This window comes from Manduca sexta, chromosome 16 (assembly GCF_014839805.1).
Source record: "Manduca sexta isolate Smith_Timp_Sample1 chromosome 16, JHU_Msex_v1.0, whole genome shotgun sequence".
NCBI lineage: Eukaryota > Metazoa > Arthropoda > Insecta > Lepidoptera > Sphingidae > Manduca > Manduca sexta.
Window position 1 is genome coordinate 867,791 of NC_051130.1, and position 144,179 is coordinate 1,011,969.

General features: G+C 37.4%; 7 protein-coding genes and 1 long non-coding RNA gene across 8 annotated transcripts; 4 read left to right on the top strand and 4 right to left on the bottom strand.

Annotated features, from left to right (window-relative positions):
- Window positions 1-4,083: 4,083 nt before the first annotated feature.
- On the bottom strand, window positions 4,084-115,326 carry LOC119189512. The gene is made up of 3 exons (XM_037439411.1): window positions 115,120-115,326; window positions 113,577-113,727; window positions 4,084-4,256 (listed from the first exon to the last, which is right to left on the bottom strand). Exons 1-3 carry the CDS (start codon window positions 115,324-115,326, stop codon window positions 4,084-4,086), a joined length of 531 nt encoding a protein of 176 aa, XP_037295308.1.
- Window positions 40,232-44,293, top strand: LOC115450475 (juvenile hormone esterase-like). The gene is made up of 3 exons (XM_037439322.1): window positions 40,232-40,440; window positions 42,161-43,428; window positions 43,893-44,293. The coding sequence occupies exons 1-3, from the start codon at window positions 40,261-40,263 to the stop codon at window positions 44,158-44,160; spliced, it is 1,716 nt and encodes a 571-aa protein (XP_037295219.1). The 5' UTR covers window positions 40,232-40,260; the 3' UTR covers window positions 44,161-44,293.
- Window positions 46,558-75,684, top strand: LOC119189487 (juvenile hormone esterase-like). Its single transcript, XM_037439331.1, has 4 exons — window positions 46,558-46,760; window positions 72,593-73,857; window positions 74,721-75,065; window positions 75,218-75,684. The coding sequence occupies exons 1-3, from the start codon at window positions 46,581-46,583 to the stop codon at window positions 74,986-74,988; spliced, it is 1,713 nt and encodes a 570-aa protein (XP_037295228.1). The 5' UTR covers window positions 46,558-46,580; the 3' UTR covers window positions 74,989-75,065; window positions 75,218-75,684.
- On the bottom strand, window positions 56,215-60,369 carry LOC119189486 (venom carboxylesterase-6-like). Its single transcript, XM_037439323.1, has 3 exons — window positions 60,156-60,369; window positions 57,285-58,552; window positions 56,215-56,656 (listed from the first exon to the last, which is right to left on the bottom strand). The coding sequence occupies exons 1-3, from the start codon at window positions 60,333-60,335 to the stop codon at window positions 56,389-56,391; spliced, it is 1,716 nt and encodes a 571-aa protein (XP_037295220.1). The 5' UTR covers window positions 60,336-60,369; the 3' UTR covers window positions 56,215-56,388.
- On the top strand, window positions 80,135-91,893 carry LOC115452596 (juvenile hormone esterase). The gene is made up of 3 exons (XM_030181165.2): window positions 80,135-80,349; window positions 89,485-90,749; window positions 91,211-91,893. Exons 1-3 carry the CDS (start codon window positions 80,170-80,172, stop codon window positions 91,476-91,478), a joined length of 1,713 nt encoding a protein of 570 aa, XP_030037025.2. The 5' UTR covers window positions 80,135-80,169; the 3' UTR covers window positions 91,479-91,893.
- Window positions 83,079-85,949, bottom strand: LOC119189485. The gene has a single exon (XM_037439319.1). The coding sequence runs from the start codon at window positions 85,775-85,777 to the stop codon at window positions 83,450-83,452; it is 2,328 nt and encodes a 775-aa protein (XP_037295216.1). The 5' UTR covers window positions 85,778-85,949; the 3' UTR covers window positions 83,079-83,449.
- Window positions 115,327-118,729: 3,403 nt separating the features above from the next.
- Window positions 118,730-120,230, bottom strand: LOC115444093. Its single transcript, XM_030169742.2, has 2 exons — window positions 120,059-120,230; window positions 118,730-119,560 (listed from the first exon to the last, which is right to left on the bottom strand). The coding sequence occupies exons 1-2, from the start codon at window positions 120,207-120,209 to the stop codon at window positions 119,388-119,390; spliced, it is 324 nt and encodes a 107-aa protein (XP_030025602.2). The 5' UTR covers window positions 120,210-120,230; the 3' UTR covers window positions 118,730-119,387.
- A 17,570-nt stretch (window positions 120,231-137,800) lies between these two features.
- Window positions 137,801-138,547, top strand: LOC115451189. The gene is made up of 2 exons (XR_005112433.1): window positions 137,801-138,270; window positions 138,417-138,547. It is a non-coding gene; the product is annotated as an uncharacterized LOC115451189 (long non-coding RNA).
- Window positions 138,548-144,179: the final 5,632 nt, after the last annotated feature.

Sequence of the window (144,179 nt, forward strand, 5' to 3'; positions counted from 1 at the left end):
CACAAAAAGTAGTAGGGCTAGTTTTCCCAGCGACATATCTGAGAAAGCCGAAGCTTAAATAATAAATATCTTATTCTAATTACACAAATTGTTCCAAAAGCATTATACATGGCTAGAGTCTGTAATTTAGTATGTAAAGTGGGTAGGTTGTTTGGAAAAATGAGTTAATGTTTTAGAGTGTGGTTGAAATTATCGTTGGCTTAATTTGTAACTATAATTATAGAATTATACACCTATGTATATTTGTGTGGTCTCTGCTTGTAACCTGTAATAAATGTTATATATAGCATATATTATTAAATGTGTGAACCTAGATTAGGTACTGTACACATATATGTTACTGTTAGTTTACCCTGTATAAATAAAATTAAAAAAACGCTTTTACCTGCGGCCCCGCATGCCTATAAAACTTTTTCCAGGATATAAATCTCGCCTTATATTTTCTTAGAATAAAAATGTACATTTTACCCGAGGCAGCAACCTATCTCCATACCAACTCATTTATCAGTTCGGTGTTTTACCCGAGAAGCTGTAACAGACAGACAGGCAGTTACATTCGCAATTATAACATATGTATACACGATTATGGGCTGATTTTTTCATCAAACACGAACAAATCAAAAATAATAGTTTTGCGTTTAAAACTGACGATTTGCCTCACTTCCATATTCAGTCTGGTTATATTTAATTATTTATTTTTTTATTCTTGTGACAATTGAAAAATCAACTTTAAGACAAGTGATTTCTAGGTTAAGTTCTACATATTACTGTCGATGTTATAATTGGGTATGATATTATTATTTATGTAACTACTAAATATTTTAGATAATTGTAACCATAATGTTAAAATAATGAAATTATACGTACTTTATACTTAAGTATAATGTTATTAATTTCAATAGTTTTTTCATAATTATATACCGCTGTGTTGCATATCTATGTAGTCTAATATGAATATAAATTACATACTTTTTATGAATTTAATTTATTTATTTATAATTAGGACAACCAGTAGTTGTTACATTATAAATAGCTCCAATAAAATATAACAGTAATGATAGGCTTAAATGCACAACATTTTAAGGTGTCACAGCATGTATGGACAAAAATAATAACACCAGTATTAATATTAACTATACATAAACCATTAAAGCGTAGTTTTTATAAATAAAAGTAGCAACTACATTAAATTTTAATTAGTTTAAAGAAAAAGAGGATGGGGACCATATGATATTCAAAAACAATGAGCAAATTATAAGTATTATATAATTTTATTTAACATGTACATATATGACAGACCTAGTTAGTGATTGCCTTCATAATGGGAGATATTGTTTATTTTTTTATAATACAGCCGACATTACCCCGCGGTCGGGGTCTAGACATCATCATGTTAAATGTCCAGTGGAAACAATCACAGTTGTGTGTCTTCGTTGAGACCGCTATATACAACGATTTCCAAGGGGTATTCTTTGTTGGGTATTCATTGGGGGTTGAATTCCAACCTCCATACATTGCGGTGTTTCCTTTAATAGTAGTTTCAATATGTCAATAAAATAATTACTAGTATTGTGAAATGCATATTATATTATACCGGGAGTATACAAAATAGATTGCAACTGTGGCCTCTCTTATATCGGGCAAACAAAAAGAAATATAGGGACCCGCGTAAAAGAACATATAGCTGACGTGAAACACCGACGCTCGACGAAGTCTGCAGTCGCTGAACACTCTGAAGGAGGCGCCAATCATTATCTGCGACTAGATAAGCCACAAATCCTCGCCAAAGAACACCGATTCCTGCCCAGGATGATTCGCGAGGCTATTGAAATTAAAAAACATCCTAATTTCAATAGGGAAGATGGTTGGAAGTTTGCACAAGCCTGGGATCCAGTTCTACATTTAATTAAATCGGAACCCAAAAGACCGGCTGCCAGACTTCAAGACACTGTGAGCTCATACTGCGTAGATCGGACCACCAACAGCTAAAATTTTAAAAAAGTTGTATAATTGTAAAATGTAGGTTGATATTGTAACTTTGACTTTACGGATGAACAACACCTTAGTCCCCCCCGTGACCATGAAGGCTGCAATGTCTTCGGAACGTCGGGAGAAAAATAAAAAACAAGAAACCGCGATAGAATCTGGAAAATTAGTTTAATTTCAATGTCTAACATTCGCGTAAACATAAGAAATCATTATGCATATTATAATTGATTGTTAAAATGTTATTAATGGTAGAAATACATGGACTGGTGCCCTGATTTATTTTTATTTATTAGGCACAGAAACAATCGTACAAAGGTACTTAATCATCTAGTGTACAGTCATCATCATCAGTTCAGCCGGGAATCGTCCACTGCTGGACATAGGCCTCCCCCATTGAGCGCCACAGGGACCGCTTCTGGGCCGCCCTCATCCATCGGACTCCGCCGACCCTCACCAGGTCGTCGTCCATCTCGTGAGGGGCCTGCCTGCGCTGCGACTCCCGGTTCGTGGTCGCCACGCCAGTAGGTATACATAATAATATTTTAAAATATATACACCACTAAAAGCCTCTCACAACATTCATATAGCGTCGCTAAATTTTAATTAAAATGATAAAGGTAAAAGATATGAAATTTAAAGTGGTTTTAAATTTTTGATATTTGTTTTAAAGTGGTAAATGCTCTGGTAAAATATATTTAGGATGCCCGCTGTTCTGGTGGTGGAAGTATGTAGACTAGAGTCTTGATACCCGCTGCTCTCACATTGTTTTGTACAAGTAGAATCGAATTGATTGTAATTAGATTGTACATCTAATTTATATACCTTTTCTACTGCTCGCAGTACCCACTGATGATCACAGACGAATAGAGTAACCATATTGCGACGGAAAATATTGAAATACAATGAAATCTGGTTTATTTGTACCGCTTAATACCTAGTTATCTATGTAAGCTAAATAATAAACGGTTGTAAATAAAGTTTTTTGATGAATATAAACTTGATGAATCGAAATCAATATTATATTGAGTATAAAGATTAATTGGTTAGACCTTTGGCAATAATTGTCATTGAAGCTACCGTGGCACTTAACAATATAATTATCGAGCAATTTGAATCAAGCAATATGATAATTAAAAAGAGAATAAACATACATTTAAAGGTCAAGTAACTCATTGTAAAGTGTTATCTTCAAGTAGATAAGCATTGTTTGGTTGGTTTCATGGTTTCATTTAGTAACGCAATGTCAAAATTACCCTATATAATGAAGCGATGTAGAAGTAATAGCACTGTGTTCTAAAGTAGTATTGCACATCGGTACCCATCCCGGTAGAATGTATTGGAACATTTTTTATATTTAATGAACCACCTGAATATTAAGTACCTACTCCTCTATTCTGCAATAAAGGATTTCTATTTCTATACCTTAAAATATTAATAATGATAGATTCTGCAATAAAAAGTTTTATAAGTTACATAAACCAAAGTGTTACTCAATAATTTCTTTGTCATCATATTTAGTAGATAAAAAGAGTTATAATTATTTATTTACGTCAGGTTAGTCAGTGGAATACAGAAAAATGTCCAACAAGTTATAATATTGTAATAATATTCAAACTATATTAATAACTGATATTGTATTAAATCATTTGCGATTTAATGTACTTTTTATTCATAAATTTTATATCACTGTTTTGTAAGAGGTGGTTATAATAAATAAAAATGATTTTAATCCATGTTTTATTTTCATTAATATTAATAAAAATAATATTCTAATTAATAATAATTGATGTATTTTATTATATTATATTCATTAAGATTGAGTCTCGAATTTCAAAGTCCCCCGACCCGAGACAAGGAAATTTACCATAAGGCCGGGAACTTCGAGACACGAGATGTTTTGGGATCCAAATCTTAATATTTACATCGATGATAAAATGAAAATCGTTCGCGATAACGACTGGCAAAATATCAACGTTATGCTTCTTTTCTCAGTGAATAAGGAAGGTTGACTTATCACTAATTTCGTCACTAACATATTTTGGTCTATGATCACATTTGTTTCATAGATAGAATTTACTGAAAAAAAAAACTAGATTATGCATTCCAGGATTGAATTTGCAAAATGGCGATAATGGTAGTGACAGTGAAGGAGAAGAAAGACAGCAGACTGCGCACGTTGAGCGGCACCACGCGCCACAAGCTGTACTGGAACGGGTTGCGTTTCAGGAACAGGAACAGCTTCTGGATCTCCTCGCGGTCTCGCTCGTCTATGGTTAAACGACATAAACATGTGAATATAATATTATCACACGTGAGTATCAAGCAGTAGGGATACTTTTCAATAGGAAAGGAAGAAAATAATATATACTGTTAGGAGAAAGCAAATGGTTTTACAACAATACCAGCTAATTACATTATAATAACATGTTAAAGGGATCTCTCATTCAGATGCTTGATGGAATACGGGGCTAGCGATGTTGGAAATTTTAACTGGACATTATTGACACCCATGAATACTTTGCCAGAGATACGGTAAATACATTTACGACTACATTTAGTGGGCCTTCGGTAGCACATCGCTTTCCTTTCCTTTCACCTTTCACTTCTATGAGCCGCTCGTTGACAATACATTAAAAACTGCAGGATGATCCTGCCTCTTATAATGCATTTTATTTTTTTCTAGAATTGAGTTTACGTTAAGACTTAACAGAAGTTAATTCATTGCTTTTATAGGATTAATACTGGTCAAATCTCCTTGTATAGGACAGCTTCAAGCATTCTGCACTTTGTGACTTACTTTTACAAACGATGCGTCTCTTCAAAACGATGCCCAATATTCCTGCAATTCTGTCGTCACCAGGTCTGCCAGGACAGTCGCGAATAACAGCGGCGAGCAATTCATTAAAATTTCCATCATAAACCACAGACAATCAAATAAATCGTGCACCTGGAACTATATAGGTTACTTAGACCTTGTCCCATTTTATTAGAGTACGACAAAAATGCCATTGAAGCAAAATGTAGTTATAGCAGTTGAAATGTAGCTATATTCGCGATTTAGATGGTCTGTATTTTTACTAAATTTAGATAATGTAATAATATTTTTACACAGTACAACCATTTAAACAGCAATAATGTAACAGATAACTTTAACACTTACCACAACTTGGCTATTTTGAAATTGTAGAAAATTGTCAAAGTCCCAAGAAAGTAATATATTGTATAAAAAACGACGAAAATAAGAAGCTAAAACAAAACGAAAATTATTAAATGCTGTAATGTTATCTAATGTAATACTGGTGGTAGGTCTCTCATATGTGAGAGTCCGCTTGGGTAGGTACCACCGCAATGTAGCCAATGTAACTACTGAACATAATAAGACGTAACATTTCATGTCTGAAGATGGCGAGCGCAGTGGAATACCAAACAATACTTTGCAAAGCAAGGTATTGGATGGTGTTTCTACTGCTTATGGACAGTTTGTCGCTTACCATCAAGCGAACGACAAGCTCGTCTCGTCATTCAAAGGAATAAAAAAAAAATAGATAAAAAATCGCTCTTTTTTCTTTCACTTAGTTGTTCGAATGTTATACTGATGCAATAGTCTGCGTTGCAGCCTCCTACCGGATGCGTTTGTTTACGGGTGACCGAATACAGTAAGTAAGGGCATGTTCCGTCATTTCAGCCGGGAATCGTCCACGAACGGAATCGTGCTGGACATAGGCTTCCCCCATTGAGCGCCATAGGGACCGGTTCTGGGCCGCCCACATTCATTGGACTCCGGCGACCCTCACCAGGTCGTCGGTCCATCTTGTGGGGGGCCTGTCTACGCTGCGTCTTCGTAAGGGTATGTTCATTACCTGCAATTTCACAACTTTGTCACTTGCCTCAAACCCGTCCATGATCGCTTCGAATATTTGTACGTAACGGCGTGGATGGTGCTTGCCCTGGTTCCGACAATTAAAGTCGTTGCTTTCCAGCATCTGCCTCATCAGCTTTATACGAGTGTACAGTAGAGCAAACACGAAATCAAAGGAGACCTCCCAATTACTATGGTGAGCCACATAATGAAATCCATAAAACTAAACATATATTGTTGTACATTGTAATCTCCGTGAATTATAAAAACTTTAATGAAACTAGAGAGTCTCATAAAAAACAATACGGAAATGCACGTAACAAAACAGACATTGATTTGTCTATAGGCGCTCGCGCTTGCATCGATGAGCGGTGACTTTTTGTAGTACTGCAGTAAGTAATTGTTACTCTTTAGTGAGGAGATTAACATATGCGTGAAGTATTCCATGGATAGGAGGTATATTAAAATTTTTGGATAAAAAATATCAGTGTGTAAATATAAAAAAAAGAAAATGATATTTGCGCAAATAAAGCAGCAGTAACACCGTGCCAGCCATCGCACGAGCTTGAAGGTTTGGAACTCGTGGTAAAAACCGAAGAGAAATCTAATGTATAGGAAAAAGTTAATATTGCACACTAGCTGATCTGCCATGGTGCACCCTTTGACATGGGTTTTGAAGATATTTGCAGTGCTGTCTAGGAGACTGTATGAGGAGTGGTGCACAAACTCTTGTTCCCTTTGAGGCGACAGCGCGTGTGGTGTTGGATAACTGCCGCTGTAATAGTGCACTTGGGGCTAATGAATCTGCCTCGACCGATGCAATACAGCGCGAGTTTAGGGTTCGGCCATATCAGTAAATGAAAATATAAGCCACGTATGTAACTGGTATAAATGTGACGCTTTGTTAAAACAAGCTTGACACTTGCCTTATACACAAGGTTTAAAACTTAACCTTAACTTAAACAAAATGTAACGCTTGGAGAATACGTATTTTGTATGTATTGTAATAAGGGTTATGTCCTTCCCAGGATGTCAAATTATCTTCATACCAATTTTCTAGAAATCTGTTCGGAATTTTTTGAGTATTACGTTCCGATAGTCGTGGCGGGGTTTTTGTTTATAATATCTAAATATGTCCCCAATCGCTCCCTCAAATAAGGTGTACCTATCCATGTATATGCTTCAAGACTATGTACTTTCCATCAATCTGTATTCTGACTTGATTTCGTTTATACTCAATATCCTGATGAGTCTGTTCTGTAATGTTTATGTTCAATTTCAAAGTGTGCGTTTCCAGGTATCGAATTGTGGACTCTTGTCTCGCTGTCAGTGCTATAGTTTTGAAAGATGCTAGGTATTAATAGAAATTAATTGCTCGGAAAATATTTCTAATCACAGAAATTAACTTGATTCTAATGTTTTCTTTTGTACAATTACCCAGTTGGACGCCAAATTTAAATTTTCTAGGTAATTTGGAAAGGATTTAGTTTTTTATTCGTATGTCAGTCAGTCATAAAAATGCCGATCTTTAGATATTGATATCTCAATAACCGCTTAAGCTGTATTTATGAAATTTGGGTTCTATTTAATTTAAGGCGTTATAATAAATAAACCAAACAAGTGTTTATGTCAAGTAGATTTTAAATTATTAATGAGTAAAAAATGTTCCAAAATACTTCAATAGAACCCTTCAATCTCTATAACAAAATTGTTATTATCGATGAAAATAAACCAAATGAATTAAAAGGTACTGATCTGGATGCAAAGCCTTGAAAAATGAGACGCTTCGGTATCAACTATCAACTAATTGACAGATGCTACTATCGAGACAATATTTTCAAGTTCACAGTTGGGACCATAGATAATGTCTTATTCGGCTTTCGCAAGTTTCTCGTGTTGTCAAATATCGTCAACTAAAATAACTAATTTTCATTTGATCATAATATACCTAAGCTTTGCTTAGGTCATCTGTCCAGCTCGATGGTGGACATCTGCTCCAGAACCTTGCTGCCCCATCGGCAATCATCTGGCAGCCATGTGCCCTGCCCACTGCCATTTCAGCTTACTCATCTGATAGGCTATGTCTGTGACTTTCGTTCTTCTACGGATCTCTTAGAAAGTTACAGGAGGTCGCTGGATGCAAACCACTTCCAATAGGTCTAACTGGAAATCTTTGGAGAAAGCCAGTGTTCAGCAGTGGACATCCTGCATCTGACGATGATAATGACACTTAAGCTGTTAATCTGATGAGATTATTATTTCAGATCCCGGGTCATGTAAACCAATTATGTGCATGCTTTTTGATATAAGAGCACTTAAGTCTAGATATAATAGATAAAATTATATAATAAATAATAGATCTATATATAATAGATAATAATATCCAATGGTTTTATGTATTAGTTAGAACAATTAATATTGAAATCAAAAGCAACGTACCGCCACATAGTTCGCTGGACGAACATGATTTCGTTCGAATTAAATGGCTCCTTACATACCCTTGAGAACATGGATGCGTTAATTCATAAACATTTAATTATTTTCGAGACTGGTGAGAACCGACATTGAAAGTTGAGAAGAACCATTCAAAGAATCATCACATAAATTAAATGAATATTAATAATTAATTATTTCAAACGTTATTCCAATTACATATATTTTTACATGACTGCAATAAGGTTCCTAGTGTAAACAGAAACGGTTAAAGAAACTCATTTATTTATTCCTGACGTAGAAACCTGTAATTACCTCGTTGACAATATCCTTCGAATTTGAACACAACCACCCTAGCACATTATTAGATAGCTGCAGAAATAAACGAGCGAAGGTATCGCGAAATCCAACTTCAACATGAGGGAGATGAGGGAAATTATAGAGGAGACGGTTAATACAATAATGTAGTAGAACATTGGTGATAAACAATTTAGGGTCCGCAATCGAACACGCACTACACTTGCCTGGCTAAAGATCGTTATACCTTTCGTGATTTAACAAGTTTCATTCGATGAATGTGGTATCTTATTATTTATTTTGTTTCTTTATCACAACTAAGCGAAACGGTATTTGCGGGAAGCCTTATTGCTATCATTTAAATAAGGTAATATTAAGTCAACAATAATTTAATGATGTTTATAATTATGTTACAGTGTAGGAATTGGATTTGTACCATTGTTTCTTAAGCTTTGTTTAACAAGATGACAAAAAAAGCGTCGAAGAAGCAAAATGACCATAGAAGTGACATTGCCTAAGACTATATAGTCCTAATGCATAATAAATATTGACATGGTGTACTCTAGCAGTTCCTGCGGTCAAAATCCGATTGTGCAGGCCCTATATTAACCCTATCCCAAAATTCCCAGTGAAGACTAGAGCCGTGTCGCACTCGCTACGTATCAACACGAGCGGTTTTGTACTGACTACCGAGCGGTGAGCGGTAGCGGTGAGCGAGTGAGATAGATGTTCGAGAAAATAAAAACAATTCCCGACATAGACTTTTACTGGTGGTAGGTCTGTCATATGTAAGAGTCCCCCTAACTAGGTACCAACGGAGCACCTATTTCTGCCGCCAAGCAACAGTGTGTAGTCACCGTTGTGTTCCGGTTTGAAGAACATTGTAGCCAGTGTAACTTCTGGATATAACAAAGCTTAACATCTCATGTCGTAGGATGGCGAGCGTATTGGAATACCAAACAATACTTTGTAATTCAAGCTGTTGGATGGTGTTCCTACAGTTTACGGTGGGTTACCATCAACCGAATGAAAAGTTCGTCTCGTCATTCTAAGTAATAAATTAATATATATATATATAGAGCAGTGCAGATAGCGGCGTCGCAATTCAGCGTACGTGATGACGAATCGCGCTGCGCCCGCGTCGCGTGTCACTGAGCCCGTTTTCATTGCTGAGGGATTGGAGTCCGATCCACGTCTGTCAGGATTAGTAAGGACAATGCTTCTCCGTGCTGTGTGATACAAGCTCGTGCACATCCCGCATTGTGTTACTCCTTCTAAATATATATAACTCAAAGATGACTGACTGACATAGTGATCTACCAACGTACAGTCCAAACCACTGGTCGGATCGAGCTGAAATTTGGCATGCAGGTAGATGTTGTAACGTAGATTATCCGCTAAGAAAGTATTTTGATTAATTCTACCCCCAAGGTAATAAAATAGGGGTTGAAAGGTTGTATGAAACTTTGTCAATTTTAAACTGATCGGACTGAGACTTTGCATGTATAAAGCTAGTATGACGTAGGTATCCCCTAAGCAAGGATTTTGATAAATTTCACCCCTAGAGGGATAAAATAGGTGATGAAAGTTTGTATAAATCTTCCTAGATTTTCGACTGATTGAACTGAAATTAAAGATTGGAGCTACTATGATGAAGAAGTTCCCTTAAATAGGATTTTAATAAATTCAACCCCCATGGGAATAAAATTAGTTTGAACCAATCAGTACCGGGAAAATATGTAGCAATAATTTATAATACAGTGGACTTTTATCCCGGAAAACACCTTCACGCGGGCGAAGTCGCGAGCAAAAGCTAGTTGTAAAAATTGTAACGGAACTTGTGCCGCAAAATACTAGTGCTTTCGCAAAACTAAGGTATGAAAATTTAATATAATTTATAACGAGTATCCGAGTAGGTTCTTAAAATAAAGCGGTTTATTAAAACACTTACATAAACAAAGTAATTCCTCGAAAGGATTATAGACAACAATGCTCCAATTAGGTACTGTGCAGTCAGAAGTACTGTACAGTGGAAATGTACGTAAGACGCAACAAACTAAAATGAAGTTGACTCAATTAATAATATTACAAAGGTAGAACTAATTATAAATGATATTATTGAACTATAATGCAAAAGGAATAAAAACAGTTTTCCAAAATTATGAAATGTGATAAAACATGTGTCATTTGGATAAACAAATATTCTTATAGATGATTCAAAATGTACAAAGTCACAAATGCTTAATTCCCAACAGAATAATAACGCCAAGTTACAGTTTAGCTCGTATTACACTTATATAATAGTAAGCTATGCACTCTTCTAGAGGATGTGCATTGTGGACATCTTCGTAGGACATGATATCTGTAGCTGCTCACGGCCTTCGCATTCTTTCAATCCGTCTATGATCACTTCGTACATCTGTTTGTACCTGCGCGGATGGTGCTGGCCCTGGTTCCTGGAGTCGAAGTCGTTGCTCTCTAGCGTTTGCGGCATCAACCTCACGCGAGAGTGCAGCAGAGCGAACACAAATAATAAAGGTGACCTCCTAATTATAATAACATATCACGTGATCAATTTAAAAAATCTCAAGTATTCTAGTATCGTAAACATACGTACATAGTGTCATAAACATTGGGAACACCCAATGTGCTATAAAACGCTTTATAAAACAGGAAAGCTTTACAAGTTACGTCACACACATATACCCAAAAAGGCAGACGCGCATCGGTCTGTAGGTAGGCACTTATGTCAATAAGCAGCGTCTTCTTCTAGTGCTGCAGTAGGTACTTATTGCTACAACAAAGAAGTAGATATGTGTACCAAGTATTCCACAGATATAAGATATTATATTAGTTTTGTGTAAAGTCTATCAGTTGATAATATTTGCAGTTCAGCAGTGACATTTCGCCAGCCATCGTATTTGCCTGAACGACGGAATCTGTAGTAGAAACCGTAAAAAAATCAAGTATAAAATAAGTCAACGTCGCATGCAATCTAGTCTGCCATGTTAGTGGATGTAAAATGTGTTTACAAATAAGACAATAGTGGTGTCCAGGAGACGGCATGAGGAGCGGGACGCAAACCCTTGTTCCCTGTCGGGTAAGAACCCGTATGGTGTTGCACATGAGCCACAGTTACAGTGTACTCCGACCAACGCGGCGTAGCACGAGGTTAGGGTTCAGCAATATTAAAAAATGGCGGCTTTAAGAAGCAATAAATCATATTATAAATACTTAGTCAATAATTTCCTTTCAAGTTTTTATCATATACAGAAATCTAGCTTAATAAAAAAGTAAGTATATAATGTTCATTACATTAGTATATACCTAAAAATATTTATACAATCGTTTATAACTAACAATGCCCTTGACCACTTTGCTCTGTTGAAGTATCATTATGACATTACATCTATTTTAGTTACAAGTGAAAATGAACATGGTTCCATATAACTATCGATCTGGATACACAGCCTTGAAAAATCCAAGAAAAACAACAGTACATGAATAGCTTTGACGCACATTCTACACCCCTTATTCATAGAAGTTATTTATCTGAGGACAGAGCATTGCTGTGATAACAAGTCTGTTTCTCAGCTTTGTTTATCTGACAGCCAACTAGATTCAAGTTGTATCATAATATTAGCCAATCACAACGGCCCTATGTCTACGCACTGCGAAGACTGCCATGCCGTCAGCACTGAGACTCTTCTTATTTGCGACTAGACAAGCTACAAATTATTGCTAAAGAACACCGATTCCTGCCTAGGATGATTCGCGAGGCTATTGAAATTAAAAAATATCCTTATTTCAATGGGGAAGATGGTTGGAAGCTTGCACAAACCTGGGGTCCAGTTTTACATTTAATTAAATCGGAACCCAAATGACCGGCTGCCAGACTTCAACACACTGTGAGCTCATACTGCGTAAATCGGACCACCAACAGCTAAAATTTAAAAAGTTGTACTTATATTTGTTAAATGTAGGTAGATATTGTAACTTTGACTTTGCGGATGAACAACACCTCAGCCTCCCCTGTGAGCACAAAGGCTGAAAAGTCTTTAAAACGTCGGGAAAACACCAAAATATTAAAACCGCGATAAAATCTGTTTTTTTTTTTTCATTTGAATGTAACACTTTTATGATATAAATACGAAACTTTGTGAAAATGTTTGGATGTTTGTAAGAAGTAAACAGCGAAAAAATTAAACGTAGGTAAATTAAATTTAGCTTTTTTTATACCAGTAATTTGCTCGAAAGGGTATAGGGTGCACAGACCAGGTCTTTTCCCTGCGAAATGTTGTAGAGAAATATTTGTCCAAAGGGCAAAAAGATTTCTGCGCTTTCGTAGATTTGGAAAAGGCCTATGATAGAGTGATAAGGAATGAACTATGGTCAGCTTTGTCCGTGTTTGGGGTGAGTAGTAATCTAATTCGAGCGCTTAAGTCTCTCTATGAGAACTGTACTGCTTGTGTTAGAATAAATGGAGCCTACACTAACTGGTTTCGCATTAATAAAGGTGTGAGACAGGGATGTGTAGCGTCTCCATGGCTGTTCAACCTATTCATGGATAGCTGTCTAAAGGATATGAAAGAGAGTGAGTATGGGCTGAGGATGAATGAGTTGTCACTCAATTGTTTGCTCTACGCTGATGATCAAGTAATTCTTGCTTCATCGGCGGAAGAGTTACAAAAGTTAGTGACAATTATGGATGGTGCTTTTGGGAGAAAGGGTATGAAAGTGAATATTAATAAAACGAAAGTTATGGTGTTTGAAAGGGACGATAGCATGACAGAATGCAACATTATAATCCGTGATGAAAGGCTACAGCAAGTAAGAGAGTTTGTGTATCTGGGTTGTGTTTTCACTAGTGATGGAAGGAATGATAGTGATATAGATAGACGTGTGAGTGCAGGGAATCGGGTGAATGGGGCGCTGCACACTTTTATGGGTAGCTGCAAAGTGTCCAAAAAGGCACGACTGGCTGTCTATAGAGGAGTGTTATTGCCCACTCTGATGTATGGTAGTGAAAGTTGGGTATGGCAGAAAAAGCATGAAAGTAAAATTAAAGCAGTGGAAATGAGAGCGTTAAGAAGTATGTGTGGGGTGACTTTGAATGATAGAGTGCGGAATACTACGGTAATGGATATGTGTGGAGTGACAGAGGATATAGTTACAAAAGTACTCGGAACCGGAGGGAATGCATGAAAGGATTAATGAAGGTGGAGGAAGCGCGAGAAGTATGCCAGGACCGTGCAAAGTTGCAATCCATAGTCTCTGCCTACCCCTATGGGATAAAGGCGTGATACTATGTATGTATGTATGTATGTATGTAATTTGCTCTCTTGAGATATGATTGAATAATTTAATCTGATTGTTCAAACAGATGATCAAAGCTATACACAGCTGATGGTACAATGGATTGCTACAGTGATTTAGGGGCTTCTGTAGCGGAAAAAGTTTTCACGCGGGCAACATTCAGTAGAAGAATATTTTCGAGATTCCGTATTTTTTCTTTGTATTTTTTGTCTTTCTCTGTTCATTTGTTGGTCTATATTAAAAACCTTGAAAGCAGCTGACAATAATTTTAAAACATTATGCATTTTATAAGCAGCGTCAATGTATTTGATAGGTGTTTCTATAAATTGCGTGCAATAATAATAATAATAATAATAATAATAATAAGCCCGCAGGGGCGGCTTTGTGGCGAGCCGACGGTGAGTGGCGACACCGCGTTCCCTGATTCCGTGGGGGCTATATGAGACCCCCTGACCCTTGGCTTGCCTTAACTGGCCGGCTAGGGGTGGAAGTCGCAAGAGCTAAGAAACTCAGCTCCAGGGTGGAAGTGCTCAATCTGCGTAATAGCGAGGAAACCCGCTCCAGGACGCGACAGCGACCCGCGATGGTGATATCGGTGCACACCTCTCGACACCCTTAAGCCACCCACACCGGTGTTGCGTCCTTGGCTTACGTCACTTATGGGATGCCCATCTAGTGGGGGGCTAGTCACCGTCTGCCTTGAATACATAAGATTAAGACATTTTACTTGGCAGGCGTCCCATTGTTTCAATCAATATCCCAGCAACCAGTCCAGCTAGATCCCATCCATAGAGCCAGTATAATTCCCATCTTTTCTGCAATACTCCCTGTACCTTGCAAGCGCTGTATTTCCTCCATAAGTACAGACTGAGAGAGTACTCGCAAGGTGTATAAACTCCAACTAGAGTAAACTATCTTAAAGGAGCTTCTACGTGTTGGATCCATGTCCCCACGCAAGCCTTCCAAAAGGACCGGCCTTTATGCCATGATTTCCCGCACGAAAAATACAACATAATAATAATAGCCCTGTATTATATACTGTTGGTCACGACCTCCTCAACTACTCAGAGGGATTAAGCCTTAGTCCACCACGCTGGCATAGTGCGGATTGATAGACTTCACACACCCTCGAAATCCCTAAAGAGAACTTCTTAGGTATACAGGTTTCCTTATAATGATAATTCACAAAGAATACACATAATATTTAGAAAAGTCAGCGGTGTGTGCCCTTGGGTTTTAAACCTGCGGACATTCGTCTCGGTAGTCCGCTCCACAACCAGGCTATCGGCGTGTGCAATAAATATAAGTTGGAAATTATATTTCTTTAATACTTGAATAATCCTAGTGAATGTAGGCTTATATCCTTTGTTATAAATGTCCTCTCTGAACATAAATATGTAGCAGAGTATTTGTGGGTATTAAATTTATTTTTAACTAGCGACCCGCCCCGGCTTCGCACGGGTGCAATGCTGATACTAAATACACTACCGAAAAACTGTGGACGTTGTATATACAAACATAGCGGCCCGCTCTGGCTTCGCACGGGTATAACATAACAAAATAAAAGTATTTCTCCACTATTTAATGGATGTCATTATACATATAAACCTTCCTCTTGAATCACTCTATCTATTAAAAAAAACCGCATCATAATCCGTTGCGTAGTTTTATAGATTTAAGCATACAAAGGGACATAGGGACAGAGAAAGCGACTTTGTTTTATACTATGTAGTGATAAAAAAAATTCTTCAAGTGAATTTATATAATTCTTTACGAGGAAATAAATGATCTTAAACTAAATTTGACTTTGAGAGGTTTATGAGGCTACGGAAAATAAAAAAATAGAAAATTATGTGTGACGCCTCCGTCCGTGAGAATTTTTCCTGCTTTAAATTAATAGTTTTCCCATGAAAAACAAAATATATCTAATCTAATCACTGTACTGTAACTTAAGGGTGATCGATGTGATATATACATATCACGTAATGTATATTTTATCTGATTTTTCAATAACCAGATAAAATATACATTACGTGTGACTCTTATGTTAGCTCGGAGTATACATTTAAGATATGATGTCTAGAATTACCTCGTAAGTCGTAAAACTGGTCCTTAGAATATTTAAAATAATAAGTACACTCGGCTAAGATCGGATGAGGGGTAAGATCGTATAACGCAAAACACCACCAAAATACGGTTATTTTATAGTTTAAGTTATAAACCGCAGTCGACGCTACGATCAAGAACATTGTTGTGTGCAGTCAAACCAAAAAGGTGGATTGCACTGTTCTTAACACTGATCGAGATTCCTACATGTATTTGTGAAACTCGTGATACTAAAATTTAGAAGCGTTATTAGTACGAAGTTCAATAACGTCCGATCTTTCCTAAGGGTTTCTCTCGATTCACCGAAAAACCTTCGAAACTATCCCAATGCCCCTTACACTATCAATTTCAGTATACAAGTTTTTTGTATGGATTTATCTCAGGAAATGAAAACTGGAAGTTGGGTTCAGAAATGTAATTATAACTCGATTAAAGTGAGAAGTCAAACGATTTATCCATTTCATCCGCCCGAATGCATTTTTTATGTTATATTTTATCTTATGAATATATTTTACATGATCATTGAAATATCAACCTTAAGTTTATTATGCTATAATTATATTATAACTAATACTTGGTTTCTACTGAAAAAATAAAGCTATTATAATAACCAGGAAAGTTATTCGCGGTTGGAGACGAGACCGACACTTCATATTATTTTGTTTTTTGTTTTCCATTTGTGGCTTCATAAACCACTGAAAGGCAACATAAATGATAAAATACATACATACATACATATTATCATGCCTTTATTCCATAGGGGTAGGCAGAGACTATAGATTGCCACTTTGCACAATCCTGGCATACTTCTCGCGCTTCCTCAACCTTCATTAATCTTTTCATGCATTCCCTCCGGTTCCGGGTACTTTTGACCTGGCCTTTACTGAGAATGTCAGATACCTGACATTCGAAGGTTCGGTGCGGTCGACCCCTACCGGCTCTTCCATCCACATTCGCCTTATAAACCCTCTTTGCCAGTCTCTTATCATCCATCCTCTCCAAATGCCCAAACCACCTTAGCATACCCTTCTCAATTTTTGTAACTACATCCTCTGTCACTCCACACATATCCATGACCGTAGTATTCCGCACTCTATCATTCATAGTTACCCCACACATACTTCTTAACGCTCTTATTTCCACTGCTTTAATTTTACTTTCATGCTTTTTCTGCCATACCCAACTTTCACTACCATACATCAGAGTGGGCAATAATATTATGTAAATATTGAATATTTAAAATTGTAATATATTCTGGTAATTTTTGTGTATAATATGACGCTATTATATAAAACAGATACATTGACAAATATTCCATTATTTGCTCCACTTAACGCACACACTTACACACTGACCGAGACGAATGTCCGCAGGTTCAAATCCCAAGGGCACACACCTCTGACTTTTCTAAAATCATGTGTGTATTCTTTGTGAATTTATCGTTCGCTTTAACGGTGAAGGAAAACATCGTGAGGAAATCTGCACATCTGAAAAGTTCTCTATGGGAATTTCGAAGGTGTGTGTAGTCTACCAATCCGCACTAGGCCAGCGTGGTGGACTAAGGCCTAATCCCTCTCAGTAGTAGAGGAGGCCCATGCTCAGCAGTGGGCAAGTGTATAATACAGGGCTGATATTATAAAGTAAGGGAATATGAGTAAAGAAACTTTTTGCTTTGTTATATAATCGGGGACCAATAAAATAAAAATGTTGACTGGACAAAGCAGTTATACAGGTCTGTGATTGACATACTAAATCTCTTATTATTTTTCTTTAAGTATGGTTATTGTGAACGCGGCCTTAACTCTAATACTCAAATCAAAACTGGCATCCAATATCTATTACATGGGCAATAAAGCTCAAACTGAAGAACCTATCGAGAGGAAAAAGGATGAATCACATCAATCATGGAAAAACGAAACAACCATCGAAACGCGAACTATTTCAAATCATTCATACTATATTCATAGGTACGCATTGCCTCCGTAGTCATTCTGATTTTGAGCTACGGTAACGTGAACTCAACATTGTTAGGAATAGGGATAATTTCAAGTAATACTCACTAAATGCAGCTGGTCTAGCATAATGGAATTTTCAAACGATTTGCAGATAGTGTAAATACATATTTAATAGTTTATCGTGATATTGAAGCGTTTGGATGTTTGTTATAAGCTAGTGCATAAAATTTGGTGATAGTATATTCGTATCCGCCCGCATAACGATCACCATAGCGTCCCACGTAAGTGTCACGTTCTGAGATCAGCCTGTGTATATCCGGCTCCAAACAGATCGTCAAAATTGTGTAGACTGATAAGGAGTAATCATCTCTTATTAGTCAACATTATATCTTAATTCTCTTGCACTTACCGTCATGTGCACTGCAATCACTTTGCCTTACCAGTAAAAAAAATATTTCAGAAAAGCAACAGAAAACAGCTTTTTAAAAAAATCATAAGGAGTCGAGTATTTATAAGAATTATAAAAAATCCTCAAAGTAAAGTGACATGCGTAGGCAGGCCCAGAACTACGCTACAAAATATGCAAGCATGAATATTCTACGCGCGGTCCTGGAGCGGAGAGACGCTTGTAAAAAACATATCGGCGTATGCTGTCGAGAAGGTGCATTATTAGCCCTGGTAAATTTTTGCACCTTGTGACATTGTCATACGGATTCTACATTGGATTGAGATAAATTAACATGAAAGAAAGTATTCCATAATGAGACGATTAAACCGCTTTCTTGGTAGTACGCATTACGATCGACTAAAAGCATATTTGAAATTTGAATTAAAAACGTACGACACTGCACCGTGATCAATAGAGCGAGACAGAAAATTAGTTAAATCTCATAATGACCTTGACTTTTATTGTATTAGAACTGAGAGTATAATGGTAAGCGATACGACCGCTCATAAACATTGGAAATACCAAATAGAACTATGACTTTCGGAGAACTGTATGCACACTCCTTCTCTTGTCACCTTGAGACATAAGATGTTAATTCTCACATGTCTTCCAAAACGTATATTATAATATATTAATTAGAAAATTTTAGCGGCGATAGCCTAGTTGGGCGTGGAACGGCCTGCCAAGACCTATGTCCACAGGTTCAAATCCCAAGGGCACACACCTCTAACTTTTTTAAAAAAAATCATATGTGTATTCTTTGTGAATTTATCGTTCGCTTTAACGGTGAAGGAAAACATCGTGAGGAAACCTGCACATCCGAGAAGTTCTCTATAGGAATTTCGAAGGTGTGTGAAGTTTACCAATCCGCACTAGGCCAGCGTGTTGGACTAAGGCCTAATCCCTCTCAGTAGTAGAGGAGGCCCGTGCTCAGCAGTGGGCAAGTATATGAAACAGGGCCGATATTATTATATTATAATTAGAAATTTACATTGCTGTGGTGTACCTACCACCAGTGTAGCAATGTCTTGAAAACCAGAAAACACCCGTTCAAAAAATACTTATTAGCATAAATATATATTACGTCACCCAGACTCTTACAAACAAATGTGGCACCTAACACAATTTTATAATCTCATGAGGTTCAGTTACTTTTTTCGAAACTTCTAAGATCTGACTTCGCTTGTAGTGAAAACTTTGGCTGAATCATCTGTATTGTATGGTGTTGTGGTACAGACACTCGGCAATATTGCGCTATAATCCATCTTTATTTGTCAGAGGGCTAGTGATCTATCGTTACTGCTGAGAACATTATTAGGTTACGATGGCTTTGGCATTGGCTGGATGCGGCTTACGCGGTTTTATACAGGGTCATTTAAATTGCTTGACTAAAAGAACTCACTCACTTACAGTCTTCCAAATGCTTAACAATAAGTTACCCGAACTGTAGATGTGATGAAATAAGGTCTAGTTTCGAACATAATAAATGTCAACAATAAGTATTTTCAATTTCTATAAGGGAATTCATGACAGCGCAACATCAAACTTTAATCAGAAATCCACTTGGAAACATCGTGTTCGAAGTAAACTACAAAATGATCAAAAATCAAAACGTAAAACCGAAATTTATTGTGAAAATATTCACTATTCATGAATGATTTTTGGGACAATGTCACCAGAAGTGAAGTCGAGTATGTGTGTTCATTTATTAACACAATATCCAAATGACCCCGTGTAGCTTCTTAAACTTTCTTTGTGTATTGCGCGCACACTTTTGCACTATAATATCTTCTACGTACCTGGTTGATCTCAGTTGAGGTTGACCGCCTTGGCCGGAATTGGGCTAGGACGAATTCTATCATTCATTCATTATTTTATTTGTGTTTATTTTTCTCACACATAGTCATTATAATTAGTATAATTAATTAGTATAAAACAAAACAATCATAAACATTATTTAAACATAAAATTATTAAATACTAATTATTAGGTGTAACAGAGAATAAATAACAAAATCTTTGGCAATTTACTCCACTTACATGCCAAAATATCTGTTTTGGCATGTACCTCATCAGTCCTAATCGCTCGGGTGAAAGCCGGTTTTGCCAAGAGATTGGTCCTGGCCGCCGGCACCGCCAGCAGCGGCGGGCGGCGCCGTCTCCACACGTACCGATCCGGCACGCTCAGACACAGGCAGCGCAGAACCCCCGGGTTGTCCTCGACACCACGAAAGCAAACACAAAGCAACATCATAAACTTTCGCTATATGATTATTTATAATACACAGAAACACATACGCGCTCTTTATCTTCGGTAAAGCAAGGCCCAACTAGTACACCTACTTTTCACCGTGTGTATTACGTATAATAATATTGTTATAGGTGGCGCGCCTATCACTGTATCGGACAGGAGTTCAAAGTCCTGGAGAGAGAGTACTAATGGCTAACACTGAGCAAGAAGACTTAATATGACTTTACGCGATCTATGATTGAACCTGAAACCTTAGCAATGTATATGGCTAATACAACTCCGCCACCGACGCAATAATCTGCCCTTCTCTTCCAAATGTACCTAGGAGTGCTACGCGACGGGAGGTGCGCGTGCCGAGGCTGTTCCACATGGACGCATGCAGGACCAATGCCAGGGTTCGTGCGCCTACCTGTCGAATCGTCGAAATTTATAATACGCATTTCCACATTCTTGATATTTTCTCTTTTACAAAGCAAAAATTAAAAAAATCAATTTATGACTTACTTTCTAATAATGTATCATAAACTGAATATCGCAGGCTTGAGTTTTTCTCATACTTGTGACCCATAGACGTTCGTTGCTTTGTAATGTTTTCTGTGAAACTGTTAACAGTGTTATTGGTTACATGTTTAATACAGTACATGTGTAATTTTACCCTTTACTTATTTAATGTGTTACTGTTTTCTGTTCCTTTTGAATAAAATAAAATGCCATCCCTTTCCCCGATCAAGGCTCGAATAATTTAATCTTGATAATGGGCGACATAGGAGGATGTATTTATGCAGAAGAATTACAATTATTTAAGTCAATATTGATCCGAGAAATTCTAAACACCACCTCTTCTCTGATCATTTCTAATTTATATAGGGTTGGCTCTCCAAATATGTCTGCGCCAAGCATTTTGGGTTTTATAAATTGTTGTTCTTAATTTAATCATAAATCCAAAATTATCGATCGAAATCCCAATCCAGAAATAATAATTGCAAGATTGCCTTACAGAGAATACATATTATTATGGCATTAACTACGCCTAATTATTTTTTGCGCTTGAATCTCGGGTCAGCCAAAGTGATATTTGGGTTTTTCTGCTCAGTATCAGCCCGGAGTCTGGAATTTGTGCCCGATATGGCGTAAGGCTCGGCGCTATCACATCATGGGACGGAACACACTTGGCGAAAAGTGGGTGCCCTGGTTGCGCCTCTGCATACCCCTTTGATGATAAATGCGTGATGTGTTTTGTTTTTATAATTATTAATCAGTATTGCAACGACAATACTCGTCCTTAAAAGCAATCACCGACTCTTTAAGTCAGTCCGTCTGCGCTAGTTGTCCACATCCAGCGCTTTACATCCTCGACTGTATAACATGTAAATATGCGAAGATTCCCCAAGGACGGTTTCAGCGAGTTTTTGTATAATGTGGGCTCGTCACGAACGCACAGGTATTTTTCCGTCGTGTGCGCGTGTTCTATAAAAATAGAAGGCTAAAAACAAGGAAGTGAGTTATAAGTTGTGACTTAAACTCATTTCCTTGTTTTTCGCTAGCCTTTACTAGGAAATTGAAATGGGATATCATTTCCAATAATTATTACAATTACATTGATGATGTGCGTGCATTAGCTTATATAACTATTTTGACTATCTACAAGAGACTTGGAAAAAAAAAATACAAAAAAAGTAATGAACAATTGATGACAATAAAGAAAGCCCGGAGTTTCTTTCTGTCTTTCTTCTTCGGGTAGTCATCACTTAGGTAGCTAGTGAAAGGCTGGTAGGTTAGCTAGGTTAGGGCTCATGTCCTCGCCGGTGAGGATCGCGACGCGTTACCCTTATATTTTCCCCTACTTGCCAGCCCAAGCTGGTTACTTCGGTTTGTACCTTGTATTGTATAAATTTTATCCCTAATTTAAAATGTCCATAGTTATATAAGAAATTTTAATAGTTGTTTAGAAATAATAATTATTCTTATTCTTTGTTTTGACGTATCATAAGTGCAACTTTGTTCGCCTACGTGATAAATAAAGTATTTTATTTTTTTATTTATTTATTTTTACATTAAATAAATAGTTGCACAATAAAAACTGCATGGTCGCGATCATGTAATTCACACTATAATACTATATGCTATACTTTAGAATAATAATATTTTTTTAAACAAATATTGAAATATATTGCTGAAAGATGTATGTAGGCATCACTGTTTAGCGAATTATGTACTACTTATCTGTAAATTGGATAAAATAAAAAACTTTACTATATTATCTATACTTATAATAAATCTATAGAGAGGTCAATTCTGTACATGAAATATATTTCCAAAATAACTATCAGGGGGTGATTAGGGATCGATACTGATGCCAAAAATGCAATTAGTAAAATTTTTGTCTGTCTGTCTGTCTGTATAACCGTTATAGAAACAAAAACTTCTCGACGGATTTTAACGAAACTTGGTACAATTATTTTTCATACTCCTGAGCTGGTTATAGTATACTTTTCATCACGCTACAATTAATAGGAGCAGAGCAGTGAAGGGAAATGTTGGAAAAACGGGAGAAGTTACTCCATTTTTTAAACTACCGTCGCGTGTGCAACCTTAATGGTTAAAAGTTCCTTCGATTTCACCAGGATCCCATCATCAGACCCTGACCGGACAATCGGACTACCTGCATACCACCATACATTAAAAAAACATCCCGACAAATTGAGCACCTCCTCCATTTTTGAAGTCCGAAATCCACGCGGGCGAAGCTGCGGGCGGAAGCTAGTTATTAAATAAAACGCTTCGATTCACGTGATAACTGATGTCCAATGGCTTTGTGACCGTTCCAGAAGAGTGATGAATACACTGTCGTCGCTAATATTAGGAAAAGATATAAAAATGTAAGGATTTTAAGTTTGGATTTCTGGAAATCTCACTCACTATATAATAGACTAACAACATGAAAAATGCAGCGGCTTGCGGGTGGATGCGGGTTGCTCAAAACCAAGGTGGCTGGTGTTCTTTTGTAGTGCCCTATGTAAAGCAGTAGTTAGTGATAGGCTGACTGATTGTTACCCACCCTCAAGCTATACTTTTAACTTTAAAAATCTTGCAGCATAACAAAAAAATCATTTAATCTAAAGCATTCGAAGCTACGACAATTAAACATCAACTTACCCGGAACTCTATATAGCTCATCACTCTATCAAATAAACCGAAACTACTTGTAAACATGAAAGCTTTTAGTTGAGCCGGCTGGCTACTCATTAACTCTATGTTTCGCTGAATATCGTCTCTACATTCTGTTCCGCAACTTTTCGTTGACATTTTCCCGTTGAAAACTGTTTCTGGTCTGAACTACCTGTATGTAAATTCAGACTAACGGCTCAAATACGATGTATATTGTTTTATTTGTTTAGTGGCCGGATATATATCCCATCTAAAACATAAATGTGAAGTATGAGAGCCAAGTGTAATATTATGAATATGTATGGTCGGCGCAGATAAAAAAATTTAGATCTAAATGGGTGGGAATCTGTATGTAATCCTAAAATTTATTAAGAAAGTACAGCATTATAAATTATCTTTAAAAAATCTCATTTATTTTCTGCTACGTCAATGTTTGATAAGTTTAGTGGTGGGATCATTTTTTATGTATTAATTCGAAAAGCATATCTATATTTCAGTTGTAATCAAAAATGTAGTGCACGTCACAATTTTTCTTTTATAAATTTGCATGACATATAACTGCATTATACCAGATGATGGTAAGCGCGATATCGTTCAGATAGAGTATCGGAAATCCAGATAGGCTATCCATGCCATTCGACACAAACATGCTGGCCTACTGCAACGCTTCTTTACGTTACAGCGGAAAGACCCAGGCTTATAGGAAGAAGAGATATCGAACCTATTTATTTTAATTATTTTTGGATGCAACTAGCATCAGCTATTATAAACAAAAATCAACTTAATTGCACGCTATATTATCGAAACAACATCGTCGCTCAACATCACGCCGCGCTACATTAGAATATAGGCAGATATAGTGCATTAGCGGTGAGTCGAACATGTTTTATGCATCGCCCGTCTCATGGCTTAAGGAAATTGCAACAGTTCATTTTTGTGGTTGGTAACTTCAAAGAAGCTGTCTATGTTACGAAATCGTTGGGAGCAGTTTCATAGCTTTGTTGCAGAATTTGTGTGAATTAAAGACTTATTTATATAGAAAACGACAATGTACCAATAATAGCGCTGTAATGTATACTGTCCACTGTTGGACGCAGGCCCCGTTTACTACTGAGAGGGTTTTAAGGTCTACTACGCTAGCCTATTGCGGGCAGACTTCACACACCTCCGAAATTCTTATGAAGAATTCTTAAGCATGTATGTTCTCTCATGATAGTTTCTTTCACTGCAAGTCAAGCGACAATTGATAAATAATACCCACATACTTTGAAAAGTCATAGCTGTGTGCCTTATGTTTTGAAACTGCGGTCATGAGTCTCCGCAGAGTGTATTCTTCATTGTAAAGAGTGGTACATCCACAGATACAATATCAGCATCTGATCCCACCGGAGTAGTACCATAATGGTATAATAATAAAATAAATAAACTGAAAACGGAGGATGCAAATAAAAATAAATATCAAAGTGATTGAAAATCGCGTCCGTATCCACGAGGCAGTTAAATACAAACACTATGAAAAACAAATTAAGCATCATATTTGTACAAACGTTTTAACGCGGCACTAAGCATGGCAGATCAAAGCTACCCCACCGCTACGCTCGTAAATATGGATTTCACATGTAAATTGAATCCTGGTAACCTATAATCGTATCCAATAAAAGAGAGAAAGAAGGACAGATGGAAGGAAAACGTCATGTGATAGGGAAGAACTTATGTACTACCTCGGTGGCGTATTTGTATTGCGCGATACGGTACTGTCTGAGGTCCCGGTTTTAAATTCCGGATCGGGTAAAAGATATTTGCTCCGTATCAGCCCGGAGCCTGACAGAGCTCGGTTTGCGAAAAGTAAGGGCTCCGGTTGCATCTGCCTTTGGGGGTAAATACCTGATGTTTATATGTTTGCAGTTATGTAAATAATAATAATATTAGCCCTGTATTATATACTGTCTCACTCTTGGGCACGGGCCTCCTCTACTAATTAGGGATACGGCCTTAGTCCACCACGCTGGCCTAGTGCGGATTGGTAGACTTCACACACCCCTGAAATTCCTATAGAGAACTTCTCAGCTATGTAGGTTTCCTCACGATGTTTTCCTTCACCGTTAAAGCAAGCGATAATTCACAAAGAATACACACATCATATTTAGAAGTTAAAGGTGGTATGCCTTTGTGTTTTGAACCTGCGGACATTCGTCTACGATAATAAGTGCGTGAGAGATTTTATAAAGATTTTAAAATCTGAACATTCTGTAGCACTACTTTGGTGTAGGAAAAGTATACGTTCAAGAATGGAAAGCGATGGTTTAGGAAAGGTGGAACTTTGATTTCACTTCATTTGAATTTCAATGACATTCGAGGTTTGTTTGTGATTACTCTTAGCAAACTCGCGGATGATTAATGCATGGATCGTATCTAGTGCGGTTTGACGGAATGTGCTACGAATTATTTGAGCTGTACATGTAAAGAGGTCTACACGTCAAACCTAATCTATCTACTTTAACTGTTTATAAATTTGTATAATGTAAATATTGTATTATTTATTTCATAATGAAAATCCGACAAACATATTTGATTCCGTGCATCTCCTCCTAAAGTACACGTCATTTATTTATTTATTTAGGCACACCAACAATGCAAACACAAACATATAAATTAACCCAACAATAAAATTTTAGACTAGTGCTTACATTTGTGACAGATGTGCACAATAATTTTAACAAACAAAAATAGTAGCTACGTTTTTCAAAATCTATAATGCGATTCTATGAGAATCAATCATTTCATTTCAATTTATAATCAACATTATTAGATAGATCATTTAATAAGGAATATTTTAGTAATTTAATATTAATTTCTTATATTCACGCGAATGTTACAAATCAAATAATTTCCATAGTAGTAACGCAATTATACTGTGTATGCGCTACAGCATCCGCTCTGGGGTCTCTGGTTGCAATCCCGAGCAAAGTGCTATTGGGTTTATTTTCTTAGTATTAGCCTCTAGTCTGGAATATATGTCTGACGTAGGGATAGACCCGCCCACTATCACGTCATGGGACGGGACACATAAGGCGAAAAGTGGATCCCCTGATCGCACCAACTACTCTTTATTGAATCATGGCGTGATATGTGGGTGCACCTATCCCTTCAGTCTTATTAATACTTGTTTAGTAACAAAATAATATAACATACATAGATACTAGCGCCACTTACGGATTATATAAGAAACTTTATGTTGTTGTCTCTATAATCTGTGCAATAAAATTAGTCGTTGATTGAATCAAACACAACCTGCGTTTTAATATTCAGATGATACTTCTGATAAAATATCCGCGGAGCGAGACGACTTTTATATATTTAAATCTAATTACACCGTCGACATCCAGGTAACAAAAGCACCAATCCTTATAGATACAAAATAGCTGCAAAAATAAGATATTCTAGGCAATATTTACCTTTGGGAAGGTAAGTTATTGCGTTGCTACACTAAATGGGTCCCCATTAGGCCGTTAACAACATAAATTCCAAACGAAAATGTGTTCTATTGTCTGAATGTCGCTGAATGGTTTACATCTGAATACGATGTTTATTAAAGAAAAGCAATTTTTACGAGCGAAGGAGCGGACGCTCTTGGACTGTTCGTAATTATCTTTGGATTTATTTTGTATGAGGGGATTTGTCTTTTGCGTACACATTGATGCTAATGAAGAATTAAATTATCTTATGCGAATGGTCGCTGGTGGTAGGATATATTTAATATCCGCCCGGACAACGCCAACCGCACACAAAGTGTTAAAACACGCCACAACAGACGTGTGATGCTTGTGATGCATCAGCCTGTGTACATCCGGTTCCAACAGGCCGGCATAACTATGTCGACAGCTGAGAGGTGATCATTCTCCATCAGTCAACATTCTATTACACCCCACTCCACTTACCATCAAGTTAAGAGAGCTCACTTTGTTGTGCACGTAGAAAAAAAATAAAGTTTTTAAAGTTACTAGTTAAGATAGATTTGATCAATAAACTGTATGTAACGCAAGTTAATTATACAAAATTAGTTAGTAATAACTTCTTTATACAATTATTAGATATGGATTTATTTTTCGTTAATGTATTTTTTTCCCTTCCGCTCTAAAGTTAACGTGATAAAAATTGAACTGTATTGGAACGAAATAAAATCGTTACTTGAATACTGACCTCTGTTATACATAAGCGAAATTATATTACTTATTATAGTTAACAAGGCTATGTAATAGCGGCTATAGCTTAGTTGGTTGTAAAACAGACTGCTGAGACGGATGTCCGAAGGTTTAAATACCAAAGGCACACATCTCTGACTTTTCTAAAAAATCATGAGTGTATTCTTTGTGAATTTATCGTTCGCTTTAACGGTGAAGGAAAACATCGTGAGGAAACCTACACATCTGAGAAGTTCTCTATAGGAATTTGGAAGGTGTGTGAAGTCTACCAATCCGCACTAGGCCAGCGTGGTGGACTAAGTCAGTCAGTCAGTCTAAGTCAGTAGTAGAGGAGGCCCGTGCTCAGCAGTGGGCAAGTATATAATACAGGGCTGATATTATTATTATTAAACCAGAAATATATCCTCTCTTTCATTCTCATCTTCCTATCAACAAAGATCGCCGGTAGTCCGTAGCCTGGTGTTGTTAACTTCTTTGGCTGTGACGGTAATTACACAATAGTTTATCTGCATGTCGATTTCTTAAATTCTTGCTTTATGATATACATAGACGAATGTACTTCAAAGCTAATCCTATATGTTGTAGTTTTTTTTGGATTATATCAAGGCTGTGCATCCATATCGATAGTTATAAGAACCCTGCTCATTTTCACTTGTAACTAAAATAGATGTAATATCATGATGATACTTCAACAAAGCGAAGTGGTCAAGGGCATTGTTAGTTATAAAGTATTGTATAAATATTTTTAGGTATTTACGAATGCCATGAACATTGTATACTTACTTTTAAATAAGCTATATAATTTGTGTAAATTATAAAAATTGAAAGGAAATTATTACCTAAATATTTATAGTAGAATGTATTTATCTTAATTTTAACCGATTTCAATAAAAAGAGAAGGTTATCAATTCGCTTCGTTATCAGTTGAGCCCAAAACAACTACTCTATCGACACAGATTCTTTACTAAAATAAAAAAGGAAAAATTAACTAAAAATTAAACCGCCTTCAAAAACCGCTAAAAATCCATAAATAATATCATATTACAGGTTATAAAGGGGATTATTTAAAAATGAGACAAGCTATTAAAATAAAGAAACAAATGAGTAAAGAACATGTTTCAATTTATTTAGTCACCGACTCCAAAATTTGTAACTAGTTTACTATACCTGTTATATGAAATATTTTTTTAGTTTTTAGTGGTCCATGAACACGATTTAATGTATTGGTCATTGTTTTAATTTAATGTTGCTGAACCCTAACCTCGCGCTACGTGAGCCGCGTCGGTCGTATCTTTTTTTAATCATTAGTCACGAGTGCATTATAACTGTGACCCTTGTGCAACACCACACGCGTCTTATCCCACAGTGAACAAGGGTTTGTGTTCCACCCCTCATATCACCTCCTGAGTACCACTACAAGTATCTTATTTGTAAACATATTTTAAATCCACTAACATGGCAGACCAGCTATCATGCGACATTAACTTCTTCTTGTATATTAGATTTTTCTTCGGCTTCTACCATGAATTCCAATCGTCCAGGCAAATACGATGGCTTGCGAGATGTTACTGCTGCCTCATTTACATAAATGTTATTTACTTTTTTTATTATTTACAAACTATTAGGGTTTATCCCAAACCTTTAACATATCTCATATCCGTGGAATACTTGATGAACATAACGATTTTTTTGCTAGAGAGTAATAAATACTTACTAAAGTACTACAAGAAGAAGCCGCTGATTGACGCAAGCGCGAGCACCTATAGGCCGATGCGTGCCTGTCTTTTTATGTATATGTGTCTGACGTTTCTTGTAAAGCTTTTGTGTATTCTAGAAAGTTCTATAGCGCATTGGGAATATACAACACGAGAACATCTGTTTAATATATTTGGATTGATCACGTGGTATGTTATTATAATTGGGAGGTCATCTTTCTTATTCGTGTACGCTCTGTTGTACACTCGCGTGAGGCTGATGCGGCAGAGGCTGGAGAGCAACGACTTCGACTGCAGGAACCAGGGCAAGCACCATCCGCGCCGGTACATACAGATGTACGAAGTAATCTTGGATGGGTTGAAGGAATATGAAGACTCTAAGAAATTACAGGTAACACGTCGCATGGACATGGCTACATTCTAGAGTGCTAACTATTTTATTAGTGTGATACTAGCTAACTCTATTTTAGCGTTATTAATCTGCTGGTAAATGAGCATTTGTGACTTTTGTACATTTTGAATCGTCTACAAGAATATTTGTTAATTCAAATGAGACATGTTTTATTACATTTTACAATTTTGTAAAGCTGCTTTAATTCCTTTTACATCATACTACAATAGCATTATCTATAATTAATTCTGCATTTGCAGTCATATTAATTTATTCAACTTTATTTCAGTTTGTTGCGTTTTACCTATTTTCCACTACACATTACCTCATGGGGGCGTTGTTGTCTATAAACTTTTTGAAGAATTACGCCTTTTATGTAAGTGTTTAAATTGATTACTTTATTTTAGTACCTACTCAAATAGTCTTGATATTATATATTATGTCGAGTTTTCATACCTTAGTTTTACCGAAGGCACAAGTATTTTGCGTTACAAGTCCCATCACAATTAGTTACAGGGGAGTTACACAATGCATTATGTGCACGAACTTGTATCACACTGCACGGAGAAGCATCTTTATTAAGTATTAAGAACGCATCCGCGCCGGACCTGACGGACGCGGAAGAGACTCTAAGCTCTCAGTTAAAACGAGCTCAGTGACAAATGGCGCGGGCGCGGCGCGTTGAAGCGGTTCCATCGCCACGTACGCTGAATAGCGAGGTCGCTATCTAGTCGCCGAGTCGGCTCTATGTCGTGAACCGTTTCTATTCCCCCAAGCGTCCATCTCGCTCACTCACCGCTACACTCGCCGCTCGGCTGAAAACCGCTCGCATTGCTACTTATTCTTCGCGGCTCAGTCCTAGTCTTCACAAGGAATTTTGGGATAGGGTTAGTATAGCGCGTGCACAGCTGGTCTTTGACCGTAGGAACAGAAACAGCACGCTATGGTAATCTATACTATTATATAAAGCTGAGAAGTTTGTCTAAACACGCATTGTTTGTGGAAGGCTATAGGCTATATATCATCACATTGACCAATGGGAACGGAGCATCAATGAAAAATGTGGCAATAAACGAAGAAAAAAGAGCCGCGGGCAATAAATAGCTAGTATTTAATAAACCTTAAGCATTAAGCTTAAACGTAGTTTAGATATCACTTCCACGGATATTTTGCTTTTTGAACAGTATTTTGGTCACCTTGTAAATGAAATAAAGCTCAAAAAACCTATATTGTTACAGGATTTAAAAATATTTGATTTTGTATGGTTTATGGTGGAGGTTATATTAAGTACCTCGCCGCTATTTCTGTCAGCTGTCCTGGCAGACTTGGTGTCAATGGAGAGGCAGGAGATGCTGGGCATCGTCATGGAGAGAGGTATCGCTTGCAAAAGTAAGTAATAAACGGATTTTTAAATATTCAAACTAGTGAATTAACTACGACGACTTACTACAGATTCTAAGCGTGATCTTAATCAGAATATTAAAATGGGATTTAAGTTACAAAGCCATGCTGTATAAAGCTTTGTAAGTTGACCCATACATTCGGTAAGATCGTGGTGCAAAACCCATTCGGCAACAATATCTTACCAAATTCGGGTGCAAAATGAGAGCTAACATTTTTAGGCAGTACTATTGGCATGCCTAAAATTTGCCTTTGACTGAAATTCCTTGTGTATTCTTCGATGATTGTAAACAGTTTTTATTATATAACCTAATCTCACAATCCGTGTTATAGTTAAATTTATTTAATTTTAACCTTCACGTGCAGACGAGCGGGACCTTGAAGAGATACAGAAGCTGTTCCAATTTCTGGAGAGCAACACGTTGCAGTACAACGTGTGGAGAGTGTTGCCGCTCAACGTGCGCAGTTTGTTGTCCTTTCTCTCCTTCACTGTCACCAACAGTATCGCTATTTTGCAAATTCGGGACTGGGCTGCTTAATGAAATGCAGCAGTCCAACGGAGTCAAAGTCTTATATTATAGACACGAAAAAACCTATATCACGTCGGAGTTTTAGTACTTTATTAAGATTATCGGTAAACTTACCATAGAAAATTATAACGCATTCCCAAGTCAATCCCAATTCCTAAAATTGTTCCCGTAACACTGTTCATAGTCATTGAACACTTACCCTAACCCTAATGTATCTGCAACCCTTATCAAAACATTATACTTAATGATAATAACAATTAATTACTGTGTTACTTCAAAGCTTTACATTCATTTTTAGTTTTAAGCGATCGATGCATTTTGAAGAGTGAAATTGTAATTATCTTTTATTTGTGTTGTTCCATTAAGCGAGCAGATTTTAAGGTTTATAATTCTAGATATTGTAGATGTATTAAATAATAAAATGCAATGTGATTTTATATAATATAATATGTACAAATTATGTATTTCGTGCATTTAGTAAAAAAATATCTTGTCATTTGTAGATGCACCTAGCTTGTTTATCTCTGCAAAAAGTCTGTAGAAAATGTCTTAGGCATTAAGTGCACTTATATACTTTTTTGTATATAAAGTCTATAAACAAATATAAGTATTTTAGTTTAGAATAAAAACACTCTAATAACTTTCTAGCTTTGTAGTAAATCTAATTGTAATTTAGGTCGTTGTATGGTTTTCATTGTGGCTTTAAATAAAAATCTAACGGTTAAATAATGTTTATTTTTAATACGATATATTTTTTTTTATTATCAAAACAGTGACTATAACGCATTCAAACAGTATGGGTAGTAGTAATCTCACAGAAGCAATGTGAGGTGAGAACTTTATGTTTAATATTGTTTCTTTTTCATTCTTTCTCGTAACTTCAGTCTGTTTTATTCTTTTTTTATATTACTAAACACAAGGTAATTGTTTATTTAATCTATCCACACTAAATCTGGCACCTTCGCGGTTTTTTTGGAAACGTGGGCCAGGTTACCCATGCTCAGTTGCTACATATATTTTGATGAGTTTTGAAATATGTAGTAAGATTTTAAGTGATTTGACGCGAGGTAATGGAGATGGGAGTCATAACAGAACAGATACCTACTCAATAATTTTAAAAGGAAAATCATACGAACTATTGGCGTAGTCGTATTAAGATATAACTAAATGAAATAGCTTTACACTGCCTTTGTGGCGTAGTTGTAATCTTACGTGGTACGAGTAACTACCGTGCTGAGGTCCTGGGTTCGAATCCCGGGTCGAGCCAAAATAATTGTGGCTGAATAATTAATTGTTTCAATCCATAACTAATTGTTCCATTTAAAAAAATATTTAATCGCAGCTCGGAGTCAGGAAGTTGACGGTGTGATTTGCCCATGCCTTGGAAAGCACGTTAAGTCGTTGGTCCTGCGCCTGATCTCACTCCCGTCATGTTGGATCGGCCGTCTCACTGGACTATGAGAGAGAAGGAACAGAAAGTGCATTGCGCTTAAACTTGTGCACTATAATAGGTCCTGCGCAGTTGGATGATCTCTGTTGCTGGCCCAGGATTCTGCAGTTGAAGTCGTTGCTCTCTAGCGTTTGTCGGATCAGCCTCACGCGAGAGTACAGCAGCGCGAACACAAATAATACAGGTGACCTCCCAATTATCCCAATGAACGACATAATGTAATCAATTAAACCATATAAATGTTCCGCTACACTGTGTTCCCCATGCAATGTTAATTTTTTTAAGAAACAAAAGAACCTCATAAGAAACATTATGCAAATATATCCAACAAGACAAACATGCATTGGCCTATAGGTGGCCGGGCTTGCGTCAATGAGCGGCGTCTTCTTATAGTACTGCAGTAAGTACTTATTACTCTTCAGCAAAGAAATTAACATATACGTGATGTATCCCATAGTTGAGATCCATACTAACATTTTTGACATAATGTGATCATAAACCAAAAGATTATAATAGAAAGTGATACTTGCGCAAATAAGCGAACAGTAAAGCCTCGCCAGCCATCGCACTGGAGTGGAGGTTTGAAACTCGTGGTAAAAACCGACAAAAAATCTAGTGTACAAATAGAAATTAATGTTGAACGCTAGCTGGTCTGGCATGTTGGAGGATTTGGGATGCGTTCACGACACCTCTAGTGGTGTCCTGGAGATGAAATAAGGAATGAAGTGTGAGGTGACGGCGCGTGTGGTGTTGGATAAGTGTCGCTGTAACAGAGCACTCGGGGCTGATGAATGAAGCGACGCAGCGCGCGGATTAGGGTTCGGTAATGTATGATACAGAAACTCAATAGTTGTTCAAGTATGACAAAAAGATAAAGTGCACAATAATAATTTTTAGTGATACCTAAAATTCCTCCCAGGTATTTTGCTCAAAATCATATCATGATATTCACGACAGCAATCTGAAAACTTGTGCATTAGTAAGCGATCGTGAGCAAACAATGTAATTAAATAATTAATTTAAATATAATCATTATTTGGGTGAATATTTGAAAAGGGCATATTACGCGGCTCTAAGTAAATAACTACCTAGACAAATTTTATTTAATGTTTTTTTTTATTTTTCCTAAAGCTTGGTTCGTGGGTTATATGTGCATGTGAAAAACATATCCGTATTGTAATAAATAGAAAAGCTATCCTCAAAAACATGCCTTAAATCTAATTACCATCCGTGTCACAATTTCCAAATTTTAGCAATCCATGTGCGAAAAGTAGTAAAAACTTTTGAAGATCGTATTTTTTAAACTATTCAGATAATAGAATACATACACTACAAGCTACCCAAATTATAAACTATAAAGATCACTTTAATATTATTTTTAACCACTTTGAAATTTGTCCCAACACATTGTTCTACCTACCATTTGTTGAAATAGTCATAGTGTTAAAACTTAAACGGAACGGGTCGGTGCCTGTTTGGTTTATTCTGCGGCTAGAGCTGAGTTTCCTCTCGCGACTCAAGCAGATTACACATCAAGAATTGATTATACGGCAGCTGCAGCTCGTATTTATGGTCGAAAAAAGCGTTTGTCACAAATTTTTCTCATTTCCGTTTGAGCTTGCTGTGGTAAGTCTGTGTTGCTTATTTACAATTTGGATTAATTATAATTATCGTCATAAAAACTGTCCTGTTTTATGGTTTCTTAAATTATAAAGTAGTATAAAGAATGTTTTATAAAATAAAATGTAGCAAAAACTACTTACCGTCGTTATAATTACCGTATTTACCGTTTGAAATTTGGTAAACGGTAATTGGCAATAACAAATTGTAATTAGTATTGCGTAAAGTTGAAGTAAAAAAAATGTATTATTATCGTATTTTATACTTTGTTTATATAAACTTAAGACAATAAACGTTATTTGAACCCTAAAAAGTAAATAATAGTATAAAGAGTTATGCAATTAATGGTTTAATAAATTCTTATATTAGGAGAGTTCACTAATAGTTTTTTTTTTTTATTTTATTAGCTTTGAATGAAGAGACGAGCCCTCCATTCGCCTGATGGTAAGCGATACGACAGCCTATAAACAGCAGAAACACCATCCAACACCTTGAATTACAAAGTATAGTTTGGTATTCCACTGCGCTCGCTATCCTGAGACAAGAGATGTTAAGTCTTAGTATGTCCAGCAGTTACACTGGCTACAATGTCTTTCAAACCGAAACACAACAGTGACTACACACTGCTGCTTGGCGGCAGAAATAGACATTGCCGTGGTCCCTAACCAGGCGGACTCTCACATAAGAGAGACCTATCACCAGTCAATAGAAGTTTTAGATAAAACGAAGGTAGCTCTCTTGAGTGTTTATTTCTGCTGCCAGGAGACAGTGTGCACGCACTGTTGTGTGTCGGTTCGAAGAAAATTGTAAACAATGTAATTACAGGGCATCTTGAGACTTAACGCCTTATGATTTCTCAGGATGACAACCGCAGTGAAATACCACACAGTACGTTGTAATTTAAAATTCCAGGTAGACTTGCTACTGTTTATGGGTGATCGTATCGCTTACCATCTCACTGTTTTTGAGTTTAAAGATGCCTGGGAATAAAAAAATCTAATGAAGAAGTATAAGCAAAAGCCTTAAGAATTGTGCTTAGAAGTAGATACACAAAAATTAAAGCTGATCCTATTATTATACGCCCAGGAAAAACAGAAAGAAAAACAACGATAAAAAAAACGAAGAGCACAGAAAAAATATTATCAGCTTAAGAATTAACACCAAGAGCTAGAAGACTGCAAAGAAAGAAATGTTGAAAAGATTTTAGATCTATCGGAATTGTTATATGAAAAATAAAATCAACTAAAAATAATATTTTGAACAAGTCGCATGTAAATGTATTTCTTAATTAAGGTTATAAGATAAACTGATAAATTATAACATAGGAACTTAAAAGATATTTAAACTTGAATTAGAATCAGATTCATAATATTTTTGAACAACAGGACATCCGGGGTCTTCTGTCAGATCGTCTAGCACAAGAGTTTCACTAACCCAACTCATCAATAATAGAGTCTTTATTCATAGTATTAGAAGATTCATTTTTGCTATCACATTGTAATTTTCCGACATACTTAGTATGTCTACAATTCATTCCAAACACCCGAAGCAACTAGTCCCTCTAAATATAAGGTGGTCCGTCGACATTCGACATATTGTATCATTTTAGCATTATTTCCTTGAAGAATTAAGTCAAGATCAATGTTTAACGCATTTTTATAATGGATTTTCTCATTTCTGTTGGTTTTAAAATACAATATTATTGTAATAATTAAACAAGACTGTTATTTTGTTAGATGTATTTATTTTGCTGATCAAACTTTGTTGATTATTAAGAGCAAAATCGGTTAATCATGTTGCGTTACAATTATTATATATTATAAAGGTGGCAATGAGTAGATATGTTTGTTTTCAATCTTTATATATTAGAGACTTATATATAATTCATAAATATAATATATTATATGATTTTAACGGTATTTATTTATTTACTTATTACCTACCAACCACCTACTATAATTACCATTTTTCAAATACTAATTACCATATGTGTCATTTCTCATTGCCATTCGTGAACATTTTCAAATCCAAATTCCGACCTGAATATCGATTTACAGACTGTGCCTTTGATTTAAATAGTATATAATTACGATAAACTTTACATCGAATCGATAAAGATCGCGATTGGGAGCAATATTTGAATTTATTTTAGGAACACCGAATATGTCTATTTTCAAATATTCACCCATTTACATTATTTTATTTGATTAGAAACACTTCTAGCGTGTATTGACTTGATACTGCTTGTCATTATAAAATGATTTATTTTAATAATTTTTATTGCAATTAAACAAAAGTAAATCGCACCATGAAACCACAATGCTGGTAAATGTTGATAAAGATCAAAGGTCGATATTCATGTAACATTACTAATAGTGCACGTTGTTAAATCGCCCAAAAGCCTGGCAAAACTACACAAACTTTCACAGCTTAATTAACAACTAGTCCGGTATCCCATGCCTTTACTGGGTTTGCCCAATTTTGCCAAATATTACGAACGCATGCATACGGTAGTTTCATTACCGGCATAGCGGTTTCACTTCGAGTTGCTCAATTATTTGAGGTTCATTCCAAATTATGATTTTACCAGTATCTTGTTTGTATCAATGAGTGTTTTTATCCGGGCGGATATGAAATATATTTTACTACCAGCCTATTACACGTCAAATCAAGCATTTAAAGACTAGATAGAAAGATAAAGATATCTGGATTATACGGGCTTTTTTTTTTTTTTTTTACGTAGGTAAATCATCAGTTGACTATCTCCCGCCTTGGGATGGGCGGGAGGGCGTGTCAGACTTTTACTGACTAAAAACCTACGGTGTTCCCATCCTTTGCCTATGTGCCTAGGTCCAAGATCCGGTGGCATTGAGCCCTAGGCAGGCACCGGCCCTAGAGGGCCCCGCCAATTACACTGTCACTGCTCTTCGAGGCGCGCGTGGAACACTACGCGCCGTACACACGGGCCGTGGGGGTGTTTCGGGCGACGAGCTACCCAATGCTCGTCACCCGACGGTCCGCGCCTACGGAGGCCGATGATCCTCAGCAGACGTTCGACGCCCGCGTCTTGTGCGTCTGCCGTGGCGGATGGGACGTTGGGCGCTTTGGCGCCGTATCCGTTCCGCCACCTCCTTTGCGAGCATCACGTCCTCGCAGAAGGAGGTGACTGCGTCCCACTCTCTCTCGCCCCGGAGCATGGCTTCTACCAGGCCCCGACGCGAGAGGTCTCCGCCACCGATGGCCGTTGTGAGAACACGGCGGTGCTCAGCCCAAGCTGGGCACACCTCCACCGTATGCTCCACCGTGTCCTCCGGCCGATCCGCACAGTAAAAACACGCGGGCGTATCCTCCACCCGGATCCGATACAGGTACCTGCCGAAGCAGCCGTGACCGGTCAGTACGGATTATACGGGCTATGGTAGAAACATTCCCATATAGGAAATCTCAATATATGAAAACACACATACACACAATTTGACTTTTATGTTTGAGGAGGTGGCAGAGTTACCATCAAGCTCCCATTTTGGCAAGTGTTCTCAGTCCCGTGTGATGGGGGATAGTCTATCGTCATATCGGGTACAAATTCCAAAATCCGGGCTAATACTGAGCAACTCAATAAAACTCTACCCGACACGGGATTTGAACCCTGTATCTCACAGCGGTGTCTTGCCATGCATGCAATATAATTAAGCTGCAATATTAATATTTTACATTACCATATAACGATTATATCAACAGATCCACTTGGTTACTGAATGATATAAATTTTATTAATAAAGTTAAGTGTAAGTACACGCGCGCTGTTTTTTGCAGGGCGATGAAATAACCGCAGTTGATTCCACCCCAGCGCCGCCGCGCCGCAGCGAAAATACCGTTTGCGCGTGCATTCCCAATAATTTAAGTGTTGCGGCGACCGTTTTGCCGCCCGTGCGCGGTTACCCTATCAAGCATGCGAGCAACAAAATATTATTTTTTTACATGGTATTATTATATATATAAAAACGCTAAAGATGTGTAACCAGACACAATAATCTTCTTTTATAAGTATATTCGAAAACTGGAGATTTACCCCCTTATTCATAGACGTTATTTATCTAAATATAGACGTTATTTATCTAGATATTTAGATAAATAACGTCTGTGAATAAGGGCGTTAAAATATAAAAATCTGCAGAGATATAGGGCAACAACAAAAATATTTGTTTTTGTTGAGCTGCGTTATCTTTACATGCCACTGACTCATATTATCCGCTTGTTTACTATCAACTGTTGCTGATTTATGATAATAAACTATCCTAATATTTATTTAAATTAGCTAAGGATTGGTGGTGATTCATCAATAATGATTCCTATATATTTTATCACCTTATACTTGTGATTATGAAAGTCTAGTGTGTGGTTAGCGCAATATATTTTCCTACCTTGATAATGTGGCTTACTTTTTACAATCAATCGATACGGATTCGATTAACCTGCCTTTATAAGTTTATTTTATGTTACTAATATTTTATAGGTATATTTACGAATATTCGTTAAAATGTTTGCTTAAAGTAAAGCGCAAATCGATGAACGGAATTGGATGAAATTTGGCACATGCATAGACTCCCGGATTAGTATATTATCATTCTGGTAATTTGCTCCTGTGGGAAATAAATATTTGATATTCTTAATATGGTTTATAAAATGAATGGCACTAGCGTCGTATAAATGCTATGAGACGCTACACTAATTTAGAGACGATTAAGAAAACCTTTACACTCAGGCAAAGCTACACATAATACCTTCTTCAAAGTAAAAAGGTATTCGTCTCTCTACTGAGAGGCAGTGGCGTGGCTTGGCGTTACTGAAGTTTATGGACGCCGGGAGCCACTTACCATCAACCAGGCTGCTAGCTCGTCTCGTCACTCGACTGCAGTAAAAAACATCACGAGCTACATTTGCAACCCTATATCACTTGTTTCAAATGCACGGCTTTTTCGCGACTGAACTTGCGTGCCACAATATATATTCAATTAGCAGAAATCAAAAATTAGCTGATAATGTAATTATCGCGACATCACGAGTGATAAACACGATTCGGTGGTATATTTATATAAACCGCCCTCAGTGTATTTGCCACACAGTGTCAAGATGTTGTGTTTGCTCGTGTTGCTGGGCGCGGCTGCTACTGCCGCCGCTCAGACCTCGGAGTCTCGGGTCGTCACCACGCATCACGGCCCGATCCGGGGCTATAAGGACCCAGATGGCTCCATGTATAGTTTCTACGATGTACCCTATGCGACTGTGCCCGCGGGACGGGACAAATTCAAGGTATTTATTCTTAAATAATTATTTATTATTTAACTTAGAAGTAAGTAGGTTAATTATAATTTTGAACATCAATAATATCGAGACTATGAAATGGGTGAATCGCCTTATCGAACCCGAGCATAAATGGATTTTAATTTATTGATCGGCTTTATCAATTTTAAATTAAGAGTTAAAGTCGGTATATTACACACCAATATTAATGATTTTCATCTTTGACAATAATTAGGATAACCTACCTTATTACATCAGTAAATATTTATGACTCATCAGCCATAGATGTCCTGCTGAACGTAGATCTCCTCCAAATATCACTATCAACCAGTCGTAAGCAACCCGCGCCCAGTGACCTGCGATCTTTATCTATACAAAGAATAGCGCGGGTAAACACAAATTACCTACTTTAATATGGTGATTAAAAATATAATTCGAGGTTATTTAATATTCAGGTAATTTAAAGTAATCACTCATCATACTACTACTAGTATGTGAGTACGCGCGCATTGGCGGTTAAATAAACGCTCGTGAAATAGGTAGTTTATAGTTATATATAATTGAAGAGGAATATTCGTGGTAGATCTCTCATATATGAGAGTCCACCTGGGTAGGTACCACCGCAATGTCTATTTCTACCGCCAAGCAGCACTGTTTATTCTGGTTAGAAGAACATTATAGCCAATGAAACTACTGGACATAATAAGACTTAACATTTTATGTCAATTATTGTAATTCATGGTGTTGGATGGTGTTTCTACTGTTTATGAGCGGTCGTATCGCTAACCAGCAGGCGAATGGCAAGCTCGTGACGTCATTCAAAGCAATAAACAAATGAAATCAAATTAAGACGCTGGTGTTATCGTCACGTAACAAATCTATATACCTAAATAAATCTTCGAGAATGAATGTTTCATGCTATCTTATCTCATATTATAAATGTTTAGCGAAACTACTCCATAAATATAGTGATTATAACCAATAAAAACTTTAGAATATCGTGACATGAATTTTAGGGACAGTAGAAGGCAAAAAGAAGAGAGTCAATATTATAGAATAATTGTATGTAATTATCTAAATAAGCTATGTGCGTTCATTGGTAAGAAAGACCCATTCATCGTGGCGCCATAGTACCATGGTACTTTGCGTATGTCAAATGGTATTTGCAGAACAAAACTAACCTGGCCTGCAAAAAGTTAAGAGTCCTGCACAGAGCCAAACGGACGCTACGCAACGCCACAGATTAACGCTTTACGAAGCGCATGTCCGGCCATACGTGGAGTTCTGTTTACACCTTTGGGCAGGGGCCCAAAAATACTTGTGTAATCCACAAAGACGAATTGTCGATGATCCCAATCTTACAACATAGTGGAGAACCCGGGTACATGAAGAGACATCGGTTCTCTCATTTTGTCACCGCACCACTCGCTGTCGCAGTGGAGTTGACTCGTACTACAGGGAATCAATCCGTGGCAGTACGTTGCTCCTACAACGATCTTTTTTACCGCGCATGTACAATCTATGGAATGACCTCCATGCATCGGTATTCAAAATATTTATAGTTTTGATATCATTTAAATAACCTAATAAGCAAAGGACAAGTCATATTTACTTTAGATATAGCGGTTTTGAAGTCAGTGTTGTTTTCATTTTGATATGATCAAAAAATGATATGTTACGTTGTAGTTTCATCACACACTTCTTAATTTCTAATTCAAATATTCCACAGGCACCTCTGCCTCCACCCACATGGACACAACCATTTGAAGCAGTGTTCCGAGGTGTCATATGCCCGCAGCTTGTTATGCTAATACCTGAGCCGTACATCATGCAAGAAGACTGTCTGGTAGCAAATATATTCGTCCCCGATACTAACATTACTAATCTGCCAGTCGTGGTCAATGTCCATGGCGGAGGTTTTGTCTTAGGATCTGGAAGCTCAATACATTTAACAAACTTCGTTAAAAACAATAGCATGATCTTGATCACATTTAACTACCGCCTTGGAGCGTACGGTTTCCTATGTTTGGGTACTGAAAATGTTCCTGGAAACGCGGGCATGAAAGATCAAGCAGCTTTACTGCGATGGGTTAACCAAAACATTGCACAATTCGGAGGCAACCCTAATGACGTAACTGTAATGGGATGCAGCGCTGGCGGGATCTCTACTGACTTATTAACGATATCGAACATGACAAGGAGTCTCTTCCATAGGGCAATACCAGAAAGCGGATGCAGTTACGGAGCCATTGCAATACAATACGATCCGATACAGAACGCAAAGGATCACGCTAGGCTTATGAATTTCTCTAATGTAGATGATATAGCAGCCTTGGAAGAGTTTTATATGACTGTTTCGGCCACAACGCTGGCAATGCACTCAATAAGCACCTTAAGCCTTCCAGATTCCAGCTTTACCTTTGCTGCATGTCTAGAAAGAGATGTTGGAGTAGAAATGTTCCTACAAGATGACCCCGCAGACATACTGAAAAATGGAGATTTCCCTGCCATGCCATTATTATATGGACTAGCCAAAGATGAAGGTATGTTCAGAATACCAAACATATTAGGCGGATGGCTGAGCAAGATGAATGAGCATTTTTCAGATTTTTTGCCAAATGAACTGGAATTTGAGAGTGTGGAAGAAAAAGAAAGAGTGGCAAACACCGTCAGGACTTTTTATTTCGGGGATAGACCTGTAAACGTATCGACAATTTTAGAATACGTAGATTTTCACACCGATGTTCTGTTTGGGTATAGAATGATGAAGGGTCTCACTTTACGACTTGGAGCTAAGGCTCAGCCTATATATCTATACCAATATTCATTTGTGGATGAAAATACTAGTCCAATATTGTTTACAAATGTGACGGGGACCGACCATTGCGAACAATACGGTATTATATCAGATCACAACAACATGACAGGTAGAACAGATGCATATATTAACATGCAACATATGATGCGGTCTCTCTGGACGAACTTTATACTTACTGGGTAATTATTTTATCAGTTGTATTAAATTTTATTTTAAAAGTTGTAGATCCACACTATTGCCTATATTTTATATGAACGGCTTAGTCAGGATCAGCAGTAACGTCTTACATCTTTGTAGACACAGCGCGACAGCTCACTGTTGCATTTCGTAAGATGTGTGAGATTACTGAAGCTCCTAATACCCCATCTTCCTTTTGTTTCCACTTATGATATAATTCTAATACCTCCCTACACTTCTATGTTATTTAATTCGTTGCGGGTTATAACTGATTATCGTTCCCAGAGACTCGCCGAGCTTTACCGCTCGGTGTCCTAAAATGCGTGCCACTGCCGATCTTACATAAGTTGCATTGGTGTATGAGGGATAGTTTCGCCCCCTCCTTCTGAAATACTCTCTCATCTGCGTCCTATGATATCAAAAAACCTATCTTTATTACTATTAAATTAAAAACCTAATTTTTCAGAACACCTGTCCCCGATGGATCCTCGCTACCAACCTGGCCAGCAACGAACATCACCAGGTCTCCCTACATGGACCTAGGCCCTGTAGTGCGGTTGGAAAACTCCATGTTCGGAGCCAGGTTTGAACTGTGGGATGGAATCTACGAGAAGCATTATAGAAAACCCATGCGGCCGAATCCTACCATGCCCGGTAGTGCTGCGGGCGTAGCGTCTAATGTTTATGTATTGAGCCTTGTAGTGTGTAGTTTAGCCTCTCGGTATTTTTTTTGAACAATTTAGATATTTATAATTTTGGAACAATGGTAATGTAATATGTATATCCAACTATTATGTATAGAATATAAAATCTTCACAAACTATAAGTGGCAGAATAAAACCAACACTAGAACTACGGCATGGATAATAAAGAAACTATCCCTATAACTAGTTTATATATTTTCTAATATGACAAAAAATATTAAATATCGATTCCGATCAATCATTATTGCTAGGCAGCGTGGCCAAAATATATTTTTTTTTTATAAAAGCTAATTATTTGAATGTTTTTGATCTCGATTCAGATATCGTCCCGATTTAAGGACAGTGTGTGTTTTGCGAGTTCCTGGTCGCTAAAGTTGACTCCAGAATCCTCAAGTTCATCCTTACTAAGGCAGAACGAAAATGGTGTGGGCTGGAATTCCTCTAGATGGAAAAACAAATCTTGTTTGGATACGAGTCAATTTCAATGCGGAGCAATACCGTTACGGGATGAAGCTCCTTATGGTCATCAGTGGCGATAGGTGAAATGTTTCAAAAGGTGGCCTGAGGAAAAAAAATGCCTTAGGTAACATATCGTAGCCAATTTAATAGAAAATAAAAACTAAGACAAACGTGAATAAACCTTACAGGGAAGCCGGTAGGAATCGGGTTATATAGACTGTTCACCACTGATGGTGATCCCTCATCGACAGCAGCTCGGCCAAAATTTAATACTCATGCAAGATAATGCACGTGCACACTCTTCAAGGCTGATGATGAATTTGTTCTGCGTTTACATTAGCACCGTATAATAGTGGCCTTCTCAGTCCACCGATCTCAATCTAATTAAGCATGCGTGGGATTTACTCGGGAGTCGAAGTTTCAATAATTTTCCCGAAAATTCAAACACGGAAGAATAAATTTTTCTCACTTTTCCAGAATATGGATAATTAATGCACAGGTGACATTCAATAACCTTATTCCCAGTATGCTATCCCAATAAAGAACCGTCACTAAGGCCTTAGGAGATGCAACAGATTATTAAAAAGTAGTTAAGAATGTTCTTTTAGATACATTTTTATTTATGCTTTAGTTTTTATTAATTTACATGAACTTGTTTTTTTGTAATTTTTTTTACTAACAAGCTATTTGTTAAATTGAAAAATTAAAATGAATATTAAATTACTATTCTATTGATGTATAGTATCTAAGACAAAAATATATTAAATTTAAAATAAACACTCTCTTTCTCTTGTTCCCTAGACTTATTGAGTAGTGTATTTATCGTAATCAGCTATGGATTGATTGCGTTGTTTATTCATCAATAATGACTTTCATTAGGTTTGCATTGCACCTGGTCAGCGCAATATGTATATTTTCCTAGCTTGATAACGATGACTCTTGATTTTTACAACCACACGATATGAATTTAATTAAAGTTTATCTTATCTTATTATAAATATACGATTATTCGTGAAAATGTTTGGATGAATGTTTAAATAAATTCAGAAACCACTGAACGGATTTGGATGAAATTTGGCGCATGGGTAAATCATGTCTTGGATTAATATATTTTTTTTCGCCTATTTACAACAACAATAGAAAAACATATAAAACAACAAAATCAACTTCTCGCAAGTTTCATTAAACCAATTTAAGAATTTCAAACAAGACGGCATAACTGTGTCGTGTGGCGAAGGATCTCGCGTCAGTCGGCATTATTTGGATCCCTTTCCACTTACTTACCATCAGGTGCAATAAAGTCACTTTGCCTTCCTTGGCCACGCGGGTCATTTGTACATTGCGTTACTAAATGAAACCATATATTCATTTTACATCTATATTTAGAATAACTATGGTAAAGTGTTATTTTAAAGACAGTATATGGTTTCATTTATTAACGCAATATCAATATGATCCTGTATAGAACAGACAGTTTCACACTTGACTGGTGGGTGGTTTCTTTGGAGGCGTCTGGGCTGGTGTCACCGAAATATCTATTTCTATCGCTTAGGAGCACTGTGTATGCACTGTTGTGTTTTAATTTGGAGGATATTGTAGCCAGCGTAGTTACTGGCCAATATGAGTCTTAACATGCCTCAACCTGACCGATGCAGTGGATGCCCCGCAGAATTGTGTGATTCGAAGTTCGTATGGTGTTGCTTCTGATTACGAGCGGTCGTTTCGTTTACCACCAGCATACGGTATATAAGGCATACTCGTCTCGTCATTCAACAGTAATAAAAATTACAGACCATGTTTGCAACCCTGTATTACTTGTTTCAAATGTACGGTTCTCTCGTAAACAAACTCGCGTGCAACACTTTATATTCAATAACTAGTATTCTAAAATTGCCAAATAATTTACTTATCGCGACATTACAAATGATAAACATGATTCGGTGGTATATTTATATAAACCGCCCTCGGTGTATTGGCCACACAGTGTCAAGATGTTGTGTTTGCTCGTGTTGCTGGGCGCGGCTGCTACTGCCGCCGCTCAGACCTCGGGGTCTCGGGTCGTCACCACGCATCACGGCCCGATCCGGGGCTACAAGGACCCGGATGGCTCCATGTATAGTTTCTACGATGTACCCTATGCGACTGTACCCACGGGAAGGGACAAATTCAAGGTATATTATCTTCAATAGCGTTTATTATTTAATATAATTTTACACATAAGTAATAGACTAAGTATATTTTTTTAATATTAAAAATAGACTATGAATGGAAGATGCACCTTATCGAAATGTTTTTACCTACATGTCAATAAGGTTGAAAATATTCGTACCCGAGCATAAAGGGATTTTAATTTTATTACTCGACTTTATAAACTTTAAAATACGAGTTAAAGTCGGTATATTACACACGAATATTAATAATTCTCATCATGCACATGAAAAAGGATAACCTACCTCTCTATGATAAATGATTACCCAGAACAAGTATAATTGTTTATTTCATCAGTAAATATTTGAGACTCATCAGCCATAGATATCTTGCTGAACGTAGACCTCCTCCAAATATTACTAGATCAACCAGTCGCAAGCAACCTACAACCAACGACCTGCGATCTTTACCAATACTAAATGCATTGCTTAAACCCAATTTATTATTACCCAAATTATTATTAATACACTATTACTATAATAGTAAACCCAACTTATACGACGTTATTTTAATTTTCCGGTCTTTAAAATAAGTCACTAGTAGTTACTATCTAGTATGTGAGTACGCGCGCACTCACGGTTAAATAATCGCTCGTGTAATAGGTAGTTTCTAGTTATATATAATTGATGAGGAAATTACATGGTTGCGTTACTTAATCTCTCTCTTATCTTAATCCCTGAGTTGATGATTTATTTTCTGGTAGCATTATTAGTTTTTAAATAAAATTGAAAAAAAGATTAGTAGCATACATCGTATTATGAAAATAATGCATATTTTGACAATTCCGGATACAAGGACGTTTTAACTGTTTAAAAAAGAAATAGGAATAAATTTGAATAAACAATAAATCATACAAGCTCATACATTTACGAAAAAATCTCAAAACTTCTAACAAAACTTGTACTCTCGTTTTGAATTCACTTTACTTAATACTATCAATAACATTTAAAAAAGAATTCATATATTAAGACGCCACTACTTTCGTTGTAATAAACCTATTAGTGACTATATTAATATGAACACATCCTTGAGAATGAATGTCATGCTAACTTATCTCATATTATAATTATCTAGCGAAATCACTCCATAAATAAAGCGATTATAAGCATTACAATCTTTGGTCACATAATATATTAAATAAGTCGGAAAAAAAAATTATCCCGGAAAAGTCATTCACGCGAGCAAAACTAGTAATCGTCATACCGTAGATGAAACTGTCAACTTATTACTTGCACTTGGAGGAAACTTATTGGTACAGTAATCAATTAACTAAGAGTAGGCGGTGTGAGTCCTCCACGCAAATTTACACACCATCCCATCGACTTCAATAAAATTTTGTTAATTATTATGGCTAGTTCAAGGTTGAAAGATGTGATGATTTTAGCTCCAATTCATGGCACTGTTCTCGATATAAAACTTTAAATTTAGTCCACGTGCTTAAAATGCGGTCTATATTGGCGTATTTGCAGATTTTCTCTAGATATTTACATTACAGATTTTTATAAATTTATACTACCGTGCTAAGCTCAAAAGCGGTATTTCAAAAAATATCAAAATCCTGATTTGTATATCGTTAGGTAGCTTAAAGAAATACCCATCCAATGAACTTATCTAAAGAACTGTAGCTTGTTTAGAACTTTTTAAAAAAATACCTTAAAAGAGTTTCTCTGTCTCAGTTTTACATACAAAACTATAAAACTATGTTAACGAAACTTCGATTACCTCGAAATAAGGCCTCCCTGACATACCGCTTTTGCGCTTAGCACGCCAGTATAAGAGGGCAGCTGACGGAGCTAAAAAAAGTTCGCCGAATTCTACTAAAGGCCTACACCACGCAAGGTCCTTGTAAGCGCAAGGCTTTATTTAAATAGGGTAAAGACGTGTCTAGAGTGAACCTTAGACCCCCCCCCCTTCCTCGTAACTACACTCAGGGAATAACTTCTGCCGAATTCACGCATAATTCGTTCCTAGAAATAAACCCAATTCCTAAGTGATTTAAATTCCTTGAAAAGCCTCACGAGTGAATCCGTGAAAGCTAATTATAAACCTGTTCAGATCTATATTTATCACCATTTTTTTTTCGGCTGATTAGAACGTGATCCAGTAGGAATGTTTGCATTATTGTGAAATTAACTCATGATACCGCATATTTCATGTAGTTATTAAGTCGATTATTGATCTGTTTCATATTTTACTATAGTTATATATTGTTATTATTAACTTAATTAGTGTAATTGCTTTATCCGTTATAATTGAAATAAATAAAATACATAAATACATAATAAAATACCATCAGTAACTTTCTTTTTATCTTAAAATATATTTTCATTCGCCTAACAGATAACACGATTTGACAAAATATGTTTTTCAGAATATATGTCTTTTACATCAGATACGTTCATTTTATGCTTTATCTTGAATCTTATTTAATACCGACTGTATATTTGAAACTATCATATTCACGGAAGGTAAAAATTCCAGGTAAATTTGTTGGAGAATGACTCAGAAAATACTTAGGGGAGACCTGGGCAAAACGAAGTTCGGGGCAAGACAGGAAAAGTTGTACTGTGTTTGAGTCATATACGCGAATGCACCGGCGATGGCGCTATTCGTTCGAACTTCAATCACGGCATGACGGTCGGCCAGAACGGAACGTGTCGTCAGTTGTTTTCACTGCGCAGTGAGGGAAATGTGGTCACACACAAGTCAAATATTTAGGTCACATATTTTCACAACAGGGTGTGTCACCGGATCCAGAAAAAGTCAGGGCTATCAAGGATATGCCGTCTCCTATGTGTCTTAAGGATCTACAAAGGTTTCTAGGTATTTTAAATTATTTAGGAGCATTTATTAAAAACTTGTCAAAGGAAACTGAACCTCTCCGTCTCTTATTAAAAAAGTCAAGTGAATGGCTATGGAATGAAAGTCATGAAGCTATATATACACGTCTTAAGAATATCATTTGTCAGGCACCAGTATTGCCACATTATAATGTCAAAAAGTCAGTTCTCTTGTCAGTAGATTCAAGTCAGTCAGCAGTCGGTGCAGTCTTGCTTCAGGATAATCATCTAATTTGCTATGCTTCTAAAACTTTAACGTCAAGTCAGAAACGTATGGCACAGATCGAAAAAGAATTATATGTCATTGTCTTTGGATGTATTCGTTTTCATCAATATGTCTATGATAAAATAGTCTCTGTCGAAACAGATCATCGTCCATTAGTTACTTTATTTAAAAAGCCTTTAGCAGAAGTTCCAACGTGTCTACAGAGGTTAATGTTGAGAATACAAGCTTATGATTTAAGAGTTGAATACAAACCTGGTACTAAAATATACATAGCTGATTCATTGTCTCGAGCAGCTTTACCCGAGTCCAGTAAAGACGAGCTGGATGAAGATGTCAGGGTTCATGTCAATATGCTTGTTAATCACTTACCTATTATAGCAGAACGTCTCCAGTGTCTCACCAAGGCTACGGAACAAGATGAAAGTCTGCAACTACTGATGAATTACTATCAAAAAGGATGGCCTGATAGAAAATCTGAAGTCAATAAATTAGTCTTACCTTATTGGAACTGTCGTCATGAAATACATGCTGTCAAAGGTCTGCTATTAAAAGGTAACAGTCTTATTATACCTAAAGAGTTGAAACCAGAAATTCTGAAAATGATACATAATGGTCATCAAGGTATAGAAAAGTCAAAAAAAATTGCAAGAGGTGTTGTATATTGGCCATTAATGTCACATGATATACAGCAATGTGTAGAAAATTGTGAAATCCGTTTGTCACACAGAAAAGCAAATCCCTCACAACCTCTAATGTCTCATAAGATTAGTTTTTTTCCTTGGGAAAAAGTCGGTATAGATTTTTTACAATTTAAAGGTCAAACTATTGTTGTCGTCGAAGATTACTATTCTAATTATATAGAAATAGCTAATGTCAGCTCAACAGGAGCAAAAGCATTAATAAATGTTTTGAAACCTATATTCAGTCGTCACGGGATTCCTGTAAAAATAATGTCAGATAATGGTCCACCCTACAGTTCACAAGAATTTAAGCAGTTTATAGATTCTTGGGCTATATGTCATACAACGTCAAGTCCTTACCTATCACGGTCAAATGGATTAGTGGAATCTGGAGTGAAAATAATAAAGCGCATACTTACCAAATGTGCTGAGTCTGGAGATGATCCTCATCTTACCTTGCTGCAATATAGAACCACACCTAGAGGAAACTTACCATCTCCTGCTGAATTATTGATGTCTCGTCGTCTCAGAACACTAATACCTACCGTTGTTAAGCATCTGCAACCTAAAATAACAAGTCATAAGGAATATAGGAAAATAAAACAACATAATAATGTCAAACAGAAATTTTATTTTGATAAAAAATCTAAGGAGTTGTCTAAAGTCAAGAAAGGAGATAGGGTGATGTTCAAAAAATCACCTGATTCTAAATGGCAATCTGGGAAAGTCATAAAGGAATGTGATGAACCTAGATCATTTATTGTCGAAGCTCCAGATGGATGTACATTTAGAAGAAATAGGCAACACTTGTTATGTCCTCCGTCTTCAAGTCTTAATAAGGAAAATATTCCAGAAAATTTAACAGAGTCAAGAAATAAGTCAAAGTCAAAAGGAGGAAGTGAGAAAGGAAGAACCTATAAAGGGTATACTTAAAACTAGAAGTGGTAGGCAGGTCAATCTCCTAGTCAGGTTTCAAGATTAAGTATATGATTGATAAATGTCAAGTGTAATTGTCTAAGTAAATTTTAAGTCTTTAAGTTACACAAATGTATAAGTAACATGTCATATAAGTTAAGGAATGTAAAAGTTTTTAATATGTTGTCATTCTGTGAAACTAGTCTTAAGTCTCAATTGTCTTTGTTAAAAACAAAAAATGAAAAAGGGAGATGTTACATAGTGATGTAGTCACAGCTTACTAAAGTGACATCACTATGTGGCGTCCTTCCGGCCACTGTCACTTCCGCACACTTTACGTCCCGATAGCGTCGGCCTGGTCATGTCTGATTATAATTATGTTTGTAGTCTTAATTAATAAATCTATTGTCATAATAGATAGTGTCATTATTCAGACAATACAGAACCACAATACACTCATATTCATAACTGTCTCGGGGATTTTTATATTTACGCGACTTTTGTCTTAGTTTTTCTTTTTCCTTTAAAAGATTAATAAGTTCGAAGGTAAACCAAATGGGATATTTGGATTTATGAGACTTACGTTTGGGAACATATTCGTTAATTTCGAATTGAAGTTTGTCATATAAGGCACTTACCATTTCGTCTACATTGCTACAATAACTAAACATTTCAGACCAGTCGACGTTACTCAGAGATGTTACAATCCTATCATAGTCCGCTATTAACATATGAATTCTTTTTTAATTGTTATTGATAGTATTAAGTAAAGTGAATTCAAAACGAGAGTACAAGTTTTGTTAGAAGTTTTGAGATTTTTTCGTAAATCTATGAGCTTGTATGATTTATTGTTTATTCAAATTTATTCCTATTTCTTTTTTAAACAGTTAAAACGTTCGTGTATCCGGAATTGTCAAAATATGCATTATTTTCATAATACAATGTATGCTACTAATCTTTTTTTCAATTTTATTTAAAAACTAATAATGCTACCAGAAAATAAATCATCAACTCAGGGATTAAGATAAGAGAGAGATTAAGTAACGCAACCATGTAATTTCCTCATCAATTATATATAACTAGAAACTACCTATTACACGAGCGATTATTTAACCGTGAGTGCGCGCGTACTCACATACTAGATAGTAACTACTAGTGACTTATTTTAAAGACCGGAAAATTAAAATAACGTCGTATAAGTTGGGTTTACTATTATAGTAATAGTGTATTAATAATAATTTGGGTAATAATAAATTGGGTTTAAGCAATGCATTTAGTATTGGTAAAGATCGCAGGTCGTTGGTTGTAGGTTGCTTGCGACTGGTTGATCTAGTAATATTTGGAGGAGGTCTACGTTCAGCAAGATATCTATGGCTGATGAGTCTCAAATATTTACTGATGAAATAAACAATTATACTTGTTCTGGGTAATCATTTATCATAGAGAGGTAGGTTATCCTTTTCATGTGCATGATGAGAATTATTAATATTCGTGTGTAATATACCGACTTTAACTCGTATTTTAAAGTTTATAAAGTCGAGTAATAAAATTAAAATCCCTTCATGCTCGGGTACGAATATTTTCAACCTTATTGACATGTAGGTAAAAACATTTCGATAAGGTGCATCTTCCATTTCATAGTCTATTTTTAATATTAAAAAAAAATATACTTAGTCTATTACTTATGTGTAAAATTATATTAAATAATAAACGCTATTGAAGATAATATACCTTGAATTTGTCCCTTCCCGTGGGTACAGTCGCATAGGGTACATCGTAGAAACTATACATGGAGCCATCCGGGTCCTTGTAGCCCCGGATCGGGCCGTGATGCGTGGTGACGACCCGAGACCCCGAGGTCTGAGCGGCGGCAGTAGCAGCCGCGCCCAGCAACACGAGCAAACACAACATCTTAACACTGTGTGGCCAATACACCGAGGGCGGTTTATATAAATATACCACCGAATCATGTTTATCATTTGTAATGTCGCGATAAGTAAATTATTTGGCAATTTTAGAATACTAGTTATTGAATATAAAGTGTTGCACGCGAGTTTGTTTACGAGAGAACCGTACATTTGAAACAAGTAATACAGGGTTGCAAACATGGTCTGTAATTTTTTATTACTGTTGAATGACGAGACGAGTATGCCTTATATACCGTATGCTGGTGGTAAACGAAACGACCGCTCGTAATCAGAAGCAACACCATACGAACTTCGAATCACACAATTCTGCGGGGCATCCACTGCATCGGTCAGGTTGAGGCATGTTAAGTCTCATATTGCCCAGTAACTACGCTGGCTACAATATCCTCCAAATTAGAACACAACAGTGCATACACAGTGAACCTAAGCGATAGAAATAGATATTTCGGTGACACCAACCCAGACGCCTCCAAAGAAACCACCCACCAGTCAAGTGTGAAACTGCCTGTTCTATACAGGATCATATTGATATTGCGTTAATAAATGAAACCATATACTGTCTTTAAAATAACACTTTACCATAGTTATTCTAAATATAGATGTAAAATGAAGTGTAAGTTTCAATCAAAATAAATGTTAATAAAAAGTAATTTTAATTTTACTTGTCCTATGGCCACTATTACGAAGAGTATTTGTACGAGTATCAACATCATATTTTCAGTTAGAAATATACAATACATATAATGTAAACCACAACATGATCAGAACATCAGAAAATTAAAACCGGGGTTTTGGTGAAAATATTTGTTATTCATGGATGATTTAAAGCACAATGTAGAGGTAAAGACGAATATATGGTTTCATTTAGTAACGCAATGTACAAATGACCCGCGTGGCCAAGGAAGGCAAAGTGACTTTATTGCACCTGATGGTAAGTAAGTGGAAAGGGATCCAAATAATGCCGACTGACGCGAGATCCTTCGCCACACGACACAGTTATGCCGTCTTGTTTGAAATTCTTAAATTGGTTTAATGAAACTTGCGAGAAGTTGATTTTGTTGTTTTATATGTTTTTCTATTGTTGTTGTAGATAGGCGAAAAAAAATATATTAATCCAAGACATGATTTATCCATGCGCCAAATTTCATCCAAATCCGTTCAGTGGTTTCTGAATTTATTTAAACATACATCCAAACATTTTCACGAATAATCGTATATTTATAACTAGCTTTTGCCCGCGGCTCCGCCCGCGTTGTAAAGTTTTTCGGGCTAAAGTATTCCGTTATAAAAGTCACGCTATATATTTTCCCGGGAGCCTATGTTTTTCCCAGGGTCTCAAACTGTCTCCATACCAAATTTCATCTTAATATGTTGGGTAGTTTTTGAGTTTAACACGTTCAGGCAAACGGATGCAGCGGGTGACTTTGTTTTATAGTATATTTTTGTAGACATTTTTAAGAGGAACAATCCCGTCATAACTCATTGTTGCATAACTTTAACCGTTTACGCAGCGCACGCAACGGAAGCTCTTAAAACTAATAAATTTTCTCCGTTTTTGCAACATGTTTCATTACTGCTCCGCTCCTATTGGATATAGCGTGATGATATATAGCCTATAGCACTCCAAGAACAAAGGGCTATCCAACACAAAAAGAATTTTTCAGTTCGAACCGAAAGTTCCTGATTTAAGCCATTACTGCTCCGGTCCTATTGGTCATAGCATGATAATATATAGCCTATAGCACTTCACGAACAAAGAGCTATCCAACACAAAAAAATTTTTTCAGTTCGAACCGGCAGTTCCTGAGATTAGCCATTACTGCTCCGCTCCTATTGGTCATAGCGTGATGATATATAGGCTATAGCACTCCACGAACAAAGAGTTATCCAACACAAAAAAGTATTTTTCAGTTCGAAGCGGTAGTTCCTGAGACTGCCCATTACTGCTTAGCTCCTATTAGTCATAGCGTGATGATATATAGCCTATAGCACTCCACGAACAAAGAGCTATCGAACACAAAAAGATTTTTTTAGTTTGGACCGGTAGTTCCTGAGATTACCCGTTACTGCTCAGCTCCTATTAGTCATAGCGTGATGATATATAGCCTATAGCACTCCACGAACAAAGGGCTATCCAACGCAAAAAGAATTTTTCGATTTGGACCGGTAGTTCCTGAGATTAGCCATTACTGCTCCGCTCTTATTGGGTATAGCGTGATGATATATAGCCTAGAGCACTCCACGATCAAAGGGCTATCCAACGCAAAAAGAATTTTTCAATTTGGACCGGTAGTTCCTGAGATTAGCCATTACTGCTCCGCTCCTATTGGGTATAGCGTGATGATATATAGCCTATAGCACTCCACGAATAAAGGGCTATCCAACGCCAAAAGAATTTTTCAGTTTGGACCGGTAGTTCCTGAGATTAGCGCGTTCAAACAAACAAACAAACAAACAAACTCTTCAGCTTTATATAATAGTATAGATAAGATAAGATAAACTTTAATTAAATTCATATCGTGTGGTTGTAAAAATCAAGAGTCATCGTTATCAAGTTAGGAAAATTACATATTGCGCTGACCAGGTGCAATGCAAACCTAATGAAAGTCATTATTGATGAATAAACAACGCAATCAATCCATAGCTGATTACTATAAATACACTACTCAATAAAGTCTAGGGAACAAGAGAAAGCTAGTGTTTATTTTAAATTTAATATATTTTTGTCTTAGATACTATACATAAATATAATAGTAATTTAATATTCATTCTTATTTTTCAATTTAACAAATAGCTTGTTAGTAAAAAAATTACAAAAAACAAGTTCATGTAAATTAACTAAACTAGTTATAGGACGGGAAAGTTTCTTTATTATCCACACTGTAGTTCTAGTGTTGGTTTTATTCTGCCACTTATAGTTTGTGAAGATTTTATATTCTATACATAATAGTTGGATACATATTACATTACCATTGTTCCAAAATTATAAATATCTAAATTGTTCAATAAAAATACCGAGAGGCTAAACTACAAACTACAAGGCTTAATACATAAACATTAGACGCTACGCCCGCAGCACTACCGGGCATGTTGGGATTCGGACGCATGGGTTTTCTATAATGCTTCTCGTAGATTCCATCCCACAGTTCAAACCTGGCTCCGAACATGGAGTTTTCCAACCGCACTACAGGGCCTAAGTCCATGTAGGGAGACCTGGTGATGTTCGTTGCTGGCCAGGTTGGCAGCGAGGATCCATCGGGGACAGGTTTTCTGGAACATTATAATTTTAATTAAAATACTGGGAATAGACCATTGGAACGGAGAAGAGAGGAGTATGTCTGCCTTTCTCTATTCAATCGAGAATGAAGATAATATTATCTTATGTGTATTGTAATAATATGCTGTTCTGCACTTTAGCTCTTACTGCATGGGCAGGTTTAATAAGTGATTTAAGCGATATCCACTGGCCAGGAACAGCCACAAGATGTATTGTAGATGCACTTCCGGTCTTAATAACAAAATAAAGATTACAGAGAAATGGCGTCGACGCTATCCCGCAATTTTATAAGGTCTACAGTGGCACGCATTATAGGACATTGAGCGGTGAAGCTCGACGAGTCTATGGGAACGCTAATCAGTTATAATCCGAACCAATTAAATCAATTAGAAGTATAGGGAGGTATTGGAATTATATTATAAGTGGAAACACAAGGAAGCCGGAGTATAAGGAACTTCAGTAATCTCACACACCCTACGAAACGCAACAGTGATCTGTCGCGCTGTATTCTTTGTAAGACATTAGTACTGATTCCGACTAAGCCGTTCATATAAAATATAGACTATAGTATGGATATACAACTTTTAAAATAAAATTTAATAAAACACATAATATAATTACCCAGTAATTATAAAGTTCGTCCAGAGAGACCGCATCATATTTTGCATGTTAATGTATGCATCTGTTTTGCCTGTCATGTTGTTGTGGTCAGATATAATAGCGTATTGCTCGCAATGGTTGGTACCCGTCGTATTTGTAAACAATATTGGACTAGAATTTTCATCCACAAATGAATATTGATATAGATATATAGGCTGATCCTTAGCTTCAAGACGTAAAGTGAGACCCTTCATCATTCTATACCCAAACAGAACATCGGTGTGAAAATCTACGTATTCTAAAACTGTCGATGCGTTTACAGGTCTATCTCCGAAATAAAAATTCCTGACAGTGTTTGCCACTCTTTCTTTTTCTTCCACACTCTCAAATTCGAGTTCATTTGGCAAAAAATCTGAAAAATGCTCATTCATCTTGCTCAGCCATCCGTCTAATATGTTTGGTATTCTGAACATACCCTCATCTTTGGCTAGTCCGTATAAAAATGGCATGGGAGGGAAATCTCCATTTTTCAGTATGTCTGCGGGGTCATCTTGTAGGAACATTTCTACTCCAACATCTCTTTCTAGACATGCGGCTAAGGTAAAGCTGGAATCTGGAAGGCTTAAAGTGCTCATTGAGTGATTTGCCAGCGTTGCGGCCGAAACAGTCATATAAAACTCTTCCAAGGCTGCTATGTCATCTACATTAGAGAAATTCAAAAGCCTAGCGTAATCCTTTGCGTTCTGTATCGGGTCGTATTGTATTGCAATGGCTCCGTAACTGCATCCGCTTTCTGGTATTGCCTTATGGAAGAGACTATTTGTCATGTTCGATATCGATAATAAGTCAGTAGAGATCCCGCCAGCGCTGCATCCCATTACAGTTACGTCTTTAGGGTTGCCCCCGAATTGTACAATGTTTTGGTTAACCCATCGCAATAAAGCTGCTTGATCTTTCATGCCCGCGTTTCCAGGAACATTTTCAGTGCCCAAACATAAGAAACCGTACGCCCCAAGGCGGTAGTTAAATGTGATTAAGATCATGCTATTGTTTTTAACGAAGTTTGTCAAATGTATTGAGCTTCCAGATGCTAAGATAAAACCTCCGTAATGGACATTGACCACGACTGGCAGATTAGTGATGTTAGTATCGGGGACGAATATATTTGCTACCAGACAGTCTTCTTGCATAATGTACGGCTCAGGTGTGTGCATAACAAGCTGCGGGCATATGACACCTCGGAAAACTGCATCAAATGGTTGTGTCCATGTGGGTGGAGGAAGAGGCGCCTGTGGAATATTTGAATTAGAAATTAAGAAGTGTGTGATGAAACTACAATGTAACATATCATTTAGTGATCATATCAAAATGAAAATAACACTGAATTCAAAACCACTGTACCTAAAGTAAATATGACTTGTGCTTTGCTTATTAGGTAATTTAAATGATATCAAAACTATATACACTGTGAATGCCGGTGCATGGAGGACATTCCATAGATTGCACGTGCGCGGTAAAAAGGATCTTTGAAAGCACATCATGCTGCTACGGATCGATTTTCTGTACGACTGCGACGGCGAGTGGTGCGGTGACACAATGATGTCGCAGGCACCATAATAAGCATTTCCTCTCAACACTTTCTGTGGATACGGTTGTAGCATACAGAGAGATCTGATGTTTCTCCACGTACCCAGGTTCTTCACTCTGTCCGTAAGATTGGGATCATCGTCAATTCGAAATGCTCGTCTTGGCGAAGAGCCAAGTGGGTTACGTAAGTATTTAGGGGCCCTGCCTAGAGATGTAAACAGAACTGCACATATGTTCGGACATGCGCTTTGTAAAGCGTTAATCTATGGCGTCGCGTGACGTCCATTTGGCTCTGTTCAGGACTCTTAAGTTTTTGCGGGCCAGGTTAGTTTTGTTCTGCAAATGGCTCGTAATTATGAGTATAATTAGACGTCACTCGAAATTTTGAAGTCGAGGGTGCTAATACCATTAGACATACGGAGAGTACTATGGAACTATGGCGCCACGGTGAATGGGTCTTTCTTACCAATGAACGCACATAGCGTAAGATAATTACACACAATTATTCTATAATAATGATTCTCCTATTTGCCTTCTACTGTTCCAAAATTTCATGTCACGACATTCTAAAAGATTTTATTGGTTATAATCACTATATTTATGGAGTAGTTTCGCTAACTATTTATAATATGACATAAGATAGCATGAAACATTCATTCTCAAGGATTTAAATGCATATAGATTTGTTACGTAACGATAACATCAGCTTGTTAATTTGATTTCTTTTGTTTATTGCTTTGAATGACGTCACGAGCTTGCCATTCGCCTGCTGGTTAGCGATACGACCGCTCATAAACAGTAGAAACACCATCCAACACCATGAATTACAATAATTGACATGAAATGTTAAGTTTTATTATTTCACGTAGTTTCATTGGCTATAATGTTCTTCTAACCAGAATAAACAGTGCTGCTTGGCGGCAGAAATAGACATTGCGGTGGCACCTACCCAGGTGGAGTGTCACATATGAGAGATCAACCAGGAAAATTTCTCATCATTTATATATAAGTATAAACTACCTAAATCACGAGCGATTATTTTAGGACGTCTATGGCTGATGAGTCATAAATATTTACTGATGAAATAAGGTAGGTTATCTTATTTATTGTCAAAGATGAAAATTATTAATACTTTAATTTTTAATTAAACATTGATAGAGCCGAGCAATACGTCAAAATCCCTTTATGCTCGGGTTCGATAAGGTGCATCACCCGTTTCATAGTCTCGTGTTATTGATATTCAAAATTATATTTAACCTGCTAACTTCTAAGTTAAATAATAAATAATTATTGAAGAATAAATACCTTGAATTTGTCCCGTCCCGTAGGCACAGTCGCATAGGGTACATCGTAGAAACTATACATGGAGCCATCCGGGTCCTTGTAGCCCCGGATCGGGCCGTGATGCGTGGTGACGACCCGAGACTCCGAGGTCTGAGCGGTGGCAGTAGCAGCCGCGCCCAGCAACACGAGCAAACACAACATCTTCACACTGTGTGGCAAATACACCGAGGGTGGTTTTATATAAATATACCACCGAATCGTGTTTATCACTCGTGATGTCGCGATAATTAAATTATCAGCTAATTTTTGATTTCTGTTTATTGATTATATATTGGTGCACGCGAGTTCGGTCGCGAGAAAGCCGTGCATTTGAAACAAGTAATACAGTTTTGCAAACGTTACCTCTGATGTTTTTTATTGCAGTAGAATGACGAGACGAGCTAGCGGCCTGGTTGATGGTAAGCGACACCTGGCGTCCATAAACTTCAGTAACGCCAAGCGACGCCACTGCCTATCGAGAGACGAACACCCATTTATTTTGAACATGGTATTATTTAAAATAAATGGGGCAACTTTGCTCGTGTTAAAGCCTTTCTTTACACAAGAATCAATGCAGCGTCCCATAGCACCATGTTTACTTACGATACCAACGCTTTCCAGATAAAAAAATCAAATATATATTTCCCACAGGAGCAAATTAACAGGATGGAAATATATTAATCCAAGACATAGGCTGTCCATGTGTCAAATGTCATGCAAATCCTTTCATGGATCTCTGACTTTAATGCAACAAACATTCAAACATTTTCACGAATATTCGTAAATTTATAATAAGATAAGATGAGCTGAATCCATATCGACTGATTGTAACAATGAAGTCACATTATCAAGCTAGGAAAATATATTGCGGTGACTAGGAAGACGCAGTGGAAGATAGTGGTTAAATGTAAAATGCGAGTCATTGTTGATGAATCAACGCAACATATCCTCAGCTGATTAAGATAAATATAAGGATAGTTCATTATCTGTTGCTAATAGTAAGCAAGCAGATAATATTTATCACTACTAAGTAAAGATAAAATATCTTTACTTAGCAGTGATTAAATTATTAACCACTGCCAATCTTTATCTCCTTTAAGTATTTCCTGTACACAAACATTTTCATAATTTTCATGAAAGTTACGATGCTGATTGTTTTTAACAAAAAAGTACAACTGATGAAAATTTTGTTGCAATAAAAAAATCTCGAATAATAAATAAAATAATAAATTCTACTTTACAAAAAAGAAAACATTTCATCGTTGATATCGAAAATTCTCAAAAATTCCGAAAAATATTCATAACTCGAAAACTATGATAAATCGCGGAACATACATGGGGGTGATTCGGATACCCCAAGGGTTGCTCTATCTCTGGACCCTCGCTTGGCACTATTTTCTGGGACACCCTATATAACACCATTACAGTTATGGTACTAAATCGATGTTGTACAGACTAATTATTAAACTAAATTGATTTCAATACACCTATAATGGGCCATTTCTTTGTATTCCCGCAAGTTGCGTATAAATATATCCAAGTTCTGGGATATAATCTTCAGCAATCGTATGGTCCGTCACGAGGCCGCTAACTCAGCACATTTGTCCGAGATGTGCTGAGACGGACAGTGGTAGGTGCCATCGAGTGCTGACGTGGGGTATTAGGCAGGTGTACCTACCAGCACCACACTTCGAACATTAATAGTTTCATGGTAATTAAGTGTTTCTAAGCAAAAAGATAGCGTCTACGCGATGCCTTATTCTTCACATTATTGCTTACATTATGTGTAAAATGGAAGAAGACGAATCACCGACTAGAAAATTTAAATGTAAATAAACTAGCTTTTGAACGCGGTTCCGTATGTGGCGAAATTCTTTTGAGATAAAATTGATTAACATCCTTAAAAAACTGTTAATTAGCGACATTAATTACACACAAAAGCTTCATGTGTTAAGGAACGTGAAGACGACAGCTATGTTGTTTCATTTATACTCGTGTCAAATTTTCGCTGCGCGCGGGGCCGTGAATCATCGGTATAGTGGGGAGTGGCGCGTGCGACGCGCTTAACGGCATGTTGATTCCTGGAAGGAGACCTGCGAGTGCGGCAAGGAGCAGTATATGGGCGTTCATTTCCCAATTGTTGCCCCGCATGCAGCGAAGGTTTGACATGAGTATAGTAACGCAATGTCAAAATGACCTGTATAACTAGAAGCTACCTTTTTTGACAAGCGTTAATTAAACCGCCAGTGCGCGCGTACTCACATATGTACTAGATAACTTCGGAAATAACGGAAGACTTGATGAGTGATTACTTTTTATTTTATTTATTTATTTAGGCACACCAACAATGCAAACACAAACATATAAATTAACCCGACAATAAAAACTTAGACTAGTGCTTACATTTGTGACAGATGTGCACAACAATTTTAACAAACAAAAATAGTAGCTACCCTTTTCCTCCCTGCCCTCCCCCCTCTCCTCTCTCTTATTCAAATCTATAATACAAGTTTGTGATAATTCTATATCGGAAGGGAGAAGGAGAAGAATAAAGAAGAAAGAACAAACAATATAATTAGAAGAAAATTAGATTATATTAAATAATGTGACACCGATGGATAGAGTACCTCCCAACGAAATCACAATGCCAAGAGTTTTTTTCTGAATGACGTGGTCCGGTCATGAAAAATGTCGAGATCAAGCAGTCTGTGCCGACTATTATAAGTGGTAGTAAGTCTCCCTAAGGGGGAATTTCGTCCAAGATTAGTTCTATATTTAGGTACTTTGAAAAACGATTTAAATTTTATCTGTGAATTCATTTTCGGCACGCAGAGATCAATGCGTTCCAAAAATTCTTGACAATGTATCGAACTGTTCAGCACATTGCAAAGGAATAATAAATCCAGCATTCTTCTACGTTTTGACAAGGTGTTCATTCTAAAGAAAGTGAGCCTGTCCTCATAGGAACTTCTATTCACTTGAGGAGTAATGAATGCCAGATGTCTAGTAAAAGAACGCTGGATACTTTTCATACGCTGCGAGTGAACTTCGTAACACGGGTTCCAGATGACGCTTCCAAATTCAAGGATGCTCCGAACTAGCGTCTTAAATAATATAATTTTTGAGTCAGTGCCTCTAAAATCTTTTGTGCTACGCCTAATGAACCCTAACAATTTCATGGCTTTATTGATCATATAATTGTAATGTGGTTTAAAACTTAATTTAGAGTGCAATATGATACCAAGATCGCGAACATTATTGACGAGGGTTATCTCATCATGATTAATGAAGTACTGAGTATTAATTACCTTTCTCTTTTTTGAAAGCTGTATGTATTGACATTTAGAGGCATTTATTTTCATTTTATTTTTGCAACACCATATGTGAATACGATCCAAATCAGATTGCAACAAATATGAGTCTAGCAATGTGTCGATTCGACGTGGTATTTTCATATCATCAGCAAACAGGGAACATTGGCAATGATGTATGACATTAACAATATCGTTGATAAAGAGTATGAATAAGATAGGACCCGGGTGAGACTCTTGTGGTACTCCCGAAGTTGCCTTATATGTACTTGATATAACCGCCAACTGCTACGGTTAATTCACGGTTGGTGAGATAGGATGAGAACCAGTCTAGAAGATTACCACAGATCCCATATTGGTCACGCAGCTTTGTCAGCAAGATCTTGTGATCGACAAGATCAAAAGCACTAGCAAAATCTGTATAAACAGAGTCTATTTGTTGCTCTCTGTCTACTCCTTCCAATATAGTTGTGAGATATGAAGTAAGGTTGGTCACCACTGATTTCTTTTCTAGAAATCCATGTTGTTCGAGACGCATAAGAGTGTGTTATTAGTAAGTATTGGAGTAATAACCGATGTGTGGTTAGTAAGTATTGGAGTAATAACCGATTCAAAAACCTTGGGAAAAACAGACAAGATTGAAATCAGCCTGTAATTCTTTACATTACTGTTGTCGCCTTTTTTGAATATTGGTACTATCCGCGCTTTTTTCCATTGTTTTGGAAATACACCAGTAGCGAGAGACTTATTAAAAAATTCTTTAAGGGGTTATGACAAAACTCGTGCACATCTTTTTATGAAGAGTGGTGGAATTTTATTGGGCCCAGCTCCTTTGTTACAGTCCAAACGTCTTAATTTCATGAGTATATCTTTCTCCGAAAGAACCACATGAAACAGGTTAGAGGAATAGAGGGCAATTTTTGTATGTGATTGTGCCAAAGGACCTGGTACACGTACAGAAAAGTCTGAAGCATACACTTTACTGAAATGAGAAGCAAATGGGTTTGAGATATTAGAGCCTCCTGTAACCGTTACCTGATCATCGTGCATCGTGGAAGGCAAGTCAGTTAGTGAAGATTTTTTGTGCTTTATATAACTCCAGAAAGCTCGTGGATTCGTTTTGATACTACCTTCCACATTTTTAATGTAGTTTTTATAACAAATATTGAGAAGTTTATTGCATCTTTTTCTAATAATCTCATTGTTGAAATTAAACTAATTTTCGGATTTTATCGCGGTGTTCGTATTTTATTTTCTCCCGACGTTTCGAAGACATTGCAGCCTTCAACGTCGGGAGAAAATAAAATACGAACACCGCGATAAAATCCGAAAATTAGTTTAATTTCAATGTCTAACATTCGCGTAAACATAAGAAATCAATCTCATTGTTACATAGTGATGTAGTCACAGCTTACTAAAGTGACATCACTATGTGGCGTTCTTCCGGCCACTGTCACTTCCGCACACTTTACGTCCCGATAGCGTCGGCCTGGTCATGTCTGATTATAATTATGTTTGTAGTCCTAATTAATAAATCTATTGTCATAATAGACAGTGTCATTATTCAGACAATACAGAACCACAATACATGGTGTCAGAAGTCAATTCAAACAACAGAAAAGAAAAATGTCTAAAAGCGATGAAGACACGGCAAGTGGCGAGCGACAACAAATGGCTTCCAAGTCGTCAAAGAAGCTCAACATTATGGGTAATATCAAGCCCATGAGTCTAGAAGGAAATCTGTCCACAAACTGGAAGAAATGGTATCAAAGTTTTGTTATATTTATGAAAGCCAGCGCCATGTTTGATGAGCCGGATGACCGCAAAGTGGCTGTCTTGTTGCACTTCATTGACAACGAATGTCTTGATATATTCAACACTTTCAACCTAAACATAGAAAATGTAAAATTTTCTCAACTGGTCGAAAAGTTTGAACAATACTTTGTACCTAAAAGAAACATTACATATGAGTGTTACAAATTTTTCACTACAAAACAAAAAGTAGATGAAAGTCTAGAAGATTTCCTAACTCGTCTTATAAATAAGAGTAAGTCATGTGAATTTGGTAGTCTCCAAGATAGAATGATAAGAGATATTTTCATCACTAATATGCATGAAACTTTTCATCATGTCAGAGAAAAGTTGTTACTTGAAGAAGATCTGTCATTAGTAAAGGCGCGAAACCTTGCTAAAAGCATTGTGTCAGCGAAAACACATGCAGAAGAATTTAAGGAGTCTTCTTGTCTTTTATCAATGTCAGTCATCAACCAAACCACAGTCACGAGCGAGCACAAAGTCAAGAGCCAGGTCGCAGTCTCAAGATAGAACAAAGTGTACTAAATGTGGTCAAGTGCATAAATACATGTGTCCTGCTAGATATGCAAAGTGTAGAAAGTGCAAAATTAGAGGACATTATGAAGCGTGCTGTAAGTCTAAATCTGTTAAACTCATACATGTAGCAAAAAGTGAAAATGTCAAAGTTAATGTGTCAAATAATATGCTAATTGGAAATTTAAATTCAAGTCACTCTAAAAAGCAGAATGGAGTATTAATCTAACTATTAACAACGTCAATATAAAATGTATATTGGACACTGGTAGTGATGCCAATGTAATGTCATATAATTTATTTAAGTCACTAAATGTTGTCAAAGAATTTTCACCTTGTCATGCTATAGTAACTTCTTATTGTGGAAATACCATACCAATATTAGGTCAACAAACATTTAATTGTGTTTTTAGTATTGGTAGTCAGAAACAGATAAAAAATATTAAATTTATTATTGCAAAAGTGTCGTCACCAACTGTACTTGGTAAAAATACTTGTACAGAATTGGGTCTAGTTAAAAAAGTGTTTAATATTGAAAAATTAAACAACTGTCAAAGTCAAAATAATATGGCTAGTCTAGTTAAATGTCATATAATGTCAAAATTTACAAATAGCAATATAAATTTAGTCCATTGAAAAGTTACATTTGGGGTTGCGTTTTTAGAGGACGCAATTTTATTTTTTTGTTGTGTAGGGGGGGTCAGTGTAAAGCTAAAACCAAGTTTGTGGGGTCGCCACCCTTGTCCCACGGCCGCCATCTTGAAAATAGGGGTTGAAATGGTTTTTACGATGTATCTCTTAAACTATTTATCTGAAAAAAAAAAAATTATAAACATTTTTTGTTGCAAATTAAATACTCTACAACTTTGGTCCAGTAACTTTTTGTCGTAGAACTATAAATAAAAAAGTTATAAGCGAAAATGTTAAGAAATTCAATTGCTTCATCTGTGCCAAAGCGATTCAGGATCCAAGTAATTCGCGTACAAGCCGACAACCGCGGGTTTGTGTTGTACGTAATGAGAGTACAAAAAAAAGTATTATGAACCTTATAAACACACGTTCTGATGACGTTGCAATGGACATTGCTTAACATTGAATTTCTTAACATTTTCGCTTATAACTTTTTATTTATAGTTCTACGACAAAAGTTACTGGACCAAAGTTGTAGAGTATTTAATTTGCAACAAAAAATGTTTATAATTTTTTTTTTGTCAGATAAATAGTTTAAGAGATACATCGTAAAAATCATTTCAAACCCTATTTTCAAGATGGCGGCCGTGGGACAAGGGTGGCGACCCCACAAACTTGGTTTTAGCTTTACACTGACCCCCCCTACACTTCAAAAAAATAAAATTGCGTCCTCTAAAAAACGCAAGGTAAGGCCTAAAAAATGTAACATTTCTATGGACTAATTGTCAATTACAAGCACATGAAAATAATTCTGAATTTAAGTCATGCTATGTCAAAAAAGATACTCATATACAGAATCTTTTGTCTAAATTTAAGTCTGTATTGATGGATTGGGCTGTCTACCAGGTGAATGTCATATCACAATTAATAATGATATCCGTCCTAAAATAGATTCACCTCGGAAAATTCCATTCTCACTTCATGATAGACTGAAGAAGGAACTAGACAACATGGAAAGTATGGTTGTCATCTGTAAGGTCACCGAGCCAACATCATGGGTAAATTCACTTTTATTAGTTGAGAAAAAGAATGGTCAACTTAGAGTCTGTCTCTATCCAAGAAACTTAAATGAAGTTATATGTCGATCACATTATCCAATACCTACTATTGATAATGTACGATCTAAGTTGCATGGTGCATCATATTTTTCTACTCTAGATGCGAATAGTGGATTTTGGGTAATCCGTCTGGACTTAGAAAGTTCAATGTTGTGTACATTCAATACTCCTTTTGGTCGGTATAGATTTAAAAGATTGCCATTTGGTATTAATTGTGCCCCTGAAATATTTCATCGTATTATGACTGAAACATTTGGTGTTTTGCCTGGAGTTATGGTCTATGCTGATGATATATTAGTCTATGACAAGGATCGTCAAGAACATAATGAAAATTTACAAAGAGTATTAATGAAGGCACAACAAGTCAATTTAAAATTTAATAAAAGTAAGTGTATTTTAATTACCATCATTCTAAATAACATGTTTATCGGTAATTTAGATAACACTATTATAGTAATCATGGTGATTTTGCTTAAATTCGATCGAAATAGTTATCAGTTATTATTTCATTATCTAAAAATGTGCTCAAAGTTCAAACACCAACGCGTGTATTTTTATACAGGCACAGCAAATTGACCACACCGCACATGTTGGTGGAGTGGGGTCCAGACGGTGTCCAATGACAGGAAATTATTCCTCGCCACTTGTTACAATTATGCCGGCCTTTGAACTCGGATAGATATGAATACCGCTCCTAATACATATTTAATTTCCTAATAGCTGACATTCTCAGTAAAGACCAGGTCAAAAGTACCCGGAACCGTTGGGAATGCATGCATAAAAAGATTAATGAAGGTGGAGGAAGCGCGAGAAGTATGCCAGAATCGTGCGAAGTTGCAATCCATAGTCTCTGCCTACCCCCATGGGATAGAGTCATGATACTATGTATGTATGTAACTTCTAAACGATTTAAGCACAGGGTTACGTGATTTAAATTTTTTCGTAATCCCACAGATGATGCGGAAAACGTAATAATTTTAAATTGATTACCGTCCCTTTGAACTCCGAAGAACCGATAGCCGATAACCCCGGCTTACTAGACAATGATTTGCAGTCGCCAACTTCGATTAATAGAAATTTAATTTAGGGCTCTACGGGAAGAGATTTGCGATTATGATAGCATTGAACGAAATTGAGCCGTTTAGTTTGACTACAGTATCTATATACCAGTAAATTAATGTATTATAGTACGTTAATAGGAAGCTTTTTTATACTCAGTGCACTACTGACGCGGTATGATCAGCCCTCGATAGTCGATAAAATTATGCTTTTTTTTCCACATGATTCGACATGGAGGAACTTTTATTATCGATGTGAGATTTGGGTGCAATGTCACATAGGGTTGATCAAATATAAGGGTCAGAGATGGGGGAGGTCCGCTATGTGATACGTCTGTCCTCCCATCTCCGACAGTGGTTCGATAAGTTGGGTCTTGTGGTTAAAAAATAATGATAAAGTCTCATTCCGACATTTGACACTGTACGTTATTCTATATATGGAAGATGGGGGCGAGTAGGGTCTGCTATAATTTTTTTCAAGTCCATACCCCGCAGTCAACACTGAGGGAAATCTGCGAACGGTATACTGGTTCCTCCTGGCTTAGCGACTGCAGGGCCCTGGAGGAAGAGAAGCAGAGAAGAAATAAAAGGGGAAGCGAAGAGGAAGGAAGAGGAAAATACTGGGTGACGTTGGACAGGAAATGTTCGCGAGTCCCTGATAGACCTCAATGTGTTATCCAACCAAGTGGTATACACTGCACTGTGTGTCTAGAGCCGTGACAAATGTCCCCCCGTACGTGGCCGTCCATTCGGTGTGAGACCGAGTACACAAGAATTGCCTCGGAGTGGGGGGTCCGCTATTCGAACCTAGATGTACTGATCTTGGAACGCAACACTTACGTGGGACACTGGACTTCCACCTTATGTACGGTGGTCGGAATTAGAGCGGATATAAATATCCAACCACCAACAAAACATAAATAACCGTAAGTCACGTAAATAAATATTGTTTTGTATTTACAAACAGATAACGAAATATTCGCGTTGGTTGCGTGATGATTGGCGATAAGATTGTCCAGTTTTAGCAGCAAAATCATTTAATCCAAACAATGCGTGACTGATAACTTTTGTGAATCCGGAACATATCAGTGAATAAATATGTATTAATAATAACAAACTAAGGTAAGCGTAGCGTAGAACGACCTCGGACCCGCTGGTCCGACGACATTCGCAGGATCGCCGGTGGACGCTGGATGAGGAGAGCGGAGGACCGAGCAACGTGGCGCGCTCTAGGGGAGGCCTATGTTCAGCAGTGGACAGTTGTAGGCTGATGAGATGAGATAAGATAAGAATAATACCAACCCTGTATTATATATTGCTCACTGCTGAACAGGGGCCTCCACTACTACTGAGAGCGATTATGCCTGAATTCACCATGCTGGTCTAGTGCGCCTTAACAGAAGTTACATAGGCAATAAATAAATAAATTCTTTATTTACGAAAAAGTTGGTACAGAATATAATCTTAAATAGTTCTGTAATTTGGAATATTGATTATTATTATTTATTCTAGAAGGTCTATATTTACTGGTGGTAGGTCTCTCATTTGTGAGAGACCGCCTGGGTAGGTCCCACCGCAACGACTTTTTCTGCCGCCAAGCAGCAGTGTTGTGTTCCAGCTTAAAGGACATTGGAGCCAGTGTAACTACTTACTGGACATATTGAGACTTAACATCTCATGACTCATGTAATTCAAGGTGTTGGATGGTGTTTATATTGTTTATGGGCGGTCGTATCGCTTACCATCAGGCGAACGGAAAGCTCGTCTCGTCATTCAAAGCAATAAAAAATAATACAAAAATGTCACAGACGATCTTTATATAATACTAGCTTTTGCTCGCGGCTTCGCCTGCGTGAAAGAGTTTTCCTGAAATATATAGCTGGACTTTTAGTCCAGCTATATATTTACCTGGGATGTAAAGTAGCTTATAACCTTCCCAGAGTCTTAAACTATCTCCATACCAAACTTCATAAAAATCCGTTCAGTTGATTTTAACAAAATCGATAACATACGACCAGACAGAGAAGGGACTTTGTTTTATAATACATGTGTAGATTAAAATATTATGAAAAATCGCTATTCGAATAAGATGCACATAGTATCAACAGTTTTAGGTCAGAAGAGTATACTATTACAAAATTTTTACTTCACACTTAAATTCTGAATGCGAAGGAATTAATGAATGAATGACACACTCTTTCGTACACCACGTCATACAACAAAATATTTGAATCACGCGACGATTGGCGATCTTATCACTAAAAAACAGTCTCTTTTAAACAACCAGCTTTGGTCGTGGGAGATATGAACTGACTTATCAAGTATTCGTAGATATCAGTCTGACAAACGTAATTTATAATCCATTTGATGGTTTATTGTTTACAATCAAATATAAATCTTGGCATCCATAATTACAAACCACATTTACAATAGTTTTTGGTAGAATGGTAGGATTCGGTAAAACACGTCTAACCAACGCGTCTCAATCTCAAACACAAACGTCATTACTACACCACGTCGACACACAAACAACAGCTCAAATGGATGCATTGACGATGCGAGATAGCAACCTCTATCGTCGGCTGAAAGAGCCTTTTCAGGGAGGGCTTTCAGAGGCTGAATGCCGTCTGCCGCGACCTGACCCCGTGTAAAGGAGAACTTTGTATTTCAGTCTGGTAAATTACAAAGTGATTGTGTGTAGCACGCGCAACATTGTTGTGGAGCAACATAGATGGGCTGGATTAAGACACTTTTTAAAGTCGATCCAATGTTAAATATAATCATCATTTACACTATTTTATTTTATTGGAAACACTTATATCGTGTAGTGACTTGATACTGCATGTCATCATGCAATGATTAATTTTAATCAGCGATAAAACAAAAGTAGTTCGCAGCACGAAACCACAATGCTGGTAAATGTTGATAAAGATCAAAGGTCGATATTCATGTAACATTACTTTATAGTGCACGTTGTTAAATCGCTCAAAAGCCTGGCAAAACTACAGAACCTTTCACAGCTTAATTCACAACTAGTCCGGTATCCCATGCCTTTACTGGGTTTGCCCAATTTTGCTAAATATGACGAACGCATGCATACGGTAGTTTCATTACCGGCATAGCGGTTTCACTTCGAGTTGCTCAATTATTTGAGGTTCATTCCAAATTATGATTTTTAGTATCTTTTTTGTATCAATGAGTGTTTTAGAATAATTTACTTCGAGTACTCAACAACAGGAACCAACCCAACATCTTGCTACTGTATGTGGGACTGTTTTGAGTGCGGCTTTGAATATAATAATGTTGTTTTAATATAGTGTATATTGTTTTTTTTTATGCGGACACGGCAAATGGACCCCACTGCACGTGATAAGTGGATTCGGGTTTAATAGAATGTCGACTGACGAGAGATGATTACCCCTAGGCAGTCGATACAGTTAGATGTCAAATCGAATGTGAGGCAAGTCTATCATCATATAAGCACAAATTCTCATTTATTAATTTAATTTAATCTTACATCAAAATGTTATTATAATTGTCCATATCACATTATTATATGTGTTAGTAATTTCGCAAAACTATCTTAGTAACATTATAAATCCAAGTGCTAAAAGAACGTACATACAATATGAAGGAAAATGCCCATACCTAAGAGACATTCCTAGGTCTAGCCATGAACGATTTGCATGCAAAGTTCACCAGCGAACCATCGGCAGATTGATTACGATTGGTGTAATTTAAGTTTCCATTATTTAAATAAGCAAAGCACAAATCATTTTTACTTTATATTGATTTTGAAGTCGGTGTTATTTTCATTTTACTTTTCAAGAGGCTTGTATCGTCATTGATTTCTAGTCATTAAATTTAAATTTTGTTCTTTAGTTTTGTTGTGATATTATCACACAGTGATATGTTACGTTGTAGTTTCATCACATATTTCCCGATTTCTTATTTAAATTTATTTCATCCCACAGGCGCCTCTGTCTCCACCCACTTGGACACAACCATTCGAAGCAGTTTTCCGAGGTGTCATATGCCCACAACTTAATATGTTAATAACTGTAGCGCACATTATGCAAGAGGATTGTCTGGTAGCAAATATATTCGTTCCCGATACTAACATTACTAATCTACCAGTCGCGGTCAATGTCCATGGCGGAGGTTATGTTTTAGGATCAGGAAGCACGATACAATTCACAAACTTTGTCAAAAACAATAACATGATCTTGATTACATTTAACTACCGCCTTGGAGCGTACGGTTTCATATGTTTGGGCACTGAAAATATTCCTGGAAACGCAGGCTTGAAAGATCAAGCAGCTTTACTGCGATGGGTTAACCAAAACATTGCACAATTCGGAGGCAACCCTAATGACGTGACTGTAATGGGATGCAGCGCTGGCGGGATCTCTGCTGATTTATTAACGATATCGAACATGACAAATAGGCTCTTCCATAAGGCAATACCAGAAAGCGGATGCACTTACAGCGCCATTGCAATACAATACGATCCGATACAGAAAGCAAGGGATTATGCTAGGCTTTTGAATTACTCTAATATCGATAGAATAGAAGCCTTGGAAGAGTTTTATTTGACGGTTCCGGCCGCAAAGTTGACAACGCGATCACTAATTACCACAAACCATCCAGATTCTAGCCTCACCTTCACTGCATGTCTAGAAAGAGATGTTGGAGTAGAAATGTTCCTACAAGATGACCCCGCAGACATACTGAAAAATGGAGATTTCCCTGCTATGCCATTGTTATATGGACTAGCCAAAGAGGAAGGTATCTTCAGAATACCAAACATATTAGCAGGATGGCTGAACAAGATGAATGAACGTTTTTCAGATTTTTTGCCAAATGATCTGGAATTTAAGAGTCCCGAAGAAAAGGAAAGAGTGGCAAACACCGTGGGGGCTTTTTATTTCGGAAATAGACCTATAGGCATATCGACAATACCAGAGTACATAGATTTTTACACCGATGTTGTGTTGGGGTATAAAATGATGAAGGGTCTCACTTTACGACTTGGAGCTAAAGATCAGCCGATATATCTATATCAATATTCATTTGTGGATGAAAATACTCGTCCGATATGGTTTACGAATGTGACAGGGACGGACCATTGCGAGCAACACAGTATCATGTCCGACCACGACACGACGGGCAAAACAGAGGCGTATATTAAAATGCAAAATATGATGCGGTCGCTCTGGACGAACTTTATACTTACTGGGTAATTATATTTGTTAAACTAAATTTTATTTTAAAAGTTGTAGATTCACACTGTAGCCTATATTTTATATGAACGGCTTAGTAAAGGTGAGTACTACTGCCTTACAACAAAACACAACGCGACAGCTCGCTGTTGCGTTTCATAGGTGTGCGAGATTTATTTTTTTTCCCTACCCAGGACAAGGTACTTTTTCTACATTTATTTACTTTACTGCATTATTTAAATTCTTATCTTATATTGCAATAGCATCTCTATTTTATTTATCCTACTTACATAGTCGGTTTTAGTCTATCTTAGTTCTATTTATTTTATTATATTTATTTTTCTATATTATGACATAACATCCGTTTTCTTATTACCAATTATATATAACCTATTATTATATACTTAGTAACACTATTTCCTACTTATTTCTATTTATTACTATTATTACTATGTTTCTACAATAATTTTGGAATCTTACACTAACTGACTTATCTTTAATTATCTTATGAATATTATTTACTGTTAAACTTATATCTATATCTATTTCTAATTCATGTCTATCCACTGCGTGGATGGGACATTCGAGGGTGTGTGAGATTACTGAAGTTCCTTATACTCCGTCTTCCTTTTGTTTCCACTAATAATACCTCCCTAACCATCCTATTTGATTTAATTCGTTCGGGTTATAACTGATTAGCGTTTCCGGAGGCTCGCCGCTCGGTGTTCTAAAATGCGTGTCACTGCTGATTTTATAAAAGTTGCATTGATGTACGCGGGATAGTCTCGACCCCCTCTTTGTGAAATACTCTCTCATCTGCTATCTATGATATCATAAAGCCGATCTCTGTTACTATTCAATTAAAAACCTAATTTTCCAGAAAACCTGTCCCCGATGGATCCTCGCTGCCAACCTGGCCAGCAACGAACATCACCAGGTCTCCCTACATGGACCTAAGCCCTGTAGTCCGGTTGGAAAACTCCATGTTCGGAGCCAGGTTTGAACTGTGGGATGGAATCTACGAGAAGCATTATAGAAAACCCATTCGACTGAATCCCAACATGCCCGGTAGTGTTGCGGGCGTAGCGTCAAACATTTATGTATTTAGCCTTGTAGTTTGTAGTTTAGCCTCTAGGTTATTTTATTGAACAAATTAGATAATTTTAATTTTGGATCAATGGCGATGTTATATCTATATCCAGTACTGTATGTATATGTACATATATTAACTCGTGGGTCCTCTCAATGTGACATTGACATTTACGTGTGTCGCGGGAATATAACCTTATATACTACATAATAAGGTTGTTTTTCCCTGACACGCGTAATGTCATGTGGCTGTCGGGCTTGCCGGCAAGCCAAGAGAGGACACACGAGTTAATATATTATATAGAACGTGCACAACATTAAGTAGCAGAAGAAAACCAACACAAGAGCCACAGTGTGGATAATAACGAAACAATCCCGCCCTATAATTAATTATATACTAATTTCTAATAAGACAAAAAATATAAAATATCGATTCCGGTCGATCATTATTGCTAGGCAGCATGAACAAAGTATGTTTTTTTTTTTTTAATGAAGCTAATTATTTGGATGTTAGTTAACCGAAATTATGAGGTTATGGTTCACTTAATTTCAGATCAGTTTGTATTGAATATTAACTATTAACTATAAAACATGTTTAATTTCACAAATTATATTATGAGACATTTCTAAATGGTTTTCAAACACGTACGTATGTATGTTTTTTGTATAACGATTATTAATTTTAGTCGCTTTCCACATCGCTGCGGTGTATAAGTTGGCACTATTCTTGAGAACGTAATAAAATTATACATCAATTGAGTTTTTTATTTGTATATGTTGGATATATACCACAATACAATCAAAAAAACTAATTTACCTTTTATATGAAGATTTACGACATTGCCAGTATCGATAGGATAAAAGATTCAGATTTCGCCACTAGATGGCAGAGTTGTCGTTGTGCACATTCCTTATTAAATAAAGCTTGTTTGTGTATATAATACTCATAGCGTAAATTAACAGTTTTTTTCATTACTTATGAAAAAAAGTTACAAAAAAATTAACCGCCTTCAAAAGTTACTAAGAACTAAAATAAAAATAATTTTAACAAAAAATTAAACCGCCTTCAAAAACCACTCAAAACCAAAAAATAATTTCACATAATAGTTATATATTGGATACCAATTTTGGAGTCGGTGCCTAATTAAAATTGCTAGTTAAGCTAGATAAATACATTAACAAATATACGAAAACAATGTGCTGCCAGCGTACAAAGTCAGCAAGTCAGATCGTCACCGGAGACGAACGCACCGCCGCAGCACAGCAAATGGAAGCTATTAAGGAAATATTTAAATTTGTAAACTGTACACTACCCAAATTCTTCCCCTGTTACATATAGCTGATCAAATGTGGGTATATTATACTCCCTGCCCCGAAAAAAGAGGAAAGAAAAAGATGAAACACCATACATGTGCTTGGTATTACACCTTTCACTGTGTATGTTTGTTAGTAGTAAACGCGAACCAGGCGCACAGCTCGTGCGTATGCCTCTTGGTTGCTAAGTTCACATTGAGGTCTGTCTAAGGGTTCGTGAACATTTCCCTTCCCTTCCTTCCAACCATCCTGAAAACTCCTCTTCCTTCCCCTTCTCTTCCTTCCCTCTATCCCCTCCCTTCTTCCTCCCGGGCCCTAAGACCGTCTAGCTGGAGGCTACCGAGCCTCCAGTGATAGCGGTAGGGCCCACCAACTCATCATGGGGCTGCCGTGGTTGTTAAGCCGGGGGATCGCTTGTACACCGTTAGCAGGGTACCCCCGGAGACAACCACGGCAGTTCCCCAAAAAAAAAAATATATTGACGGAATCTAAATAACGTATAACATTTCACAGGTTCAAATAAATTATTTCATTTTATTTGTGACCACATGGAAAATTATAAATTTACATTGATGGATATTAGTATGAAGGCTGCGGACCGAAAAATCCTGGCGAAATTCAGATGAGGTAATATTTTGTTAGGGTTTTAAAACGATTTGACTCGGACTCGAACCCGCAGAGGGTCAGACAGGCAAGTAGTAGTGAAAACGAATCCTTCTGCAACCTTTTTTTTTCAACATGCCTAAAAAAATTGAGAGTTGCGTACGCTATAAAAATTATCTAAACTCAAGTAGATAGCAATGCAGCAAAAAAATGTCTTTTGTTAAAGGCGTTTTTATCAGTTGACATTACAGTAGAAACCGGTTATACCATCATCGGATATTATGACGCCACGGTGACGTAGTCAGCAGGTATTGTGTGCGCGGTACCACACCACTGAAGGGTCCCGGGTCCACATCTCAATTCGGGTGGGTGATATTGGGTGTACCTGTTCAGTATTAGGGTTTCTGAAATTTGTGATCGGTGTTGAATAAACATACATTGTCGACGAATTGTTTATTTCCAAGAAGCTGTCTTTGTAATGCTCCTTCATAAACGCATTCAATATATTGTGAATCTGGGGGTGTCTTGTGTCAGAATATGTTGAACTGTTGATTTAGCGTACGAATAATAAATAGTTATCAAAAAAATCTTACTCAATTGTATTAAAATATAGTTATAACCCAATAGGGTACGGGTTTAAATGTTGTGGTAAATGATATTTTCGATAAAAAGTTGAGTAAAGAAGAGAAGAGTTATTGCGGTACATGAACTCGATAAAAATTTAAAATGTCGACAGCAGAAACTTCAAGCAATGGTAATTTCAAATTAAAAGGAATTTGGAAAGACGCAAAGAAACCAGTTCGCAAATGCAATGGCATTAAGATGATAGTATGGCCATGTTCATCTTGACATTATCTATGGATATGAATCAGATATTACTCATAGAATACTGCAAGACTGCGAAGGAGGTCATGCATAAATTAGAAGCTGTTTATGAGCAAAAATCTGAATATAATAATATGGTAATTCATGTGAAGTTTTATCAGTATTCTTATAGTGTAGTGAGACAATGGCTCAGTATGTCTCCAACGTGGAAAGTGTGGCGAAGCAACTACGAGAAACTGGAGATAAGACCAGTGATATGGCAGTAATGACAAACGGTCTGAGCACATTACAACCAACACACCGTTCACTTAAACAAGTATGGAATTAAACAAGAACAATTTTGCCGAGATGAAATTTAATGAAAAACAAAAAGAAAAGGATTTTTCAAGAAGCCAGTTTGAAGTCCACCATATCATATCTCCAGTAACTTTTCAGAAGACAGTATGAAAAGTATTGAAGACACTGATGAAACTTGTTATCCTCCAAGAGATATGCGTTTACAGCATCGATATATATGTACTACGTACGTTTACAGACAGAAGACACATATAAAGAGGCATAATTGTCATCAATGTAAGAAAGCTATAGCCGAAGAGCTTTAAGCGGAAAGTTCGCTGCGATAGCCTTTAGTACACCTTATCTTTTGAAATTATTCGCAAATTACCTTGGCGATCGCAAACAGCATGTTGAATATACTAGATATGAATGTCGTTTGTACCTTATTTTATGAGGCGTGAAGGAAGGAAGCTTTTTGGGACTTTTGTAGTTCATTATAATGGTTAATGATCTGCCGTCAGTCATCGTAGAGCCGGAATATCTGCTGACGACATCAAGATGTTTCGTATAAGCGGCTTCAGCGGGATATTGTCACAGTTGTGCAGTGGAGTAAGGCCAACGAGCTGTATTTTAATGTGGCCAAATGCGGTGTTACAAGCTATAGCCGCGCTCGAGCACCACTAAACTGACAGTACAGGATGGATGACGTGATCATACCGCGAGTTATTTCTGGGATTAAGGAATCCAGATGGTACCTGAGTTTGCCTTTAATAATCACATAATTGACATCTGTAAGAAATCTTTTCGAAATCTAGGATTTATTTAAAAACATTACTATAATATTTTAAATTCTTACCTATTTTATATTTTGTACTATAATCAGAATTCTATTTAATAACTTAGTCAACTCGAAACGCATGCTTAATATGGAATCCTCATGAAGCAAAATATACGCTCATGGTGGAAAAAATACAGAATAAATTCACTCGCTTTCTATATTATCATAAGCAATATTAACAGCGGTGTTCACCAGTGGCGATAGGCGAATATTTTTAAAAATGTAACCCGTTGTTAAAAAATTGCCTTAGTTAACATATCACGGAAATATAACAGAAAAAAAGACTCAAACAAACGTAAATAAACCTAGAAGGGAAGCCGATAGAAATCACCTAGTACGGACGCTACGCCACTGGTGTTTAGCCTTATTACCCTTTGATGGACCTCAGCCTGTTCGTGATGGGCATGGCTGGTTACTCTAGGCTGGAAGTGAGGAGGGATGTTATGCTTGTAAAATTGATGTTCGAAGTGTGGTGCGGATGGGTACACCTGTTTAGCGGCCGCGTCAGCTCTTGACGCCACCTACCACTGTTCCGCTTCCAAATGCCACGGGCAAATGTGCTGAATCAGCGCCTTCGTCACGGGCCATACGATTGCTCAACATTATATCCCAGATATTGGATTTATTTATATGCAACTTGCGGAATTCACAGAAATGGCCCGTAGGTGTACTGAATCCAATTGTTAAGATTAATATTTAACTTCTTCGTCTGTATAACACCGCTTTAGTACCATAAGGGTAATGGTGTTACATATGTATAAATAATAAATAAATAAAATATTTTCTTACTAGTGATTAATATTATCTGCTTGTTTACTATCAGTAACAGAGAATGAGCTATCCTAATATTTATTTCAATCAGCTAAGGATGAAGCGACGATAGCCAAGTTGGGTGTGGAACGGACTGCCGAGACGAATGTCCGCAGGTTCAAATCCCAAGAGCACACACCTCTGACTTTTCTAAAATCATGTGTGTATTCTTTGTGAATTTATCGTTCGCTTTAAGGTCGCTTCGTAAGGAAACCTGCACATCTGAGAAGTTCTCTGTAGTAAATTCGAAGGTGTGTGAAGTCTACCAATCCGCACTAGACCAGCGTGGTGGACTAAGGCCTAATCCCTCTCAGTAGTAGAGGAGGCCCGTGCTCAGCAGTGGGCAAGTATATAATACAGGGCTGATATTATTATTATTATTACTTACTTGTTTCAAAAGCACGGTTTTCTCGCGAACGAACTCGTGTTCGAATTTATGTTCAATATATATTCAATAAACAGAATTCTAAAAGTAGCTGATAATTTAATTATCGCAACATCACGAGCGATAAACACGATTCGGTGGTATATTTATAATAAGTCACCCTCAGTGTATTGGCCACACAGTGTCAAGATGTTGTGTTTGCTCGTGTTGCTGGGCGCGGCTGCTACTGCCGCCGCTCAGACCTCGGAGTCTCGGGTCGTCACCACGCATCACGGTCCGATCCGGGGCTACAAGCTCCCGGATGGCTCCATGTATGGTTTCTACGATGTTCCCTATGCGACTGTGCCCGCGGGAAGGGACAAATTCAAGGTATTTATCTTTAATAACTTTCATAATTTAACTGAGAAATAAGTAGGTTAAATATAATTTTGAACATCAACAATATTGCGACTATGAAATAGAATAATATGCATCTTATCGAAATGATTTTACCAACATGTAATTAAGGTTGAAAATATTCGTACCCGAGCGTAAAGGGATTTTAAATTATTGCTCGGCTTTATCAATTTTAAAATAAAAGTTAAAGATGCGATAGGTTTATTAGACAATAATTTTTAATAATGATTTTCATCATTTACAATAAATAGGATAACTTACCTCTCTGTAACAAATGATTACTTTGAACAAGTATAATTGTTTATTTCTTCGGTAAATATTTGCGACTCATCAGGCAAAGATGCCCTGCTGAACGTAGATCTCCTTCTAGATCAACCAGTCGCAAGCAACCAGCATCCAGCGACCTGCGATCTCTATTAATAAAAAGAATAGTGCGGGTAAACACAAATTACTTTAATATGCTGTTTAAAAATATAATTCGAGTTTATTTAATCTTCAGTTAATTAAAAGTAATCACTCATCAAGTCTTACTTCATTAACGTAGATACTATTTAATATTTACGTAGTAGGTATCTCAAGTGTGAAAGTCCGCCTGGATAGGTACCGCCGCAATGTCTATTTCTGCCGCCAAGGAACAGCGTGTAGTCACCGTTGTGTTCCGGTTTGAAAGACATTGTAGCCAGTGTAACTACTGGACATAATGAGACTTAACGTCTCATGTCTCAGGCAGTCGTGCGCAGTGGAATACCAAGTAATACTTTGTGATTCAAGGTGTTCGATGGTGTTTCTATTGTTTATAGATGGTTGTATCGCTTACTATCAGGCGAACGCCAAGCTAATCTCGTCATTCAAAGAAAAAATAAATAAAAAAAGTGGGTATGCGCGCACTAGCGGTTAAATAAACACTTGTCAAATAAGCAGCTTCTAGTTCTATATAATTAATGAGGAAATTTCGTGGTTGCAATATACGACTATTTGGATCAGTCTCTGAGTTGATGCTTCATTCTCTGGTAGAATTATTCACTTCTAAAGAATATTCATATAAATTATTTAAATATTAGTGATACAATATTTTTATGATATTTAAAATAAGTTAGACTTGTTAGGAAATTGGAATAAATCTCCGTAAGCAAAAAATAGTGTCATAAATTTTCGAAGTAACCGCAAAATAAATAACAATACGGGTTCTCTCATTTTGAATTAATTTTATTTGATACTATCAAAAACATTTAAATAATAAATCATAAATTAATAATTAAGATGTGAACCGGATTTGGCCTCCTAATACAATTTATGTCATATTTCTTATCTGGTCTACTGCGATACGAGCCTGGAGCCTAGTGCAGTGACCGCCATGAACTCAAGTAATAATTAAATTGCTGTGTCTATAAATAAATAAAATAATAATAAATTATCAATCAATCAATATATTAACAAACTATTGTTATGGTCGAGTAACAAATCTATACACATACATCCTTGAGAATGATTGTTTCATGCTATCTTATCTCATATTAAAATTATCTAGCGAAATCACTTCATAAATACAGCGATTATAATCATTAAAATCTTTTGGAATGGCATCACATGTATTTTTGGGAGAGTAGCAAGCAATAAGAAGGGCCTCACTTTTAAAAAATAATTGTATGTTTTCGGCGAGATAAAAAACAAAATCACGTATGTTATGCTTTAACTATTCATGTAATGTCAATCGTTAGAACTTTCATGGGCACTATATACATAGATATTAAAATTATTGGCCACGTAACGTAACAAGTCAGCCGTTTCCGAAGCAAACCCTTCCGGTCATGGCTCAGACTGGCGGCGCGCTGGGCATGCCGGGGGCCGCTGTACGTGCGCGGGAGGGGAATGCGCGCTCGCGTAGCGGTGGCGTGATGTAATGGCGTCAGTTTCACCCCCGCGCCCCGCAGAAATAAATCGCGGTTAGGTGTACCGTGTAGGTAATCTACAGAAGCGCGTGCGACGCGTAGAGAGTTGGTGTGCGATAGTATAATTATGTCAATAAGCTATGTACTTCATTGGTAAGAAGGACCCATTCATCGTTAAAGAAAGAAAGAAAATACGTTTGTTGGTAACTCACACTAAATATAAATTATAAGTATGAACAGAAATTATTCCTAATTATAGTAAGTAATTTAAAATAAAAAAAACGAAAAGACACTAAAAGCTTAACAGGTATAACAGGCAATGTGTATCGTACCTAATGACAGTTGTGTGAGTCCGCAAGGGATCCTATCTCAGCTTAAAATGCTGCAACAATGCAAGCTTTACAGCGCTGGTTTTCAGATAGTTACCCTAAGTGATATCACGTCGTGGCGCCATAGTTTCATAGTACTCTCCGCGTGTCGTATGTATTGGGATCCTCGGCGTCGAAATTTTTAGACTCGTAATTACGAGTAATTAGTGGGACAAAAATAAACTGCTCAGCAAAAAATTTAATCTTGGGCGGAGCCAAACGGTAGTTCAGATGAGGCCATAGATTGACGCTTTTTTTTTTTTTTTTTTTTTTTTTTTTTTTTTTTTTTTTATTTTCTTGTTCCCCCTATCCAGGACAAGGGATTTTCTTTATATTTTTTGTATTATTTCTCTTTTTCTTTTTATTTTCTATTTTTTTTTCTATGTTTTCTAATCTTTTATTTTACCTTATTTCTTTTTTATTCTTATCTCTTACATTACTCCTTATTTCTATCTGTATATCTGATATTAGTTATCTTATTTATCTATATTTGTAGCTAATGTCTACTTATAATAAACAAATACAAATAAGTATAATGTGATACAAAAAACGGCGGGGCCGCGCACCGCACAGTCCACGGTGTGTCGCGGTCGCGTTACGGGGCGCTTGTGTCACGTCGGCGCGCGCCGATGTGAGGACGAGCGGGGGGCCCGAGGAGCGGGCGCCGGCCGAACAACGGCGCGTCGCCGGCACGGCTCATTATTGGCCAGCGGAGCGGCAGGCTTACGGCGGGAATTTTACTCCCGATTTAAACGCGCGCTACATCCTCCTCCTGCAAGTCACGATATCGCCCCCGAAAGTGACGAGCACCAAAACTTAAGAGCGCGCCTTTCTGGCCGCTTTAGGTGGCCGACCTCGCTGACGGCGAGGCTGAACCGGCTCGATAGCCTCAAAGCCATTATTAACTAAACCGGTCAGGTCTGAAACATGGTACCGACCTATAGGCTGGGCCTGACCGTCTACTAACTCATAGGTGGTGGAGCTAATGACCTTTTTTATAATATACGGTCCATCTCTCTGCGGCATAAACTTACGTGTTAGACCCTTGGGAGCATTACTAAGAGAATGCGTTGTCAGTAACACTTGGTCACCAACCTTGAAAACAGGAGACGGCCGTCGGGAAGAGTCAGCATACTCTTTTCTTCGGTCTTGTTGTTCTTCAACGCGATCTTCACTCCAAGACCACGGCTCATTCTTCTTAGTAAGCTTGGTGAGCGGTTGAGCAATTTCAGAGAACCCTGGCACGAACTTCCGAAACCAAGAGCAGGTTTGCAAGAAGCTCTTCAAGTGCTTAAGGTTGGTAGGCTCATTCATTTGTTGAATAGCCTGCACCTTGGACTCATCAGGCATTATACCCTTAGGAGTAATAAGATGACCTAAATACTTAACTTGATTACAGGCAAAGTTGCATTTATCCCTATTGGCACGCAACCCAAAAATACGTAGACGGTTGAAAACAGACTCCAGGTCTTCCAGGTGCTTCTGGAAATCGCCATCAGATAGGATTAACAGGTCATCTAAATAAACTAGAAGAGTCGTATTCTTTAAAGTACTCCCAGACCGAAAACGATCCATTAACCTCTGGAAGGTGGCGGGAGCATTCTTAAGGCCGAATGGCATCCGGGTAAAACGGTACGTACCGAAAGGAGACACAAATGCTGTTTTATCCCTGTCAGCAGGCGAGACACTTACTTGCCAATAACCTGAACGGAGGTCTATGGTACTCATGTACCCCTCTCTCCTGGTAGCGTGAAGCAGATCTTCGATAACCGGCAAAGGGTAAGTATCACCTTTGGTGACAGCATTGAGTCGACGATAGTCGACACAGAATCTATACGTACCATCTTTCTTAGGGACTAGGAGAGCAGGTGCGGCCCAGGCGGACTCACACTCCTCAATAATACCATCAGACAACATCTTGTTGATCTCCGCCTCCATTGCGGTCCGCTTAGCGGGCGTGAGGCGATATGGGGGAACCGCGATAGGCGCGTGACTTCCCGTATCAATGTGATGCTCGGCGAAGCGAGTCGCCTCTCCTCCTGGACGGAAGATATCCTCATGGTGCTGAAGTAAATCAGCAAGCTGCTGGCGCTGGTCACAGGTAAGCAACAATCCTTCATCATCCCTAAGCGAAACAGACGAAACAGATATAGGGTGGCGCGGTAAAATTGACTCCCCCTCGTATTCAAGCGGGTAGGTCCGCGTGCACCCAGAAAAATGCCATGATGAAGCAGAAAAATCAATAACCATACCTGCAGCATTGAGGAAGTCGATACCCAGAAGAGTATCATTGTTGTCAGCTTCCGGAAACACCACGAAGTCCACACGAACACTCTTGTCCACAGAAATGTCGACGTCGACGTTCGCCACCAGAACCTCGCGTGAATGGACAACACCGTCAGCAAGCTTCACATTAACCTGCTTCGAACCAAAGGTAAGCCCCTTTTCCTTAAATATTTTATAAAGCATATAACCTGCCACAGAGCACTTAGCAGCGGTATCAATCAAAGCCAAGCCCCGTAAACCAAGAACTTTAATGCTAAGCATAGGCCTACGCTGCGTTGAATGAACGGTCGTCGTCCGAAACACGTCAGACGCAGAGAGAGGGACCGTAGGTATAACATCACCCGAAAAAACACTTTTTGTCGTATCAATGTCGGCGGCAAGTGAAGGCGTGTTAGACCGATCAACACCATAGCAGCACCAACCACGAGTAGGCACGGTAACAGGTAAGGGACTACTACCATATGTATTAACAGGTACTTGCATACTTATAACACTATCGCTACTACTGGGGTCATTAAACCCCTCGGGTGAATCAACAATAAGTTTATTGGTTACTGCAACTACTGAATTAACATTTTTACAATAACGCGGACAAAAATCACATGAATCACAGGTAACAATATGCGATCGATAACACAAATTATTATTATTAGAAAGATCGCGACAACAATCACGCGCGTTCGACTGTAGGCAAGGAGATGTACTACTATAACTACTACTACACGTATTAGCATACGCATTGCGTGTATGTTTACCTACATAAACACTTTCGTGGGCAATTTCGTGGCTTAATGTGTTATCGGAGAATGTATTATTATGTTTGTAATCACTTACCAAATGTGGAAAATTATTTTCCATTGAAACAGACGAAAACGACACGTTATTACATACAGAACACTGCGATCTTATTATGCCTTTGGCTCCGCAACCATAACAATATAGCGACTTATTATTATTACCCGAGTTATTTAATTTCTTACAGTCTTCACGTATATGTCCGTATTGTTTACAATATACACATTTAACTTTCACAGTATTATGATTCCGATGCAAACTTGCGACGTTATCACCGGGTCCGGGAACAGTCGGTGACCGTTGTGAAGCCGTAGGTATATTCGACGACGACGTCCGCGCCGCGACGACCGCGCTCGGTGTCGCTGGCACGGCGGGGCGGCGCTGCGGGGGTGCCGGCGGGGGCTGCGCCACGCTGCCGGCGGCGCGCACGCGGCCGCTGTCGTATGCCGGCTTTGATCGGGCGCTAGACAGCGCGCCGGACTGCGACTGGACATGCTTGTCGGATTCTTCGATCTCGATGGAACGGGCGAGGCGAAGCATACTGGAGAAATCCTTAAATTCTTCCCTCCTCAGACGTTTTCGAATCCGTATGTCCAGTAGGCCGTAGACCATGTCGACTTGTGCCTTTTCAGACACGTCGCTGGCGGGAATCTTGGACAATAATGCGCGACACTTCGCGACAAACACGTCCGTATTTTCATTACGTTGCCGCTGATCAAACAATTCCCTGTAGATACGGTGCGGAGGCCTTTTGTCACCGTAGGTGCTATTTAACAATTCGATGGCGACGTCCCACGACGTAATTTCCTTTTTCACACCTCGGTACCATATTGCGGCGTTATTCGTGAGTAACATAGAAAGGCCCCTTAGAGCGTTCTCCTCCGAGACGTTAGCGCATTCTTTGAAGCTCTCGATGGCGTCTATAAATGCCTCCACAGACTCGTCGGCGTCACCGCCAAACCGGGCGGTGCAGTGGGTGAAGGTGCCGCTGCCGGCGGGTGATGGAGCACTAGGCGCGAGAACCGGGGATGACGGCTGGCGGCTAATAACTTTGTCCAGCAGGCGCTCGAACGCTTCAGTTTGGGACTGCTGCATGGCGGCCATCATGGCGGCCACTTGTCCCGACGAGAAACTTACGGCGTCGGTGCCTTTGTCATCGTCGACGTCCACGGTGACCTCGTCGTCCGATGGAGTCGCGGGGATTTTGCGCGTACGTGGCATTGTGACCGGAACACACGCGAATAACAATTACTCGTATGCACTCGAAACAATGTCCGAACGGAATGGAGCACTACTCACGCGCACGTTGGGCAGCCACTTGTAGCTAATGTCTACTTATAATAAACAAATACAAATAAGTATAATGTGATACAAAAAACGGCGGGGCCGCGCACCGCACAGTCCACGGTGTGTCGCGGTCGCGTTACGGGGCGCTTGTGTCACGTCGGCGCGCGCCGATGTGAGGACGAGCGGGGGGCCCGAGGAGCGGGCGCCGGCCGAACAACGGCGCGTCGCCGGCACGGCTCATTATTGGCCAGCGGAGCGGCAGGCTTACGGCGGGAATTTTACTCCCGATTTAAACGCGCGCTACATATTGTATTTATCTATACTTATACTTCTATTTATCTTAACTATACATATATCTATATTTGTTTACTTCTAGTTTATTACTACTTATACATAATCTTATATTATATATTTAGTAATTCTTATCACTATTTCTTGTTATTACCTTAGTTGCTACTTTTCTACAATAATTTATAAATATATGTGTATGATCCTTATTTTTAAATATCTCATATAAATTTCCTAATTTTATCTTTAAATCTATCCTATTTTCTAAATTAAATCTATCCACTGCGTGGATGGGACATTCGAGCAGGAGATGTGGGACCGTTTCCTGAACGTCAGGGTCACATTGGCACGCCGGGCTCCCCTTGCACTTGAACCGATGCAAGTACTCGGAGAACCCGCCGTGCCCCGTGAACACCTGCGTCAGTGTGGCGTCCAGGGCGATCCGCCTTACGACCCTGTGCGCCTCGACCGCGTCCGGAAAGAACAGCTTCGTCACCGAAGCCGTCTCTCCGTCCGCGTATCTCCGGCTCCATTCGTCAATCGAGTCCTTTCGGATCTGTCGCTTGACGAACGAAACCGGACATTTGTCGTAATGCGCACGGGTCTTCAGGTGTTGTGCGGCATCCTTAGCGAGTACGTCCGCCCTCTCGTTTCCCTCCAACCCCACGTGTGCCTTCACCCAGAAAAGTTCAATTTTCTGGGTGCGTTTTTCGGCTTCTTTTAACAAATTGTTTATTTCAAACGCTATGGGGTGGAGGGAATCACCTCTGGTGACGACGTCGAGAGCGGACCTTGCGTCGCTGAAGATGCCGCACGCAGGAAGCCCGCTACGGAGCGCCTCCTCCACGGCTTTGCGGAGGGCGAGAAGTTCCGCCTGATAGACAGAGCAGTATGGCTCGAGCCGCAATTTTCTGGTACTCGTCTCGGCGGCACCGTTCCATATGGACAGCGCCGCTCCGACTTTCCCATCAATCTTGCTTCCGTCGGTGAAGATGCTAAGACCCTCACCGACGTGCCGAGCCAATTCCGTCCCGTCCACCAGGCATTGGAAGCTCCCGCCCATCCGCTCCGCCGGGTGGTCTAAGTTGACGAAGGCCACAGGAACTTCCACTTCTCGGTCTCCCACCACTGCCTGAGAGTGCCCCCTCCTGACTTCATAAAGGAGTGCGGTTTCCCGCACCCTTATGTCAAGAGGAAGCACTCCCGCCAGTAGAAGGGCCGAGTTGAGCGAGACAGTCCTGTAGGCCTTCGTCATCTTCTGCGCGAAGCTGCGCTGGATCGCTCCGAGCTGCTTCCCTAACACCTGCTTCCGGCTGGCTGGAGCCCATGCGCTTGCAGCGTACAAGATCACGGGCTCCACCGCAGCCGTGTAGATCGTCCTGATCACCTCAGGTCCCAATCCCCACTGGACCTTGGCTGACCTCGCGAGCACCTTGAAGAGGCTAATCGCCTTGGCGCACGCCTGCTTCACGTGACCGTTAAAGGTCAGTTTTCGGTCTATTAGGAGGCCGAGCAGCTTGATCTCGTTAGACAGACCAATGTCGACTCCGCCCATGTGCAGGATCGGGGTGTCATACTTAAGTCTATTGGTGATAACCATAGCCTGGGTCTTGTGTGGCGCGAACCGTAGCTTATTTCTGACACCAGATTGACGCTTTACAAAGCGCAAGTCCAGCCACACCTAGAGTTCTGCTCACACTACTGGGCAGGGTCCCCATATACTTGCGTTACCCACTTGGCTCATTGCAAATGCGTGTATTTCGAATTGTCGATGATCCCAATCTTACGGATCGAGCGGAGGACCAAGGTACGTGGAGAGACATCGGATCTCTCTGTATTCTACCACCGTCTCCACAGGGAGTCATCAGAGGAATTGCTTATTATTTTGACTGCGATATCATTTTATGGTGATAAAGTGAACTCCACTGCGATGGCGAGTGGTGTCGTGACACCACTTGCCATCGCAGTGGAGTTCACTCGTACTACAGGCAATCAATTCGTGGCAGTACGTTAATCCTTTAACGTTATTCTTTACCGCGCGTACAATCTATGAAATGACCTCCATGCTCTGGTACTTAAAATGTATGTAGTATTGATATCATTTTAATTACCTAGTAAGCAAAGAACAAGTCATTTTTACTCTATAGTGGTTTCAAAGTCGATTTTAATATTTTAAAATTTATTTGATTCCACAGGCGCCTCTACCTCCACCCACATGGACGCAACCATTTGATGCAGTTCCCCGAGGTGTCATATGCCCGCAACTCAATATTCTAATAAATGTACCGCACATTATGCAAGAAGACTGTCTGGTAGCAAACATATTCGTTCCCGATACTAACATTACTAATCTGCCAGTCGTGGTCAATGTCCATGGCGGAGGTTTTGTCTTAGGATCTGGAAGCTCATTACAATACACAAACTTCGTCAGAAACAATAACATGATCTTGATCACATTTAACTACCGCCTTGGAGCGTACGGTTTTCTATGTTTAGGCACTGAAAATATTCCTGGAAACGCGGGCATGAAAGATCAAGCAGCTTTACTGCGATGGGTTAACCAAAACATTGCACAATTCGGAGGCAACCCTAATGACGTAACTGTAATGGGATGCAGCGCTGGCGGGATCTCTGCTGATTTATTAACGATGTCGAATATGACAAGAAATCTCTTCCATAAGGCAATACCAGAAAGCGGATGCAGTTACGGAGCACTTGGAATACAATACGATCCGATACAGAACGCAAGGGATTATGCTAGGCTTTTGAACTACTCTAATGTCGATAGCATAGAAGCTTTGGAAGAGTTTTATTTGACGGTTCCAGCCGCAACGTTGGCAACGCGATTAATAAGCACCGTAACCCATCTAGATTCCAGCCTCACCTTCACTGCATGTCTAGAAAGAGATGTTGGAGTAGAAATGTTCCTACAAGATGACCCCGCAGACATACTGAAAAATGGAGATTTCCCTGCCATGCCATTGTTATATGGACTAGCCAAAGAGGAAGGTATCTTCAGAATACCAAACATATTATTAGGATGGCTGAGCAAGATGAATGAGCATTTTTCAGATTTTTTACCAAATGAACTGGAATTTGAGAGTGCGGAAGAAAAAGAAAGAGTGGCAAACACCGTCAGGACTTTTTATTTCGGAAATAGATCTATAGGCATATCGACAATACCAGAATACGTAGATTTTCACACCGATGTTCTATTTGGGTATAGAATGATGAAGGGTCTTACTTTACGACTTGAAGCTAAAGATCAGCCTATATATCTCTATCAATATTCATTTGTTGATGAAAATACTCAACCGATATGGTTTACGAATGTGACGGGGGCCGACCACTGCGACCAAGTAAATATCATGTCCGACCACGACACGACGGGCAAAACAGAAGCGTATCATAACATGCAAAATATGACGCGCTCGCTCTGGACCAACTTTATACGTACTGGGTAATTATATCTGTTTTATTAAATTTTATTTTTAAAGTTGTAGATCCACACTATAGCCTATATTTTATATGAAGGGCTTAGTCGGGATCAGTACTAATGTCTTATAAAGAACACAACGCGACAGCTAACTGTTGCATTTCGTAAGATGTGTGAGATTACTGAAGTTCCTTATACTCCGACTTCCATTTCTCTTGTTTCCATTTATAATATATTTCCAATACCTCCCTATACTTCTATTTGATTTAATTCGTTCGAATTATAACTGATTAGCGTTCCCTGAGACTCACCGAGCTTCACCGCTCGGTGTCCTAATATACGTGCTACTGCTGATCTTATAAAAGTTGCATTGATGTACGCGGGATAGTCTCGACCCCCTCTTTCTGAAATACTCTCTCATCTGCGTTCTATGATATAAACAAACCTATCTCTGTTACTATTAAATTAAACACCTAATTTTACAGAGCACCTGTCCCCGATGGATCCTCGCTGCCAACCTGGCCAGCAACGAACATCTCCAGGTCTCCCTACATGGACCTAGGCCCTGTAGTGCGGTTAGAAAACTCCATGTTCGGAGCCAGGTTTGAACTGTGGGATGGAATCTACGAGAACCATTATAGAAAACCCATGCGTCCGAATCCCAACATGCCCGGTAGTGCTGCGGGCGTAGCGTCTAATGTTTATGTATTGGGCCTTGTTGTTTGTAGTTTAGCCTCTCGGTATTATTATTGAACAAATTAGAAAGTTGTTTATGTACATTCAACATATCTAGTTGGTGATTTACCTTTTCCCATTTTAAACCTAGCAAGAAATAATGTAAAGCATAAGGCGTCGCGTAGGCGCTATCCAATTGTTTAAGCAACAAATAATACCTATCATAAATGTTTTAAAATAAGGAACACGGTGTTTTTGTCTATCCTATAAGCGGATATTGTAAATTAATTAAATTGTATAACAATACTAAGAAAAACCACTAATTGCTCCAATTGCTATATATGAAGATGTCACGTGACTGGATAGTGTTCGTTACAAGGTGATGATGCATTTTCGAGCGATATCAGGGTTATCTAAGATAGTTGCAGTACAAAATAAATTGATTTATAAGTTTAAAGATAAAAAAAGGAAATATTATTTTAAAATCATAATATATGTTTGTTTTATTACATAATTTATCCCAGTGTTTATATTACCTATGTTTATTTGTTTATTTTAAGCTCTTTTTATACTTTAAAGGCAGGTAGAATATGTTATTGTTGTGTATGTCACAGCAAAATAATGTGGCAAATATATGATTGTGTCCACACGGAAAATTATATTAATGAATATCAGTATATAGGACCAAATTCTTTTGTGGGTTTTAAAACGATTTGACCCGGACTTGATCCTGCAGACGGTAAGACAACTGGTGATAAAAATTAATGCTTTATTGTTTTTATTTGTTGTTTTGAATGACGAGACGAGCTCGCCCGGTGGTAAGCGATACGGCCGCCCATAAACAGTAGAAACTACAAAGTATTGTTAGGTATTCCACTGCGCTCGCCATCGTGAGACATGAGATATTAAGTCGAAGTAAAAGTAGTTAGTTAACGGAGTTTTTATCAGTTAAAATTACAGCAGAAACCAGTTACAACGTCATCGGATATTACCTTGGAAATTTATCTCTCACTCACTTCGGGCGTGAGTGATTACCATAAAGTGCAATAGGATCACCTTAAAAGAAACACTGAAAAGAGTACCTGACTGAGAAGGTACATCGGACACCAACATGTCGACCAAAACAACGAGGTGATGCACATAAAGCCAGTAACGGGTTCAGGGTGTAGCGGGCCATGCGCCAGATTCCAGTGATGGCATCCTAAAGACTTAGATAAGTGCGACAGGCTCTAACGTAAACAACATTGTTAGAATGCTTTGCTAGTAAAATACCAATTGTCATCACCATCAGCCTACTACAGCCACTACTGAATATTAACCTCCTCGAATACGCGCCATTACAACCGTTCTTCGGTTTGCCACATCCAGTTTCTGCTGGCGATCTATCGCTAACTGTCGCTCCACATAGCCAACAGGCGTCCTACACTATGCTTGCTAACATGTGGTCTCCACTCAAGAACTCGTTTACACCAGCGTTAGTCGGTTCTTCGAGAAATATGGCCAGGCACTGCCATTTTGGCTTACTAATCTAAATCAATATACAATTGGGACCAATAGAAAAAAGTTGCAAGAAAAAACTAAAAAAAATCGCCAGGGGCATTCATGTAGCTAAAATAGCCCTAGATACATAAGTAGCTCTTTCCCAGAAATGTCTACCTAAGTCAATATGTCCCCGAATAAGGTTTTTAACACCCATGATCAAAGAATTTAGTGCCTTGTCCGGAATAACCTATAGACTTCGTTTCCGAACAATTTTTGTTTATATAATCCACTTAAGTATAAGCAGATGTTAATGTTGTTAATTGTTTCTTGTAGAATCGTTTTCGTAATTTAATTTCAATGAGGACATAAGTTTAAGGAAGACAATCTAGTCTTAATATAATTTAGTGCTTAAGTATTGTTTATAATGATTGTTTTCTATGCCTTTTGTTAATAAAACAGACACACAAATTCAGTAGACACTACTCAGTGGGTACACACAACCTCATTGTCCCTTATAATTATATGTAGGAATATACTGAACAGATGTAGGGTTGTCTCGCATGCTTGACTTCCCCGTAGAATGACGGTGACGTGATTAATGTGCAGAAGTGACGTCTTGTTTTACATTGGAATTTTGAGTTCGGTAAGCAATAGGATTATGGTAGGAAAGAAGCTGTCAGTAAGTTTATTTAAATTTAGACTAGCATACCTAGGTATACATTCATCATGCCTTTATCCCCGAAGAAGTAGGTAAAGGTGCAACCATAGCACACTCTATTTGTCGTGTTCCGTCCCATAATGTGAGATGGTGAGACAATCGCCATATCGGGCACAAATTCCAGACTCCTGGCTGAGACTATGCAGAAGAACCCAAATATCACTTTGGCTCACCAGGAATCTGAACCCAGGACCTCGGGGCAGTCGTACGGCACATCTAATGCAATACCTCACAGATTCCGATGACGTTTATACATTAACGAGAATATGATCCCAGCATTCAAAGAAAATCGTCACGAGAATAACCTTAATTCGCAAAGCCGTCCAATAAACAGTTAAACTACAACGATCGCTATTAGCATTTTTCCCGCCATTTCCATTCGTCTGAAATACAAGTTTACTCATTTAAGTTTGCCGTAGACGCCATTTTTACAAATTAACTCCTTAGAATACAGAGCGGTGCTTTCGTTTCATTGTGGAAATTGGCATTAATGTTTTCTTTAAGGTTTTAAGGATTTAATAGTTAAAATAACCTGCACAAAAAATTAAAAACCTCGTTTCTGGTATATGAAATTAATTTATTTAAGTTACAACGATAGCTTTAAAACATATAAGCAAAAGTGGCTCTGAAAACAGGTCATACAGGCTGCACTGCTCAGGTCATACACGTGTATTATACAACGTGTAAATGAGTATTCATAACGATTGTTGGCAGGCTTCAGCAAACGTAGAAAAATGTAATGATAGTATCTTTAAATGAACATCCAAAGACGCACCTTTAGACACTTGATCGAACATTTGGTACGACAGATAAACCTCTCATCATCATTATTGCAGCCGGGAATCGTCCACTGCTGGACATAGGCCTCCCCCATTGAGCGCCACAGGGACCGGTTCTGGGCCGCCCTCATCCATGGCTCCGGCGACCCTCACGAGGTCGTCGGTCCATTTCGTGAGAGGCCTGTCCACTCCAGAACTTTTCCGCCCCAACGGCCATCAGTTCTACGAGCTATGTGTCGTGCCCATTGTTACTTGAGTTCCGCAACTCTACCTACCCTTGTAGTAAAACGTGAGTTTATATAGGTATGTCATTATCTTACTTCACAAAGCAAAAAAAATAACAGCAGTCCGTTAAAACCGTATATTAATTGGCATTTCAATTCGATTAGTTTCCAAATAGATTGAATGAAACTGTTTTTCCGATTCCATTCTAGACAATTCATCAGTAACACTCGCTCGCCCGTACATTAGTTGAATTAAAAATGGTTTTTCAATTCCCGCCGTTAACCCATAATGAGCCCGCGGTCCTTTATTTAATTTATGATTATTTCAATAATGCCAAATGAATGCTTCCACCGTTTGAATCCGGGGTGAGTTCTGCTTACCACCGTTTTATATATTTATTTTTATGGTACCAACAGCTTATATTTTAAACATACATGAAATAGGAGATAAGCATACAAACGTACAAACATGCAAGCCAATTACAGGAATACTACTATGTGGAGATAGATGGCGCTCGTGCCACGGTAACTTTAGCTCCGTATATAATTAATTTGTAAAAATAGTGATTATCATTATAATACGCTTCTGTGTTGTTTAATCTATAGTTAACGACCACTTACACTTGCGATACAGTTATTTTCGTGGTTAATACTAATATAAGTGCATCTCAGAAAACTTATACCTAATTGGAAACAGTGCTATTAAACACAAGTGTTTTGCATTGAGACTTTCGTGTTTTTTTAAAAAGTCTGCGATTTAAAACAATAGAGTGTCATAATTAACAGTGTCTGTGCTAAAAAACTTGACAAGATTCCATCTGAAAGCCATAATTGTTAATCAGCAGTCGTTAAAATTTTAAATCCGTCAATTGGACTTTGACCTCGACACGCAATTCTTTAATTCACTGCCATCTATTGGACTATTTATGCAACTATTGATTAGCTACGCAACTACGACATCACTGCCATCTATCAATTTAATGCTTATTGACTGATGATTGATGTCATAAAGAGCGAATCAACAATTTACGTCATATTGGTATCATAGAGGGCGCTTTATATATGAATTACAACTAATTAGTTTCTATTTACATACTACCACTACAATGAGCTCTCGTAAATGTGCAGGTTGTCTAAATGTCTTGAAAGGAGTTTCTTTTCTACGCTGCAGCAGATGTCCAGACAAGTATCACCACAGTTGCCTAAACTTCACTAAAGATAATTTTCTATCCCTGTCCAAAGAGTTTAAAGATACTTGGGAGTGCCCTTGCTGCCGTAGTAAAGCACCCAAAGGCGGAAATAACTCCAACACACCAATTCGGTCTTTTACGACGTCCACAACAGGCTACCAAGAAAACATTGTCATTGACAACAGAGAAGACAATGCTGTTTTGCGCAATAATCCCTGTTCTCCTAAGACATGCAGATGCATCACTGCGGACACTATTCGGACTATTATAAGAGAAGAACTCGAGATTAAATTCAATACTGTAATTAAAGGCATACAAGATAAATTAATTCATCTAGACGACTCCATTAATTTTTTCAATGCTAAATACGAGAATATCAACAAGCAGTGCGAGTCATACAAGTTACAAATAGAGAAACTGGAGAAAGATGGAAGGGAGCTCCAAGAGTCTAATCGTGTCTTAGCACAACGTCTGGCTCAAATAGAACAGCTGTCGCGCGCCAACAATATCGAAATACAGTGCTTACCCGAGCATAAAACAGAAAACCTATACTCCGTCATACAACAACTTGGCAATGTTATAAAATGCCCGATCACCGAGGCTGACGTTCAATACTGTAGTCGCATCGCAAAAATAAATACTAATAGTCCTCGCCCTCGCTCTGTATTAGTCCAGTTCAGTAGTCGTCGTCTACGTGATACATTTTTGGCTGGAGTGATTAAATTCAACAAAAACAATTCTGACGACAAGCTTAATTCTACCCACTTAGGATACGGTGGAAATAAAAAGTCTCCCATTTATGTAACTGATCATCTCACTCCAGAGACGAAGACGCTGCATGCTTCTGCTCGTAGGAAAGCGAAGGAACTAAATTACAGATTTGTCTGGGTGCGTGACGGCAAAATATTTTTAAGAAAAACAGAATCCTCAAACTACATTTTAATCAAGGATTTGGCATCTTTGAGTAAATTATCTTAAAGCTAGTATCGTAGATCTTTATTAATAACTTTGTAAATTTTATCTCACTTTTTTTTTTGGCAAGTATAATATTTACTTATTTTGTATAGACTGATTTTCAATTCATTGGTATATGTTATTATTGTTATTATAAAAATGATTACTGTGTATTACCAAAATGTAAGAGGCCTAAGAACTAAAACAATAGAGTTTTTTAAAAACATTGTTTGTAACAGTTTTGACGTAATTATTTTAACTGAAACGTGGCTGAATTCTAGTGTCTTCGACTTTGAACTTTTTGACACTCGATATGAGATTTACAGACGCGACAGAGCAACATCTGGGTTTCACAATAAGAAAGATGGCGGTGGTGTACTTGTGGCAGTGTCTAAACGATTGCACTCCCGACACCTTCCCGATCTCAATTCCGACTGTGAAGACGTTTGGGTACAAATTGATTGTTGTGGGCACAGTGGGAATACTGAGCCCTTGTTTTTATGTGCGGTCTATCTGCCCCCTCCTATTAAGAGACATATTCTGGATCATTTTATGACTAACTGTAATCGTGTCATTGAACAAAAAAGGATGAGGCAATTATTGGTTACTGGGGATTTCAATATGGGTTCTATAACTTGGAATTTCTCCAACAGTACCTTTGGTTCAGCAGTCACAAATATTAATAGTGAGCTTGCTACTATGCTCTTGAATTTTACTGCACTGAATGATCTCAAACAATATAACTATGTTTCCAATCCAATGAATAAAATCTTGGACCTAGTCCTTAGCAACGCGGCTATCTCGGATCTAATCCCCTGTAGCAATGCTCTTACAATAGTCGACCCTTTACATCCTCCTTTAAATTTTTCTTTGTCTATCCCAGGTGCGAAAAATATCGATTGTAGGAATAATCCTAAATACTGTTTCTTCAAGGGAGATTACGATAAGATCATACAGCACCTGAACGCTGTTTGTTGGGAGGACGTACTTGATGTAAACGGTTCGGTAGATGAAATGACTTCTATTTTTTATTTCCATGTTCATGCGGCTATCGTAAAATACGTTCCCATGTCATCATTCAAGCAAAAGCGTTATCCCGTTTGGTTCTCTCGTGACTTAATCAACCTCTTAAGGGAAAAATTAAAGTACCGGAACAAACTACGGAAATTTAATAACAATCCACTTGATCAAATCGCCTTTGATTTGGTTAAGAAAAGAACGGAAAAACTAATGGCGACGTGCTACAATAATTACATATCTAATCTTGAGGAGAGTCTGCGCGCCAACCCTAAGCTCTTCTGGAGCTTTATTAAAAACAAAAAAAGGAATTGCAGTACCTATCCTGATGAAATGAAATTTAACGACGAAATCGCAAGTAATGCAATTGAATCCTCTAACCTTTTTGCTAAATGCTTTGCTACGGCTTACAACAATAATAGCACATTAGGTACTAGTTACACTAAATCTTCTCCGCAAATTCCATTATTAACGAGCAATTACCTTACATTAATTAAATTTAAAGATAGCCAAGTACTTAAGGTCTTAAAAAGACTTGACCGCTATAAGGGTGCGGGGTCAGATGGCATCCCCTCTGTTTTTGTAGCAAACTGTGCCTCAGCTCTAGCGAAACCGTTGGCATTTATATACAATAAATCCCTGGCTACTGGAATATTTCCATCTATCTGGAAAAAAGCATTGATTATTCCCCTTTACAAAAATGGCAATAAGAATTTAATCAATAATTATAGACCTATTTCAATTTTGTCGGTATTTGCAAAAGTCTTTGAGAAATTGCTTCACCCTGTCCTCTCGTGGCATTTTAAACAACTTTTAAACGTACATCAACATGGTTTTGCTGTTGCTATATCTACTGCCACCAACCTCACCTCATTTATAAATGATGTTTCCATGGAACTCGACCGTCGTTCCTCTATTGACGCGATTTATACGGACTTCAGTAAGGCTTTTGATAGAGTCAATCACACTGTTTTACTACATAAGCTTTCTGGCTATGGTTTCGCCGAACCTCTACTAAGCTGGTGCGCGTCATATCTATCAGAAAGAAATTCATCAGTGGTCGTAAATGGTTATTCTTCTGACCCATTCTTAATTAGGTCGGGGGTGCCTCAAGGGTCACATCTAGGTCCACTATTTTTTAATATGTTTGTCAATGACATTGGTGACTGCTTTCTCAACTCTAGTCATTACTTATTTGCCGATGACCTTAAATTTTTTAGACCAGTTAATGAGTTTGACGACGCTACCTTATTGCAGGATGATCTTGACCGTCTGGCAGTGTGGTGTGATTGCAATGATATGACTCTCAATGTCTCTAAATGCACGTCGATGCGTTTTACGAGAAAAAATGGTGACACCCTTGATTTTGCCTATACAATAAAAAACTGCACTCTCACTAGAGTTTACAGCATAAAAGACTTGGGAGTTACACTTGACTGTAAACTACAGTTCAACCGCCATATAGACAACATTTGTGCCGGGGGATTTAAAAATCTAGGCTTTATTTTGCGCAATGGCAGAGACTTTAAGTCACCTAAAACAAAGATTCTGCTCTACAACTCATTCGTTCGTACTGGTTTGGAGTATTGCAGTGTGGTTTGGAACCCTTTCTATGATGTTTACGTTAAGAAGCTCGAAAGTGTTCAAAAGCGTTTTCTATGGCATTTAGTCTTCTCATCCAACCTGGGGAAAAAACTCGTAAAATATGACGACAGGCTAAAGCACTACAACATGATGTCCCTGGCCGATCGGAGAACTCAGCTAGATATATTGTTCTTATACAAACTTGCAAACGGTATTCTAGACACTCCTTTACTTTTGTCTTGCCTAAAGTTCTCTGCCCCTCCAAAGCTTCCCCGTGCCTCAAGGTTTGAACTCCTGAAAACTACTACTTTTCAGTCTAACTTGGGTCAATATGCACCTATTAACCGGCTCATTCGAGAATTCAACGTCTTAGCTAAAACAAAGGATGTTGACCTGTTCTCTGTCGGTTTAAGCACACTTAAGAAGATTTTAAATTCTTAAATCGTAAATTTCGATACTCTGGTTTCAGCTTTTAATTAAATATTTGTTTTATGAAATAATTGTTTACATATTTCAATTTTTATAGTTATCTTATACTTATTAGAATTGTTTTATTTAATATTTTTGTTTAAACTAAATGTGATATAATTGATTTAATTTTGTTTCTTTTAATTTTAGGCTTTATTAGTCACTAAGATTTTTTTAATTGTAACAATTCCATTGATTCATTTTAATTTCCTTATTTTTAATCTTTAGAGTATTATTATGATATGTTAATAATTTTAGAAACATATTTTTTTTGTCAAATATAATTTGCATGCAGTCTTCACCTATAACTACAATGGCACTTAGCTAGTTAATATTATAACTTTATTATTGTAATATGTTTTGGTGTAATTTGTGTTGGTGATAAATAATAAAAAAAAAAAAAAAAAAAAAAAAAAATACTCAACATTGAAAATATAAACAAGACACTAAAAAACTGCATTATTATTAATATAACTACAGTCATTCAAAACAAAACATTACTAAAAGAAGTAAAATAAACAGAAGACTTAGCAACTATAAAAAAAAATAGAAATGAAAGCCTTGTGGTGACACTGAAAACATGGAAAAGCGCCTTACAACGCTACTACAATGTGACTATAAAATAGAATTGCAAAATTGGTTATTTAGAACACTTTGGTGTCACCCATTTAGAGAAACAGATGGTCGCATTGCTCTATGAAGGCCGCGGGCGACCATCCGCCTGACAGGAGGTAGAGATTCTGGATGTAATTGCGATCCTTAGATCAGCTACAGATCAATTACTGATAGTATACTGATGACGTTGATTTGTTTTCACCCGCTACATGGCTAAGTGAGTCATGACGTCGAATTTTGTCATCTGTTTCTCTAAATACATAATCATATTGCAATGTTAATGAGTGAAGTATCAAATCGTGCGGGACGAAGCGGAACAGTCCTCGTTTCACGCGCCATCTTAAAATTGGATTCGTTTCGGTGCCTTTTCTCTCGCCGCGCACGAAATTTACTATTGATAGAAGATTTACGCGTCGTTAGGCCGGCTTACAAGGCGGGTATCTATACGATACAGACTAGCTTTGAGAATAGATAGAGGGCAGCTAGATGACAACATCGGCAGAGATGAATATTTGTAACCGCCAAGATACCGACCACCGTAGATGTTAAACCCGCTATAATGACCCACGTAAATGCCTTTTGGGTTCTCTCTCTCTGCAGTCAACCCTTCATTACTGAGGATCGTGATCCCGTCCAAGATCATTCACTAGTCTTCTCCACGAGGCCCGATCTTCGGCTTGGTGCAACGCTACGCTCATTGGCATATTAAGGGAGTTAAGGCCGGCAAAATTATGTCAACTGGCGAAGTTATTAACACCCTACGCGCGCGGAAACAAATCGACACTATTAGTTTACTAATAACAATTGATCTGCATGGTGGCAGGTAGGTATGTTGGAGCGGAGCGCAAGGCACCAGGAAGAGAGGCATACCGGCTGCCTGCTTAAACATCATTAAAGTTTCCGGCGAACAGAGGATGAAGACAGCGAATAGCAGAAACACTAGAAATCTCTAGTCGAGGCATTCAGCTTTGAGAATGAGGGATGCTTATTAACATAGAAAGTTTAAAAATTAATACTTTACAAAGTGAAGCGTTGTAGTAATATTTTCTAGAAATTGATGTATTTTTCTGTTATCCTACAGTAAGAAATATAAGGCGTTTTTATTTATGGTGGATGAATGACCACATCATAGGACACAAGTTCAGCGTGATACGGCCCTTCAGAGACAATCGTATGAACATTTAAAAACAGTTATCACGTCTATTTGAACATTTTTTTATAGCTTTGATGACGAGACGGGCTTGCCATTCGCCTAATGGTAAGCGATATGACCGCCCATAAACAGTAGAAACACCATCCAACACCTTGAATTACAAAGTATTTTTTGTTATTTCACTGCGCCCGCCATCTTGAGACATGACATGTTAAGACTTATTATGTCCAGTAGGGCCACTGGCTATAAGGCTACTTTTTCTTGGTCGTGTTCTTTATTCTTTGTGTCCCTGAAAGGCTTTCGTGGCTGTATGTATAAGATCTTTCCATTTTGTTCTATTTTCGGCTTCTTTTAAGGTAGTCGCAATAGACAATCCAATGATAGTCACTTGATCTACCCAACGGATAGGTGTTCGGCGAGGTATTTTCCCTTCTACTTTGCCCACCACAAATAACTTGTCAAGGTTATCTGTCTGACAGCGGGCAATATGTCATATTGCCTCAATAAGAAGTTTTAGTACACTATTTTGCCAGTAGGTAAAGTTGGTCGTCTTTATTGTGCTGTACACACGTTTTTAGCGATAAAGTTACTAGACTTTGCCGTGATTAAGTGTTTAAATTATCATCAACGGAAACCGAACTGCTTTAGTGACCATGTTGCGAGTTTTGGGGGATAATTTTTGCCTAGTTTTTACTCTCAATTCTCCTGGTCTAATTCGGTAGGAAAGATTGAACATAACTTCTAAATTCTTTCGTAAGGTCAAGCTGTAGGTCAATTATGATAGTGAGAAAGACTATTTCCTAATAATAATAATACCAGCTCTGTACATACTGCCTACCGCTGATGATGGACATTACTACCACTAAGGGTTTAGGCCTTAGTCCACCACATTGCCCTAGCGTCTATTGGTAGAATTCATATACCCTTAACATTTTTATGTAGAATTCTCAGGTCACTTTAGGTTAGACGGTTAAATCTTTAAACCTATCTCCATATTGGAGACCAACTCAAATTCCAGCAAATCACGTGCTGATAAATTGAAAAACAAGTTCTCAAAACTCACAAAATATTTTATTGTCCTAAAGAGAATCCAAGTTTTTTTATTGCCATAGTAGGCAAACGAGCGAACAGTCCACCTGATGTTAAGCAGCATCTGCCGCCCATGGATTTTGCAATGCCAGAGGAACAACCCAGCCGTTGCCTTCCGAGATGTGAGCACTCTTTTTAAACCTCTTTTAAAGAAGGGCAACTCAAGTTCTCTGGTGAAGTCTCTCATATGTGACAGTCCGCCTGGGTAGGTACCGCCATCAAAGCAAAAAAAAAATCATAGAACTCGGGAAGTCTCGAAACCTTGAGTTATAGTTTGCGTTGGATTACCGTTCGAATATTGAAATTTAAATTTTATGGGTACTTTATTAAATAGCCATAATTACTACCAAAATCAACACTCCTTAAATAAAAAAAAAAATAATTACAATATCCATATATCCATCTAAATTTTCCCAAAATAACCCCAAATTGTGGTGACGATCGCGGATCGTGCCGACAAACCCCGGGCAGGAACACCCGCCACAGATAATGGCTGGACTTGCTTCCGTATTATATGTACTGCAACTACATCTACAGGTTGATGCACAAACTAAGTATCTAATTTTACTTAATAACAAAACTTGATTTAGGTGTAAAGGTAACCGTGTTGATACGTAGGTACTGCAACTTCAGCTACTAAATTATGCATAAACGAGGTATCAAATACCCAAAAACTAAGATTTTTGGTGCTGCATTTAGAGTATTCTAAATTATTTATGTTTCAAATGCTTTTTATAAGTAGCAAATGTGAAGAATAGGTTAAGCAAATAGCTTTTGTGGCATAAATTGTCTACAGGTAGTTACAGAAAGGAGGTATCAAATTATTTACACGCAAAGAAATTTGTAAAAACATAGTTTTTGTATAATTAACAATTCATAAATAATCATTTATGAATTGTTAATTTATGATTTGTTTGAGCGGAGGTGAGAACGCCATGAAATGTTCGCGAGCCCTCATAGGCCTCAATATAATAGTTATAACCATGAGGTATACAAACTGAACTGTGTGCCTAGAGCCGCAGCAAATGTCCGTGTGGATGAGTGTGCAGTTAGTGTGGAGACTAGCGCACAAGAACTACCTCGAGGGTTCACATTTTTCATTGTATCTACAGGTATTAAATACCCCTGTAATACAACATCCTGTAGATCGTAATGTGCACTACACTTTGTCCGCGCAGTCGGCACAAGTCATATAATTAATGTCAATACATAGAGAACAGTTTAACTTGAATGTATATAGAGGTAGTGTTATTGCTTCCTTGTTCTCGTGGCATTGCTGTGAGACAATGCAGGATTCCATTTCTAGGTAGAGACGAAATACTGAGGTTTATAGTACGTAAGCGGGGGTCCACGAAAATTCATCTGGTTTTGATAGTAAAGACCTAAAATGTTGGCTTGACATCACCTATCAAAGTAGACAGATAATATTTTAATAACCTCAACGATCGTTACATTTAAATCTTCTGGGGAATATGGTAGAACCTTAGCTGAAGGGAGTTTACCAGCACTGGTAAATTTTGCAAGTGGTCCATGAGAAAAAAAAATGGGTACCTCTGATCAAAACATTCACCACCTTTCGTATTTATATTAGTAAGAAGTAAAGTTGTGGCCACTACGTTCCCTGCCAGTTGGGAGCGGCAGACGACTAATCAGAGGGCGATCGCGGTTTCGGTTTCGACAATTAGGCCCAGCTCTGATTGGCTCACAGACGCTCCAGGACTTAATCCAATGACGAAGGTTTACTTCAATAGTAAGATATAATCTTGGCGTCATCTTTAATTAAAATTTGAATACGTTACCATTACACAGACCGCATTTTTTTTGTTTTATTTTCTCTTTAACAAGAGCAGGCAAAGGCTCTCAGCCAGGCAGCCTAATCCGCCATTTCTTTTCCACGTCTAGTATCTTTATTAAAATATAAAGCCTTGAGACATGTCTATATTTTATTTCAATTATAGGACCAAAGCCATCTTTTTAAATGATGGGTTATTTATTCAAATTATTTGTTTTTTTTCAGTCAGAGGTTGCTATCCTCATAATTTTTAATTTACTAATACAAACCTCACATCGGCAAGAGATGAATGCAATCATCGGGTTTTATTAAATACAAAAAGAGTCAAATCCCACGTTTTGTTTGAATTTGACTGTTTCTATCAGAAAACTAATTATTTTGTTATGACTCCTATTTAACCGACATGCAAAATGGGAAAGCTTACTAAGATGTTTGGATGTTTGTTTATCATAATTCTGAGCCCGTTTGCAACCTCAATACGACAATATAGGTTGAATGCGACAGTTTTACTGCCTCATTCAAGCCGTTCAATCTAACTACAGTCCCAAACTACAAGTTAAAATAAATCGTTCGTAAGCACGCACACATTACTGCGAAGTAAAGTTGATGCGCCGCTTGATACCACGATATATATGCATTCACTACAATTGCACAGGGTTGGCACTTGCATCGAGATAGGGTTGCCACTTCGAAAAGGGTTGGCATTTTTTCCGAGCATTTTTTACCCCCGAAAAATGACTCCGTCAGAAGTGCTAATTGCTGTGAAGCGACGAGATAGACTCGATTTGGTGTTAATTGTTGGACGTTAACAAGGTGTATCCAGACTCGAAACGAGGGAAATACGTCACTGTGACTACATTCTTTGTTTACGGCCGTAATGAATAAACGATCAGTAAGTTTGGATTGAACCTTATAAAAATAATAATAAGGCCTTTATTGACTACCATTAATTTAGACACGAACGTCTATATAAACTATTTGTCCAAATTCTGAATTAAAATGGCAACCAAAACGTCATTGTTATAACCTATTGATTCACTTGCACAACAAATAATTTTACTTATTTGATTCTTATTTTTTATTCACATCCAGGTTTACACTTGACTCGAGTTCTTATATTATGAGCGTCACTCCGTACATAACCACACGCTGTCAATATTAAAATCATACTAAAGTCAAGCGTACGGATTGCAGTATAGTTGAGTCGAACACAATGAGTGTACGGAACGCCAGATCTAGTACGTATTACATATATATCGATGATTAAGATTAAATCATAAAAACCACATTTCTTTCTTAAACAAAAGAGAGATGCTAAGGCTCGTTGAAATTATCATTACTAAGCGGCGCTAGTTAACGTATTCGAGTAAATTGCGCCGATTCCCTTGTATCCACGGTCTCCCTCCAATTCCTCCTCATTAACATACAAAATGATGCGGCATCGGCTTAGCGTTTTAGATTGGGTACTAATTTCATTCTGAAAAAGTCCTTTTGGGATAAAAGATTCAATGAACTTAGATAATGTGTTCATTTTTTAAATAGCTAAATTCTAAACTCCATGCCTGTGATAAGGTAAAATATAAATTAATCGGAAATGACTACTTCAATACTCTAAATACTTATAAAAAAAAACTTCAACTAGACTTCAAATGTTAATATTTTATCGTTGCGGCGAATTAATTAATTATCCCTACATATGATAAAACAATGTTCCCTGTAGCGTCTGTTTGTTTGAACACGATAAACTACATACAGAAACCACACAGAAGACCCAGGAATATAATCAGCCTCTGTGTCTTGTTTTTGTGGACTATGAGAAGGCCTTTGACTCCGTCGAGACATGGTCTGTTATGAACTCCCTGCAGCGGTGCCAAGTCGATTTTCGATACATCGAGGTGCTGAGAAGCTTGTATGAAGCTGCAACTATGTCCGTCCAAGTACAGAATAGTCAAACAAGACCGATTCCATTGCATCGAAGAGTTAGACAGAGGGATGTGATATCCCCGAAACTGTTTACAAATGCATTAGAAGACGTTTTCAAGACTCTAAACTGAAACGGGCGAGGCATCAATATGAACGGCGAATACATCTCGCACTTAAGGTTTGCCAATGATATCGTAATCATGGCAGAATCGCTGCGGGAAATTTAAGAAATGCTGCATAGCCTAAACGAAGCCTATCAAGGAATATGTCTATCTCGGGCAATTAATGCAGTTGGGTAGATACAACTTCGAAAAGAAAGCCGACAGGAGGATTCAGTTGGGCTGGGCAGCATTTAGGAAGTTGTACCACATATTTTCGTCGGATATACCACAGAGCCTAAAGACGAAAGTGTTCAACCAGTGCGTCCTCCCCGTAATGGCGTACGGAGCCGAGACGTGGACATTGACTGTGGGGCTAATCCACAAGTTTAAAGTCTCTCAACGTGCTATTGAAAGAGCTATGCTCGGAGTCTCTCTGAAGGAGAAAATTCGGAACGAAGTGATACGTCAGAGAACCAAGGTTACCGACATAGCTCTGAAAGTTAGTAGGTTGAAGTGGCAATGGGCTGGCCACATATGTCGCAGAATTGATAACCGCTGGAATAAGCGTGTTCTGGAGTGGAGACCGCGTCTTGGCAAACGTGGCGTGGGACGCCCTCTGGCCAGATGGCAGGACGATTTGCACAAGAAGGCCGGCAACGACTAGATGCATAAAGCAGCAGACCGGGCTCTGTGGCGTACCTTGGGAGAGGCCTATGTCCAGCAGTGGACTGCAACGGGCTGATGATGATGATGATAACACGATCTACAAACACTTCGCCGTTGACTTGTTGTTGCTGGAATGATTAAACAACTAGCCCTCGTATTATACTATGGATAAACGTATAATACGTATCATAAAGCTTTTTAAATTATGTTATTTCTTACTATCTTACTACCATGAATCTATCAAATACAACAACAGTATGCTGACTCCCCTATTTGAGAGAGACTGTAATAATTATATTGATTGCTACGAAAAATAAACCACTTGCATTAAAAAGCATCGATCCTAACGTAGTCTTGAAAAAATTATATATTCTAGGGAAATAAACGTTGAGTTTATTTATTTACCAACGACTCCATAAAGTTATGGCAGCAGCTTCAGGCTTAAGAAAAGCTGAGGACACCTGCATACCTGACAAGTCCTCTATAGGAATTTAGAGGGTGTGTGAAGCCTATCAATCCGCACTAGGCCAGCGTGGTAGACTAAGGCCTAATCCCTCTTAGTAGTAAAGGAGGCCCGTGCCCAACAATGGGACAGTATATTATGATACAGGGCTGATATTATTATTATTACATACAATGTATTGGGAACCGATGCCTGCATTAAATCTACACAAATCAAATGATAGGACTTACATAATATCAGTTAATACCACTGAGCTAGGATGCGAACTAAGTGTTTAGAACAATGCAGAATAATCCATTTATTATGCAAATTTACTTTAATCAATTGCTTAATAACGTTCGTTATCCACGATCTTTTGATAATGGTGCAAAAGTTTTTAGATCGCTCTCGTGAAAAATTTAATTATTTAGAGCAAAATACCTAAAAGGCATCTTAGGTAGGTATCAATTGAAAATATTATTGAAGCACTTTATTCTTTTGTCATACTTGAATATTTAGTTAATGTATCATACATTAGCGAACCCTAATCCGAGCGCTGCGTCGCTTCATTCATTAGCCCCGAGTGCTCTGTTACAGCGGCACTTGTGCAACACCCCACGCGCTGTCGTCCCACAGGGGACAAGGGTTTGTGCTCCACTCCTCATATCATTGACTCGATCGACCAGCACTCGCGTCCAGGAGGACGCGACTGCAAGTATCTTCAGACACATCTCAAAGCCTCCAACATACCAGACCAGCTAGCGTGCGACAGTAACTTTTATTTGTATATTAGATTTTTTCTCGTAGAAAAAAATATCTGTACAAAGGCAAATTTTTTCATAAATAGGTAACCCTTCAACTCGCTTACCAATCACAGTATATACTCAGCCATAGAACTAGCTAAACAAATGGAAAACTTAAAAACGTTTTTATACTTAAACTTCGATCAAAATATTTTTTTTTCTTTATCTAAAATTTATTAAACTCTTTAAAGTTTATTTTAGTGAAGAAAAATGAACATTGATAAAGGAACATAGATTTAAAGGCGATTTAAATATTAATTAGATACATTTGTGACTGACGGTACATATATTTCAAACGTTTAATTTTTTGTATAGACGAGCTCAACATGCGCAGTCTGCTGACTTACCTCTCCTTCATTGTCACTACCGTTATCGCAATTTTGCGTATTCAATCCTGGAATACATAATCCAATTATTTTTTGCTTAAACTCCACAGTAAAGTAAAATCATTTTGTAAAACAGAATAATATTATCAATTATTTTTATAACGTATAATCGATCAAATATCGCTAAAGATAAGTTAATATTCCAAGGTCATTAAGAAAACCAGAGTGACGTGGAATTTTCGTGTTTCAATCGACATGCCAGTGAGACTGTCTGAGCCCAAATAATAAATTCATCTCAAAGGAAACCTCCAATATGTATTCCAAGAACGATATCTCTAGTTTTGTATACGGACAATGGCGTTAACTTACTGTGGGCTAAGTAACAAAAGCCATCTTGAAAGGTAATGTTGTTTCTATTTCTGTTACTATTTTGAGCAGTATTCTGCTGACTGCTGCGTTCTAGTTTTAAGGACGTTGCACTCAGTATAGCTATTGTAGATAAGGAAGACAGGAGGCTTTACAAAGTTCGCACGATCATGCTGGATGCAGGCCACTTTTGTCCGATCTGCCTGAAAATCGTCAGAGGCGATCTATATTTAGCAGTAGACTTCATGTATCTGATAATAAAATAAGAGACTTATAACTGAACTAGCTTTTGCTCGCGGCTGCGCCCGCGTGAAGGAGTTTTCCGGGATAAAAGTCCACTGTATGATAAAGGTCTTTCGACATATTTTCTCGGTACTGATAGGTTCAAAATAGTTTTATCTCCATGGGGGTTGAATTTATCAAAATCCTATTTAAGCGAACTTCTTCATCATAGTAGCTCTAATCTTTAATTTCAGTTCCATCAGTCGAAAATCTAAGAAGATTTATACAAACTTTCATCCCCTATTTTATCCCCTTAGGGGTGGAATTTATCAAAAACCTTTCTTAGGGGATGCCGACGTCATAGTAGCTTTATGCATGCAAAGTCTCAGCCCGATCGGTTTAAAATTGACAAAGTTTCATACAAACTTTCATCCCCTATTTACTTTTGTCCCCTGTGGGACGACAGCCCGTGTGGTGTTGCACAAGTGCCTCTGTAACAGAGCACTCGGGGCTAATGAATGAAGCGACGCAGCGCGCGGATTAGGGTTCGTTAATGTATGATACAGAAACTCAATAATTGTTCAAGTATGACAAAAGAATAAAGTTCTACAATAATAACTGTGCCTTCTGATATCGATATTGTAGTATCCCTTAGTAAAGAACTGTTCATATCAAAGAAAATTATGCTAATCCAAAGACCTACTAGCATGATATTTTTGATATCAATATTAATAGTTTACGGGTTTTTCTGTGTAAGCCGTGAAGTGAATAATGACATTGGGTATAATATTCTGTGTTGTTACATCTCTGCTCGTGTGAAGCGCAAAGATCCGATTTTAGAGTTTTTTTATACTCAGGCTATCTTTGTACCAAATTACATTAAAATCCGCCAAAATTTTTTGCGTTTACTTCTAACAGAATATGACATACGTGGCTTTAGAAAAAAATAGTATAAAATTTTCTAATTTCTTTGTCACATCTATAAATCAGCGCACTGGCTTAATTTAGTTCCGAAATTTTTAGGAAACAAAGTTTGGTTTCAGTTTGTGATATATTGGAATATCATCAATTTGTTTATTCGCTACTATAATCAATTAATCAATTGTACCAATAATGTATGAATTAACTCCCGCATTAACATTTTTTGTTGCTACACAAAGATTAATAGATACAAATATCATTTTACAATCAGACGAAGTCACATAAGTTACCTAAGAGATGACTGCCGACGCATGTATATATAACCGTTCTGAGCTCTAAGGTTCTATTTCTGAGTTATAGTTTTGGATAAAGTGATAATAGATTTTACAAAAGGCTTATTGCTAGCTACTATTTTGTATTTATGAATGGCAATGACAATAGACTGCGCCGTAGAGGGCCACCACGGAGTTTTTAGGCCTGAACCCGCTGCCATAACTCTATGGAGTCGTTGGTGAATAAATAAACTCGACGTTAATTTCCCAAGAATATTTAAATTTTTCAAGGCTTTACATCAGGATCGATGCTTTTCTATGCAAGTGGTTTATATTAAGCGGCAATCAATATCATAATTACAGAGTCATGAAATAGAGGATTCATGTATACTGTTGCTGTATTTGATAGATTCATGGTAGTTATCGTAATATACATTATAAGAAATACTGGTGGTAGGTATCTCATATGTGAGAGTCCGCCTGGGTAGGTACCACCACAATGTCTATTTCTGCCGCCAAGCAACAGTGTGTAGTCAGTGTTGTGTTTCGGTTTGACGGACATTGTATCTAGTGTAACTGCTGGACATAATGAGACTTAACATCTGATGTCTCAGGATGGCGAGCGCGGTGGAATACCGAATACTTTGTAATTTAAGGTGTTCGATGGTGTCTCTACTGTTTACGGGCGGTCGTATCGCTTACCATCAGGCGAACGGCAAGCTCGTGTCGTCATTCAGAGAAATAAAACAAAAAATAAAATTTTATAAGCTTTATAATACGTATTATACGTTTATCTATAGTATAATAAGATGGCTAGTGGTTTAATCATTCCAACAGCGAAGTGTTTGTAGATTGTGTTATATTATAAATATATTTTTATAGTTTTTACATATTTTAATTATGAATGAAACGAAATTACGTTAAACTACTTTTTTTTTACCTTCACACTTGTAATGGAAGGATGGATATATGTGAGACTTGTTCATGGTTTCAGGTTCTTTATTAGACTGCACTCATTATACTAACTTAATACTATACATTAAAAAGCGGCGATAGCCTAGTTGGGTGTGGGACGGACTGCCAAGACGAATGTCCGCAGGTTCAAATCCCAAGGGCACACACCTGTGACTTTTCTAAAAAATCATGTGTGTATTCTTTGTGAATTTATCGTTCGCTTTAACGGTGAAGGAAAACATCGTGAGGAAACCTGCACATCTGATAAGTTCTCTATAGGAATTTCGAAGGTGTGTGAAGTCTACCAATCCGCACTAGGCCAGCGTGGTGGACTAAGGCCTAATCCCTCTCAGTAGTAGAGGAGGCTCGTGCTCAGCAGTGGGCAAGTATATAATACAGGGCTGATATTATTATTATTATAACATGTACAACTCGTATTCTTTTAGTAGATAGTTCATCTGAGACGTTTGTGTCTCGTAGTAGTAGTCTGCAGTGTCATGTGTCATGCAGCGATGAAAATAAACGACAAACATAAAGATTATTGATATTTATTTAAATCCCACACAAACACAACGCAGTGATTTAAAATTAATTATAATTAATAAGTTCACGAGATTGAATTGGAAAGCAATCATCACCATACTACTTAAGTGCTTAAAATTATATTAAGACATTATTTATTCATACGATATTCTGTATACGCAGGTATAATTTCCCAAACATTTAGTGAAATAGTTAATTTTGATCATATGTGCTGATCTTACTGTAACATTCGATTATAAGTCTCTTATATCATTATAAACCACCCCAGATCTGCTGCTGAATCTGCTTTAACGTCTTTGAAACTATGAGAAGCGGCTGCATCCAACATATTCCTGCGACTTTTACCAGTCCTCTATCCACTTTATATAATGCTCAGTATTTATACTGGTTACAATGTCCTTTATATCGGAACATAACAGTGGGAGCACAATACTGTTCAGTGACAGAATTAGAAATTACGGTATTATGAATAGTTTTTGCTGCTTAGCCGACGGTCAGTACCCTCGGCCGTAGTCAAGTTGCCTTTCTACAATCGTTAACGGTAATAGAAAACGGAAACATGTGTGAGAATGACTTATCGTATCGCTAAGTCTATCGCTACGTTAGCGCTAACGATTGTAGAAATCCACCTGTCTATAGCCCCTCGTCCGTGTACAATATTAGAAATATCGTCTTTCGATTACATTTTGAGAGTTTCTATGGACGGGATTTACTATTCAGGTTCCAGCAGTGTCACTGGCATGTCGATTGGAATTACAAAAATTCCAAGTCACGGCGGCTTTCTTAGTTACTTTGGATTTAAATATTGTAGTTTACCTAAGGATTATATTTGGTTTATAGAATTTTAAATAATTATCTTATTAAACCGTATACAGCATAAATAAATTGGATTATGTAGTCCAGGTTCGTATTTGCAAAATCGCGATAACGGTAGTGACAGTAAAGGAGAAGAAAGACAACAGACTGCGCACGTTGAGCGGCACCACGCGCCACAAGCTGTACTGGAATGGGTTGCGTTTCAGGAATAGGAACAGCTTCTGGATCTTCTCGCGGTCTCGCTCGTCTATACAAAAAATTAAACGTCTGCAATACATGAACACACAGTCACAAAAGTAGCTGAATAAAGTAAAATTTCAAATTTTAAATTAAATATATGAGTTCTTAGCAATAATATTTTTTTCTTCACTAAAATAAACTTTTAATATATTTTAAATAAAGTAAAAAAATATTCTGATTGAACTTAAAGTGTATAAGCGTTTTGAAGTTTTCCGTTTTTCAGCTAGTTCTATGATTCTAATGCCTTGGCAAAAATACTTTCTTTTGGTTGCAGTACCTACAGTCTAGTTGATATTTAACTTTAAACTTACAATATATATCATCCATGACGACTTACGCCGCGGGAAAATTGTGTATTTTTGCGCAGTATTATTCTATTACCTATATAACATTTTATTGGTTTTGAGAAATAGAGACCGTGGTTACAATCTCCAGAGTACATGTAAATGTTAACGGACTGTTTTGGAAGGACTGACAAGCAGGTAAGATTCAAGTATACCCCATTTCGTGACTTACTTTTACAAGCGATGCGCCTCTCCAAAGCGATGACCAACATCTTCTTCGTCTCCATTGACACCAGGTCTGCCAGTACAGCTGACAGGATCAGCGGCGACAAACCCACCATAACCTCTAACATGAACCAATAAAAATCCAAATAACTAAACATCTGCAACAATATACGTTACATATGTCTTATTCCATTCTTTAGCAAACGATCAAAATATCATTAAAAGCAGAATGGTCATAAAACCTACATTGGCTGATACCTCACTTAGATAATAATGCATAAATCCTTCTCCGAAATCTAGAAGCCACGGACCAATAGACAATTTATTTACTGTAAGCTTCATCTTGAAGGAGGTGTCACACGTGTGGAAGTCTCTTGGTTGGTTCTTCCTTTATTCATTATTGTAGCAGTGATTTAAAGTTATTCATTCAAAACTTGACACTTTGGACCATTCGAAAACGTAGTAAAATATATAAGAGAAAAATTTTATTCACCTGAGTAGCGCCTAACTTCATAAAGTGGAGAGTAATAATTGTCCCAAACGTGTAATATATAGTTGAAAAAACGACAAAAACAAGAAGCTGAAACAAAATAAAATTAATGCATTATTAGTGTAGTTGTAGCACTAATGTAGATAATATATAGTGATACATAAAATTTAGCTATTTTGGGCATGTATAATACCTTTGTCACTTTATGTGTATGGAATAATTGTGTACACCCGTGGAGGTAGATTTTTGTAGATCTGAATTATAATGATACCAACTACTGTACCAAGAATCACACAATAAAGATTTGATTTGATTGATTTGATTGTGTAACCCCTAACGGTCGCCAGACGTTAGTTGGGCTGATATTAGACTTGTTTTTGCCCGCGGCTCCACCCGCGTTATAAAGTTTTTCAGGCTAAAGTTTAAAAAGCCGTTATAAAAGTAGTAGTTTCCCGGGAGCCTATGTTCTTTCCAGGGTCTCAAACTGTCTCCATACCAAATTTCATCTTAAAACGTTGGGTAGTTTTTGAGTTTAACACGTTCAGGCACACAGATGCAGCGGGAGAATTTTTTAGGAGGAACAATCCCGTCATACATCATTATTGCATAACTTTAACCATTATGCAGCGCACGCAACGGAAGCTCTCAAAACTTTCCCCGTTTTTGCAACATGTTTCATTACTGCTCCGCTCCTATTGGTCATAGCGTGATGATATATAGCCTATAGCACTCCAGGAACAAAGGGCTATCCAACACAAAAAGATTTTTTCAGTTCAAACCGGTAGTTCTTAATATTAGCCATTACTGCTCCGCTCCTATTGGACATAGCGTGATGATATATAGCCTATAGCGCTCAACAAATAAAAGGCTATCCAACACAAAAAGAATTTTTCAGTTTGAACCGGTAGTTCCTGAGATTAGCGCGTTCAAACAAACAAACAAACAAACTCTTCAGCTTTATATAATAGTATAGATTAATATAGTTTGGCGCTGTGCAGTCTCCTGCAAGATGTGGACTTGCTTGGACCTCAGTAGAACAAATATGAAGTATCTCTGTTACCTGCAGCTTCACAGTGCCGTCGATTGCCTCCAGCCCGTCCATGATCGCCTCATACATCTGTATGTACCGGCGCGGATGATGCTGGCCTAGGATTCTGCAGTCGAAGTCGTTGCTCTGCAGCGTCTGCCGCATCAGCCTCACGCGAGTGTACACCAGAGCGAACACAAATAATAATGGTGACCTCCCAATTATCCCAATGAACCACATAATGAAATTAATTAAAGCACAGACATATTTCGCTACATTGCTTTCTTCGTGCAATATTAGATTTTGTGTGAAATAAGAGAGCGTTAAAAGAAACATAACGCAAATATATCCAACCAGACATACGCGCATTAGTCTGTAGGTGCTCACGCTTATGTCAATGAGCGACGTCTTCTTATAGTACTGCAGTAAGTACTTATTACTCTTCAGCAAAGAAATTAACATATACAAGATGTATTCCATAGATGAGATACATGCTAAAATTTTCAAAACAATATAATCATAAACCAAAAGATTATAACAGAAAGTGATACTTGCGCAAATAAGAGAACAGTAAAGCCTCGCCAGCCATCGCACTGGAGTGGAGGTTTGAAACTCGTGGTAAAAACCGCAAAAAAATCTAGTATACAAATAAAAGTTAATGTCGCACGCTAGCTGGTCTGGCATGTTGGAGGGTTGGAGATGTGTTCACGAAGATACTTGCAGTCGCGTCCAGGAGATGATATGAGGAGTGGAGCACAAACCCTTGTCCCCTGTGGGACGACAGCGCGTGTGGTGTTGGACAAGTGCCGCTGTAACAGAGCAGCGCGCGGATTAGGGCTCACTAATGGTTGATACGGAAACTGAATATTCAAGTATGACAAAATGATAAAGTGCTTTAATAATTATAATTATTATTGATACCTACCTAAGACGCCTTCTAGATATTTTGCTCAAAATCATTTAATTTTTCACGACAGCGATCTGAAACCTTGTGCATTAGAAATGAAAAGATCGTGGCTAACGAAGATAATTAAATAATTGATTAAAATAAATTTGGATTATAAATGGATTGTTTTGGGGTAATATTTTCCTTTCAACCCAATATATTTTTATTAAAAAATAACTCGGGAAGAAGTTAAGCTTAAGTTAACTAATCAGAAACAACTGCTTGGAATTTACAGTTCCCTTTAGCTTTATATTTACATTGTCGAGTTTGAATGCAAGCATCGGTTCCCAATACATTGTACGTGTTATATATTTGTAATGTTTTAATATTTCACTAATACGAGCAATATAAAATAACGAAAAAATAGACAGTACCTTCTGATGTCGATATTGTCATATCTTTTAGTACGGAACCATTCATTTCAAAGATCATGCTCGTGCAGCGAGCTACGTGGTAGTATTTCATGATATTTTCGATATCTGCATTAATAATTTATCTGTTTTCTGTATATGCTTACTAGCTTAATTTAGTTCCGAAATATTTGGGTAAACAAGGTTTGGTTTCAGTTTCAGATATATTGGAATATCAACGATTTGTTTATTCGCTACTATAATCAATCAATCGATTGTACCAACAATGTATGAATTAACTCCAGCATTAATATTATTTGTTACAAAGATTAATAGATACATATATCATTATACAATCGGACTTGAAGTTACATAAGTTTCCTAAGAAATGACTGCTGACGCGTGTATGTATTGCGTACGTAGAACTACATCTGTTCTGGTTTTGGATATAATGTTGGGTTTTACAAAATGCTCATTTTCCGGTATTTTGGATTTGTGAACGGTAAATGGTTGACCCCAAGGTTGACTGGAAAGAATGCCCAAGGCATTAAGTCTGCCTGTATACTATGTGTACAAAGTGTAAATAGATAAATAAATGACAATAAATTCATCCTCTTTTATTTATTTATTTATTATTAGTAAAGATTTACCAACTAGAAATACATACAAAGCTTTAACATAGTGTGGATAATACAATAAACATTTAATTGTATGCTTCTAAATTACAGGTAAGTTCAACATTATTTAAAAAAATAATAATAATTAAAATAATGCAATTTTATCAATATATACATTATGCAACAACATTGAAAATAGTATGTCATCATTTTAAAATTTTTATATGGTAAATTATATGCAGGCACATTATACATAATTAATATAGGACGCAAGATTTATATAAAATCAAACATATTATTATAATCGTGAAAGTATTTTTTTAAATTGTTGTATTTTAGGTGAAAAATGTCAATATCACAATTATTATTATTGAACACATTATTAAATTTGTTCAGAGCATGGGAGAGAGGTGTACTTCTTCCATATTTATTACGACTACTTTTAATAGCAAAGTATCTGTAGTTAGCAACCCTAGCGCATGGTCTGGGCACGTTGATACCAATTTGAGATTTACATAAGAGTTAACGTATTTGAGTCGAAAATTGGGGTGATACAACTTTTCCTAGCCCTAATGTCGCTACCGTAACTTTATGGAGTCGTTGGTAGACAAACAAAACTCGACGTATCTTTCTCGAGAATATTAATATTTTCAAGGCTTTATTTACATCAGGATCGATGCTTTTCAATGCATGTGGTTTATTTTTAGCAGCAATCAATATCATGATTACAGTCTCATGAAATAAAGGAGTCAAGCATACTGTTGTTGTATTTCATAGATTCATGGTAGTTATCATCGAATATAAGAAATAACAAAATTGAATAAGCTTTATGATACGTATTATACATTTAAACGTATAATTATTAGAGGGCTATTTATTTAATCATTTAAACAGCGAATTGTTTGTAGATTGTGTTATATTATAAATATATTTTTATAGGTTTTACATGGTTAAATTTTAATTGAAATGAAACCTTAAATTACGATTTTTTGGTACATGTCACCCTCTTAAACCTAATACACGTAACAAATATTTCAATTGTATAAAATGCCTTTAAATTGAAAATGATGGACGTACTCAACTGTTGATTAGTTTAGCAATAATTTAAAGAAAGTGCATCGTCTGTTCACAATCATTGAATGGAACCCTGACCTCTCACCAAACTCACGTCTCAGAGGACCAAGATGCATGCTGTACACCTCATAACATCTCTTAGGCAGTACCAAAAATATTTCTGTACACTCACCAAACCTCTCGACATGAAAAACCAGCTATCTTGCGTCTAATATTAACTTCTTGTTCACTATGTTTGACTACGGTTTCTACCACGAGATCCAAACCTTCAAGTCAGTGCCATCGCTGGCGAAACTTTACTGCTAACCCATCTGCATAAGTATTATTTTATTTCTTGATTATTTTCTCTTTAATATGTAATATCCGTAAAGCTTAATAAGTCTGGTGAGAATAGAATACGTGTTGTTAAATTCTTTGAATATAGTTTTTATTATTCCATGAGAGAGCGTCTGGTTAAGAAATATCGATTTATTTGTTTCTGCCATTTAGCAGCAGAAGGCTATATTTACTCCATTTTGAAAGAACTATCTACTGTATAGAGCATCCATCATCCTGAGACATTTGTGTCTCGTTGTAGTAGTCTGCAGTGGTCATGTGTCACGCTACACGTTTAATACATTTCATGCAGCGATTAAAATAAACAACAAACATAAAGATTATTGATATTTATTTAAATCCCACACAAACACAATGCAGTGATCTAGAATTAATTATAATTAAAAAGTGCACGAAACTTGAAAGTGATCAACATTCAACTATTTTATTACTTAAATTATATTAAGTCATTATTTATTTAATAATAATACGATATTCTGTATAGTAGGTATAATTTCCCAAACATTAAGTGAGATAGGTTTAAATTGTATCATCATCAGTCACATTAGATCTACTGCTGAAACTTCTCTAACGACTTTCAAACAAATCTACTAAAAGCGGCCTGCATCTAGCATGTTCTTCGATTTTTTCAAGTCTTCTATCCACCTTGTATAATGCGCAGTAACTTTACTAGTTGCAACGTCCTTTAACTTGGAACGCAATGAGAGAACAATACTTCTAAGAATATTAACATAAATAGAAATTATATTTCCTGTCGGGATGATTTTTGCTACCTAGTCCGTAGGGGCCGTAGTCAAGATGCCTCTCTACGATCGATAATGCTAATAGAAAACTGGAACAAGTATGGGAATGACATATCCTCGATAAGTCTATGGCTACATAACATGTATGATGTAAGTTATGTAATTAATTATATTTAATATGCCATTTTGCAAAATGGTGTTATTTAACTGTATACAAATAAATAAATAAATTGGATTATGTAGTCCAGGTTCGTATTTGCAAAATCGCGATAATGGTAGTGACAGTGAAGGAGAGGTAAGACAGCAGACTGCGCACGTTGAGCGGCACCACGCGCCCCAAGCTGTACTGGAACGGGTTGCGTTTCAGGAACAGGAACAGCTTCTGGATCTCCTCGCGGTCTCGCTCGTCTGCACAAAAAAGTAAAAGTCTAAAATACATGAACAGACAGTCACAAAAGTAGCTGAATAAAGTAAAATTTCAAATCGCCTAAATATATGAGTTCTTAGTAACAATAATTTTTTCTTCACTAAAATAAACTTTAAAATATTTTAAATAAAGTAAAAAAATATTCTGATTGAACTTAAAGTATAGAAGCGTTTTGAAGTTTTCCGTTTTTCAGCTAGTCCTATGATTATAATGCCTTAGAAGAATACTTTCTTTTGGTTGCAGTACAGTCTAGACGATATTAAGCGTAAATTTAAAATATATATCATCCATGAAGATTCACGCTGCGGGAAAACTGTGTATTTTGTGCAGTATTATTCTATTACCTATGTAACATTTTATTGGTCTTGAGAAATAGAGACCGTGGTTACAATCTGCAGAATACATGTAAATGTTAATGGACTGTTTTGGAAGGACTGATAAGCAGGAAAGATTCAAGCATACCCCATTTCGTGACTTACTTTTACAAGCGATGCGCCTGTCCAAAGCGATGACCAACATCTTCTGCGTCTCCATTGACACCAGGTCTGCCAGTACAGCTGACAGGATCAGCGGCGACAAACCCACCATAACCTCCAACATGAACCAATAAAAATCCAAATAACTAAACATCTGCAACAATATAGGTTACATATGTCTTATTATTTTCTTTAGAAGATCGAAATATCATTAAAAGCAGAATGGTCATAAAACCTACATTGGCTGATACCTCATTTAGATAATAATGCATAAATCCTTCTCCGCTCAGAACAATGACAAGCACTTCTCCGAAATCTAGAAGCCACGGACCAATAGACAATTTATTTGCTGTGAGCTCCATCTTGAAGGAGGTGTCACACGTGTGGAAGTCTCTTGGTTGGTTCTTCCATTATTCATTATTGTAGCAGTGATTTAAAGTTATTCATTCAAAACTGGACACTTTGGACCATTCGAGAACGTAGTAAATTATATAAGAGAAAAATTTTATTCACCTGGGAAGCGCCTAACTTCATAGAGTAGAGAATAATAATTGTCCCAAACGTGTAATATAAAGTTGAAAAAACGACAAAAACAAGAAGCTGAAACAAAATAAAATTAATGCATTATTGTGTAACTTCTGACAGGCGTCAGACGTTAGTGGGGCTGATACAAGATTGCTATAATATTGCGCTGTGCAGTCTCCTGCAAGATGTGGACGTGCGTGGACCTCAGTAGAACAAATATGAAGTATGTCTGTTACCTGCAGCTTCACAGTGCCGTCGATTGCCTCCAGCCCGTCCATGATTGCCTCATACATCTGTATGTACCGGCGCGGATGATGCTGGCCCTGGATTCTGCAGTCGAAGTCGTTGCTCTGCAGCGTCTGCCGCATCAGCCTCACGCGAGTGTACACCAGAGCGAACACAAATAATAAAGGTGACCTCCCAATTATCATACTAAACCACATAATGAAATCAATTAGAGCATCAACACATTTCGCTACATTGTTTTCCTCGTGCAATATTAGAATTCGTGAGAAATAAGAGAGCATCATAAGAAACACAACGCAAATATATCCAACCAGACATACGCGCATCAGTCTGTAGGTGCTCACGCTTATGTCAATGAACGACGTCTTCTTATAGTACTGCAGTAAGTACTTATTACTCTTCAGCAAAGAAATTAACATATACAAGATGTATTCCATAGATGAGATACATGCTAAAATTTTCAAAACAATATAATCATAAACCAAAAGATTATAACAGAAAGTGATACTTGCGCAAATAAGAGAACAGTAAAGCCTCGCCAGCCATCGCACTGGAGTGGAGGTTTGAAACTCGTGGTAAAAACCGCAAAAAAATCTAGTATACGAATAAAAGTCAATGTTGCACACTAGCTGGTCTGGCATGTTGACGGGTTTGAGATGTGTTCACGAAGATATTTGCAGTCGCGTCCAGGAGATGATATGAGGAGTGGAGCACAAACTCTTGTCCTGAGAGTGGCGACAGCGCGTGTGGTGTTGTTCAAGTGCCGCTGTAACAGAGCACTCGGGGCTAATTAATGAAGCGACGCAGCGCGCGGATTAGGGTTCGTTAATGTATGATACAAAAACTCAATAAATATTTTAGTATGACAAAAGAATAAAGTGCTACAATAATAATTTTTCTTGATAACTTAAAATACCTTCCACGTATTTTGGACAAAATCATTTAACTTTTCACACCAGCGATCTGAAAACTTGTGCACTAAGCAAAAGGTCGTGACTCGTGACTGAATTAGATAATTAAAAAAAAATGTACTACAACCGCTCTGAGCTCTCAGGTGCTATCTCTGGGTTATAGTTTTGAATTAAGTGATATTGGGTTTTGAAATAAAAGTACTTTCCACATTTATCGCAGTTTTTTTACATTTAATTGTCTCCCGGCGTCTCGAAGATTTTTCTGCCTTTATACGTCTCGGGGCGAACTATGGTGTTTCTAAAAGCCAAAATCAAAGTTAAAGTTATATAATTTTGCTTTTAAATTTAGCTGTTAACGGTCCGATCTACGCAGAATGAGCTCAGTATCTTGAAGTCTGGCAGCCGGTCTTTTGGGTTCCGATTTAAATAAATGTAGAACAGGCATGTTCCAAGCATCTTCTCTATTGATATACGCTTTTAATCATTTTAATAGACTCGCGAATCAATCTAGGTAGGAATCGGTGCTGTTTGGCAGGAATTTGTAGCTTGTCTAGTCGTAGATAATGATTGGAGCCTTCTTCAGAATGTTCAGCAAATGCAGACATCGTAGAGCGTCGGTGTTTCACATCAACGATATGTTCTTTTACGCAGGTCCCTATATTCCTTTGTGTATGACCTATATAAGACAGGAAACAGTTACAATCTGTCTTGTATATGCCTGGTTCTTGTAGAGGTATATCGCACTTGACAGGTGGTAGAAAATGAATGATCTTCTTAGGCAGTTTAAAATAAGTTTTGATGGAAGCACGGTTCAGGATAAAGTTTATCTATTTGGTAACTCCTCTTACATATGGTAATATTATCAGAAAAAACGTGTTCTGATGATGAATTGAACGCAACAGTGGCTGGTTTCATTCGGTTTTTGTGACGGCGGCGTGCAATTTGGAGCTTGTACCTGTTACCTTTAGTCACACATTCCTTGTGCTCTCTGAAAGAAAGATTTGCCCACGGTAGCTAACTGTTTTGGATGATGATTAGATTCACCGTTCAGATATTTATCACTATGGGTCTGTTTTTCATACTCAGTATGACTTAAAGCCTGATCAGATTTACGGATGATTAAAACATCCAAGAAGGCAAGAGATTTATTGTGTTCTAACTCCATAGTAAATTGGATTTTATTATTAAAGGAGTTAAGGTGCTTTAAAAACTTTTTTATGTAGTTTTTCAGTCATGTGATATATCTAATGAGGCGGAAGCTACGACCAATCAATTAATGCCCCCCATGTTCGCATTATACAGGATACTTGTATTCCTGAAGCGGTTAAACAACCTTTATTTTTCATTCTTTGGTTTAGCGGAGAAAGTGCGTTATGACTACCATCCAGCATTCATGGGAGTCACCTCGGTGATTATTTTTGTATTACCGTGCTTTACGCCCCAGCGTTGAGCCGCCCGGATTTGATGACGACTTTCAGGCGACTGCCGGGCCAAGCCCCTAACCTATATATAACGTACCAACTAAAACGCCGCGTTGGCCCTCATCGGCGCATTAGGGACGGCTACGTGCTTCTTTTGACGATGGTGTCTAAGTCATTGTCCGCAGCCGTCGCTGCACGGTGCCGCCTATTGCGGCCTGTCTCCTATCTGGCTCAGAATCCCCCGCGCAGCCAAAAGACGTTTTCGGCGTCAACGGCAGCATGAAGCCTACCTTCCACGCTGCCGTGCATCCCGGGGGTCATCACAATGTACGAAATGCACAACGGTAGTCATGTGTCACGTTACACGTTCAATACATTTCATGTAGCGATAAAAATAAACGACATAAAGATTATTGATATTTATTTAAATCCCACACAAACACAACGCATTGATATAAAATTAATTAAAATTAAAAGGTGCACGAATCTGGAAAGTAATCATCATTAAACTACTTTGTTTCTTAAATTATATTGTTATTATTTATTTAACTATATTACGATATCCTGTATACGTAGGTATAATTTCCCAAACATTTAGTCGGATAAGTTTGAATTTTATCATGTACGCAGTTCCTCCTGTAACATTAAGTGTCTTATATCATCAGTCACATTAAATCTACTGCTAAACCTTCTCTAACGATTTTGAAACAGATCTATGAAAAGCAGCCTGCATCCAACATGTTCCTGCGACTTTTACCAGTCCTCTATCCACTTTATACAATGCTCAGTATTTATAGTGGTTACAAGGTCCTTTATATCGTAACACACCAGTGTGAGCACAATACTGCTCAGTGACAGAATTAGAAATTACGGTATTACCTGTTCGAATGGTTTTTGTTACCTGGCAGACCTTAAGTTAACACACTAGGCCGTAGTCAAGATGCTTCTCTACAATCGTTAACGCTAATAGAAAACAAGAATATGTATGGAAATGACTTATCGTATCGATAAGTCTATCGCTACGTTAACGCTAAGGGTTATATAAAGCCATCTGTCTTTGGCCCCTCGTTCGTTGGATTACATATTAAGAGATTCCAGGGACGGGATTTATTATTTGGCTTCTCAGTGGTAGTCTCACTAGTATGCCTATCGGAAGACCAAAAATTCCAAGTCACACTGGCTTTCTTAGTGACTTGAAATCTTGACCTATATTTTGAAGTTTACATAAAAAAATATATTTGGTTTATGGCATTTTACATAATGGTCTTATTTAACCGTATCCAACATAAATAATGTAGTCCAGGTTTGTATTTGCAAAATCGCGATAATGGTAGTGACAGTGAAGGAGAAGAAAGACAGAAGACTGCGCACGTTGAGCGGCACCACGCGCCACAAGCTGTACTGGAACGGGTTGCGTTTCAGGAATAGGAACAGCTTCTGGATCTCCTCGCGGTCTCTCTCGTCTATACAAAATATTAAGCGTCTGTAATATTATATTATGTATAGTCAATAAGTGTAGCTGAATAAATTAAAATTTCAAATCGCATTTAAATAATTGTATTCTTATCAACATTTTTTTTTTTTCACTAAAATAAACTTTAAAGAGTTTAATATATTTTGGATAAAGTAGAAAAATATTTTGATCGAAGTTAAAGTGTAGAAGCGTTTTTAAGTTTTCCATTTGTTCAGCTAGTTCTATAGCTGACTAAATACTGTGATTGGTAGCGAGTAGAAGGGTTATCTATTTATAAAAAGAAAGAATAATGACAGGAAACAAATGATATTTAGAAAAAAAAATATGCACAAATATAATATATTTTTGGCTGCAGTTCAGTCTAGGCAGTATTGCAGTGTTGAACTTATAATGTATAGGTCATTTATACATTGTGTTAAGAAATGAAACCACATATTCGTCTTTGCCTCGACTAAAATTGTGTCAAAATTTATTTCTTTCATTTCTTTTTTCTGAAATGAATTTATTTCATTTGTTAATGATGGTTTTGTCGGGTGTTTTTGAGTTATCCCAAAAGACTATTAGAGCAGTCCACTATAGAGCGCGCCAATGTAAATTCACTGTTTTTCTTGACGAGTTGAGACTTTTCCACCCTCACACCAACCACTACAACTCCTGTAAGCCAGGATCAGCAGTGGCACGCATTTTATGACACCGAGCGGTGAAGCTCGGCGAGTCTCAGAGAACACTAATTTGTCATTATCCCGCAACGAAATGAATTAAATAGAAAGTTGGGGAGGAGTTGGAAATATTATTTGTCCACTTCCCTTCATAGCAAAGCGGGAGACAAAAATTTACGAGTAGACAAGATTAAAGCATAGTTCATTTTGTTACTTACTATTACAAGCGATGCGTCTCTCTAACACGATGACCAACATATTCTTCGTCTCCACTGTTACCAGGTCTGCCAGTATAGCTGACAGGATCAGCGGCGTGCAACTCATCATAGTCTCCAGTATAAACCATATGAAATTAAAAATAATAGAAATCTGCAACAATTTAGGTTTACTTAGATCTTATTTTATTTGTGAGAAGATGTCAATAAAGAAGCAGAATATTCGTAGAACTTGCATTTTCTCATTCTAAGTTTTGATATAAAATCATAAATCATACGAAATCAAACGAAATCTAGAAATCAGCTGGTGTGAGCTTCATTATGAAGTATGAGAGCCTCTTGGTTGGTCTCTTTATTCATTGCTGTAGTTATTAATGTTAAATTATTATTTAAAATTTTACCACTTTACGACCATTCGAGTATTAGAATTGCAAACAATTTTACTTCACCTTGTCATCGATACGCTTCAAAACGTAGAGACCATACATTGTCCCAAACGTGTAGTACGAAGTTGAAAAAACGATGAAAACAAAGATCTGAAACCAAGTAGAATTAATGACAATCGGCAGAGGATAGTTGGGCTGGTATCAGAATGATGTAATATGGCGCTGTGTAGTCTCTTGCAAAATGTGGACGTATATACGGGCTTTAGTGCCATGAATAGGGCTGATATCTATTACCTCTAGCTTCAAATCGGTGTTGCTTGCCTCCAGCCCGTCCATGATCGCCTCATACATCTGTATGTACCGGCGCGGATGATGCTGGCCCTGGTTCCTGCAGTCGAAGTCGTTGCTCTCCAACCTCTGTCGCATCAGCCTCACGCGAGTGTACAACAGAGCGAACACAAATAACAAAGGTGACCTCCCAATTATATTAATGAACCACACAATGAAATCAAATAAAGAAAACCAACATTCCAGTTCATTTTTAGTGTATGGTCCATTAAATATAACAACTTTCATAAAACTAGAGAACCTTATAAGAAACATCATGCAAGTATATCCTACAAGACGTATACGCATCGGATGATAGGTGCTTGCGCTTGCGTCAATGAGCGGCGTCTTTTTGTAGTACTGCAGTAAGTTCCTATTATTCTTTAGCAAAGAAATTAACATATACATGGAGTATTCCATAGAAAAGAGGTATATTAAAGTTTGAGGATATAAATCACTATAGATCAAAAAATTAAAACAGAAAATGACGCATGCGCAGATGAGGAAGCAGTAACATCTCGCAAGCCACCGTAATGGCTTAGAGGTTTGAAACTCATGGTAGAAACCCAAGACAAATCTAGTGTACAAATAAAATTTAATATCACACACTAACTGGTCTGGCATGTTCAAGGGTTTCAGATACGTTCACAAAATTATTTTCAGTTGGTATAGGAGATAATATGAGGAAGGAGTGAAGAACAAAGCCTAGTCTTCTAAAGGGTGACAGCGCGTGTAGTGTTGGACAAGTGCTGCTTTAACAATGTACTTGTAGCTAATGAATCCGCGGCTATCAACGCAATGTCGTGCGCCTCTTTAGGGTTCAGCAATATCAGTAAACGAAAACACAAAACGAGTGATAAAAACAAACACACATCACGACTATATCCCGGGGAGAGTAGGCATGCGTGCAATAAGGGCTCCCACTTTTCACTACGTGTAATCTATAACATGATGATAAGTGGCAAGTTTAGCCAAATCAGACCCAAACTTCCGACTGTGGAGTCCGCCGGACTGATGCTGAGCATAAAAACCCAATATCAATTTCCTGAACTGAAATTAAAACTCGGGATCTCAGAGGAACCGAACCGGGCATGTAATATAACTACGCCATCGAGGTAGTCATGTGTAACAATATGTTGGCTTGACAATAATTCTCATTACATCAATCAGTTGACAGATAGATCTCCATCATGTGACACTAAATACTTTAAAGTAATTCGACACACTGCAGTTTTCCTTGAACTGTTTGAAGGTTTTCCAAATATAAAGTAAATTGCATTACATGTGTCTGTTATTATTAGTCCATTGAAAAGTTACATTTGGGGTTGCGTTTTTTAGAGGACGCAATTTTATTTTTTAGAAGTGTAGGGGGGGTCAGTGTGAAGCTAAAACCAAGTTTGTGGGGTCGCCACCCTTGTCCCACGGCCACCATCTTGGGTTGAAATGGTTTTACGATGTATCTCTTAAACTATTTATCTGACAAAAAATTATAAACATTTTTGTTGCAAATTAAATTCTCTACAACTTTGGTCTAGTAACTTTTGTCGTAGAACTATAAATAAAAAAGTTATAAGCAAAAATGTTAAGCAATTGCTTCATCTGTCCCAAAGCGATTCAGGATCCAAGTAATTCGCGTACAAGCCGACAACCGCGGGTTTGTGTTGTACGTATTATGAACCTTATAAACACACGTTCTGATGACGTTGCAATGGACATTGCTTAACATTGAATTTCTTAACATTTTCGCTTATAACTTTTTTATTTATAGTTCTACGACAAAAAATTACTGGACCAAAGTTGTAGTGAATTTAATTTGCAACAAAAATGTTTATAATTTTTTGTCAGATAAATAGTTTAAGAGATACATCGTAAAACCATTTCAACCCAAGATGGCGGCCGTGGGACAAGGGTGGCGACCCCACAAACTTGGTTTTAGCTTTACACTGACCCCCCCTACACTTCTAAAAAATAAAATTGCGTCCTCTAAAAAACGCAAGGTAAGGCCTAAAAAATGTAACATTTCAATGGACTATATACAGCGGACGTCGGTTGGTTTTATACGATCAGTGGACGATTAATTGCGGGATTGTAATCGTTATGCTATATTTGTTACTTATTTACGTGGTATCAAGGTTGATATTAAAATTGTTGACGATATTCAGATAATTATTATAGTGTTCTAATTTAAAACTAGTAACGTAAGATTCCTTTAATTTAAGGATGTTTATGAGGCATTATAATCATCCAAAAGATCAATTTCACAAAACCAGTCGAAAACCATATTGTTTCTACCCTTGGGATTTGTATTTAGGACTATTAAGACCATTGCTTATGCCCAATATACTATCCCTTTTATTATTAGGTGAGGCCCGTACCATACAATGGGATAGTATATAATGCAAGGTTGATATTATTATTATATCATTTTATAGCAATCAATGGCCTTCTAGATAAAACAATAAAAAATAAAAAAAAATATTATCAGAACAAAATTCAAATAAGCCGTTCTGAATATAGCGAAGTGGATACAAACTATAAACATATGTATACCTTGAAAATGCAATCCGATTAAAATGTGGCACTCCATCACGCCACCGAACAAACAAATATCAACTCTAGCAAGAAATAATAAAGCACGAATTTAATTTACATCGTTTTCACAGTTTAGTTTCAATTCAAAGAACAATGGATGTACGGCGGGCGGTGGAAATACAATTTAACCAAAGGAAAACTTGTGACTAAATCTCATTTTGATATTTTAAATGTGTTTTCAGTACGGACGTCATTTGGTACTAAGACAAAAGACTAGTGCACACGTAGCTGCGCAGAGAGCGGGACGTCTCCGTGGGCTGGCTGTGCTTTCAGTTACCAACTAACTCCAAAACACTAAGGAAAGTTCGTGTTTTCATAAATTCATACAATGAGTAAATCCTGAAAACGCACGGTTCTATCACTGTCCTGAGTCTATCGGGCTAAGTGTGTCCCCGCCTTGATCCGAACACGGCTTACCATCAGCAGCTGCTGCCGGACGAGCGCGCCATCGTTCATAAACTATTGGAATAGTTTATGCCCTGTTTGGACAAACGACTGCAGTAAAGTTAGATATTAGGATCTGGAAACTCGTCATATTGGTGAATTATAACTCTTTGTACTTAATAGAACGAGTGAACAAATCAGATGATGAATGGAAATTTGACAATATTTATAATTTCTTAAGTCATCTGTCCACCTCGTGGGTCGACGTCCGACATTGCGCTTTCCAGTTTGTGGTCTTCATCCTACCACCTTTGTGTCTCATTGGTCATCATTTTTGTGAGCTATGGGCCCTGCCCACTGCCACTTCAGCGTACTAATCTGATAGACTATGTTGGTTACTTTCATTTCTGATTCGTTCACGTAGAGAAATACCAAGCATAGTCATTTCCATAGCTCGTTCAGCAACTGCGAGTTTTCTTGTACGGCCCATAGTTAGAGGCCACATAATAATAATCAGTCGCTGGATGCGGGCCAATTCCAATACTTCGATCTGGATTTTTTTTGCGGAAGCCCATGTTAAGCAGTGGACAATCTGCGACTGATGATAATGATTCGTATTAATAGATGATTCTTCGCATAATTTAATTTATTAATGTAAATTCAAAATAACCCTATGCATTGTCCATTGTTGAATATGGGCCTCTTCTACTACTGACTGAGAGGGTTTAGGTAGACTAAGAACTTAGTGGAAGATTAAGGAATCTACCACGCTGACCTAGTGCGTGTTGACAGACTTCTCAAACTTATCTTTGAAATTATTTTTGGGGAAGTTTCAGGTATGTAGCAATCGACAGAAAGAAATACATCTTTAGAAAATTTCTAACGATGTTTTCCTTCACCGTTAATCGATAAATAATAATAATTAATTGATAAGCGGCGATAGCCTAGTTGGGTGCGGAACGGTCTGCCAAGACGAATGTCGGCAGGTTCAAATCCCAAGGGCACACACCTCTGACTTTTCTAAAAAATCATGTGTGTATTCTTTGTGAATTTATCGTTCGCTTTAACGGTGAAGGAAAACATCGTGAGGAAACCTGCACATCCGAGAAGTTCTCTATAGGAATTTCGAAGGTGTGTGAAGTCTACCAATCCGCACTAGGCCAGCGTGGTGGACTAAGGCCTAATCCCTCTCAGTAGTAGAGGAGGCCCGTGCTCAGCAGTGGGCAAGTATATAATACAGGGCTGATATTATTATTATTATTATTATTAATTGATAAACAATACACGTAACTTCATTAAGTTAGAGGTGTATGCCCCGAATTTTGAACCTGTGAACATCAGTCTCGGTGGACCGTTCCATTCCCAACTAGGCTATCGTGCACTTATCCTGACATATTTTATACTGTTTCAATGTGGTTGTACTGTGATGTTAGACAGGGACACACTGATATTCGGATGACGATAGAAATGGCAGGTATTCTGATGTGAATACATCTACCGCTGCTACGCGAAGCCAGGAATCCCTTCTGAGCTGGTGTTGTACTCCGTCACCATTTATCAAGGTACTTCATACATCATGCCACACGTTTTATGAATTTGGATACTAGGACAGACAAACTTAGCTTATTCTTGAATGAATTATCAGGCGTGCCGGGGAACGTGTCGCTTATGATGCATTGATGTTTGATTACCCGGCCTTCTGCTGGAAAGCGGCTGCGCACCTTCTCCCATTGAGCAGCGGGATTTGTTGATTTAGTTAGCGTTATAAAATAGAAATAAAATGTTTATATTATTACAAATTTCGGTTAACAAACATTTTGTTTCCGAGCAGTTGGGAGCCTCGTGTTTTGTATTCGAATTCAATCAAAAGTTATAATTAGGAAAAGTTAATATTATGTTATACAGGTCTGTTTAGTGATAGCGTGAGTATAAAATGTTCAAGTCGTTTATCCTAAAAATATACATCTTAGTATACAGGTTTGACGAACAGCGGGTATAGTTCCATTTTTTCCTACCGCATCGAATATATAAGAATAAGCTTACTTGTATATAATATTACATTTTATATGATTAAAGGCACCCCACTGCACCTAATCGTAAGTGTAGCAGTCGACCCCATGACCACGAAGGCTGCAAAGTCTTCGAAATGTAGGGAAAATATTATAATATAAAAACTGCAAAATAGTTTTATTTTAAGTGTAGCAAGCTCCAAATAGTGTCAACTGACGAGAGATGATTACCCCTTGCCCGTCGACACAATTATGCCTATCTCTTTGAAGGTGGTTATACACAGGCTGATCTCAGAACACGATACTTACGTGGGCCACTATGGCGGATTTTACAACTTGTGTACGGTGGTAACTATTCGGGCGGATACAAATAACCTACCACCAAGTATATATTATTTATTTATTAAATAACACACCAGTGACACATGCATCTAAATATCATAAATAATAATCCAAGTTCTGAGACATATGACTATTAAAGGTATGCACAGCATTCTCACACAAATAACACCTTAGAGATAGAATTACAAATTAAAATTGCAAAATAAAATAAAACCAGAAAATACTATGACAAACATAACAAAGTTTTCGGGATTAAAATGAATGTGTACAAAACAATAACAAAATTTGAAAACAGTAACAATAAAAACTAACTTATAGTAACTATGAATTACAATAAAAAATTATCAAAATCTTAAAATTAAAAAAAAAACATTATTCCACCCTCGACTTAAAGTATAACCTTGCTCGTCTCTAAAAGCGTAGTCTATATAGTTTAAGTAACCCGTGACGTAATATACCTCTTTGGCTTTTCAAAGCCATCCAGAGGTTTGAGCACTTCTAACAAACATAAAACGTTTCGAAATCTTTACAAACTTCCACATTTGTAATATCAAGATGGTATGCAACGTAACGTATGCCATATATTAAATCTATATTTATGCTACCGTCAAAACTGTTTAAAGTCAGCAAATACAAGTTTAGTTGCAAATCGTTTTGAAAACTCCTTTATGCTAGACCAGCTGCATTTAACAAGTGTTACTTGAAATCCGTCCCTATTCTTAACATTGTAGAGTTCACGTCACTATAGCTCAAAATCAGAATGACAACGAAGGCAATCCGTACCTATGAATATATGTATGCATGATTTGAAATAGTTCGCGTTTCGATGGTTGATTCGTTTTTTCATGATTGATGTGATTCATTCTTTTTCCTCTCGATAGGTTCTTCAGTTTGAGCTTTATTGCCCATGTAATAGATATTAGATGCCAGTTTTGATTTGAGTATTAGAATTAAGGCCAAGTTCACCATGACCATACAGTAATATTAATTTAGTTCAAACTTTATCCTTAGTCCGTTAAGAGGAGCTACTAGTGGAATCTTCATCAATACTGTTTTACCTAATAGGGTCTTATTACACACAAAATTTACTACCAGATTACAATACAATAAAATACTCTTTATTGAAATATTTTTAAACAGAAATATAATATGATTGACACAATTTCCTTAAATATATGATGTGCAATGGCGACCTTAATACTATAAGCGATTTGTTCCACACACACATCACGCTTTGTCCCTAAAGGGGTATGCACTGGCTCAACGAGGGCACCCACTTTTCGCCAAGTGTGCTCCGTCCCATGATGTGATAGGAAGCGAGCCTTTCGCCATATCGGGCACAGATCCATTCCAAGCAACTATACGGACGGAAATTAAAAAAACATACTACTAAGGTGTATATCCGATTTCAACACGATGACATAATTGTGGCGACTGGCGAGGGGTAATCATATCTCCTCAGTCGACGTTACCTAGGCCCTGGTCCGATTACCATCAGGTGAAGTGTGTCACTTTGTTGTGGCTGTATAAAAATATGTTTACAGTAATTCTTATGTTATCCATATGTAAGCGGCGATAGCCTAGTTGGGTGTGGAACGGACTGTCAAGACGAATGTCCGCAGGTTCAAATCCCAAGGGTACACACCTCTGACTTTTCTAAAATCATGTGTGTATTCTTTGTGAATTTATCATTCGCTTTAACAGTGAAGGAAAACATCGTAAGGAAACCTGCACATCTGAGAAGTTCTTTATAGGAATTTCGAAGGTGTGTGAAGTCTATCAATCCACACTAGGCCAGCGTGGTGGACTAAGGCCTAATCCCTCTCAGTAGTCGAGGAGGCCCGTGCTCAGCAGTGGGCAAGTATATAATACAGGGCTGATATTATTATTTATTAATCCTTATGCAGTTCTTACCATCTTAACTGAGAATCAAACCCAGGTTTGTGTTGTGGACTGTTGTGCTCGCGAATACAAACAAGTAATCCAATATTTTTTCTTCGAGTGTAAATATGGAAAATTGAAGCCCGACACGTTGACGTTTCCCTCCTACACAAACAAATTCCAGACGTAGGTTATTTACAGTGGCCCCAGGGGGCGACCCCACGCGCTCTGGAGGAACCACACAATCAGGGCATGAGATTTATACTCTTACGACTACTTTCAGTTGTCAAATGAAAAATCTTAGCACTCTATCGTATTACAGAACATCGATAATGGATTAGTTTAGATTGGATAGTAGTAATTACTTAGATTAAAGCGGGAATATTACTTGATCGATTGATGATGATTGATTGACAAAGATATTATACAGGGTCATTTTGCCATCGCGTTACTAAATGAAACCATAAACTTATCTACTTAGAAATAACACTATACAATAAGTTACTTGAGCTTTAGATGTAAAATAAAAAATTGTAAGTTTGGAACAAAATAAATATGAATAAAAAGTAATTTTAATTTTACGCGTCCTAAAGCCACTATCACCACTCTAAGAGAATTCGTTGCAGCGGCAACTTCATACTTTCAGTGAGAAATACATCCAAGCACACGCCATATTCCCATTAAACTACAAAATGAAAAATCAATAAACTAAAACCAGGACTTTCGTGAAAATATTCGTTTTTAATGGATGATTTTTGGCACAATGTCTGCAAAGGTGAAGACAAGTATGTGGTCGTTTAGAAACGCTATGTCAAAATAGCCCTGTATAGTATAGTTATAGACCGAACATTAAGACCAAAGTACTCAAAAAGTTATTACCTATTGGTAATAAGTCGTCTTATTTGAAAAGTCCGTGTGACAAGATGTCACAGCGTCCTTAGATATTAATATAAAAATAACATACAGAAAATATGCTAATATGCGCATGAAATACTTTACATTGGTGTATTGTTATTTCTCGGCAGATTGAGTAACTAAAGCGCAAAATTTTTGTATGACTATTTTCCCAATGTCCGCTCTATACAATCTTAAAACTCTTTGCTCTGAGATAACATGTCATACTCGACAGTAATTTTTATACATGCTATCTCTCTCTCTCTCTCGTTGGATACGGTTCAAGATTGAGCATTGTGGTCATCATTGGATGTACTGCATTTAGAACGGATTATTTATTTACACCGGTTTCTGTTCTTCGCATCTTCAACTAATTTGTGTACATGGAGTTATAAAAATTGCAAAACATTATTCATAACAATATTTTCTTAGGATTAGTAAAGCTTCGCACCAATTCGCATCTATACTGCCGTGCTATGCTCAAGAACAGTATCTCAAAAAAAATAAAAATCTTGATTTTTATGTCGACAAATAGCTTAAAGAAATGCCCATCCAATGATCTTACCTAAATAACGGTATTTTGGTTAGAACTTGTAAAAACCTTAAAAGACTTTCTCTATCTAGTTTTACTTACAAAACTATAAAACTATATTTAAACAGTATATAAGGTTTAGTCGCTAAGTTAAATTCTCTTTTTACGTCTCGATATAATATTCACTGTTGAGTAGGTATTATAAAAAATCTCGAAGTGACTACGTTAATTATTCTGAAACGCCATCGGTTTTGAAGTGCTCTGGAAAGGAAATTAATATAATAGCAACTCAACAGAAAACCAAATACATGGATGGTGGGCCATATTAGAAACCAGGCTATCTTCGTTCACTCTACCTTACTAGAAAGTCCACGACAGTCTTGTTGGGAATGCAACGTACTGCCGAGACTGTGTTACTTTTTATTAATAACTAGCTTTTGCCCGCGGCTCCGCCCGCGTTATAAAGTTTTTCAGGCTAAAGTTTTCCGTTATTAAAGTCACGCTATATATTTTCCCGGGAGCCTATGTTCTTCCCAGGGTCTCAAACTGTCTCCATACCAAATTTTATCCTAATACGTTGGGTAGTTTTTGAGTTTAACACGTTCGGGCAGACCGATGCAGCGGGGACTTTGTTTTATGATATATTTTTGTAGAACTTTTTAAGAGGAACAATCCCGTCATTCATTATTGTTGCATAACTTTAACCGTTTACGCAGCGCACGCAACAGAAGCTCTCAAAACTAATAAATTGTCCCCGTTTTTGCATCATGTTTCATTACTGCTCCGCTCCTATTGGTCATAGCGTGACGATATATAACCTATAGCACTCCAGGAACAAAGGGCTATCCAACACAAAAATATTTTTTCAGTTCGAACCGGTAGTTCCTGAGATTAGCGATTACTGCTCCGCTCCTATTGGGCATAGCGTGATGATATATATAGCCTATAGCATTCCAGGAACAAAGGGCTATCCAACACAAAAATAATTATTCAGTTCAAACTCCTAGTTTCTGAGATTAGCCATTACTGCTCTGCTCCTATTGGTCATAGCGTGATGATATATAGCCTATAGCACTTCACGAACAAAGGGCTATCCAATACAAAATGAATTTTTAGTTCGAACCGGTAGTTCTTGAGATTAGCCATTACTGCTCTGCTCCTATTGGGTATAGCGTGATGATATATAGCCTATAGCACTCCACGAACAAAAGGCTATCCAACGCAAAAAGAATTTTTCAGTTTGGATCGGTAGTTCCTGAGATTAGCCATTACTGCTCCGCTCCTATTGGGTATAGCGTGATGATATATAGCCTATAGCACTCCACGAACAAAGGTCTATCCAACGCAAAAAGAATTTTTCAGTTTGGACGGGTAGTTCCTGAGATTAGCGCGTTCAAACAAACAAACAAACAAACAAACAAACAAACTCTTCAGCTTTATATAATAGTATAGATATTACTAGTGATAGAATATATTTTATATCCGCCCGGATAGTGACCACCGTACACAAGATGTTAAAACTCGACATAGTGGCCCACGTAAGTGTGTCGCGTTCCGGAACCAGTCTGTGTATAACCGGTTGCAACAGGCTGGCATAATAGGGTACCGGACTCATTTTTGTTCTTTACTATTATCAAATATTTACGTTATATAAATTATAACACAAAAAGAATTATTAAAATCCGGTAAAAAATCAACAAGTTATAAGTCTTTGAATTTCGGTGGAAGGGGTAGTTAACAAGAAACAGAAAAGAGACAAAATATCCACATGTGACGTCATCGGGAATTACGACGCGTGCGAAAGAAAGAGATGAAGCGATATCCCCACATCGCGCCCACTTCTGCACGTTAAAATATTTTAAATATGAATTACTCGCTCATTTTTTAACCAATTTTTATGCTGTTTTCGCAGACGTGCTTCTTTTTCGTATTAAAAGCCATTACATATAGAATAATGTACGAAATCAAGCATAGGCCGGTCCCCTATTGTGTCGCCTGTCGAAGAGTAATCATCTCTCGTCAGCCGATATTCTATTGGACCCCACTCCACTTACCATCAGATGCAGTGAGGTCACTTTGCCGTGCCGTTGCATAATCCGATGATTACCGGCTTATGTAGAATTTATGTAGAATCTAATTATTATTAGAACTATTTGCAGACTGCATTCGTGCATATTAGTACCTATATATTGTGTCCCTAGTATTCCCTTTCGAAAAATTTCATCTCCCACCACTGGTATCTTCATTAACTGTTCAATACGATATGTATGGGTTCGCCATACATAAAAATTATTGCTGCGTTAGCAAGTTGGCGTGGCGCATCGATTTTATCCAATAACACAGGTCTACAAAAAAAATAATTTTGTTTGGTGTTGCTTATTCTATGTAATAATTTGGTTAATTAGCTCACCAGATGTCGTGCGAATCGGTCAAAACGTTGAAGCTACGTTCAAATTTGTATCGATCGATAATAATCTAAAAATGTATTTTAACAGACTTAATGTCATTAAAATAGAGTATTTTTTTTGTTTAATTTATAATATCGATATGTCGTCATCGAGAAGGTGATGTGTAAATAATTCAAATACATTTTGTTACATTTGTGGTGAATATGTAGTGAAAAAGTTTAAAAAACCTATAACAGATTCAGTGAAGAAGACATACGTTGATTACTTTAGTATAGAGATGAAAGCTCTGGACAAACTGTGGGTTCCAAACATTGAGTGCAAGTTATGTAGTGAGCATTTAAGACAGTGGGCAAACGGTAAACGTAATCATTTAAAGTATAGTGCTCCGATGATTTGGGCAGAACCAATAAGGGTAAGGCTCATATTTTTCGCGCATTTTGTAAAATGTTTGTGTCCGAAGAGTTAGACTCCAAAAAAAAAATAAAAAAATATAATAAATCTACTTTTTATAAAAATGAAATATAGTACGTACAATTTTTTATTATGTCAAATTTTTTCATAAACATATTTCTAGTATTTATTTTTCCACATTAAAATAAAAAATGTTCGACTTTTTCATTCCATACATTTTGTTGGTGTCTGCATACGCCCACTCCACACAAATCATTACACATATAATTTTTTATCATTATGACTTTTTATTTTTCGTATATATCTTGTTCTATAGGATATTAACTACGAAAAAAAAACGACAACAATTACAATTAATCACCCCGTATTGTTTATATTAACAACTTAAGAGGTGTCCCAAATTTTATTCTCTTGTAACACGTCAGTTGTGTAACGCGATATTTCCTGGTCTTGTTTATAATCTACCATAAAGAATTAATTTATTTGAAGAGACAATACTAGCTCATCGTACTTGACACATTCCTGAACAATTCCGCCATCTTTTTTTCGTGTTAGTTGGAAGAACGTGTTGGAGCAGACTGTTTGTCGTTAAGAAAAGGTAAGATTTATTCCTTGGAATTATCATTAATTAAATAGTTGTCCTGATTTTTTGTTTTAAATCATACAAAACAATCAATTTTTTGTTGAACTATGACAGTTTTTGAAGGCTATATTTATTACTTTACATGTTATGATTTTTTTTAGGTTAGTTCGTGTTGTAAATTACATCCGTTGTGCGACAGAGTGACACAAATTGTGCGACGTATTACAACGGAAATTATAAAGGAAAGTGTAGATTGTAATATTTTAGAACAATTAAATTTTTGATCACTACACAAACTGTATTTATTTTTCCACAACATTTATAAACATAATTTAAAAATAAGTGGGTTCCATAACAAACCCGTTAGCTGAATCTGAAAATAAACAACTTAACAATACGCCATATATAATAAAAAATATATACAAAAAATCATGTTTTTAATTTAATATTATTATTTATTTTATCAATTTATTACACACAAAATAATTCGAAAACTAAATATACATACTAAATACAAACATACATAAAAAATGAAATATATATACCACTCACTTATTTAAAATGCAAAATAAGCTCTGTCAGAGTTACTGTGTAAAAATGTTTACATATTCTGTTGTAACACATTATTTCAGTTGTGACACCTTCTGTTGTGATCTCCTGTATGCGATAGCGCTAAAAATATGAGCCTTACCCATAAACCACATTGATGAGTGTTATTTTTGTGCTGTAGAATTACATGGTATAAACAAAAAAAAATGACATATCCTGATTTACCGTTTGCCAAAAGACCTCGATTGTGTTCAGATGACGTACCATCTCCTATGAGTCAAGATCTTTTAGATCTATCAGATTCGTCGGACACAGAAATGGTGGAAGTTTTTTCTGATGAACGTGACAGTGATTTTGAAGTATCAACTGCGCCTTCACTTTTTTCTCAAGATGCTTTAAGTGATTTGATTAGAGACCTTGACCTTTCGAAAGAGCGATCTGAGCTCCGAGCATCTAGACTCAAAGGTAGAAATTTGTTATCTCAAGGTACGAAAATAACATTTTATCGTGATCGAGAAAAAGAATTTCTTCCGTTTTTTAGTTCAGAAAATGATATAGTTTATTGTAATAACATTGGTGGTCTTCTAATGAAACTGGGGCTCTCAAGGTACAAAGCTGAAGAATGGAGATTGTTTATAGACAGCTGTAAGCGAAGTTTAAAATAGCTCATTCAACAAAATTAAAAGAAGAGTATCAAAACGTAGATCTTGTTTTGGAATGTCCTAAAGACATCCATCGGAGAAAATCTATGAAGAGAAGCTTCTAACCTGTTAAATAATGTGTAAATAAATGGAATTAAACGTATCAAATTAAATGTTCTATTGTTTTTTAATAAATTAATTAAATACTTTTTAAATTATTTACCGATGTAAAATCTCGAAGACTACACATAGCATTAAAAAAATAACTATCAGGTTTTTGTCAGGATACCGAATGTACTTGGAATCAGTTTTACTTTTAGCGGCACCAAAATCATTGTAGACCTGTGTAATCAATTTTTACATTCAGTGCGTCTAGAGACCCGATCGACGGCTAACGCGTACTGATATTGCTATCAATAAGAGATGTCCCGTACACGATAACTATCGAATAAAATTTATTTACAAGTGAATAAGAGCCAAAAGTCGATTTTAAATCTAACAAAATGCTAAGTTGGTTTAAGCATTTGGAGAGGACGGATGATAAGGACTGGCAAAGAGGATTTATAAGGCGAATGTGGATGGAAGAGCCGGTAGGGGTCGACCGCACCGAACCTTCGAATGTCAGATATCTGACATCTCAGTAAAGGCCAGGTCAAAAGTACCCGGAACCGGCGGGAATGCATGAAAAGTTAATGAAGATGGAGGAAGCGCGAGAAGTATGCCAGAATCGTGCAAAGTGGTAATCCATAGTCTTTGCCTACCCCTATGGGATAAAAGCGTGATACTATGTATGTATGTTTGTAAAATTATTTTTCTAAAAATCTTAATCCTCACCTCAGACATAAGGTAAACGCAGAAATGAAACACTGGGTCAAAACACTTGAAAAACTTGAAACTAAAATGTTAACATAAAGGAAACTGCAAACAAACAGCTGGAAAGATTCCGCACTGTCCAATATCCCCGGGCACCACCTCAACTTGATTTCTACAAAATGGCGCGCGTTTCACTACGACCTAGTTTAAAAGCCGTGTAACTCGTAATTCAATAAAACTTTTTTGTTAAAGATTTAGTTATTGTACTAATATAGTTTTGTTGAAAATGTAGTATTTAAATGTATTGTACGTTATGTTATTTCTAACCGATTAGTTGATAGTTGCTTGAACTATATTAGATATATAATTTAGCAACTATTACTTACTGAATAGGTCTCTCATATGTGATAGTCCGCCTGGGTAGGTACCACCGCAACATGTATTTTTGCTGCCAAGCAGCAGTGTTTAGTCACTGTTGTATTCTGGTTTGATGGGCATTTATAGCCAGTGTTACTACTGGACATAATAAGACTTAACATCTCATGTCTCAGGATGGCGAGTCCAGTGAAATACCAAACAATATTTTGTAATTCAAGGAGTTGGATGGTGATTCTGCTATTTATGGGCGGTCGTATCGCTTACCATCAGGCGAGCTCGTCTCATCATTCAAAGCAAAAAAAAAGACATAGTCATTGTAGGCAAAGGAATATTGACAGCTCATTCCTAGGGGTTTTTATAGACGCGATCTTTATCATCCAATGGCTCGAGTATTTCGTTATACAGTTGCATAAAATATTAAACTTGTAGCCAATATGTTATTTTATTCATTTATTTGTTTCCACATACAACTATTTTACAGGTAATAAGGTCAGTCGGGGGAAGTGCGCCATAAAATTTTCATAGTTGGATTCAATGCAAAATAATTTCTTTTTGTGCTGACTTAAGAATGTAATTATATTAATTTAAGAATATTTGGTATTTTGTGATAACAACCTATTGCCATTCAAGAAAATCGGACCATAAATTAATAATATTTTGCTCAAAGTAAAAAAAATGGTAGTAGGCGCACTTGCCTCCGGAAATGGGGTAAGTGCGCCTGTGTAAAAAAAAAACGCCAATATGAAACATTATAAAGAAAACACTCATTTTAGTCCATAGAGAAATAAGTGTTACTCGCATTGCTCTTGAATAATTTTTAATCACTTAATATTATAACAAACTATGGCTGTCAAATCAAATTTGGGGTAAGTGCGCCATATATTTGTAAATCAGGGATTCAAAACATTTTACAATTTTTTTTTTTGCTATATTTAGGTATTAATATTAGAGTTTTGTGTGCGGATATGTTGGAATAAAAAAATTGTTGCCCTAATACAAAATCCATTTTATTTCTAAAAACTAAAAAAAACATACAAAAATGTAGGAATTAACAATTTTGAATGTAAATAATAAATCAACTACTTAGAATTTGACCTTATGACATTTGAAATGTTTGAGTTGCATTATAACCAGGTAACGTGCCTGATCGAAGAGTTGCAACCTCTTCACGTAAAGTTGCTCTAGACCAAAGTATTTCAGTTTTTCTTTTGTAAAAACGAATTAACTAATACGCCCTTTTATTTAAGTCGGCTCAAAACAAAATACCTTGAGTACAAAAAATTATGCTGTTAAGTATAACATTTTAATAATAATAATTCATATTAATCAAACATATGCTCGAAAAAGGTTGGTTATATATGGATCAGGGGCAGGTGCGCCATACGACTATTAACTGTGGCGCACTTGCCCTACTCGACAATTCTGAGATACATTTTTTCGCATTGCTAAAAAATCCTTTATTATAGTATATATAAATAAAATTCAGGCAAGAAGTTAAAATAAAAGGTTTAAACTATGTATTCACCTTACTGGTTTACAGAAATATGTAAAATATCTTGAAATATTTGATGTTATCTTTCATGGGGTCATCTCTGTTTACAGGTCTAAATGACACTTAAAATAAAATGGCGAATAAATCGTATTAAAATGAACAGAGCCATTCATGCTTTTTAGTGGAACTGTATTTCAGTTAGTAGCATAGACATAAGATTGCGGTAATTGTATAACATCAATAGTTTTCGATTTTTTTAGGGCAGGTGCACTTACCCCATTGGCGCACTTGCCCCACCTGACCTTACCCAATACAATAGCGTAGTACAATAGTTATTATAATATTTTATTATTACTTACTATTACATATACATAACATAACATACATAACATCACGCATTTTTTATCCCCGAAGGGGTATGCAGAGACGCAACTAGGGCACCCACTTTTCGCCAAGTATGTTCCGTCCCATGATGTGATAGGGGGCGAGCCTATCGCCATATCGGGCACAAATTCCAGACTCCGGGCTGATACTGAGCAGAAAAACCCAAATGTCACTTTGCCCGACCCGGGATTCGAACCCAGGACCTCAGAGCGCTATTGTACCGAACATGCAATACAACTACGCCACCGAGGCAGTCATACTATTACATATATTGTGTCATATATCACACATATGGCGTAATTGTCAGTGTTCGCTTAACTTTTTCATTTCAATTTTGATAAAATGTATAAAAAATGACAGTTACTGGTCAAATATGTCCGCTACCTCTCTTGCGCTGTTTGCAATAAAGTTTCATCCGCCGTACGTGAATTTTCGACATTCCGGTCAGTGAGCAAGTATTCTCAATGCTCACGCCGAAATCCCAAAAAATGAGTTACGCTCTTCGAGCATAACGTTCAAAGTTAGATAACATATTATTCTTCAAGATTGCGTGCGGTATTCTAAAATTATGACTTTTATGATGGGTAAATATGTTATTTTATTTATTTTACACATAGAGTTAAAATCTACACTATTATATAAAGCTGAAGAGTTTGTTTGTTTGTTTGTTTGTTTGTTTGTTTGAACGCGCTAATCTCAGGAACTACCGGTCCAAACTGAAAAATTCTTTTTGCGTTGGATAGCCCTTTGTTCGTGGAGTGCTATAGGCTATATATCATCACGCTATACCCAATAGGAGCGGAGCAGTAATGGGTAATCTCAGGAACTACCGGTCCAAACTGAAAAATTCTTTTTGCGTTGGATAGCCCTTTGTTCGTGGAGTGCTATAGGCTATATATCATCACGCTATACCCAATAGGAGCGGAGCAGTAATGGCTAATCTCAGGAACTACCGGTCCAAACTGAAAAATTCTTTTTGTGTTGGGTAGCCCTTTATTTGTGGAGCGCTATAGGCTATATATCATCACGCTATGGCCAATAGGAGCGGAGCAGTAATGGCTAATCTCAGGAACTACCGGTTTGAACTGAAAAAATATTTTTGTGTTGGATAGCCCTTTGATCCCGGAGTGCTATAGGCTATATATCATCACGCTATGACCAATAGGAGCGGAGCAGTAATGAAACATGTTGCAAAAACGGGGAAAAAATATTAGTTTTGAGAGCTTCCGTTGCGTGCGCTGCGTAAACGGTTACAGTTATGCAACAATGATGTATGACGGGATTGTTCCTCTTAAAAAGTTCTAAAAATATATATTATAAAACAAAGTCCCTCGCTGCATCTGTCTGCCTGAACGTGTTAAACTCAAAAACTACCCAACGTATTAAGATGAAATTTGGTATGGAAACAGTTTGAGACCCTGGGAAGAACAAAGGCTCCCGGGAAACTACTACTTTTATAACGGAAAACTTTAGCCTGAAAAACTTTATAACGCGGGCGGAGCCGCGGGCAAAAGCTAGTGTTTGATATTTGTCGGTACGCGCCAATCTCTAAGATTTCACCTCCGATTCTAAGAATACTTTCACTGACAGATAGCCTCATTTTCCATGAGTGTTGGCTAATTGATTCCTAAAACTGGTTAACGCGAGTCCAATTAAAAATCTTGTGT

Bases quoted from the DNA above. Each gene is read 5' to 3' on its own strand.
- LOC115450475 (XM_037439322.1), top strand. From the start codon at position 40,261: ATGTTGTGTTTGCTCGTGTTGCTGGGCGCGGCTGCTACTGCCGCCGCT. The intron at 40,441-42,160 runs GTATTTATTCTT...AATATTCCACAG, and splicing joins CGGGACGGGACAAATTCAAG to GCACCTCTGCCTCCACCCAC. The intron at 43,429-43,892 runs GTAATTATTTTA...CTAATTTTTCAG, and splicing joins ACGAACTTTATACTTACTGG to AACACCTGTCCCCGATGGAT.
- LOC119189487 (XM_037439331.1), top strand. From the start codon at position 46,581: ATGTTGTGTTTGCTCGTGTTGCTGGGCGCGGCTGCTACTGCCGCCGCT. The intron at 46,761-72,592 runs GTATATTATCTT...TTCATCCCACAG, and splicing joins CGGGAAGGGACAAATTCAAG to GCGCCTCTGTCTCCACCCAC. The intron at 73,858-74,720 runs GTAATTATATTT...CTAATTTTCCAG, and splicing joins ACGAACTTTATACTTACTGG to AAAACCTGTCCCCGATGGAT.
- LOC119189486 (XM_037439323.1), bottom strand. From the start codon at position 60,335: ATGTTGTGTTTGCTCGTGTTGCTGGGCGCGGCTGCTACTGCCACCGCT. The intron at 58,553-60,155 runs GTATTTATTCTT...AATATTCCACAG, and splicing joins CGGGACGGGACAAATTCAAG to GCGCCTCTTCCTCCACCCAC. The intron at 56,657-57,284 runs GTAATTATATTA...ATAATGTTCCAG, and splicing joins ACGAACTTTATAATTACTGG to AAAACCTGTCCCCGATGGAT.
- LOC115452596 (XM_030181165.2), top strand. From the start codon at position 80,170: ATGTTGTGTTTGCTCGTGTTGCTGGGCGCGGCTGCTACTGCCGCCGCT. The intron at 80,350-89,484 runs GTATTTATCTTT...TTGATTCCACAG, and splicing joins CGGGAAGGGACAAATTCAAG to GCGCCTCTACCTCCACCCAC. The intron at 90,750-91,210 runs GTAATTATATCT...CTAATTTTACAG, and splicing joins ACCAACTTTATACGTACTGG to AGCACCTGTCCCCGATGGAT.
- LOC119189485 (XM_037439319.1), bottom strand. From the start codon at position 85,777: ATGGAAAATAATTTTCCACATTTGGTAAGTGATTACAAACATAATAAT.
- LOC119189512 (XM_037439411.1), bottom strand. From the start codon at position 115,326: ATGTGGTTCATTGGGATAATTGGGAGGTCACCATTATTATTTGTGTTC. The intron at 113,728-115,119 runs GTAACAGAGATA...ATATTGTTGCAG, and splicing joins ACGGCACTGTGAAGCTGCAG to ATGTTTAGTTATTTGGATTT. The intron at 4,257-113,576 runs GTAAGTCACGAA...GTTTAACCATAG, and splicing joins GAGGCGCATCGCTTGTAAAA to ACGAGCGAGACCGCGAGGAG.
- LOC115444093 (XM_030169742.2), bottom strand. From the start codon at position 120,209: ATGTTTAGTTATTTGGATTTTTATTGGTTCATGTTGGAGGTTATGGTG. The intron at 119,561-120,058 runs GTAAGTCACGAA...TTTTTTGTGCAG, and splicing joins CAGGCGCATCGCTTGTAAAA to ACGAGCGAGACCGCGAGGAG.